Genomic DNA, 144179 nt, shown 5'->3' on the forward strand with positions numbered 1-144179 from the left:
ACTGAGTACTGAGATGAATTACTCGGCTGAATGAAAAGAAATTGAACTGAATTTCTGATAGGTCCACCCCCTGTTTTCTTTACCCTTTAACTTATTAAGCCATTCTTTCCTAATTTCATAAAATTAGTACGATTAGATGGAGGTCTGCCAAGCTTCACTAACTGTACCAAAGTCATGACTTTTGTCATATACACCTTCCTTTACTACTAGTTTTATTTATTTAATGATATACATCAAACCGCTTTTATTTTTATTTTTTTACTGTCTCCACACCCCTTCATTTCTCATTAAGCCTAGTATTTATCTAAAATTATAATTGTTAATGTTATAAAATTGGGTTGTGATGATCACTGTATGACTATAAATGTAATAAAATTCACTGAGTAATAGAAAAAAGTAAAAAATAAAATAAAAAAGGTACATGCAACCCCCAAAATAATAAAATTATAATTTTTATTAAAGTATAGTTGATTTACCATGTTGTGCCAATTTCTGCTGTATAGCAAAGTGACCCAGTCACACACACACACACGTATATATTTACACACATGTATATATGTATACATATATAAATACACACACATTCTTTTTCTCATATTATCTTCCATTATGATTCCATCATGTTCTCTCCCAAGAGATTGGATATGGTTTCCTGTGCTGCACAGTAGGGCCTTATTATTTATCCATTCTAAGTGTAAGAGTTTCTAATAACCTTAAACTCCCAGTCCATCTCACTCCCAAATTGATCCTTCAAATATTTTCCTGAGATACAATCAACTTGAAATCATCTGTTCGATGTGTTATAGATGTGTTATACACATATGTTAGAGCACATATTTTAAAAATACATTTTGATTTATACTCATTTGATAAATATGTTCATTGGTGTAATACCTACAGTCATCTGGGGAAGCTTTATGCGTGGCACACTGCTAAATCCTTGAGTGGAGGCAAGGTCCCAGCCTGCAATAGTTTTGATATAGGGAAAAACTCCTTCAAATTCACTTCCCTTTCGATTAGGCCATGTGATGTATTTCAGGAGTGTAACTCCTTTGTGCATAATATATATGCAACTCTTCGGCAGACCAAAATTATTCCCAAAGGCTGGTTGGGTTAAGATTGGGATTAGCATGGAGAAGTCATTAGTTAAATGACTTTCCTAGACTGTTGCATTTGCTTCTGTTTTCAAACTTTTTTTCACTTCCACTTAAAACAGTCTGCAGGGAGTTCCCGTCGTGGCGCAGTGGTTAACGAATCCGACTAGGAACCATGAGTTTGCGGGTTCGGTCCCTGCCCTTGCTCAGTGGGTTAACGATCCGGTATTGCCGTGAGCTGTGGTGTAGGTTGCAGACGCGGCTCGGATCCCGCGTTGCTGTGGCTCTGGCGTAGGCCAGTGGCTGCGGCTCCGATTCGACCCCTCGCCTGGGAACCTCCATATGCCACGGGAGCGGCCCAAAGAAATAGCAAAAATGACAAAAAAATAAAATAAAATAAAATAAAACAGTCTGCAGCACGTTTTGGTTGAAAACAAAGGTAGTTAATACCCTGAACTTTGTTTGTGGTCTGTTTTCAAACATACATTTTTGTAACTATACAGGGGGAGGTAGTCTCCTAGCTGGAGCTCTGGAGCCACTTGGAGTGAAATACGCACGGAAGGACGCTCATGTACATACAAGTCCACGTTTCCATCCCATGTTCTCCCCAGACCTGTTTACTGTTGGGTGTGGTTGACGGAATGATGCCTGCCTCCCATGCCCAAAGAGGTCAGCATCCTAATCCCTGGAACCGGTGAATATGTTACGTTAAATGGCAAATAGGCATTAAGATTGCAGGTGGAACTGATGCTAATCAGCTGATTTAGGGAACTCAGCCTGGATTATCCAGTTGGGCCCAATGTAATCACAAGGTCCTCAGAAGTGGAAGCAGGAGGGGGAAGGGAAGGTCAGAGTGGGTGATGTGAGAAGGACTCAACTCACCATTACTGACTTTGAAGATGAAGGAGGCTATGAGCCAAAAACTCTGGAGAGCTTCCAGAAGCCTAGAAAGGCAAGAAAAGGAATTCTCCCCTAGAGCTTCTAGAAAGAACACAGCCCTGCCAACATTGCCAACACTGAGCCCTGGGACTTTTTGGACTATTTAGACTTTTTGGACTTTTGACCTCCAAGCCGTAAGGTAGTAATCTTACGTTGTTTTAAGTGATTAACAGCAGCAACGGAAAATAACACAGTGAACTTCAAATTTTACCCACTTAATTGTTTCTCATGGTTATAGGTTGCCATATTAATTTTTTAAAAAGAACTAGTTAAGTCGAATTTGGGATCCTACTCTTTTATTAAAACATCTAATTCCTAAATTTACACATTATTGGTTTGGGAAAATTGACCTCTCTCAGCCTCTGTTTCTTTTTCTTAAGATTTATTTATTTATTTATTTATTTATTTATTTATTTATTTATTGTCTTTTCTAGGGCCGCACCCGCGGCATATAGAGGTTCCCAGGCTAGAGGTCCAATTGGAGCTGTAGCCGCCGGCCGCCTACACCACAGCCACAGCAACGCCAGATCCGAGCCGCATCTGCGACCTACACCACAGCTTAGGGCAACGCCAGATCCTTAACCCACTGAGCAAGGCCAGGGATCGAACCAGCAACCTCATGGTTCCTAGTCAGATTCGTTAACCACTGCGCCAGGACGGGAACTCCTCAGGCTCTGTTTCATCAACAATAAAATGGGAATAAAAATGACAGGACCTATACAACAGGTTTGTGGAAAAGATTTAGTGACATAATCTATGTAAAGTACTTAGCACGATGCCTGGTATGGCATTAAGTGCATCGAATAGTGGTTTTAACTATTACTGTTGTTGCAGTAGCTTTCCAATTCCAAAACCTCCGACAACAGCAAACAAAAGTGTATCTTTCGAGACCCTGGCTGGATCGCTGACTTCCGCGTTTAATAACCTACCGCTTCTCTTTCAATTTAAATGTCTAAAGAAGCAGCGGTAAACCGTTTTTGGAAACAGCATCTTCCTTAGCAATCTTAACCCTGAGTCAACAATTATTTCGACCATTAAATATTCATTCACTAAAGTAATTGTTTAAAAAAAAGGAGGGGGGTGGAGGCTAAGACAATGGCCCAAGTATAGATCCTAATTAAGTTAAAAAAAAAAAATCCCTAAAGCGGGGCGGGGTGAATTCTTCGCTAGCCCCCCCTCCCCCCAATGAACTATCCCGTACTGCCTCTGCAGAAAAGAGGGAGCTCCCGGACTTAGCGAGCGTGCTAGGTATTTGGTCCGTCCCAGGGCGGTGCCAGGTGAGCCGAGACGAAGCCGAGGGGCCCAGCTGCGACTCTCCGAGCCAGGCGCGCAGTGCACGCGGCAGCTGCAGGGTGTTCGGCTTCTCGCTCCGCACCCTCGTGCCCTCCTAGCCTTCGGGCCGTGCGCGCACCGGCCCCTAAACGAGGGGAAACGCTTGGATTAATCTATCCAACTTCTACGGTATTTGCAGTGCTCCGGCAGCCCTGCCGGTCTCCCCCCCGCACACCAGCAGAGTCTCGCTTCCCCGGGGCTCCGGAAGGGAAGGAGGCGTGTCCGGAGTAGGCGGGAGGGAGCCCTATAAAGTGCTGGCGGCGCGCCGGCCCGGGGCTTCACTCTCCGCCTCGCGCCGGGACCTGGAGCGCCGCGCGAAGCTGAGGCCTTGGAGAGGGCGTTTGCGCTCGGGCTACCCAATGCGTGGACTATCTGCAGCCGCTGCTCATGCAATATGCTGGAGCTCCAGATCAGCTAAACGGAGTTGCCACACCGCTGCCTGGGCTGGATCACAGCGCTGCCTTTCCTTATGAAGAAGACACAAGTGAGTACGGCGCACCCAGGAGCTCGCCGGCACGCCAAGAAAATCGCGCCCACAGGCCCGCGCCTCCCGGCCGCGACTGCTGGGGCGCGCGGGGCTGTGCTGGCTGGACAAGCCCGGAGGGCACCCGGGAGGCGGGCGTGGCGTGCTAGTGCCAGCTCCCCGGCCCGGGTGAGCCGGGGAGAGGAGTGAGAGAGAAGCGTGGGAGCTGGTGTCAAGTTTGGTGCCGCAGCCCCTAAGTTGGGAGCTGTCAGTGGGGAACTGCAGCTCCTGTAAGACGGGAGGATCTGCTCTTTGGCCGGGGAGTTTAAATTATTACGGAAAGGCATGCCTTTGCACGGGAGACATTTTCCAGTGGGTTCCGGGGAGATTACACAACAGCTCCCGCGTGCCACGCTCGGTGGCTCGAGCACCCAGATTTTCGTGCAGCCCTCGAGTGGGTGCAGGGCTCGTGCGGACGCGGGAGCAGCCTCCAGAAGGTAGCCAACCCGGAGTTTCTTAGCAGCCACGCTCGAGTGGGCAGAGAACCTGCCTGGCCAGCTCGGGAAAACTTGGCTCCCGCGGCGTGTGCCAGGTTTGCGGCTCTTGGTGAGCTTCCCCGGAGAGCTCCAAACGGGGTGATACTTCTACATTGCACTCACCTTCTTTCATTACAGTAGAGAAAAAGTTGTGTGTGTTAACTCCGATGGTAGTTATTGAGGTAATTGCCAGTGCTGCACAATTGTGCATTATAGAGAAGGATTAGTGGCTAAAGCGCCGTCCAGGGGTACAATTAGATTTTTTTTCCCCTTGAGGTAGATAACTGGCTTGTCCTTTGGAAAGGGCCGCCACGGTTATTTTCAAACACAGTTCTTTTCTCCACGGCGGGCTGTACCTCTTCTCACTTCTCCCCTTAGGAATTTTTCCTTGTTTCTGCCTCGGGTTGGGTAAGGCTGCCCTTTCACCCCCCAGAGGTTCTGTCGGAGATTGCAATTCCTGAAATGTGTCGGAAGGGTGGAGGTGGTGGGGAAAAGGGTTGTATAAATCCTCAGTTGAGAATGAAGGCATCCATGTGCGGAAATGCTTTATTTAATGGCACACGACGTGTGCCATTTTAAGTATATGTCTAAGCCCGGGAAGAGTACACATTCAGAAGGGAGTAGAAAGACTCGAGCCCATTGCACCCGTGTGGAAAAGAGCAGCGGGGAGGGACTCACCTAGCAGAAAGGTTTGTGTGGTCTCTAGGACCGCTGCTTGGGACCGAGAGAGGAGCAGAACGCAGGTTCCTCTCCCGCAGGTCAGTTTATGGGCAAAGCATTGGACGCCACACCTGAGATGACCACAGGGGGCTGTTGAAATTCGAATGTGAAAGACTGGCGACAGAGGAGAAGTTTTAATGTAATTACTTGATTCGTACGTGCTTTCTGCTTTGTAGACTAATAAGCATGGGCGGGGACCCAATTCTTTGTTATAGTAGCATCTGCTCACTTGAAGGGTGGTGAGATCTGGGTGGAGAAACCCGCTACCTTCTAGTTCAGGGAAAGAGCCTCAAGCTTCCTATTTAAACAAGATCACTGGAGACAGATCAGGTTAATGACCAACACTCCAAAGGGGGGCGATGTGGTATCAAGTCACTTTGAGAGTCCGTAGGATTGATGATCCTTGCACCCTTGCTTTGCAAAACAAATGTGAGCTCTGTAATCGCCTTCCTCACTTGGATTAAATGGCTGTGTAAATCGGATTACAGGCAATAATTCCATTGAAAACGAGAAAGAGGTCGAACTAAACCGAAGCTTCTTGGTGTTAGTGAGTCAGTGCTGCTGACCAGGGACATTGGAGACAGCTAAGCATTTTAGAAATGTGACCTGCTCAGACCGAGGAAAAGTGCAAGCCCTTTGGTGGAACTTGCCTATGTTGAAGGGCTTGAGGCAAAGGAGGGCAGTGCCCTTGGTGAAAGAAGGCATTCATTGCCTGGGATCTAATGACCTTCAAGGTTTGCTTTAAGGATAGGTCTAGCAATTCCGCATTCTTGCACTGCAAAACGGGGGCCCTGGAAATAGCATGAAATGGATGAGATAAACAGCAGAAATGGAACGGGCGCTAAATCCTCATTCGTGTTGTTAAAATTTCTGATCTTAAAAGTTACATTAAAAAATTGCCTATGCAACTCTGTATGGATGGAGAGCAGCGTAAGCAGATCTGACATTAAGACATAAGATCAATTGTTCTACTGAATCTAATGATATCCTTGCCAGGGAGGAATACTTATTAATATTCAATAGTTCGAATAGTCATTGACAAAAATGGCATCAATTCCAGAGCAAATGGTGGTGTGCTCTGCCATTACCCAGGATATAAAATGAGAATTTAATAATAACAATAACAACAACAACAACAGTAATAATAATATACTTTAACTTGAATTACGCAGCTCTCTAAGAATCACAGGGATATCAGACATTCTGGCTTTTCAGTCAAGCTGAATATGGAAAGTCTGTCAACAAACACTTGGGGTTTGATAAATGATTCTTTCATTTATTGAGCACGTGTGATGGACTGCAGCATGTGGGAAATAATTACCTGGGCAGTAGTTAGGAGCAGCAATTTTTAACAACGCATTTAATCGCAAGTCTACAGAAGTGAAAGCGTTTTGCATTTTTCAGATTTCTGAATGTATTTCATTCATATGGTGTGGTTTTATGGTTTGAAGGGAATTGTGTCTCTGGCTTGGAAAGAACATCTCTTTCCGTATCTTTTTTTCAATGTAATACTTTAATAACCTGGCATCTGTAATAACAATTAGGCATCTTAATTTGCAAATCCAATTTAAAAAGTGCTATTACTTTAATGGGCCTGGTGCCATCTTTATTGATACTGTGCTTATATTTTAGGTTTGAGATGGTTTTGTGAGTTTTCCTGATTGCTGTCAGTTTTGGAAATGCTAAGATAGGAAAAATTCATCTGGCAAACAGTGTAGAAAAGGCCATTTTAGGCACACTTTAGTTCTCAGAGAAGAAGCAAATAGAATATTAGCTTTTGTTATTTTGAAGAAAATAGCCCTCTCTCGTCTGTATGAAGTTTGTCATCTGGGTGATGAGGCAAGTTTATAGAAAAGAGCATTTTTAAATCTTGTCCTTAAAATCACTCAATTTGGGATGTATGCTTTGAATAATCCTAATTTATGTAGCTTTTAATTGATACATTCTGCCAAGACTTGAGAAACTCAAGTGCTAAGTCGATTACATTTAACGTAAAACATGGAAAATAACCATATGGAAATCTGAAGGCCTGAGCCAAATCAGTTAGAATTGCCAAATTTAATTTATAACTTAACTGCTGATTTGGAGATAGCAAATTATGAGTCACATTTGTTCTTTAATAACAGGTGATTGAAATCTTTCCATCACCATCGATAATAGTAAAAAATAAATAAATTAAAAAAAAAATCCCTGCCCACCTAGCTAGTCTGAATACTGGGGGTTTCCTGCGTAGTCCGTTGAACCCCATTGCATGTGCCCTTACCTATCGGTATTTAGAGAACACCTGAGACAGAGGGGAGCGATCTTAGGCTCCAGCTTTTGAAGACTTTGATTCTCATTTTCTGTTTTACCGGTGGTGAGACAAATGACATTAGGTGAATGATTGAACTCCTTGGGATTTCTGTTTTATAGTTTGTACAGTGATTACAAGAGTTAGAAAGATTTCTCTCACATGGTGGTTGTAAGGATGAAATGAGATCTTATGCATGCCTCCCAGCACCGTGGTTTACTGCGGTTGCAGTCTGAATTTATCATGTCTGAGGAGCAAATTGCCTTCCCCTAACTTAAAAGGCAGAGGAAAACCAGTTACTGCAAGTAAAATGAGCCCATTTCATAAGTCTGGATCTGTGGATTCCGTCTCATAGGCTGATATTTCTATTCATCAAACCAGGGAAAAGAAAGATTATCCGTGGCGTGGGAGGTGTCAATGTTTTTTAAGTTTTTCTAATAAAAGTGAAAATGAGAGTTAATACTGAAAATAGAAAATGGGACAGTAAATCTCTGGTTTACTGTCACATTTCCACACTCTTGCTTTCTCAGTTCCCCTGTCTGACTCTGAGACACTATTATTTTATTTCATTTTAGGCAGAAAAACTAAAAAAAAAAACCCTGTCCATGGTGTTCTTGAACTTGCTTTCCTGAGTGAGGACAACCATTCATGTCTTCAGGATGTCTTTACTGTTTTGACCAGGCAACATGCAGTGACTTTTTTTTTCCTCCTTAAGTAAGTTAGGGAGGTTTTTTTTTTTTTTTTTTCCCTCCCTTTTTTCGATTACCTAAATGTTCTCTTTTGTAAATGAGGGCAAGGCTTTTGAATATACACCTCTCAGAGCAGTCTCTTATCTTCATTTCCAGTACATGAATCATGAGTAAACCACAGGATCTCTTTTCAGTGTTCATCACCTGTGTGGTCAGAACAATTTAGAAGACAAATGGAGAAACACCGGGATGCTTTTATAATATAGGCTGTTTGCAGGCGTACGTTGTTTAGGCTTTGTCTCATAGAAACCATCCACTGCAGCCTTGCGGATTTTTACAGATGCAGTGAGAAGTTTTTGCCATTTCACTTCATTAAGGTCATGGTAAAACCTGTTCATGGCTTGGATCTGGTGTGGCTGTGGCTGTGGCACAGGCCAGCAGCTACAGCTCTGCTTAGGCGTTGGAAAGGGTTGTCACTATCCCATCTCTACCTGTTTCCTCTGTCCTGAAAACTGGAAGTGACGCGGGTGATTCTTCTTAGACCTTACGCTCTTGGTCTAAAATCACAATGTGTGTCATCTAAAGGAAGACTGTCCTTTCTGTAACTCTCTTTGTCTTTTGTCTGTATTTTACTCTTCTTCCAGGCTGTGACATTGACTTGGTTATCAGGGGATGGTGTTCTTTTATTAGCACAGATGCTATGTTGTATGGCTTGGGGAGGGCTTTTGAATCTCTCTGGACCTCACTTGCCTCCATTATAAAATGAGAAAGTAGGGCTAGGTGAGTGTCCTCCAGTTCTAAAACTCCCCATTTCTAAGGCTCTGATACAATTGATGCTTGGACTAGATGGCATTTGAGCTTCCTGTAGTTCGGCGATTTGTGTAGTCACTGCTTGGGTGTGAATAGAAATGATAACCAGGGAGTTCCCACTGTGGTGCAGCAGAAACGAATCCATGAGGTTGCGGGTTTGATCCCTGGCCTCGCTCAGTGGGTGAAGGATCCGGCGTTGCCGTGAGCTGTGGTGTAGGTGGCAGACATGGCTTGGATCTGGTGTGGCGGCGGCTGTGGCACAGGCCAGCGGCTACAGCTCTGATTAGACCCCTAGCCTGGGAACCTCCATATGCCTCGGATGCAGCCCTAAAAAGCAAAAAAAAAAAATTGTTTCATGATAGGTTTTATGATCATGAACCAGCCGATGGGGAGAAGTGAAGGCGATTTAGACTGCTCTGCTTTCTCCTTTCCACTGAGCTTTAGTATTCTCTATGACAGGAGTGGTATTTACACTGGCTAGTTTGGCAACATCCACAGGAGAAGAGGATCTTTACTCCTTGCAATCTTAAATTCTCTATGTGAAGAAGGTAAGTCGGGCAGCCAGAGGAAGTCATCTTACGTAATTAGGGAATGCCGCCCTCCCCATACTTATTTCTGCCCCTGCAGTTTCCAGCATCTGTGTGCATCAAGTAGAAATGGGGAGAATCTGCCTGTGCAGTAGAAGGAGCTTTGGTGGAGGGAAGCAGAGGTCCAGGTCCTGCCCTTGGCTCTGGCTCCAGAGCCTGTCCTTGGGTCTCAGCAGTCTTGGGCAAGTCTCAGACAAGTCTTGGGCAAGTAAGTCACGGAGCCCTAGTAGTATCATGCCCTAGCCTTATTCCTGAAAAGACAGTGAAGAGGAGGAGTCTGCACCTGGAGACCCAGAGGCTGAAAAGGAGAGAGCGTCCCTTCTGCCTCCAGGGAAGACGGTTCCTGCAGATGGTGCATGGCTGAGTCTGAGACTGTCCTTGCCTTGGGTTTTTGCAGGTCCAGTGTGGTCGCTGTAACACCTCTTCCCTACTCCTTTTCCTTAGCCTCTCTCTCAGATGGGCAGAGCTGAGACCAGGAGCTAAGCTAGTAGCCAGCAGCAGGTTTTCCTTAGCAGTCAGCAGCCACTTTTCTTATTGTTGACATGTGAATATTCCATGATCAGCTAGATCCCTCCTCTAGCCAAGGGGCCATGGATTCTGCAGAAAATAGAGCTGTGCCAGTGATGAAAACACTTTCCTGCTGTAAGTACCAGCAAAATCTAGGGAGCGTCCTACTAAAACCATGTTCAGAATTGAGGCAATGACCCAGACACTTTAAAAAAGCAGCAGCGACTATCTTTAGTTATCTGGATGCAGGAATTCAGCACTTGACTTTGCCAGTGTAGCTGTTGCCTTGGGGCTTGGAGTGCTGCTCATGAGAATGTAGTTTTGCAAGGGGCTAGTTAGGGTGCCTTTTCTGTGTTCCTGGCACACAGACAGTGGCTCAAAAATCTGGCAGTTGCCTTGCAAAGAATGCCTTTGCTCTCTAGGGTGACTGCGCAAGAGCGTGCACAGGACGAAAGCAAGAGCAAAGCAGTCGTCACTGCTCACTTGGAAAATCAAGCCTCTGCTTCCTTCACCTTTGCAGAAAGGGCATCCCCACTGTATAAAGTTTGTACCCCCGAATGCATAATGTGCCCCGCTGGAGACCAGGGAGGGAAGAGCACAGCCTGGAGGGGCCATTGTTTGCTGTGTATCCACACACACACATGCTCTGTTGCCCTTTCAGGAGCAGAAGCTCATCTTCCGAACAAAAGCCCTGTGGATGCTTAGAACTTTTGCCTCTTTTCCACCTTGACAGGACATCTCCAAAGCCAAGGACCTTTCCATTTTCAGTGCCTTGACTCAACTCCAGGACTGAATCACTTCTCATAATTGGCCTATTTCTTCTAAATGCCAGTGTTTGGGTGGTAGTACCCCAGCTTGGCTCTAAGAATTGCAGTGCAATAGTGGCTGTCTATTGTGAAGGACCCCTTTGTGCTGAGCTTTCCACTCTTTACTTGGGGGTCCCTTTCTCAGCACCTTCCTAGATAATTGCCCTGTGAAAACAGATACCTTGATTTCCAAGAAGAGTGTGGAAGAGAACGTAGGTTGTGTTATAAAGGCCTTGCTCTCCCCTCCTGGGATGTGTTGCCCATATGGATGGGTGTTAAAATTTACATTCACGGCAGAACTTGAGATGGCGGGAGGGAGGGAGGGTAGAAATAGTTCATGTGAAATGTTTTCTGATGTGATCTGGGAAACTGAAGGATTACAAAACAAACCTCAGCAGTTACACATCATTATTTATGCTTCTGCGTAAACCTTCGATTTAACACCTCTGAAATAGTCACCGTGTTAGGGGTTTCCATTCGTGATGACCAGCTGAAGTCTCTGCCTTCCTTTGGATCTCTGGTGATTGTAAAAGCTGCGATCTTAAGCCAGCCCCACCCGGAGAGCTCTGATGTGTTCTGTTGACGCACAGGTCACTCTACCCTGTGTTCAAAAGACAAATTATCACCATGCAGGATCTGGGCGGGGGCCTTCTGCCTCCAGGTGGTCCAAAGTGAGTGCTAAAGTGCAGGGATCTAATGAAGGAGTTAGAAAACATTCAGGAAGAATCAAAAGGAGGTTTCGAGTACAATGTCGTCAGTGCTGGATGAAGTCAATTCCATGTAGAAAAGCACAGAACTGTAAAACAGGATTTAGATAAGCCTCCCATTGTTTTTGCAAAAAAATGGTAACTTTTCTTTTTTCAATTCTTAACCCCTGCCCACAAAAGTATTTTTAAAACTTTAGAAAAAAAAAAAAAAAAAAGGAGTTCCCATTGTGGCTCAGTGGTTCACGAGCCCACTAGTATCCATGAGGATGTGGGTTTGACCCCTGGCCTCACGCAGTGGGTTAAGAATCCAGCATTGGCATGAGCTGTGCTGCAGGTCACACGTGGAGCTCGGATCCCACATGGCTGTGGCTGTGGCATAGGCTGGTGGCTACAGCTCTGATTGGACCCCTAGCCTGGGAACTTTCATATGCCATGGGTGCAGCCCCAAAAAGCAAACAAAACAAAAACCCCAAAACTTGGGTACATGTTCGTTCATAATGTACCCTGGTTATAATAGTACTCTGTCTAAACAATACTAGAAAATAGTGGAGTATTTTTTTCCCTCCATCTGAAACTTGGATCTTTTTTATTCTTAAACAACTCCATAGACTTTTCAACCCAAAACCAATCTGACCATTTATTGTTTGTATTTCTGTATAAATGTCACACAGAAATGATTCAGCTTGAAGGAATGATACTTACTCCAGTATGTGTCAAGCATTTGACATTTAAATGTGTAGCCATTTTAAGTAGCTTTCATGATTGTTTTGGTTAAATCAAATCACCCTGATAATAAGATCATGCCACAATGGCACTTACTAGAAAACAATTCCAAGATGAATTAATTCAAAGAACTTTTCTTCTGAGAGGTAAGTGCTGTTTTTTTTTTTCTTTCTCAAGTCCCATTTCACAGATGGGGAAACTAAGATAAGGTCTAATCCTTGCCAACTCCAGGTGTGTATGGTAATGATTAATACCCATTTAGCTGGCACAACCCAGTCCATCAGCGCACCTTATTCTGTGCCTCAAAGATACACGTTCTGCTATAGGAACATTGAAGCAAAAATGCAGTTCAGATATTAAACACAGCTGCCTATAATAGAATTTGGCAACAGAAATTTTGTGATGCCAGTTGCTTAGCAGAATGGCTCATGTTATATGTTCAATAAACACAGATTGAATGTTGTGGAATGAATAAATGCCTGATTTCAGGTTGCTAAGTGTCAATAACCTTTTTTAGAAGTCTTTCTTTTTCTTTTTCTTTTTTTTTTAACAAAAGGTAAATTTTAAATACTGCCCTGCCTCTGTTATACACAGAAACATGTTTGATTGGAGAGGCTACTTTGTTCACCATTTATAGCATTAGTTTTCAGGGTAATAACTAAAATGCACTGTTATTTACTAAGCAAAACTGGCAGGCATGTGAGCAAACAGAAAACACTGAACTGAGTCTGATGTAGTAGCAGTTCTGCTGCTTTCTAGTATGCTCTTTAGTGTTTCTCTCTGAACTTGACTTTCCCAGTCTCTAAAGTGGGTGTACAAATAGCTACCTGTTGGTGGTATGGATGTGATGATTGAGACTGGGGATCTACACAGTAACTTGCTCTTAGTAAATAATCAGTTCCTTCTCTGCAAGAAGAGCAAATCAGGGAACCTTTCAGTAAATCCACATCCGGTCAAACATAAATTCATTGCTGGCAGTTCCTGGCTTTGGCCATAGGGCTTGTATGAATAAATGAATTAAAATAAAAGAGATGAATTCTTTAACTGCCTTATGTACACACGATCTACTTTAATGCTCATAAGCACTTTTAGAAAGTTAAACAGAATTTCCCCAAATTTTAGCTCCTTTGTCTTTCTCCCCTTTCTACAAAAGGTAACAGTTCTACAAAATAGGTCAAAAAACAAGCTGCTTAAGAAGGGAAAAAATAAGAAAGCAATAGGACTAGTTAATAAGTTAATATATATTGATTATTCACCATAGATGGGGCACTGTGCCATACCGCACAGGCATATGTCAATTCTAGCAAAAAATGTGATGAGGTAGATATTATGGTTGACATCTTTTTTTTTTTTTTATTAAATAAGGTGACTAAAGTTCAGAGATTAAGAACACTTGCCCAAGACTAAAAGGGGGGGGAAGCAAGTGGTAGAGCTTGGATTTGAACCCAAGCCTGTTGAAGTCTAAAGATTAGAATCCACTGAATCCCATCAGTAGAATGCGACTATATTAGGTATACGTGTATATACATCACAATCTGTAAGGCCTGAGACTTTTTTCCTTTAATTTGCATGTCAAGATGATGGTTCTTCATCTCATACCTGTTGAGATGAACGCAGGCAAAGCTGAGTTGCCTGGGTGAGGGACAGTTTGCTTGTTACTTAACTCTGCAGGCCCCCGCAGGAGCACAAGTCCGGGAGCGCAGGCTTGGTCCCCAGCCTCTCCCACCTCAGTCTCCTTAGCCATCAAATTCCTGTTCACTGACCCATTTTGAGGGAAGCACTTAGAAACTGTAAGAATACCATTTTATTTCATGGAATTAAGAACTACTGCCAAAACCTTAGTGTCTTTCAAAGGGTGCTTTTTTGGCAGAGGGGAGGTTTTTAAAGATTTGAAAAATGTGTTGCAAAATAACTTCTTGGGCAAAAAAATGCTTCAGGAATGACTATAATCAATTTGTTCTGACTATTTTCACGTTGTTTGCAAAGGCAGTTTGAAGTGGCTATGATCATATTAGAAAACTATTTAGCAATAATGTCTTTATGCTTACGTCTGGTTGTTAAAGCCACCAGCCATTAAAGTCGTGACCTTTGTATTGTAATTCTTTATCAGTCCAATGGCATGAATATTAAAAATTCTTCTACATTAATGGTACCATTTTTTGGAAATAAATGACTGCTGGAGCATTATTAACCGGCAGCAGCATGATGTAATTTATCACTCTAGTAGGAATGAAAGTGTTTGCTAGAAGGTCCTGGAATCACTGAACACAGGTGCAGGAGACGACAGAACTGTGGGTAAACCAAATGGACTGCAGTTAGATGGGCCGCTTTGGTGGGCTAATCCTCTGAGTCTGTCTCCCCATCTGCCAGATAGGGAGCAGTGGTCCATGTCTCTAAGGTGGTTGTGCAGAATACATGAAATGACCCACAGAGAGCCCTTAGTCCGGTGCCAGGCACCTAGGAAATACTAAATAAGTATTCGCTATGATCTTGCGCATTAAACAAGTTGTATGCCCATTGATAGTGATGACGCCTTTCTTAAGAAAGTGACTTTAATTGCAAAGTCTCCATTGTCAGAATGAAAGGGAAAATTGAAGCAGTTTATCCAACCAACTCAGGCTTCTAAGGCACTTTTGTCCCGAATAATTGCTTTCTTTCCCTGCCTTAAGAGAACTCTGAAAAGGAGCTAAATGGGTAGAATTATAATCACAAGATCATTTACCTAGAGCAAAGGGACTTCTTTCTGTCTTGTGCCCAAGGTCACAGAGCTCATGGGAGGTGGAGCTGGCTTATGAACCAGGTGGTCTGGAACCTGAGTCTGAACCTCTAAGCTCTATGCTGTACCTGGAATGGGGAGGGGGGATGCGGGGTGGTGGTGTGCATCCACGAGCCCTTCCTGTGCACTGGGGAGTGGTCTCCTGCTTTTCCCTCTCTGGGAGGAGGCGTCACCTTTTGCATCAGTAGAAATAGAGCCACTTGTTGAGGGAGAAAGGAAAGATCATGGCTTTGGTGTCAAAAGCACCTAGGTTGTACCTCTGGCTCTTGCCTCTACCTTGCCCAGGGGTCTTAGGCAATTTATTTAACTTGGCTTAACCTTAACCTGAATTTCCTCTTCTGTAAAAATAGAATAACAATACTTTGCAGGTTTCCTCTCTGCTTCTTCCACCTCCCCCTTCCTGTTTCCTCCCTTCCTTACCTTTTTAACCTAGAAGTAGTTAGTCATGTACCTGCTTTGTGATGGTCACTCACAGAATTGTATGGCTATAAAAAAAAAAAAAAAAAAAAAAAGGACTTTTCAGACTTAACCGTATTTTCCTGCTACCCTATACATGTGTTCCAGTGTTTGACTCATTGGCCTCATGTAGACACTCAGAGGAGCATGGACTTGGGAGTGAGAATGAGGCTTTAGTCCTCATAGCGCTTGTTACTCACCAAGGCTCATGGGCGTGTTATTTACTTTTCCGCTGGGCCTTGATGTCCTCATCTGTACAATGGAGTAATAAAGGTAATAGTACATAGTTGGAAGAATATAAAGATTCAATGAGGTAATGTATGGAAATAGGCTGACGTCGAACTGATGGTCAGTAAGCGGTCGCTCTAATGGTCAGGGACTGGATTCTGCCAGCGAACATCCGCCTGTTTTTCCGTTTGTGTGATGGCAGTAATAATTTACACCTGTTGTCATTGAACAGCAGCGAGCGTATGGGTGATGATGGGAAGTGGGGTGTGTAACCATGAACGGAGATGAGTGAGGGTCTGCATAGGGGTCAACATCTCCCTTGGCAACCAAGGATGCTGACAACCTCACCAGTTGTACGATACAGGAATTAGCAATAGAGCAGTGCTCTTCAGACCATGCCGTTCCATTCGGAAGCCTCGGGGCTGACTATTATTCCAATCCTTGAGAGATGAAAAATTCACACTTTCTAAACCCATGAAAGCTTCGCGTTTATTAATGTCTTTCAAAGGGAGCCTCACACTAAATAGGACGTATTAATGGCTTTGGAGACACATGGATCTAGAGTGAGCTCTTCTAATTGGGTGACGTAGTCTCTTAATTCTTCTAACAGTCTGATTTTCCTGTTTGTAAAATGACATCTGTAATAGTGCCTAGCTCTCCAGGTGGTTTTGGGGATTAAATGAGCCAATGCATGAGAAGGGCTGTTGCCAGGTACCCGGAAAACATGGGTAAATGTTAGCTTTCCAAGCAAACTTAATTTATGTATGCAAAGTTTGTGTGTGTGTGTGTGTGTGTGTGTTTCACATGTGTTGAATTTAGTGAGACTGTATGATCAAGAGTTTGGGAATGTTTGCATTATGAATTCAGGTTTTACTTACTAATGGGTGATTGCGTTTAGTGTTTGAGGGCTTGATTGTCCAGGTTAATCTTCAAGTAAGTTTTAGATCAGTCAAGACAGATGCAAGTTACTTTTATCAGTCCATTACTTAAGGTAAACAAGCATTTCATTCTCTGACAGAACATTAAACTGTTATGTTCCTTTTGATGGGGTGCTGACTTGTTCAAAACACTCCTGAAAGACAGAAAACAGCTCCTGTTTTCCGACATTGTATAACCTGAAGACTGTTTCTAGTGGTTTCTTGATTGAATCTTTGACTGTCACTCCCTCAGCAATTAAGTTATCAACCCAGACAAGTGTGAAGTAACTGTGGGTTCATTTCCAGAGTGGGATCTAACACAACAACTTGGGCCAAAACTGTACAATCAAAAGGCGAAAATCTCTTTTTAAGTGTTGGAAAAGGAAAGAAAAAAAAACTACATCCATTCTTTTAAGGCCCAGTGAAGAATGGGACAGAATCATTGGCATGAGTTATTTTTATAAGCTGCTTAAGAGGAGAGCTGGATGACAAAGGGGCTTGCTAATTTTGCGTCTTTCCCTAGCAGTGTGTGTCTTGGCACTTGACAGGCAAGGTAGGAAAGTCAGAACAAGAACTTGGTGACCACCCAAGAGATCCACATCCTAAATGGAGCAGTGTGGTGCTGATAGGGGGTTCGCCTCGCCAAGGGGATCTATTTTATTATCCAATAAAATGAAGAGTAAATGCTATAATTTTAAAGATTCTCTCTAATGCACCCAACTGAGATGATTAACAGAGATCTGATCATGTGACTATCCTGGTTAAAATCCTCCACTGACTCTGTATTACCTGCAGGATAAAGTCCAAACCCTCAACACACTACACGAGATTCTCTGTGATTTGGTTGTTGCTTTTCGCCATGGGTCCCTGGGTGGTAGATTTCGTTCCTCTAACAGTGTTGACTGGAGAGTGACATGCCCCACGCTGTACTTTGTCTCGAAGGGCCTGACAGCCTCTCTTCATCCTCCAGCTGATCTGGCTGAGATGATTTCTCCTCTCAGAAACCCTTCCTGAAGTCTGTTTGCTCTTTCTTCCCTCCCCCAACTCCCCTGTGGTGAGTGACCTTACCCTGTGCTTCTATAACAATCAAAAAAAAAAAAATTGTATATTGGAAACAATATAATGGAATTATCTCCTTACGTACCTGTCTACCTGGGTAAAATTGCCTCATGTGGGTATCACCAGCTAGTGGCACAGCACGCAACTCTTAGTAAAGATTTTTGGAACCAAGCTATGAGTTAATGAATCACATCAGATGTATCTTTGACTGAATCTTTGACTCTTAACATTCTAAGCATGGATCTGAGTATTACATGCCTTCTGAGTTCAGTTGACACCCAGGAAGGTGACTGGAAGGTAGGAGCAACTTTTGAACGTGACTGTTACGCACTGATACCCTTCATAGGAGGAAACATATAACATACCCGCGATACCGCCTGTCACAGACATACATTGTTCAAACATGATTCTGTTTGGAGAAAGAACTGGGCCACTTGAGGTTGAGACCATGGATTAAAAAACCAATAGAGTGGGCCAACGTGCTTGCCACCTCTAAGGAAATAACAAAATAGGTTGAATAGCAGGTGTCAGCTGATGCTTGTTAAGTCAAGATGATAGAGGCACTAAGAGCCAGAGAGATTTTAGCAGGTAATACTGTTGCTGCTGCTGCTGCTGAAGAAAAGCTGATTCTGATGCTCATGTGCTATGCCCTGTCCTGAGCTAAGTTTGTTACATAATTTTATCTCCCCTGATTCTCTCCCATCTATGAGGGTGGTTGTCTGATCCTACCATTTACAGAACAAGAAATGTGGGCCTAGGAAGTTTGAACAAGTTGCTTAGCTTCTTACAAGTAGTCAGTCTTAAACCCATCCTTTTGTTTGGTGTTACTATTGCTGCCATCTTTTCCTTTCCCTAGATAGGATGTGTTTCTTGATACATACTAATGAATAAGACTATTATAAGGACAGTAAACAAATTCCTCCTCCCAGCTCACCCATGTTCAAGAAGCTTCCTTTCATATTTTCTCTCCACAGTTTGTGTTGGTTAATGGTTAGCCAGTGCAATAGACAAGGAAAGATGTTGTGTAGGTTTAGACACTGATGTGTATAATCTCTATCAAGAAAGTGTTGAAAGAAATGAGATATGAGACCGTAGTCAGTATGAGAATTTTAGATCATTAAACTTACATGGTATTTATGGGCTTAATTTGCGGTGAAGGCATTTAGCAAAAATGGTATTTCAGTACTCCAGATCAAAGATGTATTTAAATTTGGAGGAAGAAAGTTGGAGATGGATTTACAAGTGATGTTTTCAAATTTCAGCTGTGATTAGAAGCCACCGTCTTAATAACCTAAGGCCATAATACTACTGCTTTACAATAAAATTCCCTGAAGTAATATTGTATAGAGCCTGTGTACTTTAAAAAAATTCACGATGCAAAATTTTCACAAGTGCTGAAGTTTTTCAAGTTATGCAACCTTGTAGCATGGCCTATTTTGCTTTTTTTTTTTTTTTTGAATCAGGTAACCTGCTTGGTTTGGGGCATGGAACTGAAAGGTTAACTGGAACCCATAAAACTTGTCAGGTCTTAAATAATCACTGCATTACAAAGAGCAGCATCTACCTCCTGTCTCAATTTACAAACAAAAGCTCCAAAAAGGACCATCCATGAGAAGGAGATGTAACATTCAAAAATCAAACCATGAAGTAGATGTGCAGAATGGCGAGTGCAGACTTGGCACTTGACTTGTACAGCAGCTGAAGCGTGTCTTTTAAATTTCATTTAGCTGGATGCATGGCCCTGTCTTCATTCCCGAGGAAGTAGATTCCTTTTGCTCCTACATAGTGAAAGAATCTATTTGCTCTCCAAGCAGTCTCCTTGTTTACATTTATTCCTCCGTCCTCTTTGGAGTGCTCAGCAAAGCAGCTGCTGTGAAAGAAGCCCAAAGGCTCGCCTACCTTCTTTTCTGATCCACGGAGACTGTTCCTCCCTTCCCCCACTCCAGCATTATTCAGCATTAGGACTTGAAGGTTTAAAGGACATTTTCCATATTTTTTTTCTTTTTTACCAAGGAAGCTTAATTGATCACCTTCCCAACTCATCTTTGAAGAAGGATTTCAGAACACAAAGTAGTGTATGTACGTACATTTACTTTTAGTTTTTACATTGACTCAGCACCTTTTAAAAAAAAAAATTGTAGAAAGAAATGTGATGCCACCCCTCACATGCTGATACGTGGTGAGCCTTTTATTTCTGCCCTACATTTTTCTCTACGGAATGTGGGGTCTCTTCCTCCATAGGGCTGTCACAGAGAGTGCTAAGCCCAACTCCGTGGCATGGTGGTGAAAAATCAGAGTAAAAAATCTTGCCACTTAGTCATGATGATTAGCAAGAAAATGCAATACTAAAGCCTATTTTTTTGGGGGGAGGGGTGCAGAGGAAGTGTCATTCCAGCGCACTCTTGAGTTGTGTGGCATGCAACTTTCTGTTTCTTGCAAACAAGTCCTAGGAAAAGAGAGCAGTGATATTATGCCATGTTACTATGAAGAAAAGGGAGTCAATTTTATTCTTTAGTCAAAGTAGGTCTGGATGACATGAAAAAATAATTTAGGTCTGTGAGGGTTTTGGTGTTTTGTTTTTTTTTTTTTTTTGCCTGCTTTGGTAGGGATGACAGATAAGTCAACCAGTGCTTTGAGAAGAGATAAGATTAGCATTTAAAAGCTTAACCTTTGTCATCACTTCTGAACTTGCCTGCTCCCTAGTGAAATCTATTCCCTGCATGTGTTTCCAGTGCAGAATCACCATGAATAATTTTTTTATGAATGGCTGCTTTAGAGGTTTTGATGGATTGCAGCTCACTGGGGATACAGGGAGAAATTTATAGATGCATATTTGATGGAATTCTAAACAAAGCACAGAATTGTAGACCTCAGAGGCGTCCACGGAATTTAGTATAGGAAGGTATCTGCATTCCAGCTCCATGTTTTTGTTCTTTTATTTTTCCTAATATGCCCCTGTTGGGTCAATAAGGGAAAGTAACTACACATTGTACTCATCTAGTTCCTTTAGAAAGGGAATCTGGGGATTTTACAGGCAGGTTAGTACTTTGGATTATTACCACACTTTGGCTGCATCTGTCAGGAAAGGCATTTTCCTCTGGTTGTTCATTAAAAATAGTTTATTTATCATTTACTACAAACAAAGCACAGTGGGAGAGTTGAGAGCTACATTAGTAAGAAAAGCAGTTAAGTTGTTCCTGCTCTTCATGGGGCTTACAGTCTGCTCTTGGTTTTATATCTTTATTTTCCATGTTCATGGAGCTAGAGAAGTATTTCAAGGTATGAAGGAAACAGTTAAGAGTTCAAACTGAAAAGAACATAGCTATTGTCACATTTGGGGTAGTGAAGAGAATGTTGCAACGTTACTCACTCTTGGCATCATTAGGGTTTAACAGTGATAGACCTAAGAGTGCGAAGGATGGCAAGAGTTTATGACCAATGGGTGAGCAAAACTCTCCTGTTTATCCTTCATTCATTCTAAAAATGTTCATCAGAGACTTCTCTGAACATGGCATTGCTCTACCCATTCTGGACAAAACAGCCTTATGGTGCTGAAACTCAAGTGCAGGAGGCAGATAACAAGCGAATCTGATGAGTAATGTTGCAATTCCATTTCGTGAATATGGACCCTATCTACTAAGGACTGAATCTCACACTAGCCTGACTTTGTGCCCTGTTTCCCCCCTGAGTTTATTCAAACAGGTTAGAGATTGCTATGACTGTGGTCAGTGCTATACGAGAGAATTTTTCTGCAGATTTTAGTGACAGTTGGCCATGCACAGCTGTGAAGGAGCATGTCCTGTGAGTGACTAGCAGGTCAAGGTACTAGAGATAAGAATTAACAGTAACAGAATCCTCATCCTCACTCCCATTTACATGCTTGTCAGAAGGAATAGATGGTAAGAGCGAACGAACTGAGGAGGCAAGACAGTTTCTCATCATTTCTGATTGAGTGCTTGAGTGGAAATTGATCTGAGAGTGCTGGGAAGGCTTCTCCTTGAAGGTGATGCCTGAGATGAGTCCTGGATCATCAGAAAGAGTTTCCCCTTTGAGAGTCCAAGAGGAAGAAAGCTTATAACAGTTGGTGCAAAGGGCTTAAGGCAGGAACCCATTCCCCGTGTTTCAGGAACAGAAAGGAGGTCGGTGTGGCTGGAGTATAGTGAGGACAGAGGAAAGGGTAAGAATGAGCATGGAGGAGTTCCCATTGTGGCTCAGTGGTAACAAACCTAACTAGTATCCATGAGGACGTGGGTTCGATCCTGGCCTTGGTCATGGGTTAAGGACCCAGCATTGCCATGAGCTATACTGTGAGCTCTGATCCAACGTGGCTGTGGTGTAGACCGGCAGCCGCAGCTCTGATTTGACCCCGAGCCTGGGAACATCTATATGCTGCTGCTGCAGATGAAGCCCTAAAAAGCCAAAAAAAAAAAAAAAAAAGGATAAGCACGGAGGTGGGCAAGTGTACGTTAAACAGAGCCTTGTAGACCAGAGGCAGAAGTGTGCATTTTATCGCACATGTACAGCAGGGCAGTCAGAGGTTTTTAACCAGGTGGTGCTGTTTGTCTTTCCAGAAGACCACACTATTGTGAGAAGCAAGTATGAAATCAAAAAAGGCAATTTATTTATTTATTTTTGTCTTTTGTTGTTGTTGCTATTTCTTGGGCCACTCCCGCGGCATATGGAGGTTCCCAGGCTAGGGGTCGAATTGGAGCTGTAGCCACTGGCCTAAGCCAGAGCCACAGCAACGCGGGATCCGAGCCGCGTCTGCAACCTACACCACAGCTCGGCAACGCTGGATCGTTAACCCACTGAGCAAGGGCAGGGATCGAACCCGCAACCTCATGGTTCCTAGTCGGATTCATTAACCACTGCGCCACGACGGGAACTCCAAAAAAGGCAATTTAAAGGCTCCTTACAGTCTTCTAGGCAGGAGTGATGGAGCTCGGTGCAGGTTGCGGTGGTACAAGACCACAGGGAGGGAAGTGAAAAGTTTCAAGATTTCTTTTGCCAGGGAACTAATAGGATTTGACAGGCCGCAGATGGTAAGAGGGCGAATGGAAAGAATCAAGGATGGTGCCCAGAGCTGGGACTCGAACCACCAGACGTCAGGTCTGAAAATGACATTGAATGGAGATCCCTGTCAAGGGTGTGTTTGAAAAGACAACAGTCGTAATAACACAGTGGACAGTTATGAGGGTGAGCTCGTTGTCAGATACGAGATACCAAGTGTGAATATATGTAATTTTTTCGAATCCTCAAGGAGCTTGTGAACTAAGTTCTATTCTTAGGCCCGTGTTACAGGTAAGGAAACTGGAGCACAGAAGAATAAAATAACTTCCCAAAGGCCCCAAGGCCAGTCGGTGGCAGAATAGAGATTAAAACTAGAGCAGCCTGCATCTAAGCACGGCCTCTCAGCCCCCACGCTATACCGCATTCTCTGTGCGTGAGTAAACACACTGTTTTCTAAAACTGTCTGGGATTATTACCTAAGCTAAAGCTGACTTTTGAAACCCTGCTGTTCAGGTTAACATTCACCCTTTGCCCAAACAATTCAGCCTCCCTTTTGCTCCAGGTAGAGATGAGCCTGCCTGCTTTGGGAGAGCTGATCCCGAATCCAGGCCCAGGGGTCAGCTTCACAATCTCTTTTTATCCCCTTGCTGTGCTGATCTTTAATTTATGGCAGTGACAGAACATAAATGGGGTTGTGACATATCCACTGTTAGTATAGCTTTTAATTTTAAGGTCAACATTAAAAAAAAATTAGCAGTCATGATAAAATAACTGTGGGCATGCCTTGTTTTATTGTACTTCCCAGGTACTGCATTCCCCCCCATCCTAGATACTGCATTCCCCCCATTCTCCCCCCCCCACCCACCCACAAACCCCACAAAGATTTATGGCCACGCTACCTCAAGAAAGTCTGTCGGCACCACTTTTCCAACAGCATTTGCTCATTCTCTCTGTGTTATATATTTCTGCTGTATTTCAAATTGTTCATTATTTGTTATGGGGATCTGTGATCAGTGATCTTTGAAACAACTATTACAACTTGCTGAAGGCTCAGGTGATGGTCAGCATTTTTTAGCAATAAAATATGTTGTAATTAAGATAAGTGCATTGTTTTAGACATCATGCTATTGCACACTTCAGAGACTATGGTAAGTGTAAATATAACTATTACATGCACTGGGAAACCAGAATATTAGTGTGACTCACTTGCTTTATTGCAATAGTCACTTCACTGTGGTGGTTTAGAACTGAACCCACAATAGCTCCAAGGTATGCGGGTATAGCATTAACAGTCATGTCGTGATCTATTTAGTACCAGTTCTCTTGTGGGTACTTGATAGCATTGTCTTATTTATTAATCTTTGCAAAAATCCAAGGAAATGTTATCACCTTGAGAAAAACAGAGGCTCAGAGAGGTTCCATCATTTGGTCAAGGTTGCAGCATGTACGTTTCAGAACCGGGATTTGAACCCACAGCCTGCTTTGCTGATGTTCTTCTTTTCTAAACATCATCTCATCTCTTTCATAAGCAAAGAACCTGCAGTTGACATGTATTGTTACCAGAGGAACATGTCCTGGGCATGTCAAAGGCAGATGCTTTGCTGGGCTTCAGGTAGTAGAATTGCATTAACATTTTCTTGGATTGCCAATCAAAAACTGCCTTCTTAAAATTTTTTAAAAAGACCTCTATTCACAATTTGAATTTTGAAATACTGATGGAAAAACATAGGGTAAGTTTAGACTAACCTCAATGAGAAATAAATGCTTAGTAACTTGGATTTTTTTTCTCTCCTAGAATTGTTTAAGGTTTAGTTACAGACAACATAATCCACTCTAGCTCTTTTAAACAGAAAAGAAGATACTAAAGTGCATTTGATAGCTTATAAACCACTGGAAGGGCTAGAAGAGCAGTTTAAGATTTCAGAACAGTCTTAGCTCTCAGAACCCAGTCAAGTTCAAGGCCACGTGTAAAGCATCTACGGCCAATGCTGTATAGCCGGGACTGTTGCTGATGGCAGGGGCTTGCTGCCCCTACGACCACCCAGCAAAACGCACGCCCAGCATTCATCTAACCGTCTTCCCCTTCAAATCTTGCAGAGTTGTTCCTGACTGATGAAACTCAAGTTGTATCTGCAGCTGTAGCTTGTTGCAGAGGTGTCAGAGACATGGGGATGCTAATTGTGCAGCCACTGAGGTACAGAACATGCTCAGAGAGAGCAGGACTGGGAATTAAGAATCAATTCACAGTATGCTCTCCACTTACTACATTGAGCTCTTTTCAGATTCTTCTAAATCAGGAGTAGCTAATATGTAGCTCTTGAACCAAATGCAACCTTGTATACCTTTTCAGACAATTTTTGTTTCCTCTAATGCTACCCCTGAACCAGCAGAGCCTAAAATGGCATGTCTCAGACTTGAGAGTGTACCTAAGAATCTTGTTAAAAGTACTCATTCCTGAGATGGACCTTCAGAAATTTGGAATCCACGTGATGCCCAGAAATCTGTACTCTAAATAAATACCCTCTCCTCCCACCCCAGATGATTATACTTTGATCTAAAGGTAAGACAGCAACTCCCCTCATTTCAGATGGGGCACTTCCTTGAAAGGCAAGGATATTTCAACAGTTTATTCACTTCGGCCAGAGGCACTTGGTGTGTCCAGAATACATTGCATAATCAGGAAAGTTCTTGCAGTGACCTTTGCAAATCTGGCTTGTCATCTGATGCGATGGAGAAAACGATCAAGATTGTGCATGTTCTTTGAGCTCATGCCTTTGACCTGCTGGTTTTGATGATATTTGGAAGCAGTAACAGCAGAGTATAAAGATTTCATTTATTTGTAGTCAGAAACCCAGATGGGAAGAAAAAAGACTTTGTTGGAGATTTCCTGAGCTGCTTCCTCAGATTGAGTCTTCTTAAAAATTGAAAGGACCTGTGAGGCTAAACTTGTCAGACTCCCAGTGGGTGATCTGACAAGACATCTGAGCATATTTAATTACAGCCACAGGGGAAAAAACACAAGAAGTTCTAGGAAGTTCAGGCATTCAGTCCAAATTCAGTGCCTGGGCTCAAATAGCAGTGAGAGCCTACTGCACTCATTGTCCCATCTCATTTGTTTGGAGTTCAAAAAGTTGTACAGATTTTAATGATGTGTAGAAACTATAATTTACAGGTCATCACAATTTCAAAAGTGAGTTAGATAGTTGGAAGAATATAAATTAGGATTTAGGTTTTTGTAGCAGTTGTCGGAAAGTGACAACCCTTAGATGGCACATCATGATTCAATTTTAAAAGCAACTAATTGGCATAATAGTAAACAAAGCCATGACAAAAGAATCAGTGCCCAGGAAGTGCCGAATTTGGCTATATGACGTGCTGAATTTGGATATGTGGATTTCAGAGCTGTTACTTTTGTGTGTGTGTGTGTGTGTGTGTGTGTGTGTGAGAGAGATATTCTTATTCTTGCCAATGTTGAGGGCCTGCCGCTCTTATTTTTTAACTAAACATATCAAAAATAATGGTAACAGATATGTAAGGCTAGGTTCAACATTGAACTAGCATCCACCAGTCTTCTAGACCCATTTGGTTTGTTACACATCTTCCTTATAACATTGATTAGAATTAGCCATCAACTAGCATCTCTGTCAATTGCAGTGGGTTATACTCTTGATGGGGAATCTTTCGCTCTGCTTTTATATAGTTGCTGAAGACTTACATTTATGAATAGCTAATGACCTATATAGTACCATTCTTTCCAATGAAATAATCTATACTGCTGGCACAAACTCTTACTTTATGATATATGTCTCTATTAAAAATAATAGTAAAACTCGAGCCCTTAGACCCTAGGTTCTAGCCTCAAGTAGAAGTCCTTTGTAGGTATTTTCACATAGGGGCAAAGTCTCTGAGCTTACCTGATTCTCATTAACCCCAGCCGAGTCCCCCATGCACAGTCCATTTAAGGAAGAAGAAGGCTTCATTGGTCATTTTGGCCCCCATCCTTTTCCTCTTCTCATCAACCAGGACTAAAGTTAAGCTTTTAGGCCTTCCAGATGTCACACACTCTCTGTTTTCGTAAGCCCTTGAAATTCCCTCACTCTCATTGACCTCCGTGGTCCATCGGCCTTGGCCTCACTCCAAGGCTGGCTCCATTAGGTACTCTGAAACAACCGTCAGGTTGACATCTCTTAGTGCTTGTTTTATCAGTCACACTCTCCCCTTTTTACCTTTCTTTTCTGTTGGCCGCAGTACCCCCAGATCAGCTGATTTGCCTCCCACATGGATGGCTTCTCATTCTCTCTCGTCGCCTCTGCAGATGGTTCTTCTTCTTACATGACAGTGTTCTCCAGGGGTTCCGGTGATCACTTCCAATCTCCAGCGGCCACTTCGACATAGCCTGGCTCAAGGCGTAGCACCACTTCTGCCTCGGTCACCCAGACTGGACCCTGGAAGACATGTGTGACTCCCCTTATAAACCCCACCTCCCTTCTGTCAGTCTCCCAGATTCTTCTTTCCTGCTTCCACATCCGCATGACCGTGTCTGTTTCTCTCCACTCCCACTGCCTTTTGCTAGTTAAGTCCCTCCTCATGTGGCCTCCAGATGACTCCACTGACCTTCACACTGACCTCTTGCCCCCAGGCTTGTTGCCAGCCTTCCCACCCCATCTTTCCTTCATTCTGATGGCCATTAAACTTTGCAAAAATAAATCAGATCTTGATCCTCCCCTGCCTAAAACTCTTCAGCAGCTCCCCAATGCATTTAAGATAAAATCCAAATCAGTTAGCAAAATTGGGAGGGCCTCTGCTTATCTTCTAGCCTCGTTTGTTGTTGCTTATTCCTTGAAACTCATTTTTTCATTCATGTCATAAACATGAAGGTCTGTGAAGATGCCTCGTTCCCTCTCTTCTGTGGGCACCCACTCCTTTACTTCTGTTAGGGGTCTTCGCCCCAGCTCCTTTGACCTGGCTACCTTCCACCCACCTTTGAAAAAAGATGTCATCTTCTCCCAGAAGCTCTTTCGGAGCCCCTCCCTCACTCTCCCCACTCCCCATCCCCACAGTCAGGTTCAGCTGTTCTTCTGGGCCCTTCGCCTCTTGTAAGCTCTCTCACCCTGCTGTGTTTGCCAGGAACTAGAGCTTCCTGAGGCCATGATGGTATCTTCTGTTTCTTTACCTTCTGTACTTATCACGTGGTCCCTATGCGTCTTTTGAATAAGTAAGTAATTCTTAGAAATATAAAAGCACTCAATTTTGTTTTTTATCAAGAAGGAATAACTTATCACTTCATTTTTGAGCTCTCCTCTCCCTCTAGCTATGGATTTTTTTTTTTTTTTATCAAGTATAACCTGATGTACCTGCACTACTTGTTTACCCAGCCTAGTCATAATTTGACATTGTCGTTTCAATTAGAAACTGACGTGGTTAGAGAGACCTTATGCCTTCCACAGCCTAGGCATTTTAAATACAATTTAATTGTTTATTAGATAGAAATGAAGTCAGTTTTTATTATCGGACTGGCCCAGCGTTTTTCTTTCTAGAGTAGTGTAGGTATTGGTTTAAAGTCTGTTCACGCTGGGATTTACTGCAGAGTGGCCACAGACCAGTCAGTTAATCTCATTGCATTGTGTTTTTCTCCCTGTAAAATGGGGTAATAATGACCTCCCTGGGTGATGGAGGGTCCTGTGACGTAGTATCTGCACGCTGTCCTGTGTATGATCCTTAGTAGGTGTCCATAAGTGTGAGTCATTGCTCCCCTTAAAAGGCATTTACTCGTAGAGTAAGGACTAACTCTCATGGGGTGACTCCCCCTCCCCCCTTTTCCCCATAGACTGAATACCTTGACCTTCTTGCATTCTCCTTGTACGTTAAAGCCATTGTCCGCCTTTGTAATATTAAGCACCTCCCTTTTAGAATGTTCAGATTTTGTTACCAGCGCACACGTGCCCATATTGGAAAATATTTTACTTCCCAAAAAGATCTGCAAGGAGAAATTAGAGGATTTTAGTGGCACCTCTTGGACTTTGACCTGATGTGAGTTTCACTCTCCTGGCCTGTTAGCATCTACTTTCCTGAACCAGCAGAAAAGACAACCCATCTGCTGTTTCCTTTGCCCCTTTGCAATTACTGGACAGTCACTAGAGAAGAATCTGAATCAGTGTAGGATGATGAGGTGTTTTCTTTATACTGTGAAATGGTAGAATCTTTTTGAACCATAAAAAATCCAAAGGAAGTCTAGAATCCAAAAAAAAATCTAGAATGGAGTGGTTATTCACTGACTGAAAATCTGTGGTTAATTTAGGTCAGGAGTATCACTTGTGGAGGATCGGGTTCATATGTCCTCAGAAAACCTGAACTCAGGACTAGTTACTCTACCTGTATATTGGTAACCTGCTTTCCTGGCTCTGGGTAGCTGAGCCAGTTGGCTCTCTTCCAAAGCGCATTTGGGCTACAAGGGAACTGCCTGCTTTGCTAGCTGGCATGTGAGATTAGGGAGAAGATGAATGTTGTTTTTGGCAGCAGCTGCTGTTTTGTTCGGGGCCGTCCTAATACCATTTGGTAGTTCTGTGCATAAAGAAAACGAGTTTCACAGACACCCCACTTACCTTTTTGGCTTTGAGAAGTCTGTAAGGTGGACGCTGGCCAGGCGTCTTTTAAAATCGATTCTCACATGCATAGAAAAGTATTTTGTTCTTTTAATTTTTTTTTTTTCAAGTTTAGAAGATTGGAATCTTCTGGTTTCTCCAACAGCGTGTGTCCCCCTGATGTTCTTGGGCTGCGTGCATGTTAATTTCTACTAAAGGAAAGGAGTCTGCAACCTGACTTCTGTGTCATAACACATGTTCAGATCAAGTAAATAATATGCTTTGGGGGGCTTTGGAGCTCCTTTTTCTGGCATGTGGCTTTTTATTGTAAGGAAGGCTGTTATACTAAGGAACAATGGATGAATGGGTGACTATTCCTCTGGGGTCTCTGGAGACTGGTTCTCAACAGCAATGAGATTTAGGTAAGACCTTAGCCTTGAGTGTCTCCAGTCTCATTTTCCTGTAAATTTTCTTTTTTAAAGTTCCCTTTGAATACTCTCTGCCCCTGTTAAAACCTCCTCCCAGCAAGAGATCTACTCTATCTGTCATACACAATTGTAAATTTCAGTCGCTCTTACTTCCTTCTACCAGGACGGTTTCTACTGGATGTTTTGGCTCTACGAGGACTTACAGATTTCTGATTTTTTTTTTTTCCAGCATGGAAATAAGGTGAAGGCAACTCTTAGAAATGAAAGGGTTATTGGAATCCTGTGTGTCATAGGGAGTATGTGGGGGACACTTTTGACGCATGCCTCTAAATAAAAAAATCTAGGACTGCTGACAATGAAATTAGTTTCATGTGTCTGTGCAATGAAAGGTTATCATAAAAGGAGAGGTTATCACACAACGAGCGTGACCTAGAGAGAAAAGTTGTACGATGCTAAAACAAAGTAGCCAAAGAAAAAATGTCATATGCAGAAACAGAGAGTGTTACAGAAAAAGCAGTGAGATGATTACTCAAATGGAAAAGATACATTTTAGAGCAGAAGTCACAAACCCAGGGACATTGTGCCTCAGCTTTCTATCTCCAATAGGGTGTGGGTATGTGCACACACACCCACACATTCAGGCACCCGCATACCCTTGTTGGAGTTTCCAGAAGTTACAGAACGAGGAAGAGAGAGATGAAGATAAATATTTTGTCTCTGTATTGGCGCACCTCTCTTAATTGGAAGTCAGTTGTCTTCTCACTGAAGCTACTCTCAACAGAGTTAAGAATGAAGAAATAAATGGAAAAAGGCCAGAGCATCAAAATAGCCATGTACTGAAAGTCTGACTCTTTGTTCATGCAAGATTGACTCTATAAAGTCCTTTCCCAGACTGTTTTATTCATTGAAGCGCTGGTTTCCTTGGTTTCCTAGACAATCGAAACCTATAAGCCGCACAACAAATAATTGCAGAGCACCTGTAGTTTGAAAAGTTTTCATTTGATTCTCACCACCACTTCATGAATGGGTGAGGCAAAAACAATTCTCATTTTAGAGATGGGTAAACAGACGCTCGAAGGATTCACTGGCTTTTTTGAGGTTACAACATGAGGGGCTCAGAGGTTTCCTGGATCCATCTTCTGAACCCTGCCATCGCACTACCAGTTTTCAAAAGCATGAGCTCTTTTTTCTTTTTTTCTTTTTCTTTTCTTGCCCTTGGCAACCTTTGTTCTGACAACATCTTATCCAGAAGCATGAACAAATAGAAAAAAAGCTGAGCTGCTCTGTTAAAGCCGGCTGTGGGGGTGCAGAATGCTGGCAGGCAGTATATTTTCCTTACCAGGAGCAGCTTGAGCATTACGTGCTACACCATTCATTCATCAAAAAAAAAAAAAAAAAAAAGAGATTTATTGAGCTCTGATTTATTTTTCAATTGCTGCTGAAACAAATTACCACCAACTTAGGGACCTAAAACAATACAGATGGGTTCTGTTCAGGTTAGAAATGCAGAAGTCCAAAATGGAGCTTGCTGAACTAAAAAAAGCAAGGTGTTGGTGAGACCGCGTGTCATTATGAAGTCTCTGAGGGAGACTCTTGTCTGCTTGCCCTCCTTCAGCTTCTAAAAGCCACTAACATGCCTTGACTCCTGGCCTCTTCGCTCCATCTTTAATGCCAGCAAGGGTGAGTCAAAGTCTTTAAGTCACTTCTTTCTGACCCATCTTCCATCATTGCATCTCTCTGACCAGAGTTGGCAAAGGTTCTCCATTTCTCTGAGCTTAGACTGAGCTCAGAGAATCTCGGATCATGTCTCCATTGCAAGGTCCTAGACTCACTCACATCTGCAGAGTCCATTTTGCCAGATAAGGGCAGTATTTTCACAAATTCCAAGAATTAGGATGTGGCCATATTTTTGCTATTAATCGGCCGGCCATAAGCAGCCCCCCAGGGCCACCTGCTGTGTTTGCCATTGAGACTACACAAGGCTAGGGATGGGCATGTGAACAGTGAAAGTGTGTTGCAGATAATGATCTAATGATATGGGAGAAAGAGGTCAATGAAGAAAGCGCCTAAAGTAAAATTAAAAAAAAAAAAAGAGTCCTTGTGAGAAGTACAGTAATTTGGAGCTCTTCCTAGGAGAGCAGTGACAAGTACACAACCAAAATGCCTTGCCCTTCAGTTTAACTGAGGTGTGACTGACAGGAATCGTATAAGGTGGACAATGGGGTGTTTTGCAATGTGGACACATTGTGAAATGATGAACATAATCAAATTATCCACATTACCCTTCTGCGTGTGTGGCGAGAACACTTGCTATCTGCTCTCTTCGGAAAGTTCAAGTCAACAATACAGGATAATTTGCTGTAGGCACCATGCTGTACATTAGGGCTTTAGTACGTGTCTTATAACTGAAAAGCCTGTACACTTTAATCAGTAGCTCCCCATTTTCCTCCCCCACCTTCCCACCTCCGGTAACCATCTTTCTATTCTTTGTTTCCATGAGTAATACTTTTTTTTTTTTTGATTGCACATTTAAGTGAGATCATAGGGTATTTGTCTTTCTGTGTCTGGCTTCTTTCACTGCGTCTTCCCTTTATTTGATGAATCTGAGTCATCCAAGAAAAGCAAAGTTTAATGTTTCTCGCCACTGTTTAGGAAATCAGGGAAGTGTGTGTACTATACATTAGAAAAATTTCTGTATAGAATAATATGGAAAAAAATACTTTTCCATATAAAGTAAGCCCCACATTTCAGCCCTCTCCCGAGAATACTAATAGGGAGGTATAACTACCGCCATGCAGACTTAGCACATTTCTCCCTTGACTGCTCCTCCATAACTCAGTTTTAGTTATGCCTGAGTGAATGACTCAATTTCATGAAAGGTGGATACTCCTTACCAATAGCGAAGTGCTTGACCCTTGAACAACATGAGTTTGAACCTTGAAGGTCCACTTACATGTGGATATTTTTCAGGGGTAAATACCGCAGTACTGCATGGTCCCGGGCTGGTCGAATCCCCAGATGTTGAGGAACCAGGGACAGGGAAAGCTGACTATAAATTATATAGGTAAAACCCCTGCATTGCTCACAGGTCCACTCTAAATGTGAAATTAAGTTACAGCCTCAGTTTTCTTAATAACTTAAAGTGCTTCATGAAATAAAAGTTTCTCAGGGATATTTGAATGTATTTACAGATTTAAGTTGAACCCTGACCACATAGATTCTAACAAATGGAGCAAAACCAACTTTACAGATGTTTAGATATGATTGCTATAAAAATTCCTGCCCTGGTGAAATTGTTTTGCAATTATTATAAAAGTCTGTCTCAAACGGATATTTTTTTTTAATAATTTTTTTTATTTTTCCCACTGTACAGCAAGGGGGTCAGGTTATCCTTACATGTATACATTGCAATTACAGTTTTTCCCCCACCCTTTCTTCTGTTGCAACATGAGTATCTAGACAAAGTTCTCAATGCTATTCAGCAGGATCTCCTTGTAAATCTATTCTAAGTTGTGTCTGATAAGCCCAAGCTCCCGATCCCTCCCGCTCCCTCCCCCTCCCATCAGGCAGCCACAAGTCTCTTCTCCAAGTCCATGATTTTCTTTTCTGAGGAGATGTTCATTTGTGCTAGATATTAGATTCCAGTTATAAGTGATATCATATGGTATTTGTCTTTGTCTTTCTGGCTCATTTCACTCAGGATGAGATTCTCTAGTTCCATCCATGTTGCTGCAAATGGCATTATGTCATTCTTTTTTATGGCTGAGTAGTATTCCATTGTGTATATATACCACCCCTTCCGAATCCAATCATCTGTCGATGGACATTTGGGTTGTTTCCATGTCCTGGCTATTGTGAATAGTGCTGCAATGAACATGCGGGTGCACATGTCTCTTTTAAGTAGAGCTTTGTCCGGATAGATGCCCAAGAGTGGGATTGCAGGGTCATATGGAAGTTCTATGTATAGATTTCTAAGGTATCTCCAAACTGTTCTCCATAGTGGCTGTACCAGTTTACATTCCCACCAATAGTGCAGGAGGGTTCCCTTTTCTCCACAGCCCCTCCAGCACTTGTTATTTGTGGATTTATTAATGATGGCCTCAAACGGATATTTTTAAACTATCAAAGAGCATATGTAAACATGATGAAAATTAACAATTCTGAAAAATGTAGAAGACTCAACTTTGGCTTAGAGTTATGAAGCTAGTGCCTATGTGTGTGTTATTTGAAACATTATTGAGATGCTGTCAGAGTCCTCAGCAGTGACCAAACAGCATTGTGGGAGCATTCTACAGTATGACGTGGGGAAACAGTCAGGGTTTAGAACTGGACAGACCTGGGTTTTCATCCTGCTCTTACCACTTAGAAGTCACCAGATCTCTCTCTCAGTTTCTTCATCTTCCAACTTAGTTTAGATGAACCTTACATTTTGTGGTCATAAGATAGACAACATGTTTGGTCCATAGTAGATGTTCAGTAAGTGGAAGCTTTATCCACTGTGTTGTTGAGAGAGCGTCAGCACTTGCACACACATTCAGACATCCTGCCTAATGGTACTGAGGAACTACAGCACCTGCTCTTTTGAAAGCTAGGCCCCCTACTTGAGAGCTGGATCTCACCCCTTCCTGTCTTCTCAAGGACATCGATCAAGCAGTTTTCTCTCTTCTGAACCACAGGGCCAACTGCATCTCTTCCCGGGTCATCCCCATAGACACAGGGGCCTCCTGGCATGTCTGCCCTTTTACGATGAAAACTCCCCCTACCACCACCCAGCTTCATCCCTTGCAAAGTACCACCTCACTTTGTCTGTCTTTCTTTCTTTCTTTCTTTCTTTCTTTCTTTCTTTCTTTCTTTCTTTCTTTCTTTCTTTCTTTCTTTCTTTCTTTCTTTCTTTCTTTCTTTCTTTCTTTCTTTCTTTTCCTTTGAAAGACACTTCTTTAGAAGAGCCATCTAGGAGTTCCTTTTGAGACTCAGCAGTAATGAACCTGACCAGTATCATTGAGGACACAGGTTCGATCCTTGGCCTTGCTCAGTGGGTTAAGGATCTGGCATTGCCATGACCTGTGGCATAGGTCGCAGATGTGGCTTGGATCTGGCATTGCTGTGGCTGTGGTACAGGCTGGCAGCTACAGCTCTGATTTGACCACAAGCCTGGGAACTTCCATATGCTGTGGGTGTGGCCCTAATAAGACAAATAAATAAATAAGCTGTCTGTATGCACTGTTCCCAATTACTCACCTCTCATGTTCTCTTAAACCGACTCCTGACTGGACTTTCCTATAACTGTGTCAGTAAAAATGCTCTTGTTACTGTCACCAGTGACTCTGCTGCTAAATCCAGTGGTCAATTCTCAATTCTCATCTTAGTTGACTTATTAGGAGTATTTGACATACTTTGACCTTCCCCTTAAGGTACTCTTTTTTTTTTTTTTTTTTTTTCCTTTTTTTAAAGTTGGCTTTCTCCTCCTCCAGTGGCTTCTTTATCAGACCCTTGGTGTGTTCTAAATCTTTTGCCAGACCTCTCAACATTAGAGAACTGGTGGATCCAGTTCTTTGTTCTTTTTTCTGTTTGTACTCCCTCCCTTGATGGTCTCATCCACTCTTTTGCTTAAAATTCCATTTATATATCAAAGGCTATCACACTCATATATCTAACCCCCACTTCCCTTCTCAGTACAGATTGAAATATCCTGACCTAGTTTCATAGGTAGGGTATCTCCAGTACACTTCAAATTTAGCACACCCCAAATTTAATTCCTAATCCACCCCCCAACTTTCTCTGTCCTTTAGCCTTCCCCCTCTAAGTTGATGGCAACACTGTCCTTCCACCTGCTCACACCAGAATCCTTGGAGTGGTCCTTTGACTCTCTCTCTCCCAAAGCAGCACTTCAACTCTCAGGAAACCCCATGGGCTCCATCTTCAGGAGGCACTGGAATCTAAGGACCACTGCAACCCCTTCTTGCTTGAATTATCACAATAGCTCCTAACTGGTCCCTCTGTTTCTACCTGTTGTTACCCTGAAGTCTGTTCTCACCGCAGAAATCAAAGTGATTTTTTTTTTGGGGGGGGAGGGATTTATATTTTTAGAGAAGTTTTAAAAATAGAATCTTTTAAGATACTCATTTTAATTATAAAAGTAATAAAGTAGTATATTATCATTACCAAACACTTGGATAATAAAGAAAAAACCTATTTGGAATGTCACTACCCTAACGATTTTAGAAAGTCTATCTTTTCCCCCTTCAGTACTAAAGAAATGCATACTCATTGATTTATGGAATTTGAGGAAAATTGAGATTTCCCCTTTGCCCTTTGGCCCCTCAAGCATGGCCTCCCCCATTACCAGCAGTCCCTCACCAGGGTGGTAGCTTTGTTACAGCTGATGAACCCACCCTGACACGTCTTAATCACCCAAAGCCCATAGTCTACAGGAGGGTTTACTCTCAGTGTTTTGCAGTCTATAAGTTTAGACAAATGTATAATTATATGTATTCACAATTATTTTATCACAGTACTTTTACTGCTCAGTCTTCATCCCTCCTGCTCAAAACCCTGGCAACTGCTGATTATTTTCCTGTTTCCATAGTTTTGCCTTTTCTAGAATATCAAAGTAGTCAGACTCAGAGTATATAGCCTTTTGAGATAGGGTTTTTCCCTTACTAATATGCACTCATTTCCCATGTCCTTTATGGCTTCATGGCTCATTTCTTTTTAGTGCTGAGAAGAGGTCCACTGCCCAGATAGACCACAGTTATGTATCTATTCACCTGCTGAAGGACATCTTACTGCTTCCAAGTTTTGGCATTATTTGAATACACCGCTATAAAAATTGGTGTGCAGGCTTTGGTATGGACACATATTTTCAGTTCCTTTGGGTAGAACCAAAGAGCCCGAATGCTGCATCATACAGTAAGAGAATGTTCAGTTTTGTGTGAAATTACTAAATAGTCTTTTTTTTAATTGAAAATATGTCATATTTTCCTTTCCTCAAAATCCTGCAGTGAATTCCTTTTCACTCACAATAAAAGTGTAAGTAGAGGTAGAGGTGTAAGACCCTTCATAAAGAGAATTCATTTTTTATAATGAAAGCGTAGAAAGATAGACTTTCTAAAATTGTCGGGGAAGTGACATTCCAGGTCGGGTTTTTCTTTATTATCCAAATGTTTGGTAACGCTAGTATATTGCTTTTATAATAATAAAACTTGAAAGATTTGATGTAAAACAACAATAAGAGAAAAGACCTTAAGGCTTTTGCACTAGCTTCTCTCTCTGCAATACTCTCCCATGGACATCTGCCTGGATATCTCCCTTAGCTCCATCTCATCTTTAATAGAAATTGTCTTCCCATTGAGGCCCCACCAAGTGTCATTCTGTTTAATATTTCAAGCTGTTTCCACATGTATTACAGAGATGGAGGAGTTAACAGCTGGTTCTGTGGCCTTTTTTCCTAGACTCAGGGATGCCTGGGGATTGGACCTCTCTCTCATCCTCATTGCAACAAAAACTCAAGCAATCGATAGGCGTATTTGTATCCTTCACCCAGTAGAATTCTGCTGAAGTTTCTAAGCAGCAGAAACGTCATCAGAATGCAGTTTAGTGTTGAGACTGGTACTGAAGGGTGGTAGTTGTGATGACAGATGGCATCTCCTTGAAGGGACTACTCAGTTAGCAAGGTGCAAGCACGAGGAGTGGTCCTGCCCACCCAACATCATGTGTCATACACCCCCCCCCAAGGGTGTAGCAATACGTGGGCACTAGAGGCTGCTGGGGAGTCCTGAGCTCTGCTCTGCTGGTATGGGCATGCCTTTGTCATCTCTCTGGTGTCTTTTCTTAAAGCCCAATAACACACTCGGTGCTGGGTCAGACCTTCGATGCCTCATGAGTGTGATGGTCCACATGAGCCTGAGACCATGCTGCTAGCAGAGCAGGTGTACAATCCCAGAACCCTTTACCATGATCAAAATTTTCTTTTTTCACGGCACAATGTTCGACATACTATATAATCTAGTTATTTACCATATTCACTGGTTATGGTCTGCCTTCCCTCACTAGGAGGTCAGCTTCACAAAGGCAGGGATTTCTGCCTCCCTTCCTTCCTTTCTCTCTTTCCTACTCTCCTTCTCTCCACTTCATTCTTTCTCTTTCCTTCTTTTTTTCCTTCCTTCATTCCTTCTTTCTTTCCTTCTTTCCTTCTCTCTCCTTCCTTCCTTCTTTCTTTCCTTCTTTCCTTCTCTCTCCTTCCTTCCTTCTTTCTTTCCTTCTTTCCTTCTCTCTCCTTCCTTCCTTCTTTCTTTCTCTTTCTTTCTTTCTTTCTTCTTTCTTTCTTTCTTTTTTTCTTTCTTTCTTTCTTTCTTTCTTCCTCTCTTTCTTCCTCTCTTTCTTTCTCTCTCTTTCTCTCTCTTTCTTTCTTTCTCTCTCTCTTTCTCTCTCTTTTTCTTTCTCTCTCTCTTTCTCGCTTTCTCTCTTTCTTTCTTTCTTTCTTTCTTCTAATGTATCCCAAATATCTAGAACAATCCAGAGGAATGCCTGGCACTCATTAGCACTTGGTGGTTAATAAATATTTGCTGAGTGCATGAATTGGTGAACAAATGGTGGTGTAGTATTTCTTCACTGTCAGGAGTAAGCTGTGGTATAGAGAAGGCAATAGAATTTCTGCCCTTATATGTCTTTTGTTTTTTTGTCTAGTCTTACTGAGATGTAATTGAGATATACCCTGTCTTAAGGTATACAGCATAAAGATTTGCCTTACATAAACCATGTAGTGACGACCACATTAAGTTTACTGACTACCTGTCCTTTCAAATAGATACAAAGTTAAAGAGAAAAAAATTTTTTTCCTTGTGATAACTCCTAAGATTGACTCTTAACAACTTTCATGCAACGTACAGCAGTGTTAATTGTATTCATCATATTGCGCATTACATCTCTAGGTGTATTATCTATCTTATGATAAGTACTAGGAACTTATGAGGCAGTGTGTACGTTTTAACCGCCTTCATCCAGTGCCCCCTCCCCGCTCCCTGTCAGCCTCTGTATTTCTTAGAGCCTACAATATGAATGTGGTTACTACTGAGACTGGCCTTTTACAGAGATCTTGGAAGGACTATTAATCATATCGTGAAGAGGTTCTTGGAGAAATACATTTGCTGGGGTAGGTCTTAGCAATGACAGTATAAAAGAAAGCTTGAGTTTAAGCAGTTATGTACATGAAGGGATACTAAGTCATTGGAGGAGATTTTATATGTTGGGATTGTCCGAAAAGAAGAATTCCCCCCCAAAATCATTTATATAATTTGTCATCATTTTGGTCCAAGGGAGATGGTGCTTTGAAGAGTGCGAGCCCACCATGCTCAAAGTAGCATTAAACAAAAATAAGCCAGATTACTGCTAAAATACATAGATTGCAATGGTGAAACAATAAAAGTGTTTTAATTTTGATTACAAGTCACTGTTACCTATGTAAGTAGCACTGTACTCTCAGAAATTTTAGTAAATGATAATGGTTACTTGGTCCAGCAAAATGTCTATTTGGCTTGCAGATATTAATTGAAAATAATAATCTAGTTCCATATTTAAATCAGGGCTGGTTACATGATAAAATGGAACGATTTCTAGCCATGTGCAGATGGGCTTCTGTGTAATTTTAAGAGGCCATAGGTGTATGTTAACTCCTAACAGAATCCTCACATTTTAAAATATCTTCATATCTTCATGCCTTTGCTCATGCTGTTTATTTTTCCTGAAGGGCTCATCCCCTCCTTGTCAACTCTTGCAAACTCCTCTGTCCTCCAAAATCAAGACAGTCGTATTTTTCTCTGGCTTTTCTTGGCACTTTTCTGGGGTTAGTTCTCTGCCTTCAGGTTAATTGATTAATTGTTTCCTCCTCTGAGTTCCCAAAGCATTTATCTTGGGGTGCAGGTATTATGCATTTACCTATTTATTTACCTTCCCCTTCGTTTCAAGCGTTTCTTACTGCCTTTGTTTCTCTAGTGACTGGTTTCGTCTCTGTCTCATAATATGTGCTCAATAAATAGATGTTACATTTGAAGCATTTAACTCTTGTTTTTTACCAAATATTTATTAAGAGTATTTTATAGTGTAGGTGCTGTTCCTGTTGCAAAGATACTGAAAAAAAAAATTAGATGCCAAAAATTTTCAAAAGCTAAAAGAGAATGTAATAAAAAAAATAAGCCATGTGCAAAAGTAACTGTAATCCACGGTTGAAAGTATTTTTTTTAAGAGAGGGATGTGTCCATATGTGAGTACTTACGGGAATTGCGAATACTTCATTCCAGGATTTAAGAAATGTGTTCCCACTGACTAAGAAAATACTTTTCCTTTTAAAACGGCTAAAAAGCTGTGATGCAAAACAATGATTCTCTTGATGTCTCACCAATTAGGTTAAATTCTGCCCTAGATCTAAATCTCTCTCTCCCTTGCTTTGACTTGGTGTACTATTAGACAATTGAATTAAAACGCTTTTCAGGGTTTTGCTGCTACTTGCCAAATAGGCTACATTTAAGTAGAGATAGTTTCTTTTGGTGCCTTAAGGTATGAATTTTATGCGTTCCCTAGTTTTTAAAAACACTTTAACTGATAAGTCCTTTACATGTTGCTACAAGTTCATTCCTAATTGCTATTGGGAATTGCCTTTAGAAAGCTTTTGACAAAAGCTAACAATAATGTCATTGAAATGAAAAACCCAAGCCATATTTTACCTGAGCATTTTTTCAAAATTTGTTCAGCAGAGTTTGCTCAGCACCTAACTGAATGCAAAGCAATGGCATTAAAAAAAGGGGGGGTATATTCCCCCCTTTCCCTTCCCACGCTAAGGCAGAAGGTGTTGACTGTTAATAGTTTGAGTGACTATAGATTTTAACTGATGGTCACCGGCATTTTTCTGTTTTCATTTAGACTTGGATTATCACTTGCATTTATCTTCAACTGCTCCTATTTAATCCTCTCGTCAGAACTCAAGGGATCTGCAGGAACCGTGTGACTGATGATGTGAAAGACGTTACAAAATTGGTAAGTAAAAAGCACTTTCAATTGCTGTGCCTCTTTTTCTTGTAATTTTGGAAAGAAAGAGTTCCTTTTTTCTTGCCCCAAATTAATATTTTTCTAAGATCAGGAGAGAAGTCACTGAGTTATTCTAAAAGGTTTCCAGAGAACAGGAATGGAGCTATTGAAGGTCATGGAGCATCTTGTTGGTGACACTGGCCTGTTGCACACCACTGAAGTGGCTTTGTTTCTTTGCTGGTCTTTTCCTCTCCTTTACAGGCAGTGAAGGACACCAGAGGGTTCTCTGTGTGCTGATGCGCCAGCACTAGCTTGTTCCTCATTATCTTTTTTTTTTTTTTTTAATATATTTTTTTTATTTTCCCACTGTACAGCAAGGGGGTCAGGTTATCCTTACATGTATACATTACAATTACATTTTTTTCCCCCACCCTTTCTTCTGTTGCAACATGAGTATCTAGACATAGTTCTCAATGCTATTCAGCAGGATCTCCTTGTAAATCTATTCTAAGTTGTGCCATTTGCAGCAACATGGATGGAACTAGAGAATCTCATTATCTCTTAAACATGGTTTATTTCCCCTCCACGTGCCCTCCTGCTGTTCTCTAACGAGCCTAACAAAAGGAGATCTGAGCTGGTCATTCTCCCCTGTCCAGTGGTATGAAGACCGTTTCACATGTGGGTGGGTGTGTGCTACCTCCTTCAACACAGTTGGAGTCATAAGTTGTCTAAATGTTGACCAGATTCTTCTCCCACTTCTGTCACATTGGAGCTCTTCCTTCAGCAGAAACCATCTTCACTGGTGCCCCTTGGCCCCTGCCACCTTCATACAATGCTTCTCTTAAGATGCAGGGAGCAGAGTTCCCGTCACGGCTCAGTGGTTAGCGAATCCGACTAGGAACCATGAGGTTGCGGGTTCGATGCCTGGCCTTGCGCGGTCGGTTCAGGATCCGGCGTTGCCCTGACCTGTGGTGTAGGTTGCAGACGCAGCTCAGATCCAGCGTTGCTGTGGCTCTGGCGTAGGCCGGTGGCTACAGCTCCGATTAGACCCCTAGCCTGGGAACCTCCATGTGCCACGGGAGCGGCCCAAGAAATGGCAAAAAAGACAAAAAGATGCAGGGAGTGAGAGGGTTATCTGAAATGCATTCCTCCTAAGGATCATGAGCTAGTGGTGATTGCATAGGCTCCCTTGAGCTACATGGTGTGCTTTGGGATGAGCAAAGTTTGAGAAGCATTTTTGTAAGTTCCTGGTTGGAAAAAGCTAAGTGGCACTCAGTTATTTGAATATGTCTAGAGAACAGAGGTGATGTGAGAATAGGAAAGACATGAGGGGTTGTAGTATGTAGGAAAGAAGGAAAAGTGTTTTTGTGGAAATGTTTATCTTCCCTAGCTTGATAGACATTTCCTGGTCTATATGTTTTCTTTGGGGTTCATAGCCAAACTTCAAAACAGAAGTTTAATGCTATGGTGTGATTCTTAATGGCTTAATCTCAGGACAGAATTAAGAATACAAACACACAGATACAAATTCATGTGGATTCCTTAGAAAGATACCCCCGAAGTCCAGGTTTAAAAATATTTTCTGGTGCAGGAGGTGAAGTTGTATCAACATGTTTTATTCGAGGGGCTGGTGACCAAAGCAATGTAACAGTTGCCTACGATATGCCCAGCTAGGTATCGGATATAGGGATGAGGGGGAGGGGGAAGTACTTTTTAAAAAAACATAGATCATGATCCTTTTCCTCAAGTTGCTGATTAGTTTGTCACCCAGGGAACCCTCTACTAAAAAGAAAATGTGTACATTGAAAATGCAGTTTTGGTAGGAGGCACTCGTGAAACGTTTGTTCATTGAATCTTCTGTGCTGAGCATCCGTCACCTGTGGTGTTGGTGAACACCAGAGTGTCCGTGCCTCACTGATGCTACAGGCCTGAGGAAGGGCTTCAGGCATCTGCATTTTTAAGACATTTCCAAAAGGAGGTTTAAGAACCATGGCTGGAGATGGTCTAGTCTGTCAAAAGTTTAGAGACCCAAGTGTTGTGACCCTCATTTAATCTCAGTTCTTATTATGACTAGTTTTATCTATGTTGTATAGATTTATATAAATAGGAGATGAATACAAGTCTCCAAAATAGGCTTCATGTAGGTCACACCTGGGAAATTACAGGTCTCGTGAAGCCATGAAGCCACGGGTGTACCTGAGGGCCTGGCCCAAACATGAGAGGTCTGCGGAGGTCCTAGGGATTAAATTTCAAATATGCGGCAGGAACTCATGGTTGAAAGGTGATGGCGTATCTGACCACAGGCTGAACATGTCCAGGATTAAAATGGTATTTAAGAAAAATGACTGATAGTCCTTATTGTTTGCTAAGGGTTTGTGGAATGCTACTTAATAAGCACCACTTTAATGTCAAACCGGTATTTTTAAGTGGCATAAGTAGGTATTATAAGCACTTTCCAAGATTTCCCATTCTTGTCTTTAACCATCTGCTTATTTTCAGTCTGTGACCTATCAGCTGATGCAATGAAAAATGGCAAGAAGCATTGAGAAACAAGTGCCTGGGAAGAAGATACTTATTAGCACTAAAATATAATTCCCTCCTTCAAGGGCAAATGTAAAATCATTAAACTGAAAAGAAAAGTCTTTTTTTCTCCTCCCTTCCAGCAACTTGACTCAGAGGGGGAAATTTTAATTTCAAGAGTTGATCTAAATAAAATGAATATGTTTACTTGGGATTATTGGGGGAAAATCAAGGTAATAAAAAAAGGACTTAGAAGATCACTTCTAATTGAATAAAGACCTACTTAATGCACAGCCAATTTTTCATAGAGTAGGAAATTGAAAGATATAAAATAATCCCTGGTCTTAGAGTATTTGTAATCTATTTTGTGAGATAAGCCATCTCTATGAATATATGAATACGTAGCACTAACACCACAATAACTGCCCATAAATGGATGCCATTTAAAAGATTTTATGGATTAGCAGAGACCCAGCCTGCACTAATTTTTTGGTTAAGAGAGTGGATTTTTAGAATCTGACAGATCTGCTCTTTAACCTTGTCTAAGGAACTACTCTCTAAATCTCAGTTCTTACTCCCCAGTTTTGTGCTATGGATTACATAAGAGAATGTACAATAGCAATTTTTTTTAACCACAGTTGTTGTCACATAACCTGTCTGTGCCTCAGTTTCCTCATCAATGTAATAGACTGACAGTTAATTGACCTTTGAACAACACAGGGGATGGGGTGCCCACCTTTGGGCAGTGGAAAACCCATCTCACAGCTTAGAGTTGGCCCTTCGTATACAAGGTTCTTCCGTGGCAGTGGTTCTCTATACCCGATTCAACCAACTGTGGATCACATGGTACTGCCGTATTTACTATTGAAAAACACGTGGGGATGAGTGGACCCGTGGAGTTCAAACCCGTGTTGTTCAAGGGTCATCTCTATGACACCTCGTAGTGTTATTGTAAAGATTAAATGAGTTAATTAAATATTTACTTGGCACCTGTTTTAGGAACAAAACAGGTGCCAAGTAAATATTAGTTACTAGCAATGGGAGCAGTGGTGTTGGTGGGCTCACAGGGCACTGGAGCTGGAAGGGGATTTAAGACAGTTGAGACAAAGGACTTCGTCAATAGGAATCCTGAGATCCGAGAGTGGTGAAGCCCAGCTCTAGGTCCCATTACGTGTGCTGTGATTTTCTAGGATGGTGCTTTTTAAACTGGCTTCAAGAGGCCAGCCCGCTGCCCTGTTTTGACTTGTGTGTCTGAGTTTCCAAGGAAGACGTGGCTTGAACAAAGAATCGAGCTTGATGAAAACATGTTGGTGAGCCACTGCTTCAGGCCAGCACGTGTGGAATATTGTTTGAGAACCAGCGAGCCACAGTGTCTCAGGGTACTTATTAAAAGTATAGCGGTCAGGGTCCTACCTCCGAAATCCTGAATCACAGCTTGTGGAGATGGGATGTTGGGCACGTTCGTGTTTCCGACGAGCATCCCAGGTGATAGTCATTCGCATAGATGTGTCAGGACAGCTTGGGTCGTGACATTTGCAGTATTGGGCTGTTTCCATGTTTGAAAAGAAGCTGTGTCCCCATCCTTAGCCCTGGCCTCATTAATTTCTCTCATTCCCAAGGGAGCATGAGTGACTTTTTTCTTCAAAGAACTGTGGGGCAAAAAAGCATCGAGAAGTCGGTCAGGCTTCCTGGGGTGTTTGAATGCCCGCTCTGATACTGTCCAGCTGTGTGACCTTGGACAAAGGAATCCCTGTACCTTTCTGGGATTCACCTTCCGGTTTTGAAAATGAGGAACTAGGACATGATCCTTAGTTCCTAATCTAGGATGCATTAACTTTCAAACTCTTGCCAGTGGGACTTCAACTTGTGCGTATGTGTGCCTTATGTGAGTTTCAAAGAAGAGGATGTATAACTTTCATCTCCTTTCCAGAGACGTCTGTGACCTCCCCGCATCCTCCGATAGGAACTAAAAATCAGCTAACTTTGGAGGCCCTTTGTAGCACTGAGTTTCTCTCACTCCATAATGATACTTCTTCATGGGGTTCCCGTTGTGGCTCAGTGGGTTAAGAACCTGACATAGATCTGTGAGGATGTGGGCTCAATCCCTGGCCTTGTTCAGTGGGTTAAGGGTCCAGCATTGCTGCAAGCTGTGGCACAGGTCTCGCATGCAGCTCAGATCCCGCGTTGCTATGGTGTAGGCCTGCAGCTAGAGCTCCAATTCGACCCCTAGCCTGGGAGTTTCTATATGCCACAGGTGTGGCCATAAAAAGAAATAATAAATTAAAAAAAATAAAATGATACTCCCTCGGGTTGTACCTTTTGGAATAATTCAGTTATGCCTTGATTAAAGGAGGTTATATCAAGCAACAGAAATGTGCTTGCTTTGCAGGCATCATCTTGGTACAATTTGAGAGAAAGTAGGTTGACACTACCGTTTTGCTTTGTGCTCATAGTAATTTCTTCGGTGGAAATTATTCCCTTTCCAGTTCTGCCAGCTTCACCTTTGTGTTAGGTGGCACCTCCCACTGTGCCCACAAACCTTAAGTTTGTTTGCTTAGGGTGATTCTTGTGTCACAAAAGCACATGATCTATGACTTAACTGTCATTTTTTTTTTTTTTTTAATTTCTTCTTGGACACTTTGTACTGCCCCTATAGTCCCCATGGTTTTCATCTGAAATCCTTCTGGCATGTTGACTTAGCATAATAGTTCATCTACTTACAGAACATGTTGCTTTGTTTCTAAAAAATGTTGCAAGACTTGTTTTAAATGGCAAACTCAGATCTACTTAAAGAAAGGGTCAAGTATCTGGGAAAAGGATGAATGAAACTTTAAAAACATGTGTCTATGGGATGGTTTGGCCACAGCTTTTAATGATTGCAAGTATTAATATAAAGAGGGATCCAAATATTGCAATTGTTGAAATTAGTCTTTCGTTTTGTTCTTCCTACTTTTCCCTTCATCTGTGATGCTTTTGCTTTATTTGTAGGAATTTAATTAAATGTGACTTTGCTGCTTTTTAAAAACCTGTTTATCTATTGAGGAACTATTTGTCTTCCACAAAATGTTTCAGACAGGTTGCTGTCCCAGCCCCATCTCATAAAGGTGAAATTACCCTGTCTTTTCAAGGTCAGTCTGCAAATCAGTAGAATAGGATTAAAACACAGGAATTCATGGTTTTCCTGGTCTTGTGGTAGGTACTTATTTTAAACAGATTATATTAATATATGACTCTTAAGAGTTTAACGTAATGGGAGATTAAAAAAATATCCTTGGATAATAAATTTTACACTTTGAATGGACAGTTTGGAATAATTCTGATTTTTATTTTTCTTCAAATACAGTGATCTTCAGATAGAATTACCACTGCATTAAAATGGAGGATTGGAATTGGAGTCCCCCCCTTCTAGATGAATATGGAGCTTTTCTAAGCATAGGTTCTCTTTTAAAAGCAGAGTTCTCAGTTTTGGGGTTTTTTTTTGTTTTCTATATTTGACCCTTGATGAACAATGGTTTGATCACTAGATGGTTTTTAAAATGATTTTTTTTTTTTTTTAGTTTGCAATATTTAGCATTTTCATTCTGTTCCTGCATCAGTAGAAAAATTTTTTTTCTCTATTTAAATCTAAATTTAGGACCTTTAGTATTCCAAGAAAGGAGAGAAATGTATTAGGAATAATATTGGGGAAGTTCCCACTGTGGCACAATTGGATCAGCAGCATATCTGAAGGGCTGGGACACTGGCTTGATCCCTGGCCAGGCACAGTGAGTTAAAAGATCCAGCATTGCCACAGCTGCAGCATAGGTTGCAGCTGCAGCTTGGGTCTGGTCCCTGGCCTGGGAGCCCCATATGTCATGGGGTGGCAAAAATATATATATATATATATATATATATATATATATAATTTGAAAATACTGACAAGTAGATGTCTACATTACCGTGTATTACCAGGCACGTCAATCTTATCATAAGGAAAAAATTGTTCTTCCTTTATAAGATAATCCACTTAGGTACTTCTGTGCACCTTAACTTTGTGTAAGTATCCAGGGACCATGAAACGCACTGTGTATGGGGTCTCTCTTTTAGTTGTCACCACTCATGTTGGTAATTATTTTTTTTACCCCAGTTTATTGATTAGGAAGCTGAGGCCTGGTAATCGTGAGTAACTTGATGATCCTCACTGGAAATAGTGAACTGACTAGAGGTTTGAACCCATAACTGCCCCTTTCTGGAGCACAAGGACTCAGTGAATTTATTTTTATGTATATATAGTCTTTTATTAAGGCCGCACCTATGGCCTATGGAGGTTCCCAGGCTAGGGGGTCAAATCAGAGCTGTAACTGCTGGCCTGCACCACAGCCACAGCAACTCGGGATCTGAGCTACGTCTGCCACCTACACCACAGCTCACGGCAATGCCAGATCCTTAACCCACCGAGCGAGCCCAGGGATCGAACCCGCGTCCTCATGCATACTAGTCATATTCTTTTCTGCTGAGTCATGACCAAAACTCCAGTTCATAATTTATGATGCCTTAACTTAGAATGTCAACGTCCACTGTAATTTAAGAGTTATCATTGTGGAGGTCATTTGTGGCACAGCAGGTTAAGGATCTGGCATTGTCACTGCTGTGGCATAGGTTCAGTTCCTGGCTGGGGAATCTCTACATGTCATGGGCCCAGCCAGGGAAAAAAAAATAAAAAAAAAAATTCTCATTGTAATCTTTTGAATTGTTTTTCCTAGGTGTTAGTCACCCTATCTTGTGATTAGGAAGCAGTCATATTATACAAGTTCGGTTAGTCCTACTTAATTGGAATCATCATAAGGTGTGTCTATGAACTCAATCAAAATGTTGCTAATCTCTTTTATTTGAAAGGAGACATGAGTCTTCTAACTGTATTTAGGTTATTCTTCACCAAAAAAAGATGACCCAGAAAAGTCTTGTCATGTTAATGTTTTCTAAACCACTGAGTTATTATTTTCTAAAAAAGAAAAGTAATTGATCCTAGTTGGTTAGATTTTCAGTCAGTATTAACAAGAGATGGTTTATAAACAGAAAGAAAAAGCTGAAGAGCTTTGTTCTGTGTTATTTCTGAAGACTGAAGACTGGTATTAAACTAAGCTGTTGCGTGGGAGTGAACGGAACCGGGATATTTAAGTATAAGCATAGAGGTTTTCTCTATAGCAGTGATTCTTAAACCTCTCTGGGTGTGACGAGATCTGAAAACTGTACTCTGCCCAGAGAGGTTCACATCTGTGCAACTTGGTGTGTCATGTCAAGGGAATCAGGAGTTATACAATTGCATTTTGATTCTTACCTAGAACTTAGGAGAAACAATTGAGACAAGTGAGTATCTGACTAAAGATGTCTTAAGAAGTCACGGATTTCATGAGACTCAGAGATCTTAATATTTGAGTCATGAGGTCCAAAGATTGTCCATCAGTGATCTAAACAGGTAATTAAATGTTCCAACTTGGAGTGCTTTTTCTCCCAAGTCCAAATACCTGCAGGGCCTGGTAAGCAGCCAGTACCTGTTGGCATGCAAAGACTTTTTCTTGGCTAAGTTTCCAGCATTTCCACTTGCTGTTCTCTTATGCATTTTACTGCCTTGTGTCACTGAGTATGGTCAACCCTTAAGACACCCAAAAAGAGAGAGCAAATGAACCAGTATAGTAGAGTGAGTCCCTCACAAAGTTACTTGTTTTTGCTCTTCTATATATTTTATAATCTAGCATCATGTTTATATCTGCATGTTCCAAACCACAAAGCTCATTGGAATAATGGTTTGGTAAATTTTCCATCAGTTAGGGTCACTTACAATTTTGTTGGAGTGTAATTGATGTACACTGTTGTATTTGTTTCCATGAACAGCAATGTGATTCGGTTATACAAACATATATATCCATTGTTTTTCAGGTTCTTTTCTCAAACATCAATTGCGTTCTTTTTTTTTTCCTTACCCTGAACTTATTTTACTAGACTAGATTTGTTTTCAAAATCTGTAGCTTCAGTTATGTATCCATTTAACCCTACCAACAGGATGCCTTCTTGGACTCAAAAACACGTCTCTGCTTTTTCAGCTTCCAGTCTCTGTATCAATCTTTAATACATGTTCAGCACTTGCCCAGTGGTCTTCTAAACTACTCCTGGTCTCTATCTTCTCCCTGCTCCAATCCATCCTTCTAGCCAACCTTCCTAAATTTCCCATCATGTTCTTTTCCTGCTTTTAAACACGGTTTGTGTAGCTCCACTGCTTACGCAAGACTGGTCAATCAGACTGGATTTTTGTAATTATCAACTTCACCCTCTTCAGCCGACAGACGAGCAGTAGAAGTTCCGCAGGGAGGAAGCCATGTGCCTAAGGCAGAAGGGACAGGTGGTGGACCTGATCCATCCACTGGGCCTCCTTAGCCCAGGATTCGGGTCCCACTCTAATGTGGCTCTCCCAGCGTAGTTCTTACCTCTTAGCTGCTAAAGCCTGAATGATCTGTCCCGGGTCTCCATGCCCTTGTCTTTGCATACGACCCTTCCTATATCTAGAAAGTCCCACTCCCTTGAAATTAATAATGATAAACACTCACACTTGTTCACACACCACACGCAAGCACTAAGTATTTTAAACAAGTTATTTAATCCTTGTTTAGTCTCACCAAATCCATTAGCTTGGTTCTATGATTCCCATTGGACACACGTAGAAATGGGGGCTAAAGAAAATGAAGTCACTTGCCCAAAGTCTCTGAGTTGAGCACGTGGCAGGCAGGGCCTGGATCCAGTCTGAGCACTGTGTCCCCAGGACCTGTGCTGTGAGTCCTACATCAGATTCACTGCCTTGAACAAATATCTTATCTTCCTAGTTCCAGGCCAGGGACTCCCTCTACTCTGTCAAATTTCTACAATGATCAGTGGACATAAGAGAGCCCCGTTCATCAAAAAGTTATCTGTGCTTTCTGAATGCTATTCAACATACAGTGAATGCTTACAAAGTAACATACCTCATGAAGCCACCATAAAAGTCTACAATTTGACTTCCTCATTTCTCTTCCAAATGTAATTTGAAACAAACCAGTGCAAGCCAAGAAAGTAATAATGAGGGGACTGATCAGTAGATAACTGTGCTGACACCAGAGCACAGAGGCAAGATTTGTATCCTTCCCTCTAGCAGGTGTTCCTGCTGCCTCTGACCTTGGCCGGCCAGTTAACCTCTCTGAGCCTCCAGATTTTCTTCTCTAAAACGGGCTTAATAATACACATTTCTGGGATTGTGGCGGAGACCGAATATGAAAACTTCTTAAAATTGTAAAGAATGAAAAAAAAATAGAATGATTTTTCAGTCCCATCAGAAGTGAAATATCAATAAATTAGTTTAATGCAGAAGTGAGTCTCCCAAGGTACGGAGATTTCAATGTGTTAGAGAACTCGTTAGATTCCTTTGACTTCTTGGAACCAATTTTGATATTTAAATTCCTGTTTAAACAGAATCGCCCAACATCTCTCTTACATTCTCTCTGCTCTTTTGGTGTATGCTCAGATTCTAAGTTTTCTGAATACTCATTCAGTTGATTTTATATTTATTTTTTGATAATGTTAATTGTGCTTAAGGAGGGGCTAGATTGTCAAGCAGCTTGTGTTCAGAACACCTGCCACTTCTCGCTGTGTTTCTCCATCTGGAAAGGCTTTCATTTATACGGTTGGTTGGTAGCAGAACCGAATGTTGCTGCTCATTCAGATTCCAGCTTTTACACCTGCAAAGGTGTCAGCTATGTCTTCTGCCAGGACTTACATAAAATGCTTAAAGTTCATTTGGCTGCCCCAAAATAGGAATGAACCTCTATGAGACAAAAGAAATGAGGGGAGCATGGTGGAAAGTTGAGTGTAAAGAGTAAAAGAGTCACCTCAAAATTAAACATAAAACTATGCCATCTTCTATGGCAGCCCAGAGGTGTTTTCAGGAAGCAGGGAGGACTTCATTATTCTATTGGGGGTGGCATGAGGAAGGATGACAGTGAGTCTCACAGTTGGAAAACTTCCACAACCAGTGTGCAGAGAGTAGTGAGATGGAATTGTTTAGCCGAGCTAAGAGGCAAGGGAGGCTTTGCTGTCAGAGACCCAAGTTCTAGTCCAAACTTGACATGCACTAGTTGGGTGACCTTAGTCAACTTACTTGACCTCTTTGGGCCTCAAGTTCCTCATTGTTAAATAGAGATCCTATGTGAAAGCTGACCTGAGGGTTGGATGTGATCGCACAAAGCCAAGTTCAGCTCATAAGGAACACAGTATTGGCACGTTGTAAATACGAGAAAAGTGTCAGGCTCCAGGCTGAGAGGAGTGGAGGTGGTACGGTTGGAGGTAGGATGGCACACACGCAGTGGGATCACCTACTTCTTTGGCTGTCCTCTGATTGCTTATGCCTTTACCTAGATGTTTTTCCTACCACATGGATCTCAGATTCTTGAAGCTTTTGGCAAAGCCAAGAGGAAACACATGGATTGTGTCTCGGGAGACTTGTCAGAGATGACCTAGTCCCGCAAACATGCACAAGATCCCAGCTTCCTATGGGGAACAGTAACCATTTTAGAGACAGGGTGAAGGGGAAAATATCTGCAAAGCAAGCTAGACCCATTGAGGTTATAACAGAGCAAAACCGCTTTCTTACCTTGTATATTATTTTAAGACTCAATGGGCTAAATCGGTTGTTGGCTGTCTTACACAGCTGCAAGTTTTCACCGTGCTAGAGAAGCGAAATGATGGCACTGGCACTAGAGAGAGAAAAGGAGACAGGTGAACCTCGAATTCTGTAACTTACCAGGATATGTGCCTTGCAAGTCAGTTGCCAAGAGAATGACAATACTCTTCTAATGAAGAATGTCAACTGATTGTTTATGATGTTTGGCACATTCACTCTTCTCAATGCATAATTTGACTATTTGACATGGGTACTTTTATCTGCGTTTTACAGATGAGAGAAAACAAAGTACAGTTTAGATTTGTTCCAAATTCCCCGGTTGTAAATAAATCAGGTGTTTGTTCAACTTAAGCTAAAGTGATCGATGGAACTGGGTTAGATCTTTCTTTAAAATCTTTAAAAGAAGCCAGGTAAAAACTTAGGGCATCTCGAATGTTCAGCTCCAGGTAAGTAGATTACGTTATATGACAGAACTGAATATTTCTAAATTATTTAAGGGATAAAGCATTTGCCTCTGATAAGTATAGTTTTTCTTTTGAAGTTTTACAGACTTTTGGGGGAGGCATCAACATAGAACAGTAGTTCTCGAACTTGAGCACGCATCAGAGTTACCGGGAAGACTTAAGAAAGATTCAGTTGGTCTGGTGTGGTCCAGGACTTTGTGTTTCTAACAGGTTCCCTGGTGATGTTGACACATCACTTGGAGAACCACTGACAAGAAAATAAATTGTGTTGCTGATTCTTCGGAGGAACAAGTAGGAAAACAGTCCTACAGGGAAATTCCAAGACCACAGATGGAAATTGAAAATTCAGATCGTGTTTCCAAATCTCAGTAGATTATACTTAGCCACCCGTAGCTGAATTTGGAGTCTAAAAGATTGGTATTATCACTTCCTTTCATTTTGGAGAGTGCCTTTGATTGCAAAGGGAAATCAAGAATGAAAAATCACTATATATGTAAATGTTGAAATTCAGCAGTAACTTAAAAGTATAATACGTTTGTAAGTGTTTTTCTCCAAATTACTGAAAACAATATGGTTAACTGATATGTATGGATTTTCTTACAATTTTTTTTTTTTTTTGTCTCTGTAGGTGGCAAATCTTCCAAAAGACTATAAGATAACCCTCAAATATGTCCCCGGGATGGACGTTTTGGTATGTAAACCGTATGCTTCTGAGTTTCTTTTTAGTCGCTGTCAAAAGAGATGAGATCATTCATATTGAGACAGGAAATTATCTGCCATTTAGGAGTTTGCTAATTGTCAGAATTTAAAGTAGGTATCTTTGGAATTTGACTTGTATATGTTTTTTTCCTCAAGCCACTGTTAAACTTTAGTTTGGGGTTAGCATTTCAGCACATGTATCTTACACCTGTACTCACAAAGTTAATAAGACCACATTCTTTAGAACTAGCCACAGATCTGTCTGTCTTTCAACCTCCCCCCAACCCCGCAAAAGCTTGAGTGTAAAATTATGTAAATTCTTTTCATACCTGAAAAGATCCTGTATAAGTCTCCTAGTCATTTGAGAACATAAAATGTTTTCTCTCTGAATTTATTTGCAGTGTGATTGATCCTTAGAACCTTGCAGTAAAAATATGTGGCTGTGATTACAAGTATCCTTTATTATTGCAACCAAGAAATTCTAATTATTTTTTCTCATTATTATCAGTATTTATACATCAAGAAATGTTCAGGCACACGGGACAATGTCATGCCTGCGTATCCATCGCATAGCTTGTCAAATGTTACCACTGGACAATATTTGCTTCAAACGTATTTTTTAATAACTATAAATATAACTAGAGCCCCCTCTATGCCTCTTTCCTATATCCATTAGTGCCCACTTTGTCTCTTAGGGACGACTTGTCGCCTAGGAATAAATATTCTAAGCTGGAATTTTTCATTTCACTGCATGTTTTCAGGGCTGGACATGAGGCTAGTTAGTGTACTCCCTTAGAGGTATTTTTTACTTTTACTGCAAACTATACTTATCCATACATAAGATACCATGTATTTTGCACATTTTCATATTTTATGTTAATGCCATTATACTGCTTGTATCACTTTGCCACTTACATTTTGCAACAGGCCTTTGAAATATATGTTCCATGTTGATTTTTAACTACTGTATTGCGTTCCTTTGAGTTAATTGTGAAATCATTTAGGTTACTCTCTGCTCTACAAGTTGACATCTTTCCATAACTTAGCAAAAGTGCTTAATTACACATCCGCTTCATGCAAGTTGTGTTAGGCTTGGGGTCCTTTCTGTGGACGAGTCCATCAAAATTATCAGTAGTTTAAGTGTGTTAAGCATGGGACAAAGTGCTTGTGCTTAAAACGCCTTTCAAAGACGCTAAGGTTGTCATCTCCAGAGGAGGTCAAAAGCATATTTCTTTTCATGCAAACATATTTACTACCTCCCAAGTTCCTTAGAACTCCTTAGAACATGTCCCTGCATGTAGAACCAGTTTTCCCCTTTGTTGACCTAGCAAGTCTAGGTCAATGTCTGTCCTATTGAATTAGGGAGAGTTCTCTGGAAATAGTAATGCAACAGTATCGTGGCCTGAAACTTAATTAATCCAATCATTTGCTCACTCAGTCAACAAGTATTTGTTTAGGGGGAAACTCTGGAGCCAGCACTTGATGAGACACTCTAAGAAACAAGTATACATCAATTAGCTTTATGTTCAAAAACTTTAATAATAATGGGAGGGGGGTATCTGACCTTTTTATAATACTTTTTCTATTTTCAACACGATGGCATGTTTTTATTTCTTTGGATGATTAGAAAAACCCCAGGAGGAAGGCAGCAGAGTGACTCTGATTCCTCTTTTACAAAGGACACCCTGAGTTTTACAACCCAGAAGTATTTTGCCCAAGGGTAACAACTAGAAAGTGACAGAGTCTTAAAAAGAACCCCTAGGTCATCTGACCCTTAACCCTGGGCTGCAGAAAGTAATTACAGGAGCAAGGGAAAGTGTTCCAAGTGAAGCCTCTAAGGAATAAAGATGCACCCTGCTCCTGATTACAGAAGCACCTAGGCCTGGGGTTGCCAAACTCACTCAAAGAAATCACGCACCTCTTTGAAAAACAACGTGTTAAACTGAAAATATCGAAATAGATTCGCTTGTGCTGGTATAACTGTAGATGATGCTAAATCATTGATCTGAGTATTTGCTGGTAATAAGAAGGGCTAAACTTGTAAAAATAAAGCTGATTCACAGCCACATATTTTTTGCTCTTTGTTTCTGTAATTGAGAAAAGTCCACTATTATTTGGTCTTGGCACACCATCCTGGCACAACTGGAGAAACTGTTCTTGGCTACCGCAGTTGGCAAGAAAAACAAGCCCGTGCATAGGCCTTTGAACAGAAACAGGGGTCTTACGCTTTGTTTTCCCTTCATTTTAAAATGCTAGTTTCTGCCAAGACCAGAGGAGTTTCCCGGTGCAGAGGCCCTTGATTATTTGTCAGTCGTCAGAGTCCCAGCTGCCTTATCTTTTGTCTTTAAACAGTAGAAGGTGTTTAGGATGGTACCAGAAATTCTCTGGGGCCAAAGCAATAAAATGGTGCAGGAGGAACCAGGCAGAAGAAAGCTCCAGGATAGAAGACACTTTATTTTTTACTTTTGTTAGAAAAATCTCCTAAACACTCCTGAAAAGGGGAGGTGACTTTTCTAAGGGCCTTTTTAGAAAATTACTCAGCAGATTGTCTCTCACAAATGGTAGGGTGAGACCCACCGCTTGGTATTTAAATCTCAACGATAGCTACCAATTTTATTTTAAGCTCTTTGAGACTATAATATTGTCATGCTTAGGGTTTCCATTAAGTTCATAAGCTAAAAATGCTAAACATTTCTGATCCTTTCCACGTATGAGGAATGTTATTGTAGAAAGAACAAAAATGGAGCGGCTGAATTTCTGCCGCCCACCTGCAGTCGTTTGGATGTCCATAAAATGAGAGAAACTGTGAGTTGCTCGTGGTTTTTGAGTAATAAAAATTTTCATCCCTTTTCAGTTAAACGATGTAGTTATCAGTTTTCCTCTTAACTTTTCATTTGGAAATACTTTCAAATTTGCAAGAAAGTTGCAAGAATCTTTACAGCCTTTACTCTCTAGTACAGCATCATCTCTTTGTAATATTTTGCTTTGTTTGCTTTCCTGAATGCTTGCTTTCTGTGTGCACATGTGTTATTTTTCTAAACCCGTTGAGTAAGTTGTATACAGAATAGCTGTCTACCCCTAAATACTTCAGTGTGTATTTCCTAAGTTGATTTTCTCTTGCACAACCACAGTATGGTTTTCAGCTTTCATAAATGAAGCCATAACTAAAATACTTCTTCCATCTATTGGCTGTATTTCAATTTGACCATTTCCTTTGCATTTTTTTTTTTCTTGTACGAAAATCTAATATAGGATCATGATTTGCATTTTGATAGCCTGTAGGATAGACAGACTAATGGTTCCCCCAAAGATGTCTCGTGCTGTGAATATATGGCCTTCCATGGCCAAAGGGCCTTCGCAGATGTAGTCAAGTCAAGGATTGTGAGATGGGGAGAGGACCCTGCAGTATCTAGATGGGCCCAGGAATCCTTAGGAGGGGCAAGGGGAAGGAGTGTTGGAACCAGAGAGTGACTTGAAAATGTGACACTGATGCCTTTGAAGAGGAAGGAGGGGGCCACAAGCCAAGAAATGCAGGAGACCTCTGAAAGCTAGAAAAGGTGAGGAAAGGGATTCTCCTGCAGAGCCTCTAGAAGAAACACAGCCCCTGTGCACACCTTGATTTCAGCCTAGGGACACCAGTTTTGTACCTCTGACCTCAAGAACCATGAAGTAACAAATCTCTGCTCTTTGAAGCCAAGTTCAGGAAACTACTACATTATGTCTCTTTGTGCTACTTGAAGAGTCCCTCAGCCTTTCTTTCTCTTTATGACGGCAAAATTGTTGAGGACTACAGCCTCCCCTCGAAAGAAAATATTCCTCTTCAAAACAGTTGTCTTGCTTATTTATTTATTTTTAGGGCCACACCCACAGCATATGGAAGTTCCCAGGGTTGGGGTTGAATCAGACCTGCCTACGCCACAGCCACAGCAACTTGAGATCTGGGCTACATCTGCAGTCTCCGTGGCAGCTCAGGACAATACTGGATCCTTAATCCACGGAGCGAGGCCAGGGATGGATCCCCCATCCTCAGGGATACTAGTCAGGTTTGTTACTGCGGAGCCACAACGGGAACTCCAATTGATGTCTTATATTGATACTATTCAGATTAAGCATCCCAAGCCATGATACGACATTAAGTGATGACAGGTCCTCCAGGTATCACACCCAGAGGCTCACAGTGTCTGTCTTCTCGCCATCCTGCTGCTTGCTCTGATCACCTGGTGCAGATGTTCCACTATTTCTACGTATTTACTCATTAGCAACTAAGGAAACAATCTTTGGGGAGATGCTTTAAGACCATGTGCAGTTCTTTGTCAGTTTCTCGCATAAATGTAGCATCTACTGATGATTCTTTCCTGAACCAGTCTTCATTGTCATGTGAGATTTTAATTATTTTGTTTTAGAGGCAGGGTTAAAGAGAAGTTATTGGCAGCACATAATGTCGATAGGCCTCCCAGGCATCTTTCCTCAGCAGCACCCTTCCTCCAGTCTGTAGGATTTCACTTTCTCAACTCTTCCCACCTGCTTTTGCCAGGTCTGCTGCCTCTGGCTCTTCTGTCTCCCTTGCCATTCCCGGATTTATTATTGGAGGTTTTAACTCTTCTTGAGAAGACAGTGGTTTTTAAAAAAAAAAAACAAAAAAACAAAGAAACAGGAAACAAACACACCGTGATCCTTTTAGCCCTCCTCTTCATATAGTTTGAATGGTCGCTCTTAGGAATAGGAGCTCCTTGGAGTTCCCGTCATGGCTCAGTGGTTAACGAATCCAACTAGGAACCAAGAGGTTGCAGGTTCGAGCCCTGGCCTTCCTCAGTGGGTTAAGGATCTGGCGTTGCCGTGATCTGTGGTGTAGGTCACAGATGTGGCTCGGATCTGGCAGTTGCTGTGGCTGTGGCATAGGCCGGCGCTGCAGCTCTGATTGGACCCCTAGCCTAGGAATCTCCATATGTCGTGGATGCGGCCCTAGAAAGACTAAAAGACAAAAAAGACACCTCCCCACCCCCCGCAAAAAAAAAAAAAAAAAAAAAAAAAAAAGTTCAACACTCTCATGGTCTGGCACCTTTCCAAATTCTTTTTTAATCCCTCAGCCCCACATGTTCCTTTTGTGCATGTCTCTCTCTGTACCTAGAGTGCTGATTGGTCCTTTTGTTTAGGTAACTCCTGACCCTTTCTTACTTTCTCTTTCTTTCGTTCCTTCCTTCCATCCTTCCTTCCTTTAGTTTGTATTTTTCTTCTCAGGGCTGCACCGACAGCATATGGAAATTCCCAGGCTAGGGGTTGAATCAGACCTGCAGCCGCCTGCCTACACGACAGCCACAGCAACACCAGATCCCAGATGCATCTGTGGCCTACACTGTAGCTCATGGCAATGCCAGATCCTTAACCCACGGAGGGGGGCTGGGGATTGAACCTGCATCCTCATGGATACTTGTTGGGTTCATTACCGCTGATCCACATTGGTAACTCCCTGACTCTTTCAATTTCACTTCTTCTTTTTTTTTTTTTTTTTCCATCTTTTTGCCTTTTCTTGGGCCACTCCCGCGGCATATGGAGGTTCCCAGGCTTGGGGTCGAATCGGAGCTGTAGCCACTGCCCTACGCCAGAGCCACAGCAACACGGGATCTGAGCAGCATCTGCAACCTACACCACAGCTCACGGCAACGCTGGATCGTCAACCCACTGAACAAGGGCAGGGACCGAACCCGCAACCTCATGGTTCCTAGTCGGATTCGTTAACCACTGAGCCACAACGGGAACTCCTCAATTTCACTTCTTTAAGGAAACTCTTCCCTCTCCTTGAGGAAGCTATATCCTATGAGAAACCTGCTTGGCACTCCTGAGAGTTCTCCTCTGTCATGTATTTGTGGAATTATTTAGTCGATAATCTTCTGTTTACCTGTAAACTTGCCGAGGGCAAGGATTGTATAATTTTGTTCTTCTCTCCTCAGTGCAGGGGAGGAGAGGCACTGAGTAAATTGCCTACTGAAAGAAAGTGAGGAATGAAGGAAGGAAGGAGGCAAGGTCCCCAGCATGTCATCACTTACTGTCCTGATTGTCCAGTTTGAATAGAAACCACAAGATTATGATGATGCATTGAATGATTGAAACTCATCACACAATTTCTGCCACTCAACATTCTCATTTTCTTCTTTTAGACATGTGCGGATGTTATAAAAACTCATAGGTCTAAGAGGAGTGTTACGAATTTTTGAGGAATCATGGTTTCCTTAAGCCTTCTGTTATATTACTTTTATTGAGTCATTTCCGTATGGACGCCCTTCCTCATTGTTCTCAATGGTTGAAAGCTGAGGGCCAAATTCCTGACTCTGGTGTTCACGACCTGCTACAAACTTGCCCCACCCTAACCACCTCATCTTAATATCCGTTATTCCCCAGCGCGAACTTACCACCCCAGCCAGATGCACCCCTGCCTCCTAGAATCACCTTGCTTACTCTCAATTGCAAGACTGCTTAGTGCGACTTCCCTTTGCCAGAAATGCTCTTTCCTCTCCCATCCACTCATCCAAATTCTACCCATGGAATTCTGCAATATCCTGGGGCTGAAAGCACCGCAGTGGCCATCTCCGCCAAGGTCAACCTAAGATCCCTCTTCCTCATAAGACTAAGACCATGGCCTGCTGTTCCAGATCATCCGCGCCTCCTTGTATCACTTGGCCAGTAAAACTGACATCCCCTCTATTCTGGGTTCCTGCTCCTTCAGTGCTGCCGAGGGACAGATGGTCGGCGACACGGCCATAGTATCTGCTCTGTGGACCTTACCTTTTTTATTATCTCTGAATTCCTGTAGCATTTGTCCAGAAGTGAATCATTCTGGTTACTTGATCATATATTACTTACAGGGCTGTTTAAAACTGCATGTGTTATGGATTTGTCTCAAAGTGGTGTTGTGAGAAATAAGTTTGAAAAGCCTGAGGTAGCGTGTCCTGTGTCATCATTACTCTTCTGCTGTTAGAGCTTCTCTTTTTAATGTATGTATCTATAGGTGAGGGCTCAGATCTTTTCCTCCTTTTTATTTCCTTGCTGTGTAAGCAGATAGCAGCCACTCAAAAACCATTTATTACTTCACATTTAGCTGTTGGCAAAGAATGTCTGATTTCTAAATCTTGAGAGAGCCCATCTTACTTGTCTAGATTCCATTGGTTCTTGCTAGCAGCAATGAGCTCTAGTTTTCCCAAAAACCCAACCCAGACAAAAAAGTCCCATTATTATAAGGATACGGAAGAGTAGCATTGCAGGCAAGGGCAGGGATGCAGCCAGACTTTATGAAGGGACTCAGGCCAGGACTGGGAGCTTAGCAGGTTCTCCTCTCTCCTTCTCTGCATCCCTGCCACATTCTTTCGCCTGTGCAGACATTTTTCTCTGTTCCACTCAGCTGTTGGAATGCAGCTGCCCCGGAGCTCCCACACTGACACAGGACAGTTTCAACTCTGCTCCGAGACGGGTGATCAGTTGGGATCACTGCTGCCAATGTGGGGGACTCTGGGACTTTCCGATGAAAGTGTCTGGCACAGGGGACCACGGACCAATCAGCTGTGGCTGAAGGGCAAGTTCACTCTTTGTAACTATGGATCCTGAGGGTCCTGTGATTGGAAGCACTCCCAACTAGAAACAGAAGTCAGGCAAGTAAACACGGTACTTACCGACGTCTCATGTAATATTTATTTCTAGGGCATCAGTGTAAAATGGTAGGTAAATGAATAAACATAACATTAAATGCTATTTAAAGTGGCTCCTTTGTATACTCAAACCCTCGGACTCATCTGAAGAAATGATTATATTAAGATACTTTCAGAACAGCTAGATCATTACTATCTGGTAGAAACGTAGCAGGAGCCACTGAGGGAAGTGTTAAATTCTCCAGTTGCATTTTGAAAAACAAACACTGCACAGGAGAAATGAAGGATAATAAATTTTCTTCAGTCCAGTGCATTCAAAATGTTATTTTACCTTACAATCTGTATAAAATTGGTAATGGAATATTTTAAATTTTTTAGTACTTATTCACCATCCACTGTGAGTTTCATACCTATAGCACATTCCACATCAGACACTGTTTTTTGTTGGTTTTTTTTTTTTGTCTTTTTGCTATTTCTTGGGCCGCTCCCGCGGCATATGGAGGTTCCCAGGCTAGGGGTCGAATCGGAGCTGTAGCCACCAGCCTACGCCAGAGCCACAGCAACGCGGGATCCGAGCCGCGTCTGCAGCCTACACCACAGCTCACGGCAACGCCGGATCGTTAACCCACTGAGCAAGGGCAGGGACCGAACCCGCAACCTCATGATTCCTAGTCGGATTCGTTAACCACTGCGCCACGACGGGAACTCCAGACACTAAGTTTTTATCAGAAGTATTTATTCCTTATTTAGACTTGTATCAGATGGGAAATTAAAATGCAGATCCACATACCTAAGCGTTTCCAAACATACTTAAAAGGTTTCTGGTCACCACATCAAGTATTAATTGCGTGTAACTTTAAACAGAGTAATGAGGTAAGCGAAATTACTGTTTCCCTTCCTCAGTCACACAAGCCACGTTTTGAGGGGTAAGTAGCAGGTGGCTAATGGGCCCCTCATTGGCAAGCACAGACTAGACAGACCCTCTAGTTTAGAGAGAGGGAAACTGAAGATCTCAATAGGTGAGGTGACTGCCTGGAATCACATACTGTGTTCACAGAGCGAGTACTAGACACGGCCTCTGGCTCAGCATTGCTGCCCTCACCTTCCCATGCTGACCCTTCTTCACAGCGGGTGCTATTTTGTGTCTGGCTTAGGGGCCATTTATAGCCCTGCCCTGGAAAACAACACATATTTATAGCGTTTGGGCCGATGACCATCTTAATCAGATTGCGGTGTCTACATCGCTTTAATTCAAGCAAGAAAATAAAAAGTTAGGTGTCGGCAGTGAACACCAAGGACCCAAATGAACTGTGTAGAGAGACGACCAAAATAAATCATGGCAAAACCCAGCTCATCCAAGGAACGAAGCCTTTAGGAGATTCTCTCGTAGTTATGTGAGCACACAGTGTTTTACAAAGTGATTTTTAGGTGTGTTTTAAATCTGCCTGCCCATGGAATGCTTGAGAGTGGCAAGGATTTCACTCTCTAGCCCTGAGAGTGAAAACCAGAAGACAGCAAAGAGAGTCTGCTCATGGCAGTTGGCATTTGCTCTTTGGTTGCGACAGGGGATGGGATAAATATGCTTCCTGTCATGTGGCTCTGGAGTCACTGAAATGAGACAACCAGCCATTTCCATTCCTAAGAAATCTCTGATTTGAACCTAAAGATCAGTCTGCTTGGTCCAGACGTGAGACCACATGAGTCATGGAGAACGCAGCAGAAAAAAAATACTGCAGGTCGTGGCTCAGTGGTTAACGAATCCGACTAGGAACCATGAGGTTGTGGGTTCCATCCCCGGCCTTGCTCAGTGGGTTAAGGATCCGGCGTTGCCATGAGCTGTGGTGTAGGCTGCAGATGCAGCTCGGATCCTTAGGTGCTGTGGCTGTGGTGTAGGCCAGTGGCCACAGCTCCGATTCGACCCCTAGCCTGGGAACCTCCACATGCCGGGGTGCGGCCCTAGAAAAGGAAAAAAAAAAAAAAATACTGTCGTGTATGTGCTTTGAGTGCATTCACTCATCAAAGAACTAGGCGGCCCTAGGAAGTCTTGGTTTTTAATGTTTCCGTTTCAAGTTGGTGGTGCAGCCTTGGCAAAGCACTTCACTGCTCTATGCCTTGGTTTCCTCCTTTATGAGACTGGTGGGTGTGGACCAGCTGGTCTTCAGCGTTTGTTCCAGATCTCAACCGCTGTGATTCCAGTGGCATGGCTCTAGATCCTTCTGACTGCCCAGCCAGGAGGTAAAAATCCTGGAAGCACAAGACGAAAGAAGGGAATGCTTTGTGCCCTGGCAGTCATACCTCTCACTCTGGCAAGACTGAGGGTTGACACACATTAAAGAAAACAAAACAACCCATCAAACTGGGTGGTAACGCTGGTAATTAGATTAGTTGGATTGGAAAATGGGGTGAATACTCATTGTGAATAGTCCTCAGAAGTCTCACAGTTTATGAGCCAGAGCTTTTCTCCCTTAGAGTCTCTAATAGGATATTTGGCCTCAGCTCCTTCGCGGAGAACTCCCTCATAGGCTGAGACCTGGGCAGACTTGTGTCTAAGGAAGCGGACATCTCTCTAGAAATAGCTACCAAATGGGAGAGTGGTGCCAAGGGCATCCAGGAAGCAGTGTTAGAGCATGTTTTGTCCACTCTCAGCTTCTAATTCCAAGACGCTTACAGTGCCTCTTCATCTACGACTAATGCAGAATAGTATGTCAGAGGCTAATACATCGGAAGCGTTTCTTAAATGAAGCAGGGGATGCAGAGGAGAAAGCAGGCCTCATAGCAAGCCCCAGGATGTTTTATTTCAGCCAGGGTCTAAAATGCACCAGTTCTTGGTCTGCAGAGGTACGCATCTTGTGAAATTCACACATCTACCTTAAATTCATGTGTGAATTTTCATTGTTGGTCATGGGAGATGGTCATATTCCTAGCTACGTTTAGAGTGCTTTCAGTGACAGTAGTTTTTGTATCTTTCATTGTTTGGTCAGGTCATTAATGTGGTACTTAGGGTACTTTAAAATCCCTTAGGAAGGCTACCATTTTTACCCAACTCTTCTGTGGCAGTGGCGTGCTAACAGGCCAAGGACGTTGATTCAATATCATTGATTCAGTCAGCATGCTAGAATGCTGCAGTGTATATTTATATGTATTATATGCATGGTGCACATATAGAAATAAATAATAATTCATGTATATATAGGAATAGAAAGCAGATGTTGTTCCAATAGTCCTAAATAAAGCCAATAATTAACTCAGAAAATGTAAGACAGAGGCTACCCAGAAAGAAGGTAAGAAATTGAGAGTCTGGAGTTCAGGAAAATCCAGACACCTTTTCCCTCTCAAGCCGTATTTTTTGTATGTATGTATATGGGTGAATAAAACAATGATTTCCGAAAGGTAAAAAGTGATGATAATGCCTACCATTAAGGTAAAGGAAAAAATTAAATTTATGAATCTCATGCTTTTAAGTATCCATATCCTAATCATAATCTTGGAAGAGGTGAAAAACAGAGACCTCCTGTCATCTCACAAATATTTAGTTCGCTGTGTTTTGTTCTCTGCAAATTATTGACTATATTTAATTAAAAAGAAAGTAAAACTGCGTTCTAGTCAAAACTGGTTTCCTTTCTTACAGCCAGCCAAATTAAAGCTGGCTGATATTTAATATGGCTCACCTCAGTTTTACCTTTAATGAATCCAGTAATGTTAAAACTAAAAATCTAAAATATAACTGTTTAAACAAATTAATAAGAGAGAACTTTGAACTGATGATATAGTCTTTCCCTAGAAAATTATAGCAAGAATGGCTACGGAATGAAATATAGTTATAAGACTTGTAGAAATGGATTTTTCAGCAGTGTGTCTGGAAGTTTATTTCAGATTGTCAACAAGCTTTTCATAACTTGAAAAAGGCAGATACTGAGCTGGGATTAGATTGTGGGATTTCCTTGATTTAACTGTAAGAAATTACAGGTTTAGAATTGAAAATGTTCCTGAAAAAAGTTGATGGCTTGAACTGTTGATTCGGTATGTGAAAACAGGGCTGGGTGGCCCTGGGGGAGTAGACATGGCTTAAAGAAGAACTTGAATCCAGAATGTAAACATAGAGTTCCCTTGAAAATAGACACAGAGTTGGCTGTCGGCACCTCTGAGTTCCCAGGTTAAAAATAAGAAACATATAAACAAACTCTTTTCCGCTTTAACCACAGAACAAAACAAAAAATAACCTGTTCTTTAAGGCAAGGACCACAGCAACAAAAGGAGTGCTTTAGTGCAGAACCAGGGGATTTGATTTTGATTCCTACAGGCAGAAGACCTGAGAGATGGACAGGCAAGTTCATTCACAAAGTGAAGAAAGGACAGAGTTTGACAAGATTAATATATGGGATCTCGTGCCCCGGAAAAGTTTGCACAATTTCAATAGTATAAACTGATAGATAAAGGCTGTTCTACCATATAAATCCTATTAAGAACATATTTACAGTGTGTGCGGCTTCCCTATCCTAGGACTTCTGCCCCTTGCTGATAGGGCTGACTGTTGAAAGGGAATTATCACCACCTAAAGGAAGGGAAACTTGGAGAGCAATTCCACTCCAAAGCAAGACTGACAGCTTGTAAAGAGACTTGTTAATGATGCAGATATGAACTTGCATGTGCTTGTGATAAGAGCTGATTTTAGAAAACAAAGCATTCAATTCATTTTGAACATACTTTGGAAACATACAGTCTTTGAGAACTTGGTTGATGAATTGAATGAAATGGCTTGAGTGAACTCATGCTCACGTGGGGAGTTGTGTATTCTATTTTGCCGAAGCCAGAGCCAACCCTCCCGAAAAGTTCTAAATGACATTTAATGCTTTCACAAGTTGCGTACTTACCTATCTGTAGATAAACCAGTTTCCTTTTTGGCTGTATCATAGTAAGTTCTGTTAAATGAATATAAAAGGACATCCTTGTATAACCTAGAATACACAAATGACTTGAACTTCCCCCACAGAGAGATTCCACTGGTAAGTACAGAAATAGTTTAGTGGTTTTGATTCATTTTACATGGCATCAGTTACTCTATGTCGCAGTATTTTTATTACCATAGATGTCGTATTAATATATTTAGGATCTTAATAAGCTGAGGCCATTTTAGCTACCCCTAATTGTTATCATTTTTTGTCTCACCATAACTTTTTTTTTTTTTTTTTTTTTGGTCTTTTCTAGGGCCACACCCACAGCATGTAGAGGTTCTCAGGCTAGGGGTCTAATTGGAGCTGTAGCCACCAGCCCACACCAGAGCCACAGCAACGCGGGATCCGAGCTGCATCTGCGACCTACACCACAGCTCACAGCAAAACTGGATCCTTAATCCACTGAGCGAGGCCAGGGATCAAACCCACAACCTCTTGGTTCCTAGTCAGATTCGTTAACCACCAAGCCACAAGTGGAACTCCTCACTATAAGATTTCGTAGAGTTAAAAAAATAAATCAGAACCTCTGCTGAAAAGATCTTTACATAAGAGATAGTTACAGTATACCAAGTATGTGAATTATGACCAATTATTATACTTTGTCATGTCACATTAATTTTTAAAAATATGAAAATCCATTCTAATATACTAAGAAGTTTCTCCTAGTAATCTAAACCTTCATTGAGCTACAGCATCTATAGTAGGAGTTGGCAAACATACTCAAACATACTCTGTAGGCCAGATTCAGTCTGCTGCCTGATTTTGCATGGCCAGAAGAATTTTATTTTTACAGATGACTATTTATAGTCTATTTGACGATAGAGAATGCTTTGAATCCCAGCTAAACAAAATGTTGATCTATAATAAGGAATTCCATTCTCCTTATTGGTAGACTTACATTATAAAAGAAATTAAATTCAATTACTCAAAAGAAATTATATCTAATTATAATTATTACATTTTAAACTTTGTAGTAAAACATTGGTGGAAATTCATTTCTCTTGTATCTTTGATTTTTGCCACTTGCATGCCAAGTCGAAAATACGGATCATCTAGCCCTTTACAGAACAGGTGGACCCCTGTTATGGAATATTTCTTCGAATTCATTCTCTTAGTCACTCCTGCATCGGTTCAGCAGTTGGTTTTGAGTAATTTCCATATGCCAGGCACTGTTCTAGGCCCCAGAGACAAGATTTGATAGCAATACTGCCGTCATGAAATTTATATTTAAGTTACATGCCTTATCTCCTCCAAGCTACCTTGTTTCCATTATCCCCATTCTGCAGAGAGGCAGAATGAGGTTCAGAGTACTTACGGAGCTTGTCTGGAGTCTCTCCGCCAAGAACAGAATCCAGTTATGCTTGACCCCAAAGCTTGAGCTTCTAACCAGTGGGCTGGCCAGGGATGGCTGCATGGATGGGCCTCCGTGCTTGGTTTCTTGCTCTGCTGTCACCATCTTGAAACTTTTTTTTGGCTGTGCCCACAGCATGCAAAATTCCCAGGCCGGGGAACAAACCTGTGGTACAGCAGTGATAGCACTGGATCCTTAACCTTCTGATCCACTAGGGAACTCTCATCCTGACAGTCATTTTTTGGAACAAGTTTTTGAACAATAAATACATTCCATTTTTCCCTTGGACCCGCAAATTATGTAACTGGTCCTGCCAGTAAGACAAATGTGCTTTTCTCTCAGACCACACTCTACCAGGGCTGTTTTTGGTGTTTTGTTTGTTTTAAACATCCACAGGAATTCCTCTATGAAGGGGCCTTAATCTTAACAAGATCATTAGAAAAATTCAGCTATGGAGTTCCCGTCATGGCTCAGTGGTTAACAAATCCGACCGGGAACCACGAGGTTGCAGGTTCCATCCCTGGCCTCCCTCAGTGAGTTAAGGATCTGGTGTTGCCGTGAGCTGTGATGTAGGTCACAGACATGGATGTGGCATTGCTGTGGCACAGGCCAGTGGCTACAGCTCTAATTAGACCCCTCGCCTGGGAACCGCCCTATGCTGAGGGTGCAGCCCTAAAAAGACAAAAGGCAAAAAAAAAAGAAAGAAAAATTAAACTATGCTTATTCCAACAATAATCATATTCGAGTTCACTAAAAGACTGGAAATTCCTTGAAGACAAGGGCTCTCTTCCACTATATATATATGTGTATATATGTGTGTGTGTGTGTGTATATATATATATGTGTGTGTGTGTGTATATATATATATATGTGTATATATATATATATATATATATGATATAAAATCTATAAAATTTCCTCTGGGCCTAAAATTCTTTTTAGAATATGGTGAATAAGCACTAAATACTCTTCAATAGAATTAAATTCCCTTAGTAGCTGAATTTGGCAAAGGCTCTGGCTTGTCTTAATTTTACTTCCATGGAAGAGCAAAATCTTTACCATCAACGCTTTCCTCTGATCTTTAGGCATTTAGAAATTTTGCAACAGGTTGTTCCATATGAGTAAAATAAAACATAAGAATTGTCCTGTTCTGATATGAGGAAATCCTTTGTCCCGCCGTCAATGACTGAAACAGTGACGGCTTTGAAGGGTGCTCCAAGTCTATGGTACTTACCAAAGATGCTTTATCTGCCTTTTCTTTCCAATTTCCTGCAGCCTAGTCATTGTTGGATAAGCGAAATGGTGGAACAACTGTCAGTCAGCTTGACTGATCTTCTGGACAAGTTTTCCAATATTTCTGAAGGCTTGAGTAATTATTCTATCATAGACAAACTTGTGAAAATTGTTGATGACCTCGTGGAATGCATGGAAGAACACTCATTTGAGGTAACCGTGTAGTCACTGGGACTGTTTGCACTCTTCTTTGAAAGCCATGTGACGGGTGGTGGTGGGCATGTTTATTTGTAGGACTTTTAATTTTTAAAATTTTTCATTTAAAAATCTTTAAAGAAAATTCTGAAGCAAACAGTTTTTCGTAGTTATGCTACAATACTGAAATGTACATTAAGACAATTAAATGTTGATCCCTGAATATATAAATAAAATTAATTCACAAAAGAATGTAAAAACAGCCCTGACTTTATTTCCTACGTGCATCAAGTTTTCATAACCTTCCAATTAGGTTACAAACATTCATGTACCTTTAAACAGAAAATTGTCTATACCAAACACTTCTGCCTGACCTCTTATGCATAATAATCATATCACAACAAAGTGTATTTTGACATCTTCAAGTCCTGTGATGATGAGTTATCACCAGCTTTAGAATGTGGGAATGGCAGGGCTTTGGGTTCTAAGCATACTGCAGGGGCAGTGTATCCTTAGAGATTAAGAATGAGGTATTGGAGTTCAAATCCTTGGCTCTATCACTAAAAGTTTTGTGAAGTTAACCCCTCTGTGCTTGCTTATTTTATGTGTTAAAATGGGGACAATGAGAGGATCCATCTCACAGACTTGACATTAGATGATTCGTGATGAATGCTTTAGCCCCAAATCTGGCCAAATGGGTGTTAATAAATATTTTTATGATTTTATAACATTGTGTCTATAATAAAAGTGGTCTTTGGACACCTGCTTTGGCACAGAGTTCATAAGCCAAGGTTTAGCCTACAAGCCTTCTTGACATTCAAATCCTAGGGTTTTAAACATGAATCTGTACAATGATACTCAAATACTGTCACCAATCAAATTCCAGTTACTCTTTTAAGACCCAGCATCAGTCCCATTTGTGCTTTCCAAGCCCAGAATTCTCATCATGCCCATAACCTTATCGCTGTATTCCATCACTTCTGTTGTTTTACTTTCTAAATTCTGAATCTGAATATATCTTACACAGTGACATCTTAGAGTTAGCATCTCACTTTATATCATAGTAGTTCAAAAAAGTATCCTAGTGGCATTGATAAGAAATAGAGGTCACAAAAAGACGGTATATCAGACGAGATGTCACGAGGGAAATAACATACGAATTGGAGCCTGAGAAATGAGGTGGTCACTAAGTGATGCTGTCAGGAAGAGAATTCCAGATACCAGAGAATGTACATGTACTAATCATGACACCCTGGCTAGAACCCAGGCGTTTGATACCAAGTGGTACGCCTCAATGGATTCAAACGTTAATCTAAATACAGCACTTAGAGTAGTACATAGGAAGTGCTATCTAGGTGTTAACTCTCATTATTATCTGCTTCTATTTATGGATAATCATGTATTTATAAATCCCTAAAATATAGCTTTGATTTGTTTGGAGGACAGTATGTAAGATCTTTTTTGAGTTCCCACTGTGGTGTAGAAGGTTAAGATCCAACTGCAGGAGCTCAGATCACTGTAGAGGCATGGGTTTGATGCCTGGCCTGGGGAATGTCCATGTGCTGAGGGCGTGGCCATAAAATAAGAAAATCCCATTTTTTTTGTTCAAGACTTGCTTCTTTCACTCAGCATTATGTTTAGAACGTATATCCACATTGATGCAGATAGCTGTATTTTTTTTCCTCCAGTTTATAGAGCATTTCATTGATTCTGTGCACCATTAGTTATTAAACCACTCTCCTGTTCAGTGATGTAGGGGTTTATAAAAACTTGCTGCTAAGAACTTTCATACGTACCTCCTGGTACATCAGGACACGAGCTTCCTGAGAGTCCTGACGTAGGAGTGGATTTTTGGGTCACAGGACGGGTACCTGTCCAACTTTGCTAGATAATATCAAATGTGCCAATTTATGTCATTCCACCAGTAGATAAGAGACCCTTCTGCTCCATATCCTTGCCAGGACTTAGTATCATTCAACTTTTTAATTCTTAGATATTTGAAGCATGTGTTGTGGAGGGGGTGTATATACATATTTTTTCCTAATGAAGATAGTGCAGAAGGATGATGATAATGAGCACCTCTAAGGAACAGTGGCTGTGATAAATGTGGTTAGGATAGTTTCATGGTTGGAACATTGTATGCACCGGACTGCCTCCCCCTCACTCCCTTCCTTCCAGCAGGAGTGAAGTCCGGGAGGGAACCAGATCACTTTTCCTGTAGTACTAAAGTGAAATGCATGTGTTAGAGCAGTTGTCTAAAAGTGTTGGTTTCATTTGAATCTTTTTTTTTTACTTTTTAAAATTATAATTGTTGATTTACAATGTTGTGCCTATTTCTGCTGTACAGCAAAGTGACCCAGTCATACATACACACACACACACACACACACACACACACACACACACATATACATTTCTTTTCTCATATTATCTTCCATCATGGTCTACCCCAAGAGATTGGGTATAGCTCTATGCTATAGCAGGACCTCATTGCTATTACACTTAGAATGGGCAAGCAGTAGGGTCACTTGAATCTTTGAAGGACCTATTTTTATAGTCTATTACCTTGACATTGGTTAAATCTATGACTATTTGAAAAATACAACTCTGTATTTTCCTCTTCCAGAATGTAAGAAAATCATCTAAGAGCCCAGAACCCAGGCTGTTTACTCCTGAAAAATTCTTTGGGATTTTTAATAGATCCATCGATGCCTTCAAGGATTTGGAGATGGTGGCACCTAAAACTAGTGAATGTGTGATTTCTTCAACATTAACTCCTGAAAAAGGTAAGATATATGAGACACTTAAGAAAGCAAGCTTGAATCTTAAATGTGTAGGTAATTATCTACTTGTGCCTCAAATGTGTATAGTTAGAGAAAGATCTATGTGTATGTCAAATATAAAAGCAAATATCAGAGGCTTGAAAGAAATGAACAGTTGTAAATTTGTTGGTGTTCAAGCCAAAACAGCACTCATCACTGCAAATTAAAGACCATGCATGGGAATGCCCATCGTGGCTCAGCAGAAACGAAGCTGACTAGTACCACCAGGATGCGGTTCGATCCCCGGCCTCTCTCAGTGGGCTGAGGATCCAGCATTGCCATGAGCTGTGGTGTAGGTTGCAGACACAGCTCGGATCTGGCGTGGCTGTGGCGTAGGTCAGCGGCTATACCTCCAATTCGACCCCTAGCCTGGGAACCTCCATATGCTGCAGGTGCGGCTATAAAGACAAAAAGAAAAAAGAAAAAAGAACTGTGCCTGAGTCAATAATATGAGACAGTCACGCATATTTTTAATCTGATATTTGTTAGTAATGTACAATTACATTATTCTTCCCCTCTAGTCGTCTTAACGTCCCCTTCTCAAGACTTTTCCTTAGGGTTCTCTGAGTCATGTTACCCTCCACTGAGACCCCTCATTGTCCCTATAACACAAAATTTTAATTTCATTGCTTTTTTTGAAAAAAGACCAATTGCCAACAGTTTGCATGATTTACATTTATTAGCATGTAGACAGTGAATCTTTGTTTCGTAAGGTGAATCTTCACTAAAAATAGGCTAGCAGGACCTAGTATGAACTAAATAGGATCTGAATAATCTAGATTTGGGATGCAGACCTGGAAAGTACTCTGATATTGCCCTTCACCTTTTGAGGACTCTGTAATTTATGTAAATCGCCATGCAGCACTGACGCATTATTGCTTTCTATTTAGATTCCAGAGTCAGTGTCACAAAACCATTTATGTTACCCCCTGTTGCAGCCAGCTCCCTTAGGAATGACAGCAGTAGCAGTAATAGTAAGTACACATATCTGATTTAATGCATGCATGGCTCCAATTAGCATCTGTAGGAGTATTGCATGTGCTTTCACGGAAATTTCTACAATCATTACTATTAATACTGTTCTATTACTATTCTTCTTATTACCGTTTTCCTGAGAATTAAATATTAGGTTTGTACACTGGATTTCCCTATAGCTAGAGATAATGTTTAGAGAATTGGGGCAAAAAATTTTCTGCTAAGATGAAGTAAGGTGGCATGAAATTACTTTCAGATATATGATTTAAGCTTTTCTCATTGTTGACTTAAAATGTATTTCGCATGGAATTTGCCTGACAAAAAGGGAATTTTAAAATGAAAAGCTCACATGCTGGTTGTATAAAATTCCAGGGATATTTTCTGTCTTGTATATATCAGTATTTCTATGGTGTGTTTTGAAATTTGGTGATTTTGTTATTTTACTATAAAATCATATGTTGGGGGGAGAATGTGCTGCTTTCTCTGAAATTTCTATTCTCTTTGGTGAAGAACACAATTTCCTGGAAGTCTAATATCTTTTTGCAAATGCAGGGAAGGGTCATTGGATGTACTAAATTTCTGACCCTCTAGTCTCATGGGAATTATAAGAGGAAAAAATTCATCCTTCGATTCTTGCTAAGAAGGTCATCCCTTGAGGCTTAGTAACAGGTCACTCTTCAATATTCAAGGACATCAAAGACCTATCTGTGAAAAGGAGCAACCCATATAATACAAATCCACAGTAACAGTGCCGCAATTCAGAAATTAAAAGAAAAACCTCTAAAATCTAATTTGGGAGTTCCCGTCATGACTCAGTGGTAATGAACCCAACTGGTATCCCTGAGGATGCAGGTTCAGTCCCTGGCCTTGGTTGGTGGGTTAAGGATCCAGGGTTGCAGTGAGCTGTGGTGTAGGTTGCAAACACGGCTTGGATCCTGCATTGCTAAGGCTGAGGCACAGGCTGGCAGCTACAGCTCTGATTCAGTCCCTAGCCAGGGAACTTCCATATGCCACGGGTACAGACCTCAAAAGACAGACAAACACATAAATAAATAAAGTCCAGTTTGTTTTGGAATTTTGCCATGAAAACATGATCTGAATTCTGATCAGGCTGTTTATAATATTTATCCTTCTAAAAATGAGTATTTACGCATTTCACTCAGCAATATCAAGGTGTTTGATTATAGGGTGCTACCCAGACCTCATTGAGGTTATTATATAATATACGATATTTACAAGACAGTACCTTCTAAAAACCTAAATTTCTAAATCACTTAACACATTGGATCTGAAAAGTTTTGAAAAAGGTCTCTGTGTGTTAAGGTCTTTCCTGCTACTACAAATATTAATTCTTCAAAGAAGCAATTTTGGGCTTCTTAAATTCTGTTTATATTTCATTGATGTCTAATCTTAGCTTTACTATTTCTCTGCTTCTACTTTGGGTTTAATTTGCTCAACTTATTCAAGCTTCTTAAGTTCTTAAAGTAGAAAAATTAGATCAGTGATTCTAAACCATTCTTCTTTTCTAATATAATAAGCACTTTAAGGCATGCATGTCCTTACATTTTGCGACATTGTGTTTCCATTATCATTTCTTTAAAAATATTTTTAGCTCTTCTTGTGATTTCTTATTCGATTCATGAGTAATATAAAAGTGGGTTATTTGTTGTCTAAAAATGTGTAGTTTTTCTGGACATCTTGTTACTGGCTTCTAAATTAATTCCATTTTTGTCCGGGAACATAAACTGTAATCTACTAACATTTATTAAGACTTCTTTCATGAGTTATCATTCAAGTCTCAGGTGTAGCATTCTCAAATGTCCATCTAAGTGGTTAAAAGTTTTGTAGAGCTCCTCTATATCCTTAAGCTTTTGTGTAAATTTTTTTATCACTTACTGAGGGAGGGACATTACACATTTTTTCCTTCGATTGTAAATTTCGGTTCTGAGTTTTTTGCTTCGTCTGTTTTGCAGTTCTGTTATTCAGTGCTTACACTTTTATGACTGTTACGTTTTCTCCGATGAACTGACCTTTATATCTTACTGAAATAACAGTCCTTATTACGTCTGGTAGAGCCCTTGTCTTAAGGTGTATTTTGTCTGACATCAGTAGAGCCAGCCTTTCTGTGCTTAGTGTTTTCATGTTCTTTTGTTCATGCTTGACTTTTCAATCTAGTGTCTTTTTAAAAGTACATCTCTGGTAGAAAGTATATAGTTGGACGTTGCTATTTTATCTCATCCTTTCCTTTTAGTTAAAGTGTTTTAGCCACTTAATACAGTTATTGGTATGGTTGGATGTGGGTCTCCCATTTTGTTCGTGACACCACTTGTTTATCAATCCTCTGTTCTTACTTTCTAGCCATCTTTTGTGTTGATTTGTTCCCCCAGTGTTCTATTTGAATTACTCTGTTGGCTTTTCAACAGCACCTCTTGACATTATTTTGTGGTTACTTTAGGAATTACAATATACATCTTAACTTGTAACATTGTTTACAAGAGGCAATTGTTCAGAAACAGTAGAAGAACCTTGAAATGGGATAGTTTCACTTGCCCATGACCATCTTTTGTGCTGTGTTGACGTATATGTCTATATAGCTTATAAACCCCACAGTGCTTTAAACCATCGTAAGCCTTTCAAAGTAAGAGAAAGAAAAACAATTGTCTTTTATATTTGCCCACATACTTATTATTTCCTATTACCCCTCATTTGTTCTTATAAATCCAAGTTTCTGTCTAGTGTAATTCCCTTCTGGCTAAAGAACTTACTTTTAACATTTCTTGTAGTGCAGGTCTGCTGCCAACATAATCTTTTTTTTTTTTTTTTTTAAATGAAAAATGTCTTTGTCTTCGATCTTGAAGGTACTTTTTACTAGATATGGAATTCTGGGTTAATAGAATTTTTTTCTCAGTCCTCCAAGATGTCACTCCCTTGTCCTCCTGCTTCTGCTGTTTCTGACAAAAAAGGTAACCAGTGTTTGTATGATGCTTTTCCTCGTAGGTACTGGGTCATTTTTCCCCTCTGCCTTTCAAATTTTTCTTCTGTTTAGGAATTTAAATTAGATGCACCTAGGGGTGGTTTTCTTGTTGTTTGTCAAGCTTTTTGCATATGTAAGTTATTTTCCTCAAATTTGGGAGAAATTGGACCACAACTTGTTCAAACATGTTCTCCTTCATTCTCATCTTCTTCTGAGAGGAATCACACTTGGACCCGCCACACACGTTAGGCAATTTGGTAATAAATAGTCTCACACATCATGGAGGTTTTGTTCAGTTTTTTAAGCTCTCTTCTCTTTAGTCTTCAAAATGAATAATTTCAACCTGTTTTCAAGTTCCCTGACTTTTGTGTCATCTCTAACCTGCTGACTGTTTTTCTAATAAATTTTTCTTTTGTTATTACTTTTTTTTATTAAGATATTATTTTTTTTAGAGCAGTTTAAAGTTCACAGCAAAACTGAGGGGAAGGTACAGAGATTTTCTGCATATGTCCTGCCCCCCCCCCACAAGTGTAGCCTCTTCCAGTGTCAACATCCCCCAGTAGAGTGGTGTAGGTGTTTCAAGTGATGAGTCTACATGAAAACATCGTAATCACCTAAAGTCCATGGTTTACATAGGGTTCATGCATGGTGTTTGTATACAGGGCCTTTTCTTTTTTAAATTTCCATTTCTAGGTTTGTACGTTGTGGTATAGAATATCTCTTTGATTCTTTTTTTTTTTTTTTTTGTCTTTTTAGAGTTGCACTTGCAGCATATAGCAGTTCCCAGGATAGGGGTTGAATCGGAGCCATAGGGGCCAGCCTGTGCCACAGCCACAGTAATGCCAGATCTGAGCCACATCTTCGACCTACACCACAGCTCACAGCAACACCAGATCCTTAACCCACTGAATGGGGCCAGGGATCAAACTTGCGTCCTCACGGATGCTGTTCGGGTTTTGTACCACTGAGCCACAATAGGAATTTCCCCTTTGATTCTGTTACGTTTTATATTTTTCTGCTGAGATTTTCCAACTGCATTTTTATTATGACAATCTTTTTTGGCTCTTGGATATAGTTATAATAGCTGCTCCTAAAGTTCTCATCTCCCAATTTCAACATGTAGGTCATCCCAGCTGGGCTTCTATTAACTGATTTTTTTTCTCTCTGATTCTGGGTCACATTTCCCATTAGATGGGTAGTAAATTTTGAATCTATGCTGGATATTATGTTGTTGAATATCTGGGTTTTATAGCATTCCTCAGAGACTGTTGCGTTTTTTCTGATAGGCAGTCCATTTACTAGCAGATCAGCTTTCTCTTCCCTCCCAGACTTGTTTCTAGATTTCTTAGAGGGAGGCAGAAGAGAGAAGTCGTATTTCTAAGGCATGGAATTTCTGAGATATTTCTTGAGTACCTAGAAAATCTCTCTGTTCTTGTTGGTCAGAAGTGTTTTGTCTCTGAATTGACTGCTAGGATCTCTGTTTAAGTCACAGCTTCCCAGGCATTGTTTATTGCCTGGTTTTGTCAAGTGTCTCCCTGTGCATACAGTTTATTATTCACCCAGTGACTTAAGAAGACTCCTCCTGAGACGTGTCATGCTTCTTGTCTGCATGCTCCTTTTGTGCAAATAACTCTTCCTCACACACTCCAGCTATAGCAGCAATGCTGAATTCAGTTCTCTGATTCACTATCTCACTAACCCTCCTTGGCTCCGTCTTTCATACCTCAGTCTGAAGGGGCCTCCCATCCAGAAAATCAGGACGGTCGTGGCCCTCAACCACTTGTGTTTTCACTCTCTCAGGGATTATACTCTCATCCTGCCTGCTGGCTGGTGTCTGAAAATAGTTGCCTTGTATAATTTGCCTAGTGTAATAATTATTTAAGCTGGGAAAGCTAATCTGCTGTCATCATGGTTGGAAGCAAAAGTCTTTTCTATTTATTCTAAAAGACAAAGTAGATAGAAAACACCAACTTGGTAAAGCAGAAATTGGCATAACATTGTAAATCAACTATAACTGCTTTAAAAGTCACAAAAAATACATATCCTGACCACAGACAGTACAAAAACAAAGCAAAACAAAACCACCACCAACAAAAACTACCTCTGAGTTTGTAGGTGCTTTTAAAATTGCAATGTGAATGACCAGCCTTCTTTGTTTTCTTTTCTTTTTTCTTCCTTTTTGTAAAAAAACAATAAAATATGGGCCTTGCATATCAACTTTTGGCCAGGTGTTGTCACTCATTGAGTAGGACACTTAGATACCCATCCAGAAGACAAGCTCTTACGGAGCATGCATTCTCATAAAAGAAACAGAAACACATTCGCATTGTGTTTTACAATATACATTATTTATATTACATGTATAATAATAGAATGGTTTTAGTTGTAGCATAAGGAGGCAAGCCTTTCTCGGGAGTAGGATCAGGGAAATTTGAAGAAAGCATGCTAGTTTTCATGGATAAAACCCCAAAGTGTGTCTGCTGGCCAGAGGACCAGGCCATACGAAGGAGTCACCCAGACGTGTGAGTGCCCTTTCTAGGGGAGAAGCATGGGATAATATAAGAGTGTATAAGTTATTCAAAGGGAGTTGTGTTTTCAAATAGTGATATCCTTTGTAGCAAAGCTAAAAGAGTGTTTTAAACATGTTTAAGTTTGGGATCTTTACAAAGTAAGAAAATCCTTACTTTGGTATCACCTTAGACATCTTTTAGAAAGACACTCCCGAGTCAGACCGCCTGCGTTTATATCCCCACTCTTAGCTCTTGGCTAGCTGTGTGACCTTGGACAATTTTCGTAATCTCTCTGGACTCCTCAATCACATGGAGGTCGCTAAGCTCTTTCTTTGGTTTTCTGTGAGTTTTTAATGAGTTCAGTGCATGTGTACTTAGAGCCATGCCTGATGTGTATATAGTACATGGCCATCATTAATTATTAGAACAATGAGATACACCAGGGCTGGGTCAGGAATTGTGGCAAGGCTGTGGTGAGCGTCAAATCGGAATAAAAGGGGAGTACCACGCTGCATGTTTTCTAAGCACCAAGAAGAAAGTCATGTCCACAGGCACGGTGCCCATAAGCTGACTCAGTCTGCAGAGATGGTCACCAAAATTGGGGCACAGTGTTTTTGTTCTCTGTTTGTTCAGATGTCTGGTATTAGTCAACCCACTCAAGTTAGTTTCCGCAAATTGTTGAATGATGGGCAGTTTTCATCAAAATGAGATACAATTGATAGGACAACAATCCAGGAATTGGGGATTACTCAAATCCTGTCCAGATGAGCTTATTCCACAAGGTTTCTGGGGCAATCTTTACATAAAAGCAAAGCTTTGGCCCGGGATCCTTCAGAAGGGCTGTAAGGCATACAATCCCGATCTCATTAATCCCTGTGATAGCATCATAGCAAGTGTGGAGAGTCATGCCCTGGAGGTGTAGGCAAGCCTTTTCTGATAACATCTATTTTCTCTCCCTGGAAGAGGGATGGCGGATCTCTGGAGAGAACCCAAGGCCTGGCTCTGAAGCCCTTTGCATTAACAGGAGAAGTAAAGAGAGCGGGGTGACTCCTGTCTAGGAGGGGAAGCTCAATCCCCCTGATTCTTTCCCCTCTTCTCTTTACCAGGCTTGTCCCTCTCTCTTGGAGAAGGACGTGTGCTGTGTAGGTCAGATTCCAGAACTTTGTTAGGGGCCGGGGTCCTGGGGCAGAACTTTAAGTTGGTGAAAAAGTCATAGTGCGTTGGTAGGAGGCGGCAAGCTTTCTCTAGACTCTGCTGCCGCGCGGCTTCGTTTGGAACACCTCCCTCGGGCTGCCCTCCTACCTGAGAAGGATTGTGAGTGGAGAATTCCAGAACACCTCGCTCTGTTGCACGCTTCTTCTGCTTATGGCTGGTGGGTGGGGTCTTTTCTCTGAGGGATGTGATTTAAGGAGGGATCGGGAGCTTGGGGTTCACGGATGCAAACTATTGGTCTTGGAATGGATTTGCAATGAGATCCTGCTGTGTTTGCGATCTAGGTCTAGATACTTACATTGCAACACGACAGTGGGAGGAAAAACCGTGTATACATGTATGTGTAACCGGGTCCCCATGCTGTACAGTGGAAAAATAAATTAATTTTAAAAAAAGATTTGCCTTTTGGACAGAACAGGAAGACTAGGGTATTCTGCTGCCCTGATTCCAGGGCATCTGGCTGCCCAAACGTAGCTCTCCGTAGCACCATTCTAGCTCATTAGTGTTCCACTGGAGTCTGGGGACAAAATATTAATAGCTTCCTTTGCTCTCTCTGTGTATGTTGATTAGGGCCCCTCAAGGAGGTCGCCTGGTCAAATCATAATCACACACCAGCAATCCTAGTAGACAGTGTGGACCACAGTGGGTCGGCCATCAAGGAGAATTCTAACACATAACTGGAACACAAATACAAAGAGCCAGATTATTTATAGGTAGTGATATAAACAGTCCTGAAATGGTAGGAATTGCATGGAACACCATTACCTCATAGAAAACACTTTAATAAATGGTAGTAAAATCCCAGATAAGAACATGTAATCTTTTATAGCTCTTGAAATAGTTATATTATTGTAATAATAGTCTTACTTCAGTTATACCAAATCCCATTTTATAACGCAGGCTTATTTTGATGTGGAATTCATGTTCAGTTTTAAGATGCCTAAAACAAATTTCCCAGGGGGCTTTTGGATGCACGGTCGGCCAAAAGAAATCTGTTACTCTCATCTTAAGGAAGTGATTCATGGTTACATGAATGAAAGTTTCCACTTCTTTACCCGATCCCTTAAGTATAAGGGGCACCCCTGACTCACTACATCCTCCCCCAGCACACACACAATCTTCTGTTATGACAGCATCTTTGGAAATAGAGGAATCAGAGAATTAGTGAATTTCCTGTTCCAAGTTTGCAAATAGTAAGGAAATGGGCAAGTCCTGTTTTCTCCATAATAGATAAGATTAGTTTCTTGCCTCTCTGGTTAAATCTATGAGTTTATTGTTTCCTCTTAAAAGCAGCTACAGGAGTTCTCTTGCGGCACAGTGGGTTAAGGATCCAGGATTGTCACTGCAGTGGCTTGGGGCACTGCCATGGCACAGATTCGATCCCTGGCCCAGGAACTTTTACATGCCATGGGCATGGCCAAAAAAAAAAGGAAAACAAAGCTGATGCAGGTGCACTGGTCTGGCTCTCAGTTCCATGTGTGCCAGTGTCCTCAAACAAATGCATTGTTGTTTGCGACGAGACACTGAGAGAGACATCTGCAAAATGTTAAGTTTTTGGGGTTCCCATGGAGAGGCAGTGGGTCTAATGTCCCAGCTTGTCTCTGCGGCATTGCCAGTTGGATCTGCGATGTCGTGGCTTAAGGGATCTGGTGGCGTTACAGCTGCAGCATAGGTCATACCTGTGGCTCATATTCAGTCCCTGGCCTGGGAACTTCCATGTGCCCCTGGTGTGGCCAAAAAAGGGGGAGAAAATGCTACGTTTTGTGTTGGGAGTAAGAGACCCTTGGGGGAGACAGGTTTTTGTTTAATTCTTAAATCATTCTGCTTTGCATGGATGAGCAAAGCAGGATGCAGGGAGGTGCCCCGTGTGAATGTCACATGTCTTCTCTCACTAAGTCACATATGTAGAGTCAGCGCAGGGAGACAAGTGCTTCTCGCCATGCTTCAGAGCTCAGTAGTCTCAGGCTCTCCCACACAGGACGTTTGAAAATCCAAACCTTTAGTCCACAGCACAGTGCTGGACCCTACCTGGCACCCAGTAAGTGTACATTGAGGATCTGATGAAGAAACACCATAATTCCAAGCTTGAGATCCCTAAAAGTAACACTAACCGCAGTATGCCTCTCTTAACTGAATCTTTGAGGCAGGCCAAACATAACTTACAGACCGAGTGGCAAAGTGGCCTCTTTAAAATTTCTTGGCTGGGAGGTCCCGTCGTGGCTCAGTGGTTAACGAATCCGACTAGGAACCATGAGGTTGCAGGTTCAATCCCTGGCCTTGCTCAGTGGGTTAAGGATCCGGCGTTGCCGTGAGCTGTGGTGTAGGTTGCAGAGGCAGCTTGGATCTTGCATTGCTGTGGCTGTGGTGTAGGCCGGTGGCTACAACTCCGATTAGACCCCGAGCCTGGGAACCTCCATGTGCCGCGGAAGCGGCTCAAGAAAAGACAGAAAGACCAAAAAAAAAAAAAAAAAAATTTCTTGGCTGGATGTGAAAAGACACTTGAAGATAAAGGTATAGAAAATGGATTTGCCTGGTGGTATTAGTCATTTTCAGGTATATGCCATCTGTTTTCTATATGTGTCAATAATAACTAAGTCAAAGACCCTTCTGCTTGTGGGGTTTCTTGATTTTTTTTCACTTTAAACCTTCTGGAAATGACAAGGACTTGTATGGCAAGCAGAAAAATTAGTGTTTTAAAATTTTTAAACAGATAGGTCAAGAGTCTATTACGGAAACAGTTGGGAACAACCACAGCATGAGGGCAAAACCTCTGGCCTAGATACGCTGTGTTCACCACTGGACTGTTTAAATTACAGGGAAGGCCTCAGATTCCATTGAAGACTCCAGCCTCCAGTGGGCAGCCGTAGCATTGCCAGCATTCTTCTCTCTTGTCATTGGGTTTGCTTTTGGAGCCTTATACTGGAAGGTACGTGTTGCCGTTCATTCTTTTTTTTTTTTCTCCTCTCGCTTCTTCCAAAACTTCCTGAACTTTATATATGTCTTTGTTCAGACCACATTACGTAACTAATAAACTGCCCTTTTCTAAGAATGGATCCTACTAAGAAAACAGTAATATAGGGTCCATTCTACCTTAACTTACATCCTCCACAAATTGTACCTCTTAGAAAAATTCCCCCATTCCTCATTATGCTTTGGAGACAGCCCCTCTAGCTGAGAATGCCTACTTAAGAAATACAAACTGGGAGTTCCCTTCATGGCGCAGTGGTTATCGAATCTGACTAAGAACCGTGAGGTTGCGGGTTCGATCCCTGGCCTTGCTCAGTGGGTCAAGGATCCTTGAGCTGTGGTGTAGGTCGCAGATGAGGCTCAGATCCTGTGTGGCTGTGGCTGTGGCGTAGGCCTGCAGGTACAGCTCCGTTTAGACCTCTAGCCTGGGAACCTCCACATGCTGTGGGAGCAGCCCTAGAAAAGTCAAAAAGACAAAAAAAAAAAAAAAAAAAAAAAAAAAAGAAATGCAAACTGGTTTTAAAAGCCTGAACTAAATATAAAAAGGAAGAAGTAGGAGTTCCCATTGTGACCCAGTGGCTTAAGAACTTGACTGGTATCCATGAAGATAAATGTTTGATCCCTGGTCTTGCTCAGTGGGTTAAGGATCCAGTGTTGCAGGCCACAGACGAGGCTTGGATCTGGTATTGCTGTGGCCGTGATGTAGGCTGGAAGCTGCAGTTCTGATTCGACTCCCAGCCTGGGAACCTCCATATGCCATGGGTGTGGCCCTAAAAAGGAGGGAGATATGCTGAAAATCCTATGATGTGCTTAAAGCCAGGTCGAAATGCAATTTGTATTATCTGCTATTTTGGATTTCTATTTCATTTGTTCTTTTATTGAAGCCTGTCTCAAATTTTTATAGGGGCTAAATCCTTGCAACTCAGCTTTTTGAAATGTCTTTTTCCTATTTAAATCTTTCGGTTTCTTAATTACTTTCTCATCTCCGATATCCTGAAAATGTTCACTTGATAGAACCATGCATTTTTCACCATTTCCTATTGCACAAATATTTTTATATGTTGCATGCTGAAGGAAACATAGAGGTAGAGACTCTTTTCCTCTTAAATAGGCCACGATAATACTGATATTTTTACACTATGTATGTTCTTTTCCCAGAAGAAACAACCAAACCTTACAAGGACAGTGGAAAATATACAGATTAATGAAGAGGATAATGAGATAAGGTATTTTGTTTTACTAAATCTGTGCATAAGTAAGTTTGACCTTGCATTTTACATACTGTGCCTCTGCTCCTAACACCTTTGAGAAGTGTTTCACGCTCATGACGGCGGCTCCCAGACCTGGGTCTTCCAAGTTTGATCCACTTGGCTGATCTCTCCCTGTCCCTGCAATCCTGCATCTCCACTTACTTGTGAAATGCCTTCACATAATTGCCCTTGGGACCCTCCGGCGGGTATGATCTCTGCTTGCTTTATTTTTATAAACACCAGAATCTTCCTCATGCTGCTGATTGTGGAGCTCAGCAGGCACGTTTGCTAATTCTCCTCCTTTCCAGACCGGTACCAAGATCTGCTTTGCTCTTTCTTGGGCTGCGGTCATTAGCTTCATCTTGACTTGACCAAGATGTCTTGACCAAGATGCTGCCCCCGAGCTTTCTTTTCCTCAGCCTTTCTAAACTCCACCTTTGTCTCCTGTAAACCTCATTCTTAATATCAAGATTGTTGCAGGGATTTTCTCTTGCATGCTTCATATATTTGACTTTACACTGGCTTTCAGAGCCCTCAACTTTTCTCAATCTCTTCAGTATTTTCTCAAAGCCAGATACAAAAAAAATGGTTTTGAGACCTTTCCACTTGGGGTCGCTGATCCTGGCCTCATTTTTACCCTTTTCCTATTTCCCCAGTACCAATGCTTTGATGTTATAGTTCTCATTTGGTGTGTTCCCTTCCCTTATGTCATGCCGCACGTGCAACTATTTGGTGCATATGAGCATTTTTAGTAGGTGTATCTGCATATGCATAGAGGATTTCTAAAGCACTTGGGAAGACTGTGCTGCAGCAGATCAAGGCTTCCCCCTTCTGTAGAGTAACATTATGAAGGCAGGCTTTTCCCTTAATCATGCAATCTTTTGCTACTGCATTAATAGGAAAGAAAAAAACAAACAAAACACAAATAAAGCAAACAAACAAACAAAAAAACCCAGCCTTTCACAATGCCCAAATCATGGTGTGCTTCAGAATTTCTATCTAAAAGCAAATAAGCATTCTTGTTGTTGTTTTTCAGTATGTTGCAAGAAAAAGAGAGAGAGTTTCAAGAAGTGTAATTGTGGCTTGTATCAACACTGTTGCTTTCGTACATTGGTAAGTTTTGAGAATTCAAGTTACCAGATTTAACAAGAACTATAAGGCACCCTAGATGCCAAAATGTATTACGTCTTCTACCAAGCTGATTGTCAGTATGTTAGCGGAAGCTGTTCCATAAGTGAATTATGCATTCTCAGGTTTTGAAAGGCAAGCAGTGGCAGTCCTGATGAGGGTATGGGAGATACACAAAACATGAACAGTTGAGTGTTAATAGCAGGGTCCTACCGCATAGCACGGGGAACTATATCCAATCTCCTGGGATAGACCATGGTGGAAAACAGCTGAGTGTTTACTGACGTTGAGGCCAGAAAATAAATTAGACAGGGAGACTAGAGCCACGTAGGACTAAAAGTACTATTAGCAGAGGAAGAATAAACAAAACCAATTTCAATTAGGTGTGATTACTGTAACCTAAGAAAAGTGGCTCCTCTGTTCAATGATGAGACACGAGAAAACCAAAAACCTTTCCTTGGCCTTTTAAGGAAAAGGAGAAAAACAGTCAAAATAGGTTACAGTCCGGAGAAGGGAACCGTCAAGGGAAAGTGTCAGCCACCACATGACTTGGGATAATTGTGCCTCCTCGCAGTCCAGAGCCCATTACACGCTGCAGAGGAACCAAGGGCAGAGCGTGTCGTCGTGGTTGCGGGGGTCCAGGAAGGAGACCAGGAAAATACATGGAGGGTGCCAACAGTTGTCTCCCTGTCCCTGGTTTGTCAGCCCCCAAGCCACAGACACGGTGCAGGGATCACCCTGAAGGGCCTTCCCCTGACCCCACATGCAGGCTCTTCCCGTTTTTCCTTCTGCCGGCTGGCTGTTGATTCTGTCTGGCCCGTGGACTCCCAGCTGCCTTCATTGCAGGGGTAGCTAAGTGTTCTCTCATCTTCCGGTATCTACCCCGCCGTGGTCAGAGGGTCATATCCTCACCTAGGTTATTGCAGAGACCGTCTGTGTTCGGCTTCCCTTTCCCTCATCCATCACTGTCCTTCCAGGTCCCCTTTGGTCCCCAATTTAGAGATTTTTTTTTTCTTCTCTAGATTGAAACGTTTCCAGGGAAACTGGGTCACAGACCCTCTTCTCCTCCAGGAACTCACTTTTATCACCATCATCTTTCAACAACCCAAAATCACATCATATAATAACAATAATTATGTTGCCTATGTCTCCCTCTGTTAGCCCTGCTCTTGGTCACCATGTCCAGAGCACAAATAGCAAGCACCCTCTCTTTTTTTCCTACTCCCATTCCAGCTCTCTCTAGGCTCATGTTTATTTTCAGGCTCAGTATTCCCCAAAGTGAAATCACTGTTATTCTTAGCAATGTATTTCTCTATCCTTCAATCCCAGTACAAACCGACTGTTGCTTCCCTAGCTGCCATTTCCGTTCCCTTAAGCCAGATATCCACCAACCACACATGCAATGGTTCCTTGAACCTTAAAAGCTCAAGTCATGTCCTCTCTTGTTTGCTTTTGGATGGCATCGCTGAGATCCTGTTTTGGCACACGGGTCATATGAAGTTTAATTGTGGCATTTGTTCTGTGATATTTGGAGAATGGATTATGATGGAAGAGCCCAAGGCTCTGGTCTAGGAGAAAAAAAGGTGGCATTTTAAAGCAGCCATAATCAAGCTGTATGTCCACCAGTCAGAGAACAGTCAAGCACAGGGACTACTACATCTGTCTGGTTCGTGCTGTGTCTCCTCACACACACCTCAGTTGTTGCCTAAGCATTGTGGGTGCACAATAAATGTCTGTCGAATGAGGGACTGAGAGAATAAATAAACCCTAAATGAAAATTTCACCAGATGGTAAGAAAGATAGTTCTTCGGAAGTGGCCTTTTTGTTTTCAGGTTCTTTTGGTTTGCAAGACAAATACATTCTAGAGACCTGCTATACAACACAATGCTTAGAATTTTTTTTTTTTTAAAGCTATGTTGTGTACTTAAAATGTGGTAAGAGGGTAGGTCTTGGGTTAAGTATTTTTACTGCAATAAGATGTTTTAAAATAACCTTTGAAAAAGTGCTGTATGGTTTATTCTTATCTTGTATGTGTATGTGTGTGTTTAATTTGCTGATTTTGGTCAGTAGGACAGCAAAGTGTGTACAGCAAGGGGGAATAGTCATGGGAAATGATTAATTTTTTTCTTAAAATATGAAGTATTACCCATATAATTAAATGAATGAAATGAGGTGAAAGCAACCCCAAACTGTTGAGAAATAAACTCACCACATATGTGTGAAATGTATGACCTTACATCATTGTCTCTGCAAAGCTCCCCCAAGGCTCAGTTCAGAAACCGTCACCTCCAAAAAGCTGATATCCCAAATTAATCTCTTTTTTAGGTGATTTTTATTTTTTCAATTATAATTGGTGTACAGTGTTCAGTCAGTTTTCTACTGTACATCAAAGTGACCCAGTCACACACATATGTATAAAATACATTCTTTTTCTCACATTATCCTCCATCATGCTCCATCACAAGTGACTAGATATAGTTCCCGGTGCTACACAGCAGGATTTCATTCCTTATCCACTCCAAATGCAATAGTTTGCATCTATTAATCCCAGATTCCCAGTCCATCCTACTCCCTCCCCCTCCCCCTTGTCAACCACAAGTCCGTTTTCCAAGTCCATGAGTTTCTTTTCTGTGGAAAGATTCATTTGTGCCATATGTTCGATTCCAGATGTAAGCGATATCATATGGTATTTGTCTTTATCTTTCTGACTTACTTCATAACTTAGTCTGAGAGTCTCTAGTTCCACCCATGTTGTGACAAATGGCATTATTTTGTTCTTTTTTATGGCCGAGTAGTATTCCGTTGTGTATATATACCACATCTTCTTAATCCATTCCTCTGTCGATGGACATTTAGGTTGTTTCCATGTCTTGACTACTGTGAATAGTGCTGCAGTGAACATAGAGGGGCATATGTCTTTTTCAAGGAAAGTTCTTCTCCTTTGTTCCTTTCTTGTTTTGGCTGGATGATTTCCATTTATTTTATGCTTGTGTATTTTTCTTTTTAGTTTTCATGAGTATAATGTTTGGTTTTGATTTGTGGTTGCCCTGTTTTTTAAGTATGTTAATCTCTCTTTTACAGCCCTCAAATTATATTTTGTATTACATTTCCTATATACTAATACATTAGGAGGACATCACGGTTATTTACATAGAAGTTTTGTGTCCTTCTCTAAACCATAAGCTCTTAGAAGACAAGATTGGTTTTTGAATCCAACAAACTATGCAGTTTACATTTTGCACAAACAAGCAATGAATGTATTTAAGAATAAATAATGGAGAGATGAATGAATACCTCAGAACTGCCGTAATGGTAAGAATAAAACTTATGGAATAAAACCAAAACAGACTTCCGTAGGGCAAATAAATAACAATTCAAATGCTCAGGGAAAGATAGATAAAAGGAAGAAAAAACAAGCAGCTAATTATCATGAATCTGCAGATCTTAGAGTCAAAATATATATCATTTGTAATCATTTATTGAGTACTGATTGTATACTCATTATATACAGGAAAGCCTTTTCTGCCATTTTTTTCCTTCCATGTTAACTAGCACTTTACAAAGTAGGAAATATACTTTCTTTTGGGAGGAACATTAGGTACATTTTTCTGTCATACAGCACATGAATCTTGAGGGTTTACACCAACAGCGGTTAAAACCTGCCAAGGAAATTGGAATAGAATTGGGGGAAAGGGATGTGATTGAGGGAAAGGTTTGGGAGAATTGACTACATATGACATGGTAGGAGAGGAAATCTGCCAAGACATAAGAATAATGGTAGTTAAAAGTACCAAGGATAGAAATGAAATGTGGAACTGTAATTACACATTTTTTTAAATTGGATATAATTTCGATTATAGTCATTTTCTTGGTTAACAAAAAAAAGTGGGAACTATAAGCAATGACTCAGGTTTATGGCAGAGATTTCTCCACGAAATGGAAGTTTCACAAACTAAAACAGATTAAACTAGGACAAAATACTGGAACACTAGACTAGATAACATATGAAATAGTTCTCCAACTTGTAATTGGAAAATCAAGAAGAGGGTTTGATAGTTTGAGTAAAAGGAAGGAAGGTAGATAAGGAAGCAGAAACAAAAGTTGCCTCTAAGAGAAAATACACTAAAGCTGTGATTATTTGACACCAAACATGCAAATTATCTGTGAAAAGTTAATAATTTACTTAGTCAGCTACCTGATGACAAGTATTTGGAAGTAGCACCCCGCAGGAATGTTTTCTTCATGGTGGTGTGTGTAGCACATTTTAAGAGAAAGAACTAGAGTAGATCACAGCAACTTTTTTCTCTTCATTTTTCCCACAAATGTGAGGTCACCAAGCTCTCACAGGTGCCGTGTTGGATGCAAACCTAGTTCTGGCCTCAGATCGCTTATGGCCTACTAAAGGAGGTAACATGTGTACATAATAACCTACTTTTAAAAGGACCAAAGGAGCTGACAAAGAAATACAATAAGGGATCAAAGGCACGGCCACTGTGCTGGTTCTACGGGAGGAGCCTTCAGCAGAGCCGTAGACCATGGTATGCAGGACATCCCACAGAATTGCACAACGTACACCCGTGCACAGTTGTCTTATCTGACAGGGGAGAAAGGTCCCTAGCCAAGGAGAAAGGCTTTCATTGCATAAATGACTGAGCTAGATCTTGGATGATTGGTCAGATTTTACTGGCAGTAAGGAAGGGATAATACCAGTACTGCCAACGGCATAAGCTAAATCAGAGAGCCCAGAGTACAGACTGTGCTCAAGAGTTTGTACAGCTGGACTCCAGGGGAGGCCACACCTAAAAGGTTAAAATGCTGAGGAAAGATTAAGCATCTGTGTGGAACAGGGTCTGAATTCCAAGTACAGGGCTTACACTCTACTGAGTAATGTAAGGAGTTGGGGGGTTTACAAAAGATGAGATTAATACAGGCAGAGAAGGAGTTTAGGAAAGTAGTCGGATGCCCATGTGGCCCGATGGATGGTAGTGGTGAGCCAGAGTCAGGGAGTCCGCTTAGGAGGCCAGTCGCAACAGAGGTGAGAAAATGACAGGAGCTAGGGTCACAGCCATGGAAATAGGAAAGCAGGGGCCACTTTTGGGGCGGCTTTTCCTTTTTCTGCAGGAAAAGAGCCAATGAGTCCTAGTTACAGGCAGTACTCAGGGTTGATCTGGAACCTACGGGACTAATTAGATGGTGGTGCCATGAGATGAAAACGGGAGAAGGAGCTATTAGTTTATATTGACCAGTGGCCAAATACGTTAGACTGGAACTTCAGAGAACAGATAGGGCTGGAAATAATAGATTGGGGATTTGAGAGTCATCTACAAAGAATTTTAATTGAGACCTTGGGAGAAGGACTGTGTAGTCACAAAGAAGGCCCGGTTTGGTTAACGGTAAATAGCATGGGTTTGCAGACACTCAGTGATGTTTTTGGACTTAGCCCAGAGTAATAAGTGTAGAAAATAATTCTTACTGTGATTAGGCTGACAGAGCCTCATCTCTGGAAGTTTCCAGTAGATCTAAGAAGAAAGTAGATCCTAGAATTGGAGCAGGGATGAGGGCAAGTTATGCTCGGACGTGGATTATGTAGGACTTGGGAATGATCAGCTACCAAATGGCAAAATCTGTGACTCCTTACCAGGTATTTCCTGAGAATTGCTGGAGTGTTTTGGAGCTGTTTTGTTTTGTTTTGGAGCTGTTTGTCTGTAATGTAGAGGATTAGAAGGGATTAGACGTGGGTTCAAGCCTTGGCTCTGCACCTTAACTGACTATTAAGTTCCTGGATGAGTCAGTTGTCTTTTAACTCCTGGTTTTTCAAATATAATGAGGGGCTACTGATATTCACCCTGCTTATTTCACGAGGTTGTTGCAAGAATCCAGGGTCTCATTATAAAAATTGTAGTTTTGTTACATGAGAAACCAATTTTAAGCTTTAAATTTGTTTTCTTTGCTGAAGGATCCAAAGACAAAATCAAAAGAGATTTCCAATCTTACTTCTTGAAGCTTAAGTTTAGCATTTTGAATTATTTGTAGCTTTTAAAAAAATAATTTTTCTGCTCTTTTGTGATTCCCCTCTGCTTTTCTAACCAAGTTTGATTTTTAAAATACCTGCTATGTAATTTGGATTTCTGAAGTTTTATCTTAACATCTGCTCATTTTTTCTTCAGGACTTAATTCTATTTTTCTAAATACAGGTTTTCTAATTTTTAGAAATTGGTATTGTATAGTAATGGTTTTTAGTATATTATTACATTTTATATATGTATATTTTTAGTTTATTTAGTATATTGCATTTAGAGGTTACACACATTTAGTATACTACATAAGAGTGTTATACCCTTCGTATATTCCTGGAAAAAAATAGTATACTTATTATCACTCATACTGTGAAACTTTATACACGGTCTGTGTAATGATCTCACACATTTTAAAGCCAATGATCTATAAATCCGGGCTTGATAAATAAGGAGAAAAAGAGGGAAAGGGTAGTGAGTAGGGAAGAAAATAAATGTAAAATACACATTTATTGGGGGTTGTGATTGAAAATAGCCTGTAATATTTTTTAAGATAAGAAAGTACAAATACTTCACTTGAAAGTTGAAATATCTGAAAGCTGGAGTCCAAAAGCTCAGTGTTTTAATACCAGCACTGAAAAACTAAAACAGAGTCTGGCTTTCATGCTTCAACAAGTATAATAAGCTGTGCTGAAGCCAACTGAACTTCCCCAGAGGCTTTGTCAGGATGTGGTGCCAGGATTTCTTTCTTTTTTTGCCTGACAGTCCTGAATGAGATCTTGCTGCTGCTGTTTCCTCAGTTGAGAGAAGTGATTGCTAGAACCTGGCTAGCCCGTCAAGATACTGGCGCTGCTTGGTGGCTAGGAGCTGTCATTCGTGGGTGGCCTCTGATTAGCTTCTCCACCTGCCCCAGATAATCTCTTTCATGCCGCTCCATCAATCTCCACTTCTGCACTCTCTGGACACTGCCGTTGTCCTTCCTACCCTCTCCCCTCACCACCTGGCTACAACCTTTTCGTAGCCTTGTTAGAGAAATTCAAGGCTACATATAGATTGATAACCCTCTTATCACAAGCGGAGATCAGGTGGTGTGCAGAAAGGTATGAAAGCCACAGGGTATTCATTCATCCATTCTGTGTTCAAGATAACATTTATTGCGTACAGGTGGCCTCGTCCAGCACTTTTCCAAAGGAGAGCATTCCCATGAAAGCTTTCCTAAACCAAAAGGGCATAAAACAAAGAAGCAACTACCTAAGGACACCTCTTGTTAACAGGATGCATGGAATAAATAAAGTATAAATGCGTACAGACACAGGTCAAAGCTACGGCAGCTTGATGCTGAGATGTGAAGTGTAGTTCTGGGGAAGGAGCTTGGCGGTGCCACTCTCACTGCTGGGGGTTCACAGTCCCTCCAAAGGTTTACTGCAAAACATGCACTGAATGAATGCTCCTGTCACTTTTTTCCTTTGCTTTTATGAAACATCTCCAGGGTACCCGTTTTCGACAAAGCGGTGTAAAGGGAACTTTGGAACAGCAAGCGATACCCCTACCTATTTAGTACGGGGCGCTGTTCTAGGTGTGGGAGGACAGCAGCGAAAGAGATAAATTCTAATGAGAGGAGACCTTCATAAACGATACGTAAGATCGTTTTGGATCACGTAAGGTGTTACTGGCGAGATCAGAGGGTGATGGGTCCCCGATTGAGGAAAACGTTCCCCAAGTTATTTTAGGCTGTGCAAGTGAAGCAGGCATTGTGTGTCTCCTCCTCATTCTGTAGTGATCGGAATTCAGCTACTGAGAATGAAAAGAAGACAGAAAGCAGATACGCTATAATCTTTTTTTTTCCTTTCCTCTCCAGGCGGGTAACAGTTCATGTTTGCTTCATAAATGAAGCAGCTTTAAACAAATTCCTATTCTGTCTGGAGTGACAGACCGCATCTTTATCTGTTCTTGCTACCCCATGACTTTATATGGATGATTCAGAAATTGGAACAAAGTGTTTTACTGTGAAACTGGCACTGAATTAATCATCTATAAAGAACTTGCATGGCGGAGGACTCTATTTTAAGGACCCGGGGGACTTGTGGTCTCAATTAGAACTTGCCACTGACGTTGGGAGAGAAAGCACGTGTCCCAGACTGCACGCACCGTTTTGCATGCCTCCAGAAACGTCTAATTGCTGAAAAACCACATAGCTTTATTTTATAGTTACAACCTGCAGTTCGTAGTTATCTTGGTCTCCGTAAGTACATTTCAGCCTGGATGGTGGGGGTAATTATTTCTATCAAGGGGATCTAGAAAAAATTCAAAAAACCCCAAAAACTCAGCAGCATCAGCCACTGAGCAGGAAGCAGTGGGGACAAAGTGGGGGAGTAAGCGACAGGTCAGCCTTGTAGCTGCTGATCAGTGAATGATATGGGTCTGAGCCCCGTCTCTTCCTGACACGAAACGTGCTCACCCACATCCCACTAGACAAATGGACACGGTTGGCCAGTTCTATCCATGCAGGGCAGCCAGTATTGAACTACAACAGTGATGCCTTTGCAGAGAGACGCTGACCAAGTATCTATCGCACAGGGAAGCTGTGGACACTGAGCAGCAGCACTGTCTACTGGGGAGGACATTTGGCACCGCTGGTGAAGTTTGCCTTTACCCCTGACCACTACAGAGTGTATAAATTGTGCTTGCAAAATATATTACAAAATGTTTATATTCTAAAACTATTACAGAGTTATGGAAAGGGACTTAGGAGAAATCGCTGAATGTATGGAGGCCCCATTTTTCCATTTCTGCCATGGGAGACAGTAAAAATAATGATATTTAGTATCTAAGGTTAGAAAGCTACACCCACATGTTAATATGGGTGTTGACAACTAAATGACTCGGGTTTTTTCTTTTTTCTTTCTTTTTTTTTTTTTTTTTTGTCCGAGAATGAAAGGAATCAGGAAACTAGTTATTTATAATATAATCATCACTATCTGCTTAAAGGATCCATTTATTTAAAATCAGGCACTCTATATCCATTAAGGTTTATGAATTAAAAATAAAGGGAGCTTTATATAGTTATGCATGTCGGTTTGCTATTTCAATATGTGACAGCATTTTTGTCATATTGAGTGAATTTGGCAGGAATTCCCAAGATGACATTGCACTTTTTAACCAGAACTTGTAAGACAATAAGTGAATATCCCTTGCCAATTTTTTTTTTTTAATATCAAAGGAACATCTGACTAAGGTCAAAGAATGACTTCTTACGGTTTATTTTGATGAAGATTCTTTTACTATATCACAAACATATGCATAAAGAAATCCAAAGCTTTCCACTTCAACTTAATCCTTGCGATAACATTGCCATGTCCTGCCACCATCTGATGACTGTTTTCAATAGTGATACACAAAGGCATGGAAAACTGCTACCTTTCCTTTGATTTCAAATGTCCAAGAATTTCTAGTATCATTGGATTTTAGCTTAGGTTCAAAGCTAATCCAAATACAACTCCGGTAAGTGGCCTTTGCTCTTTTTTGTACCAAAGAGCCCAGGTGATTTCTACAATCTTTTCCTTCTCTGAAGTGCTGTGGTTCCTTAAACACTAGACCTTTCTCTGAGATACAATCCAGGTGCTTTGGGAAGCTGCATTAATTTATACAGGCCCTCAAATTCCCCATGGTACAAACAATTATATATAATAAAACCAGAGATCCATTTAATTGCTGAAAGGACCTGTGTCAGTGTATGATATTTTAAGGAAACTAGACATAGATTAATATGATTATGTGTGTAGGTCACATGTAGATTGAGAAGATTAATACTTCTCAATCTAATAGTTTATTTCAGCAATGGTTTCAATTTTCGTAGGTATGTGGAAATGCTATTTAATGAGCTTGAGCGTACAGTACGTGTGCGTTTGTTCTCAAAGCTAGTGGCTGGATTTTAACACTCAAGGACATGGTTCTAATCCATAGAGTTAAATAAAGAAATTCAGCAAGTATGAAATCCGGCATGGTAGGCGAGGGGAGATGTATTCTGCCTAATTAAATGTATTCGTTCGTTGAGAGTTGTATGGATTACCAATGTTTAAAAGACTAAAATTCAATAAAATACCCAAACAACAGAAAAATGCTGAACACTAGTTTGGATGCTAGTTGCTTGGGAATTAACGGTCATATCTGCTTTGAGATAAAAATATGTATATCTTTGCATTATTTTACCCAATGTGCCTTCTGGTGCACATCCTGCTGGAAAACCCACAACTGAAATCATAAACGTGAATCCCTTTTTAAATTGGCGCCATGTATCTGATCGTTCTCTTCTGTATTATTTCAAAATTGTCTCTTAAAATGGTCTCAGAAGTCTGCAGATTATACGAAAAGCTTTGCACCTCTTTGATAGAACCCAAGTCTGTAGAAAAACTGGCTTTGTGATAAATGGTGCCTGCCAGGGGTATCAAAGTCTTGCTGGATTTTTTTATTATAATCTAATGTATTTACCACACTGCCACTTTCTAATGCATCAGAGACAAGCTGAGTTTTTCAATATATTAATAGAACACATACTGTATTCTCTTTAAAAAGGGTTTAAGTATGATGTGAAAAATGACGATATATGATAGTTTGTTCACAACAAAATGTTTTCTTTTAGTAAGAAAGTCCTTTGGAGAATTGTGGCATATTTTGGTATTCTAACTCAAATGAAGTTTTAAATGAATGGAAAAACCCTTTAGAATTCATGGCTACTTCTTCATGTTCTTCTGCAGCTAGGTTTTGGTTTCAATATGGAATCCCTGTATGGGGCTGTTAGCCATCCCCTACCTATTCTCATTTAACTAAGAAATACATTTTTCAAAAAGGCAGTTTGACATCATGGGATGGATGTTGGAAAAAATTGTCAGGAGCCTCTACTCTGCCATTAACTGATATTGGTAAATCACTGCTCTTCTTTGGATCTCAATTTTTTAATTTATGTAAAGTCAGAGATCATGGGAGGTGTGGGAGAAACCTCTTAATATGTGGCTGACAAAGATGATAAAACAGAGCTGAAACTGTCCCAGACAAAATATTCGACCCTGATCTCTGTGAATAAGCAATTTTGAGCATAAAAGGCTATGGCTGTTCTTGTTTGTAATGTAAATAGGGTCCATTAGTAAAAGTGAAATTCAGTCTCCTGTAGGATGAATTGGATAACCAAGAGATGGCTTTTTCCTTTGCTTAAATAAACATTTTTGGATCTCCTCTGAATGAAAACCAAGAGTACATTTTACTCAGGAATAAAGAAATTAAATAGCTTGTGTATCACATTTGGAAGTGCACCAAATTAAGCATTTAAGCATCTTATTTTATTAAAAGCTAAGAGCAGAAAATGCAGAATGTTCATAGAGTTTTTAAATGCCAAAAAGTAGTTTAGAATCCATTTGGAAATGGTTAAACCATGAGTTAATGTTTTAAAATTGAAAGTGGGCTAAGAATTTTAAAGAAAGCCAGCTTGTTTCGAAACAATATTTTGAAATTGGCATTAAAATGTAAACACTCGGTTTGAAATTTCAGCCAGTTCGGTTGTGGTGTTTGATCACACAGTTTATGGTGTGGTTGGTAATATCTTAGGAAAGGAAGTACCATCATTTTATCTTTACAAACAAGGTATCGTTTTAGACATGATCTGTATTAAAATGGATATTTGTGATCCCAAAATGTTTCCTAAGCATCGTAAATTTATTTATAACTGCCATCTCCAATTATGTCTTTATGATGTTTTTAAAAATATAATTGTTTAAACTAAAACCATAGTATTTTCTGTTACTTGATTTCTGAGCTATAAGACTCACTGAATAAGTTACCAATCAAAGTATCCTATTCTCCTATGTTTTAAGGATTAACATGTGATTATAGTATCCACGTGCCACTATTTTTTAAATCAGTGGATTTAAAGTATTCAGACATTTAGATGGATGCACAGATATATTGCTAGTTCAGTCATAGATTGGAGTTTGCATATCGTAATGTAAATGTATGTCAACACTATTCTATAGTTTTCTTATGACCGAGGTTTAATTAAATAAAAAGGTGGTAAAATGTGATGTGTATGTGTATGTACTGTATGTGTACTTTTTAAAATAGGTCTATGTCCTGACCCTTTTTATACAGGTTTGAATTTGAAATTACATTATATATACATATACTTTATTGTTCTAAATAAAGAATTTTATGCACTCATAAATTGGCCCTGTCATTTGACGTAAGAAGCTTTTTGGGGGGTTGGGGAAGGGGTGGCGCGCCCAAGCATGTGGAAGTTCCCGGGCCATGGACGGAACCTACACCACAGTGACAACCCAAGCCATTTCAGCGGCAGTGCTGGATCCTTAACCCACGGCATCACAAGGAAAATCCAAGAAATCATTTTAACTCAATATTTCCTGGTTAAGTAATCAAGGAAGATAGGTAAGGTAATCAAAGAAGATGACGTTGAATTAACACATTGTTGGATCTCAACAAGTTTCCTCACTTAGCGGAGAAGACAGGAAAACCACAGGAGCCTGCATCAAGCCACAGTGAAGTAACGAGCTAAGTGCACACCTGAGGTTCCGTTCATATGCTTGGGGCACGCAGGAATCAGCGCCACCTTTCATACTATTTTCAGGCTACAATACCTACAAATACCTACAATACCTACAAATACTTGAACTGTAAATATTTACATTTGTATCTCTGTAACTTCTGAAACATACCCAAAATACCCTTGGCCGCACCTGAGAAAAATTAATGATAATTCCTTAATAGCCAAGACCCAGTAAATATTCCTAATTTGATTGTCTTTCATCATTGTGCACTGTGATATTGTACGACAGCAGGGTATACAACAAAGAGAAAATGCCTCCCTCAACATTGCATTTTGTTCTTTGGGAGAAGAACACATTTCTTGTTAATCCTCAGAAAAACTAGGTACATACATACATATGCAATGCTATCCTCCAACCTTACTTCTCCCATTTATCAGAAGAATGTGTAACACTCTGCATTAGCCCAGATAAACCTTTACCCACTACCAGAACCAGGCGATTGTGGATGGACATTGAGATTGTAATATAATGTGTGCCTTCTGGAATCACAGTCCATACTTAGCAAAATCCAATGAACTTTCAGAACTTTTTCTTCAAAATTAAAATGAAGGACTTCTCTGGGGACATAGCTGCCCCTTCACCCTCTCAGTTGGTGGCTGCATTTCCTCCATAACTGTCACTAGGTCTGGAAGTAGGTTCCCTACTTCTCATTGCTGCTTCTGGGTCTTCTTTGCCACTCCTCAAACCCTCCCAGATTTGAACCTCATCCGATTACATACCCTCTGCTATTCAGTGTTGATTTCATGTAGGAACTCCCAGGTTCTCCTTCATTCGTGATGGTGTTAGCACCTAGTTCACTGTCACGCAACCCATGTGTCCTTCTGTCTTAATTCTTGGGATTCTGATACACATGTAAGCGATCTTTGCAACATCCTCTTCTTTTAGGTCCGTGAAACTTCTATCCTAGTGAGCCAGTCCTCACCACCACCCTAGCCACGTAGTCTGATGGTCACCCTGTGTGCTTTGTCACTACCGTTAATGGCAACCCATCCATATCTCAATTCTAGGCATCCCGCCTCTTGTCACCACTTTGTATCTTTCCAGTTTACTCCCTCACAGATTAAATTCCAACAATCCTTTTATCCACAGAACCTGTCCTATTGATTCGACCTTTCTTTCTCCTTTCCTTTCCCTGCCCTCCCCTTCCTTTCTTCCTTTTTTTCCTTTCTTCATTTCTTTCTGCCGTACTCTTGGCATATGGAAGTTCCCAGGCTAGGGGTGGAAGCAGAGCCACAGCCACAGCAATGCCAGATCCAAGCCACATCTACCATTTTCCACTGACTGCCCATCTTTGATATTTTTTTCCTCTCCTTTTACAGATTAAAATTCATGATCCAGCTTCTAATCATTTTCTTGCATATGCCTTCTCTTTTGATCCCTTTCAATTCCTAATATCTGCTGGGTAAATGATGCCCCTGCTCAAATCCACTTCTCCGTCCACTCTTTGTCTATACTTGAGTGGCTAAACATGGCTAGAGTACACTACACTATCATAAATTCCTTCCCATGAATTTCAAGTGGGTCCTATCTGGTTTCTCTATAAATTCCTTCCCATGAATTTCAAGTGGGTCCTATCTGCTCAACAATTGTATTTCCCTAGTTTATTTGCTTTTCCATTCTTACAGTTGACTATTTCATATATTATTTTCTCTCCCAAACCACCTACCTCATTCCTCATTCTTCCTCTTAGCAATCTTGATTGCTACTTCATCTTGAAAACTGAAAACATAAAAGAGAACTTTTATAAAAGATTTTTATAAATTCTTTTATAAAAGTCTTTTATAAAAGATTCCTAGCACCTAGAGGCTGATTTTCTGTGAAGTTGAGAAGCTTAAACTTCTGATCCTCACTTAGGCAGTTCTTTTATAAGTTGCAGGAGGAAGCTTAGCAATGTATTCACATAGAAATACATTTGTATAAAATTTGCAGTCACTTCCATGTATCTTCAAGGTGTTATTAGGTGTCCTCATGTGGCAATGGCTTCCAGCAGCTCTCCCACTTAGCACTGTGCCAATTCACCAGGGCATCATGGCCAAAGGTGTGTGGTCACCATGATGCCCTGGCGAATGTGTCAGATGGACTTTCTTCTCCTGATGAAGGAGAAACAGGGCTTAAATGACTGGAGCCAGAAGCCAGTCTATGGAAAATTCTCACAATTGTCACAGTCACTTGTAAACTGTCAATGGAAGACTCAGGTTTCATTAATTCCTTGCCAAAATTGTATTTTCTCCACCAGAAATTATTTGGTACTGCAGAGTATACATTTATAAATAAACTGTACTTTTGTCCCCTCTTAGTGATAAGGAAATGCAATATAATTTAACAATATTGCTATTTCTAGAACCAGAAAATCTGTATGTGAGGACATATGGTCTATACTTTTCAGGGTACTCGTCCTGATAAATGCATAGCATTGTGCATCCACCATTGTAACACCATACAGAACTGTGGGAGTTCCCATTATGGCTCAGTGGTAATGAATCCAACTAGTATCCACGAGGACATAGGTTCAATCTCTGGCCTCGCTCAGTGGGTGAAGGATCCAGTGTTGCTGTGAACTGTGGCGTTAAAAAAAAAAAAAGAATTGTTCCACTGCTCTAAAAAAAAAATGCCTTGTGCTATATTATTATTACTGTTATTATTATTATTATTATTTGCTTTTTAGGGCCACACTTGCAGCATATGGAAGTTCCCAGGCTAGGGGTCAAATCAGAGCTACAGCGTCTGGCCTACGCCACAGCCACAGCAATGCAGGATCTGAGCACTGTCTGTGACCTACACCACAGCTCATGGCAATGCCAGATCCTCAACCCACTGAGCAAGGCCAGGGATCGAACCCAAATCCTCATAGATCCTAGTTGGTCTCACTGAGCCACGATGAGAACTCCCCCTTGTGTTTAAATATTCAGTGTTACTTCCATTCCCTGTGCCTCTGGAAACACTGGTTTTTAATTGTCTCCATAGTTTTTACTTTTTCCAGAATGCCAGGTAATTGAAACCCTAAAACATGTACCCTTTTCAGATTGGCTTCTCTCACTTGGCAAGAAGCACTGAAGATTCATGTGTGTCTTTTGTGGCTTGATAGCTCATTTCTTTTTATCACTGAATAACATTCCATTGTCTGAATGTATCACAGTTTGTTTATCCATTCCTCTATTAAGAACAGTTAGTTATTTCGAGTTTTTGGTGATTAGGAATAAGGCTGCTATAAACATTCAATTTTTTGTGAACATAATTTTCAGAATAGCTAAGTAAATTACTAGAAGCATGCTTGTTGGACTGTGTGGTTAGACTGTTTAAGTTTAGAAAATTCTGTCTTGTCAAGTGGCTGGACAGCTTAGCATTCCCAGCAGCCAGGAGTGAAAAGTCCTGCTGCTCCACATTCTTGCCAGCAATTGTTATTGTCATTTTTTTTTTTTTTAATTTCAGCTATTCTCATGGGTAGGTAATGGTGTATCATTATTGTTTTAATTTGCAGTTCTGGGATGACAAATGAGCGTCTTTTCATATGCTTATTTGCCATCTGTAAGTCTTCTTTGGTGAGATGTTTGTTCTTTTGTCCATTTTTAAATTGGGTTATTTTCTTATTGCTGAATTTTAAGAGTTCTTTGCATATTTTAGATGCAAGACTTCTGTCAGACTTCTGTTTTGCCCTTATCTTCTACCGTTCTGTGGCGTGTCTTTTCATTCTCTTAACACTGTCTTTTACAGAGCAGCTGCAAGGATTTTTTTTAAAAATACACATGTACAAACACAGAGCGTATATCCTGCTCAGGTCATCGCCTTAATCTCATCAGAGTAAAGGCAGTTTACACGGGACCTAAAATTGTTGATGACTTTGGTATTTTGCAACTGCTAGTATTTTTGATTTTCAGGATCCTCCTGTTGATAGGGTATTTTAAACACATACAAACTTGGACTTTCGCATGTGTTTTTGTGTAACAAGATTGTCTTCCCAGTATAAGGCTGTTGGGCCATAATGACATTTTAAAGACTTCTAATGCATTTTAAAGATTCAAAACAAAAAGTCAAATCACATGAGAAGGGAAAAACTAATAAAATTCAGTCACATCATTTCACTCCAATGTGCAAATATATTTTGGAATGGTTCATAAAAATAATTCAGAAATTCTAAACTCTGGATTCAAACATAGAGATATAAAGTAGATATAAAGGATCCCTTACTGCCATCTTTGTATTTTTTTATTAAGGACTGAAAAACAACCTAAATAAAACGTATATGTGACACAGAGTCAATAAGGATGACTGAGGAAATACATTTAAATTCCTATGATGTTATAATGCAAATGGTAACAAAAATGCATGACATCAAAAGCAGTCAAAGAGAATATAAATACGCTGGTATTTATCTTAGAAATGGTATTATGAATATGATTATGTTGATCTTTGCTTATATTTAAAATAAGAAATGCTAAATTATAAAATACAGAATTACCTCTGGGGAAGGAAATAACTGCCTCTTATGGAAGGGAAAAGCAAGAAGCTAAACTTCTCTGAGTGTTTTGTAGATTTGACTTGTGAACAATGTTTGGGTCCTAATTTTCACAATCCAACTGTAAAAAAATTATGAAGCAATTCAGGAAATTAAAACTCTTGCTGGATAGTGAATTATGTTTAAAAGCTTTTTTTTTCCCTCCTTAAGGAGTTATAATGGTATTATTGTTGTATATTAGTTTCTTCAGCTTGGGTTGCCATAACAAAACTCCATAGACTGTGTGGCTTGAAAGACAGAAGTTTATTTTCTCACATGTCTGGAGGCTGGAAGTCTGAGATCATGGTCAGATTCTGAAGAAGGCTCGTTTTCTGTCTTGAAGACAGCTGCCATCTTGCTGCATGCTCACATAAACCCTTTTGTGTGTGTGTGTGTGTGTGTGTATCCATGGGAAGAGAAAAAGAAAACAAGTTCTCTGGAGTCTCCTCTTCTTCCGTAATAATTCCATCATGAATCCTGACCCTCATGACCTCATTTAGTCCTACATACCTCCCAAAGTCCCCCATCCACAAATCCCATCATGTTGGAGGTTAGGATTTTAACATATGAACCTAAGGTGATAGTGGGGACAAATTAGCTTGTAACATATATTAAAAAATATATTCCTCCTGTCAAAAATAAGAACATGAAGGAACTGAAACCCTTGTGCAGGACTACTGGAATGGTAAAATCACTCAACGGCTAGGGAAAACAGTCTGGAAGCTTCTAAAAAATTTAAAAAGAGAACTACTATGTGATCCAGCAATCCCACTCTAGCTATATATACAAAAGAACTGGAAAAAAAAAAAAAAAAAGCCTGAGAAGGTATTTCCACCCCCGTGTTTGTAGCAGCCCTATTCACAACAGCCAAGAGGTGGAAGTACTATAAACGTACACCTACAGATGGGTGAAGAAAATGTGACATATACGCACAATGGAATATTAGTCAGCCTTAAAAAAGAAAGGAGATCCTGTCGCATGGACAACATGGGGGAACACCGAGGACATTCTGCTAAGGGAAGTGAACCAGTCACAAAAAGATAAACACTATATGATTCCATTTATACAAAATAGATAGATAGGTGTTCATTTTTTCTATCATGTCTGCTTTTTCTATTTTTTGCATAGCCTTGAAATTTTCCATAAGGAAAAATTAAAAAGTATAAAATTCATGAGATAATATCATTGTGTCTTCATATATGTTCCTTTTAGTTTTGATTTCATTGCCTCACTTCTCATGTACTTGATTCTTTTGGACCTCTTACTAGACACTGTACACAACTACTTGTAGATAGAGCCTGAGTCCCAGAACAGCACTATTGCATCCCAAGAACATTTTATTAGTTTCTGGATGCAGCTAGGGGCCCTAGCAACTCCAGACCACCTTAATCCAGAGTTTCTAGACTCGGCACAATTGCCATTTTATTAGCTATATATATTTTGTGTTGCATTTTAGGATGTTGAGCTGCATCCCTGAACTCTACCCACTAGATGCCAATAACGTCACCCAGGATAACAATAAAAAATGTCTCAGATATAGCCAAATATCCAGGGAAGGGCAAAGTCAGCCCCCTCCCCATTAATTGCCTTAAATTAATCTAAAATTGAAATCTTCGGAAACTAAATTTGCATCCCTGGGATGGTCCATCTATTCCTACTTACTCCTGTAACACCTTCAGGGTCCCAACTCTATGTTGGGTTTTTCTTTGTTTGTTTTTTGTTTCTTAACTAGGGCTCATACTCCTTGGCAAACCCTGAGTCCAGAGTTTGCCCACCAGCCCTAGGAGTTTGTTGAAAGTTCTTCTCAGCTTCTTAGTGTTTTAGCTAACAGTTCCCTTATCAGTGGGAATCTCTGAAAAAAAAGGACCCTGAATGCTTTGCATATCTGAGTTTTCTTTTTTAGTTCACCAGTCCCTTGGAAAAGTTGTTGGTCGTTATTGCTGCCTTTTTTTTTTTTTTTTCCCCCTCCTATTTTGTCTAGTTTGTTTTCCTTATCTGGAGGGTTGATCCAGCTTAACTTCAGGATTCCTAGAATGGAACTCCTCCATTCTTTGTTAAACCCAAGTAGATTTTCATTTCCATTACACCACTGAAACTGCTCTTATCAAAATTTTTATGCAACGAATTCCATTGGTTAGTTCAGAATCCTCATCTGCTGTACATTCTCTGGTACACATGTTCAGTCCTGTTTTAGCTTATTTCCTAATCCCTCCTTCTCCTTATCTTCCCGCTTCATCTTATTTCCCTCCTGTCCCACCAATGTTAGAGTGCTCCACGGCTCAGTCCTTGGCTGCTTTCTGTTAGAATACACTCATTTCTTGGTGATCTCATCCAGTGTACTCTCTTTACGTAACAGAGATACAACAAATACGCCCAATTAAAGCATCCAACCCAGATCCATTTCTTGGACACCTGAGTATCCGAGTTAATATCCCAAAGTTAATATCCAAAACAGAACTCCTGATCTCAGCAAAAACACAAACAAAACAAAAAAAATACAAAAATACCTACTCAACTTCATGTTTTTTAAAAGGAATTGTTTCTGTTATCCAAATAAAGTCTTGGAAATATTAAAATTACACCCTGGGTTTATACTTCTATTAATTGTTCTATGACTAGTGTTGTTTGCTACAGTTAAAAATTGTTTATCCAATAGGATAAATTTTACACAAATAATAATTTCTCTGTGATTTAAATATATCTAAAGGTATATTGCTCTTTTTTGAATATGAACAGTGATTTTACTACATATTTATCTGAAAGTAACTTTAATAATTCTCATTCTGAGTTGAACTCACTCAAGCATGGTATTTATTTTGGTTTATAAAGATTGTCTCGGATTTTAATCTCCAGCAAAAAGAAATCATGTGTATAATTTAAAATATTCATGTAATATTCATATTATGTAAAATATTTGTCACTTAAAATATTTAAATATGGGTCAGCATAATGCCTCCTCTAAACGCTTTCAGAACAAAGTATAACCTTAAAGACAATTCTTTAGATGTTTGATGGTGAAAATTATTGTAAAATAAATTATCTTCCTCTACCTTTTATGCATGATTTTTTTGGATAGAAAATTGGGCACTGCTTTGCTTAATTACTTACTAGAAGGGTTTCTTTTGTGGGATAAAATGAGGCAGGGAATGAAGCATTTGTTTGTAGCCTGTAATGCTCTCTAGGGCAGTTGTACATTCTAAACAATGATGTCATTAAATGATTCACTTCAAAGGCAGAAAGCTAAGTTTTCCAAGACAAGTAAATACATTTAAAAAAAATGAATTTTGAAATATATACAAGAGTTGTTAAAACTTTATATAACTCTATCTGCTGTAGAGTTTATTGAAATAGTGAAAGTATAAGTGTTTTTTTCACTAAACCATTCATTTGGGAATATAAGTATATTAAAAGCTTATTTTAAAGTGCAATGATTTAATTTTTAATTTTTTTTTATTTTCGGTCTTCTCTCTTTTTAGAGCTGCACCTGCGGCGTATGGAAGTTCCCCGGCTTGGGAGCCAATCGGAGCTACAGCTGTCAGCCTCCACCACAGTCACAGCAACATAGGATCTGAGATATGTACGTGACCTACACCACAGCTCATTGCAACGTGGAGCCTTAACCCACTGAGCAAGGCCAGGGATTGAACCCGTGTCTTCATGGATACTAGTAGGGTTCTTTAACCACTGAGTCATGACGGGAACTCCTAAAGGGCAATGATTTTTATATTTCTCTCAGGGCAAAAGCCCAAGTTCTTTAATGACATCTGTGTGACCTGCCTCCTTGAATCTTATATTTTATTCCTGATTAATTATAATAGACTTGCTAACGGGACGTGCATGCCTGTTGGACCTTAAATGGCTTACCGACACTTGAAATCATAATGGACAATACTACCCACCCTCACTTCCCCATGCACCTCTTGGTGGTGTTTGTTATTACAGAAACCACTGAAAAGCTGGCCCTGAAAAGATATGTCACCAAAAGAAACTGGCGTGATGTAATGAAATTTTGAGCTACCTCAGCTAGTAGTGTGTACATTGTCTGATAGATATTGTGAGTTTCCCTTGAAAATTGAGATAAGCTTCATTGTCTCTGCAATTTTGCTGGATTACAAAGATGCCTTGGCATAGAGTTTAAGAACCATGGCACTGGAGTTCCCGTCTAGGCGCAGTGGTTAACGAATCCGACTAGGAACCATGAGGTTGCGGGTTCGGTCCCTGCCCTTGCTCAGTGGGTTAAGGATCTGGTGTTGCCGTGAGCTGTGGTGTAGGTTGCAGACGCGGCTCGGATCCCGCGTTGCTGTGGCTCTGGCGTAGGCCAGTGGCTACAGCTCCGATTCAACCCCTAGCCTGGGAACCTCCATATGCCGCGGGAGCGGCCCAAGAAATAGCAACAATAACAACAACAAAAAGACAAAAGACAAAAAAAAAAAAAAAAAAAAAAGAACCATGGCACTGACATATTATCTAATTATTAATTACATGGATTATGTATTGTCTTTCCCACCACCATCCCTCATGATAGAATGCACTCAAGCGCCAGAATTTCTGTCGGTTTTGTTCTCTGATGTAATCTAAGCACCATGAATAATTCTGGCGTATGTCAGTTTGCAGCACACATTTGCAGCTTAAATAATTACCTGTCTGTCATGCACGGTTCTTTGTTAACTCTCTGTTTATATTTTTGCCAAGTTTTCTTTCAAGTGTTATCTTTTTACTGGTTTGGGATTATTTTTTGCGTATCTAGGCAATTAGCCTTCTGTTTATTATATGTTCAGCAAATATTTTTTTCCCAATTGGTCTTTTAACATTTTTATGATAATTTTTACCGCATAGATACTTTAAATTTTCATATACTCAATTCCATTATTTTATTTTCTTTACAGTCTACAGGTGATATTTTATGTTGAAGTAGATTTTGCCTATTTCCTGATCCTAAATAAAGAAAAATACTGTGTTCAGTTTTTTTCTAATTTATTAGGGTTCATTTTACTACTATTATTATTGTTATTTTCAGTCATTATTTTCCCAAGAATTTATTAGTGCTCCAAGATAGAAATCCAGTTTGATCTTCCTCCAAATGGCTAGCCAGCTGCCTATTAAATAATTGATCTTTCCCTACTGCTTTAAAATAACAGCTTTGCCACACACTAAATCCCCATGAGTATTTTGGCTCTATTTCCAGAACTGTCAATTCCATTTTCGTTGTCATTTTGTTCCTTCTCAAGCTTTCACCTCTTTGACTTAACCATGATCTTGAAAACTATTTTTAGTTTTCTTTTCACAAACTAATGGATTTTTAATTTGGGATGCATAAAATATTACCCTTTGAAACTATCCTTTAAAACTTAATTCCAACAAAACAACTTGGCAAGTATTAGAAATCACAATTCAAAGAGGCCCTAAACAAAAGTTCTCCAGGAAACTTCCTTTTTAGCCATTCAACTACCTATCACAGTTCCGGATATCTTGTGGTCACACAGAACTTCAATGAATCAAATGCTTTCTCGCACTGGAAAAAGGGCAGCAAAAATGAACTTCTTACACACGAAGTACAGTAAAAATGAGTAGTGACTGGGTTTTTCTATACACAACCAGCAACCTAGGTATCTTCTCATGATCTTTTTCACACAAGGATAGTAACGTTACAACTTCTATCTCTTTCTCAATGAATACTCTAAAACTTCACAAAATGCAACTAGAAACACAAAGCAAAATATTAATGATCTCTTATTTTTAATGCTATTTTTGAACAGACTTTGTTCATATCAATATACTTGATAAGAAATATCATGGTTAAAGCATGAAGCCTAGCAACTGAAGAGCATAATTATCCTCTAAAGACTCAGCAATGTCTTCAGGCATCGTCTTGAATTCAAAAGAGATGCATAGGCACATTTGTATATACATATGTAAAACATATAAGGTAGTTTTTGGTAATTTAACAATAAATAATCAAAATGTTAAGGCTGGCTAAAGAACATTTCAATAATTTCAACACGCAGCCCAAGTGCTCTCATGGGTATCTCTCTATTTCCTTTTTGCCCGTCACGTTACACAAGTCCATTAGAAGCAAACAAACCTAAAAATACAGATCGCAGAGGGTTTTTTTCCTTCTTACATATAGGAGACATAGACTCTTGGTCAACAATAAATACAAAGGCAGTTTTCTTCGCCCCTGGCACTGTAACATGCTTTTTTGAGCTGATGAAAAAATTTTCCTTGGAAACTGACCACAATAGTCCCTCTTACTTATAATTAGTAACAAACAGATTAAATGCATAATAGTGCAAATGGACCAATTAAGGTAAATAGCATAAGAACATAAAGGCACTGTGTACAGTTTTTATAAAACATAAATAACTACATCCCAAGCACCCATTTTTTTTTACCCCCAATTTCAGAAGATTCTTGTTGTAACCACTTATTTTGCGGCATGAGACTGTTTAAGATGAACCAACGGCATCATGTGTATTATTTTATTTCCAAAGTTACCACTGAAATGTCTGGGGCATTCAGACTGCTGAAAATGTAATTCTGTCAGCAGAGTCAAGTAGAAACCTTTCCAACTTCTATAGAAAATGGACAAAGCTGGGGTGTTTCCTGAGCCAATTAGCAGTTTCGCTGAGCAAGAAGGAAGTGTGTCTAAAGATTCCTGAATGAGAACCCAGCAAGCTCAGTATTTGAATAAGAACAACCCAGCAAGCTTTCTTGGGCTTTTGGCACCCACCGAGGCCACAGTAAAGAGTTCCCAGGAAGGTCATCCAATTTCAATGTGCCAGAGGGATTATGTGGGAGGGAAGAGGTTGTGGGGCTTGTTCCCTTCAGCACATGTCCGGGGAGGACCTTTGCCAATGCCTGGCACCATAGGGCTTATAAATATTTTCTAGCTGAACTTGTGAATACAGCTTTTCAAACACCAGACAAACGATGGGGCAAAGGAATACGTTCGGCAAAACCTACGAATTGTCTGAAAATTCAATGAAATTGCAAATTTGTGTTTGGAAGTCACACACATGTCTCAAATATAGAATTTAATTTCGCTTCAGGGAACAAGTTTATTTAGCGATGGGACACTTATCTGATGATTTGTCTACACCGAGGTTACTCAGCCATTTGGGAAATGATTAACTTTCCAGCGTTTCAGCAATACACTCATTTTAATACAGACATGGAATTATAGTATAGCTGATATCATTTTAGAAGTTTAATTGATAAAGTTGACTAAGTGAGAATTCTGTCCTCCCTTAGATCTTAATTTATTGAAAAATCCAGGGACAAACTATTATTTATTTTAAAACTATCGTATAATTGCTGACCTATGTGCAAGTTTAACTTTTGTTTTCTACACTTTACTGCTTTTTATCAATTTAGTGTTGCTCTTCTATGAAACTAATAGAATCTTAATATAAGCTTTTACTTAATTTGATCTTAATTCACTAATAGACACAGCGTAATCTTTTCAGGTTTTACTTGGTGCAGACACATTTCTTAATGCCTGATGAAGAGAATAAAACTCATTCAACAAAGATGTGGTTTCCCATTAAATCGCCCAAACCCTTGTAAGCCACAAGGACGTTAGGATGAAGAAGTTGCAACTTTGTCAGTTAAAGGAGGAAGAGACGCCAGAGATAAATAAATAACCAGTAATCATACAGTGTGATAAATACTTTCCAAAGCCTCTTCTCAATCCAGCAACCAGAAGGAGCCTTTAAAAAGAGAAGTCAAATCCCATCCAGTCTCTGCCCAAGCTCTCTGTTCAGAGCCAGGGGTTTACAAGGTCCTCCATGATCCGGCCCCCATTTTTAATTGTCCCCCTCTTCTACCTCCCTCACCATAATAAACAGTATGTTCAAACATAAAATACTGGATGACCTGTGTGTTCTTAGAAGAATGTTTAAAGAAGAATGGGAGGATTTAATTCTAGAAAGGGTAAGTTGAGGTGAGACGAGCTGAGGCTTTGCCTAACTGGATAAAAAGATTAGATTTTATTATGGAGCTGTTGAAAAGCCATTAAAGTTTTTTTAAAGCAAGAAAAGTGTCATGATAAGATTACTCTTTATTTCTTTGGTATCTTAACTTCTTTAGAAAAATCACCCTGAAAGCAACATTAAAAACTAGATTGGAAGAAGAATCTATAGGGAGAAAGGTCGCCTATGATGTTATTGTAATAGTTCATGACAGGCTGAAGTGAGACAAAGGGAAAAAAACTTAATTGGAGAGAGATTTTTCACAAAAGAGCAGTAAACCTTCAAAACTGATTAATAAGGCAACAGATGATAAACAAGAAGAAAGAGACAGAGATAACTCTGAGGTCCATAACTTGAAGGACTGGAATGTGTAAATGGTTCTCAATGGGGGAAAAACAAAAACAAAACCAAAAAACCAGCAAACTACCCAGGATTAAAAGGAGTATATCGGGGAGGAAGTCTACTAAGATTGAGTCAAGAACCCTGAGGGAGAACAGGAAAAGTATAGAACCAATTATTTCTCAGAGACATCAAGTATAGTGGATTTTTGTTGTGTTTTGACTGCTTAGCTAACATTCATTTTCCCTTGTTCGTAGGACCCTTTGAGGGAAGTAGTACTTCTCCATCAGTTATAGTCTGATGAGCCAAGAAGCAACGTCTGTAATCAAGCTAAGTCACTTGGACGCTCTTTTCCTGAAGGCTTGATAGTGGGCAGAGTGACAAGAGACTAGAAACAGCCGGTTTCATCCCAGAGGTCAGGCTTGGAACACTAAAGCTGTTTTTGCTATCAAAAAGACCATTTTATAATTCCTTCTGCGGCTTCCTTGATTCCCATAAATTTCCAAGTCCACATCTCTAAGCTTCTCTTTGATACCATGATCTCGCAAATCCTTCAGATACATTCCGTTTTTCTTCATGGGAGTCCATTTGCATCACCTTTGCCAAAGAACTTTAGCTGACACAGAGGGGAGAGAGAAAGATGATGAAAGAATAATGGTAGAGTAAGTAGTAAAATTGAGGATGTCTGTGTACAATATAGAAATTCTAGGTCACATAACTAGATTGCCCCTTTTTTGGAATCAGGGGCTTAAGAAGAACCATAAAGTTTTTTGTTTTTTTTTTTCCTAATGGTTACTGAAGGAAATGCGTAAGGGACTGATTAAGGTTAAAAGATTTGCTAAGCTGAAAAAAACATAAAATCTTAATAGAGCCAAACCAAAGAAATTATGCAATCTTCCTTAATAGTACTTAGAAATCTTGGAATGGAATTAAGGAATGCAAATCAGTGGAGTGATCCAGATTTAGGAATTAATGGTGTACACGCTCCACTTAACAGTCAAGCGAGTAAAAGAATGAAGTGATGGATGAGTATACACTTGACATCATGAACCCTAGGGTCCCGCCTGGGTGGGAAGCTTTCCAGATCATATATCTGCGGGTGGGTGAAATCAGTAACACCTTCACCTAAAAGGCCATGGCAAGGACAGGATTCAAGATGGAACAATCTCAAGAAGGATATTCATTCAAATACCTATTGGCAGGACAGACCAAAGGAAAATACAGTCTATGACCCAAGTGGGGAGAATAAGTTTATAATCCCAAGTTCTGCAAGCCCAGAGAGTAATAAAATGCATATATGTGAATGATAAACTCAGAAATCTGGGGGAGTATGGTGTGATCCAGCACACTTGGAGAAAGTTTCTAGCAGCAAAGCACAGAGGCACACCTGTTCTGATAAGAAGGAAGTGAAACTTAGACTCTAGTAAATTGAAAGAAAATAATAAATAAATTGGTAAAAAGGGAAATAATGACAAAATCAAAAAGCAAACTTAGCGAAACTGAGGAAGAAGAAGTTGTGGAGGACTAATTTAGATAAAGCTCAGAGTTCAAGGTATTAGAGATAGACACCCCAGTAAGTACTTAGAGGTGAAGTTACTAAGGTAAACTAGATCAAGGAAAAGGACCTACAGTGTTAAATAAGTCATAAATATAGAAATTAATGATGATTGCTGGGGACTTCCCATCGTGGCTCAGTGGAAATGAATTTGACAAGCATCCATGAGGACGCAGGTTTGATCTCCAGCCTCACTCAGTGGGTTTAGGATCTGGTGTTGCTTGTGCAGACACAGCTTAGATCTGGCATTGCTGTGGCTGTGGCATAGCCCAGCAGCTACAGCTCCAATTCAATGACCCCGAACCTGGGAACTTCCATATGCCATGGGTGTGGCACTGAAAGACCCCCCCCCCCAAAAAAAAGGGTTGTTAGAAAGGTATTACAAGAGAGTAGGGGGAAAAAAGTGTTAACATCCTTAGTGAAAATAGTTTCTGATAGATTAGTCAATGAAAAAGGGACAGGTTGGGAGATGAACATGACAGCCAGGAAGGAAATGATTGAAACGGGAGACAGTGTAGACTAGTGCAAAAGAATTGTACTAGGAAGAATCCTGGCTTTGTAGTGACTGTGTCTGTTCTCGTTCTGTCTTTCCTTTTCTTTCTTTGATCTGTGAGTCAATCTTCTTGAAATAAAATGATGCCCCTGCTCACATGAGATCCACAACCTTATTATGAAAGCCAGGTCTCCCTTTTACAGACATGTTCTTTTTGTACAGGTTTAGTTTCATCATCAAAATTTTTCACCAGGGGGAGTTCCCGTCATGGCGCAGTGGTTAACGAATCCGACTAGGAACCATGAGGTTGCGGGTTCGATCCCTGCGCTTGCTCAGTGGGTTAACGATCCGGCGTTGCCGTGAGCTTTGGTGTAGGTTGCAGACGTGGCTTGGATCCTATGTTTCTGTGGCTATGGCGTAGGCCGGTGGCTACAGCTCCGATTCGACCCCTAGCCTGGGAACCTCCATATGCCGCGGGAGCGGCCCAAGAAATAGCAACAACAACAACAAAAAAGACAAAAAAAAAAAAAAATTTTCACCAGGGGTTTAGGAGACGATGGGGAGGACATGGAGGTCCCTCGCCTGTGAGGTGGCCATAGAGGAACGGGTGCCACAAACGTGCTGGGCACATGAGGGTACAAGAGCCTTGGGTAAGACCAATAATTTTTCCCTCACTGGATATGTCCAGGATGTGAGTAAACCACTGAGCACACAGTGAGCGCTCATGAAATGGTAGCTTAAAACAAAACTCTGAGTGGATCTAAATAGCTTTGTCTTTCTAATATCTATTTCTTTTCTCTCTCAATGTCCTATTTTTCAAAGTATCTTCTAATTTCTCATTTGTCTCATTTAGCTTATTCTCATTTTTCTTTTTTTCAAATCTGACCCATTCAACGTATGGCCATAGTTTCAGTCATTTTATTTCTCCTTGTAGTGTCTGCATCATAGCAAAAATAGCATACTATACTATTGTCAGTTTTCTCCATGACAGTGCAAATTCAATGGCTATGAGGGATTGAGTAAAAATTCAAAAAGGAAGATATGAAGTCACTCACTGGTTCTCAACCATCAAATGACTCCCCACCATACTCAGCATGACAGTGGAAGTACCTATCCTGTTCTACATACCGTGTCCTAAAACTCCCTTTATCCAGTCTTCTAATGTCATTTCCCCTAGTTCACTCCATCCCACCCACCCCATCCCTGCCCTAGCCCACTCTGTTCCAGCTCTTTGCTGTTTCTAGGACATTCCAAATACATTCTTCTCTCCTACTATTTGATTTTGCTCTTCCTTTTTCCTGGAATGTTCTTTCCCAGATATTTGGATGGCCAGCTCCCACACTTCATTTGTGGGTCTCTTGAAATGTCATGTTCTCACATAAAGCCCCCTCTGATCAACCTACCTAAAGGAGCACACTTGCCTCCTCACTCAATCCCTTTTCCACTTTTTTCTTCTCATGACAGTAATTGCTACCAGATACTATAAGTTGATGTATACATTATCTATCTTCTCCACCAGAAGATAAGCACCATGAAGGCAGAAAATTTGTTGATTTTTTATTAATTCATTCCCCAGTGTCTAGAAAAACACCATGCATATAGTAGACACTCAATAAACATTGGTTCTAATTTATTAATTTTTTCTTAGTTGGCCTAGATCAGATCAATATCCAGAAGAAAACTAACCTCTTGAAACTATAAGTACTAGTTGCAAAGCGACAGGATATTAAGTGTCTTGGTTCCTTTGGCCTGCTATAACAAAATATCATAAACTGGGAGGCTCATGTGCAATAGGAATTTATTTCTCACAGTTCTGGAGGCTGGGAAGTCCAAGATCAAAGCACCAGCATATGTGGTATCTGGTGAGGACTCCTTCCTGGTTTGTACATGACTATCTTGCATTTTCAAAAGGGGCAGAAGAGCTATCTGGGACTTCTTTTTTAAGGGCCCTGGTCCAATTTATGAGGGCTCAACCTTCATGACCTAGTTACCTCCCCATGGCCCCATCTTCTAATTCCCTCACATGGCGAGTTAGATTTCAACATATGAATTCTGAGGGGACCACAAACATTCAGTCTATTGCACAAGATTAATACACAAAAATCAATCACTATTCTATGTACCAGCAATGATCAAGCAGAATTTGACAATAAAAAAAAAGTAATGTTTCCGTTAGCACTCCCTAAAATGAAATACTTTGGTATACATATAACAAAATATGTAAGAAGATCTACATAAGAAAAAAAACTGACGCAAGAAATAAAAGAACCTGGTGTTCCCGTTGTGGCTCAGCAGTAACAAACCCGACTGGTAAACATGAGGATGCGTGCTGAATCCCTGGCCTCACTCAGTGGGTTGGGGACCTGTCGTTGCCTTGAGCTGTTGTGTGAGTCACAGATGCAGCTTGGATCTGGTGTTGATGTGGCTGCGGCGTAGACTGGTAGCTACAGTTCCAATTCGACCCTTAGCCTGGGAACTTCTGTACACCTTGGATGCAGCCAAAGAAGAAAGAAAGAAAGAGAAAGAGAGAGGGAGGGAGGGAGGATGGGAGGATGGAAGGAAGGAAGGAAGGAAGAAAAGAACTGAATAAATGGAGAAGTAGTCCAGGTTTATAGATAGGAAGATGCAATACTGTCAAGATGTCTGTTCCTCCCAACTTGATAGATAAATTCAGTGTAATCCCAATACAAATATCAGTAAATTACTTTGCAAATATGAATAAATTTATTCCAAAATTTATATGGAGAGACAAAAGACACAATATAGCCTCCTTGATATTGAAGGAGAAGAACAAAGTCGGAAGACGCATAATATCCAACTTTAAGACTTGTTATAATGCTACAACAATAAAAGCAATGTGTTTTTGATGAAAGCATAGACAACTAGATCAATGGAACAGAATAGGCAGCTCAGAAATAGACCCACATAAATATAGTCAAATGATTTTTGACAAAGAAGCAAAGTAAATATAATGGGTCAAAGGTAGTTTTTACAACAAGTGCTGCTGGAACCACTGGACATCCAAATGCAAAAACAATGAATCTGGACAAAGATCTTTACATTCTTCACAAAAATTAACTCAGAATGGATTGCAGAGATAAATTAAAATGCAAAACTATACATTTCTTAGAAAACAACATAAAAGCAAACCTAGATGATCTTGGGCATACCAATTATTATTTTTTTTGGACAGGCCCACAGCCTGCAGAAGTTCCTAGGCTAGGGATGGAATCTATGCCACAGCAGTAACCATAGTCACAGGAGTGACAACTCTGGATCTATAACCTGCTGAGCCAACAGGGAACTCCTGATGCTCTTTTACATTCAACAAAAAAGGAATGATCCATGAAAAAATAAAATTAAAAATACAGTGTCAAAAGAATGAGAAGACAAGCCATACACTGGGAGAAAATATTTGCAAAATACATATCCAATAAAGAACCATTACCCAAGATAGACAAAGAACTCTTGAAACTCAAAAATAAGAAAACAAACAACTTGGTTAAAAAAATGGACATCTCACTGAAGAAGCTATGTAGATGGCAAATAAGCAGACGAAGAGATATTCCAATCAGGAGTTCTTGTCATGGCTCAGCAGAAACGAATCTGACTTGTATCCTTGAGGACACAGGTTTGATCCCAGTCCTCACTCAGTGGGTTTGGGAACTGGCGTTGCCATGAGCTGTGGTGTAGGTCACAGATGTGGCCTGGATCTGGCATTGCTGTGGCTGTAATGTAGGTCAATGGCTACAGCTCCAATTAGACCCCTAGCCTGGGAACTTTCATATGCTGTAGGTGTGGCCCTAAAAAAAAAAAAAAAAAAAAAAAAAAAAAGATATTCCAATCGTATGTCATCAGGCAGCTGCAAATTAAAACAGCAGTGAGATACCACTACACATCTATTAGAATGGCCAAAATTCCGAACATTATTGATATCAAATGCTGTTGAAGATGTGGAGCAATAGGAACTCTCATTCATTGCTAGTGGGAATGTGACGTAATACAGCCAGTTTGGAAGACAGTTTGGAAACTTCTTATAAAACTAAAGACATTTTTACCATAAAATCAAGATATTGTTCCCCTTGGTGACTTTGCCTAAAGGAGCTGAAAACTTCGGTCCATAGAAAAACCTTCCCACTGATTTTTATAGCAGCTTATTCATAATTGCTACATCTTGGAAGCAACAAATATGTCCTTCAGTAGATGAATGGATAAATCAACCGTGGTACATCCAGACAATGGAATATTATTCAGAGCTTAAAAGAAATGAGCTATGAAGCCATTAAAAAAACATGGAGGAAAGTTAAATGTGTATTCCTAAGTGAAAGAGGCCAATCTAAAAAGGCTACACACCATTGTGATTCCAACTACATGACATTCTGGAAAAGGTAAAACTATGGAAAGAGTAAACAGATCAGTGGTTGCCAGAGTTTGGAAGAGGGATGAACAGGCATAGCACAGACGACTTTTAGGGCAGTGAAAATACTTTATATGATCCTCTAATAGTGGATAAATGTTATTACAAGTTTTTCTAAATGTATAGAATGTAAAACACCAAGAGTAAACCCCAGTGTAAACTATGCATTTGGGATAACAGTAGTGTATCAATATAGGTTCATCAAATGTCCCACTCTGTTGGGGGGCTGAGGAATGTTGATAATGGGGGATAATGCATGCATGGAGGCTGGAAGTATGAGGAAAATCTCTGTATCATCTCCTTAATATTGCTGTGAACCTAAAACTGATCTAAAAAATAAGGTCTATTTACAAGAGACAAACCAAAAAAGCAAAGTGTGATATTCAGGAAGCAATTTCCTTGGTTTAATGTGAAATTGTATCTTGGAGATCAGAATCTCTCTTATTTACAACTTTATCACACTGACTGAGTCACTGCTTAAGAAAATTTCACTAGAGAAGTTGAAAATAATCAGACACTTTCTAAAGATCGATTTTAGTGACCTATTTCCACACGCACACGTTTTTGATACATGACTTTCACATTTCCGATTCTTGTGATTGTAAAATACTTGGCACACCAATACTCCTCACAGTTCTTGCTAAGTTTTCCACTGCCAGGTTTTAGGAGGAATCTAAACTATTCAGCTGGATGGCTATCATAGACTTAAAATAAAAATAAAATTGGTACACTTCCTAAATACTGGTTCCCAAAGCATTATTGTTACAAGAAAGAACTCAGTAGTTCTCAAAACTACTCCCAGCTAGCATTTATTCAGCAATTGTCTTATGCCAAGTCATATGCTAAGTATTATATGTGTTTTATTTAAATATCCTAACAATTTAGGAGATAGTTACTATTATCATTACATTTTACAGATGAGGAATAGAAAAGTTAATTCTCATTTAAATTCATGTAATTAGTAAGTGAGCATACTGACTTGAAAGAATGTTCCCCCATAATTCCATTTTTTAACTTTTAATTTTATTTTTCTGACCACACCTATGGCAGGTGGAAGTTTCCAGGCCAGGTATTGGACCTGGGCCACTGCAGTGACAACACCAAATTTCTTAACCCACTGCACTGTAAGAGAACTCCCCCCACCATGACTCATGTCCGCTCAATCTCATAACATGACCTTATTTAAAAATAGAGTCTTTGCAGCTATAATTTTAAGGTGGCCCTAAACTCAATGACAGGCATCCTTATAAGAAGGCCTGGTGAAGACACAGACACACAGAGAAAAGGCCATGTGACGACAGAGACAGGAGCGATGCATCTACAAACCAAGGCGTGTGGAGGATTGCAGAGCCACCCGAAACTAGGAGGGAGGCAAGGAACTCCCTCCGAACATCCAGGAGGAACCAACTCTGCTCACACTTTGATTTCTGATTTCTGGCCTCCAGAATTGCAAGAGAATAAATTTCTAGATCGTAAGTCATCCAGTTTGTGGTAGTTTGTTATTGCAACCCTAGGAAAATAGTACACAAAGAACCCTCTTCAATCCAGGTCTGACTTGAAAGGTTAACCTTTCAGTCACTTTACTGCATTAATCTCAGAAGGTCTTATATAAGTACCTATCATATCGCTGATCACTCTTTTTGGCAATTATCTGTCACTAAGTGTAGAGGATATTTATGTTTTACCTCCAGGCTTGGCATAATGCCTGACACAAAGAGCATTTAACTGGTCATGAAAAAAAAATAACTATCTCCTCTTTCAAACAGACAAAGCCTTCCCTCCTTTCTAGTTCTCCCGTTCCTTTTACAAGACAGGTAAATCCTTTGGTTAATATCAACAACAATGAAGATGATAGGTATAATTAGGTTGTCACATGTATTTTTGTAGTTTATGAGTTTATTATTTTAAAGCTAATCCCTCATCTTTTGTTGTCTTTTTAGGGCTGCTCCCACAGCATATGGAAGTTCCCGGCCAGGGGTCAAATTGGACCTGTAGCTGTGGGATCCAAGCCACGTCTGTGATCCACACTGCAGCTCACAGCAACGCCAGGTCCTTAACCTACAGAGCGAGGCCAGGGATTGAACCCATGTCCTCATGGATACCAGCTGGGTTTGTTACCGCTGAGCCATAGCAGGAACTCCAATCCCTCATTCTTAAGATCATATTCTGATTGTAAACAATTTTATATTTAGGTTTTCACTTTGTTGTTTAGATCATACCGTGTTATAGGCAAGACTTGAAGCGAACAAAATAGTTGCATGTGAAAATGGGACAAAGCACAGAATGAAAGAAAAGTTAAGATGAAGGGAAGAGTTTGAAGAGTTAGAAGAAAAAAACGCAGAATAGATTCTTGACCTCGTTGCCGATGTGCCACAAATTTGTTGCTAAATATTAGGGGGAAATGTTAGAATAAGAAGGTGTATTCAGGGTGTCCTCAACTGAAAACATAGCAGTTGCTCCAGAGGCCCTTAATAAATCATCCTTGGCTGACGACCAGGAAAGAGATTTCTCCCATGCCTCCCCCTAAAGATGGGAATCCCATGCACTGGATCTGAAGCTGTGCTGTCTTCCTGAGGAACAGGATTCTGTCATTTCAAGAACACAGATTTCAGAGTCATATAAAACTGAGTTCCAGCGTTGGCTTCACCATTTACAAGATACATATTTTGGAGAAATTCTCGAATGTGCTTCATTTTTGTTGCCTGGGATAATGAAAACTACTTCACGTACTTCTTATGAGGCTGAAAAGAAGATGTAAAACACTTGGCAGAGAGAAAGTCCTTAGACCTCCTTAGTCCTTCTCTCTTATGAATGATAATCTTTGACCATAGCCATCTAAGCAACTCTTTATTTACAAATTGCTCATTGCCCCTGCCTGCTACTGACCTAAACTGATGTTCGTTTTTAGCAACTCGCCAGCTATTGAGTTGTAACTATATTTACATGGTCACATACACACTATATTGACCACTGTGGCATGTATTTACATTTAATTTATGCATATTTTATTTCAAGAAATTTTAATAAATAAAACTGAAAAAAAATTTTTCCAAAGTGTGAGCAATTTTGCTCCCCATTCTACTTGATAAACACAGCCTTGCATTGGTTGTGAGATGGGGATTGGATGGTGCTGTTTAATCCTCCAAATCTGCCTTAATTTCTATCTGTCCTACTGTGTGTCTCACAACAGTGAGTGTGATTCGAGTGTCAATAATCAAACCAAAGCTACCTTTTCATCTAGTGTTGATCTGAGATCACTCTAACTTGGGAGGTAAAAATGGACTTGTGGTGAGACAGTTGATTCCCAGCAGACCTTGAAGTGAAATTTTGATGACTTATGACTGTTATGTACAATCTAGAAGATTTTAAAACATAGACTGTACGGAAGGGAGGACTTCACTTTATGTCCTATTATAGCAGGTAGAAAATAGGTGCTCAATAAATGCATGTTCAGAAAGAGAAAAAGGAAGAGAGGGAGAGGAGGTAAGTTTAGAGGTTTTGTTTGCTTGTTTGTTTTGTTTTTGGCCACACTCACAACATATGGAAGTTCCTGGGCCAGGGATTGAATCTGAGCCTCAGCTGCAACTTATACCCCAGCTACGGCAATGTCCATTCCTTAACCCACTGTGCCAGACTGGGGATCAAAAGTGCCACCGCAGAGACAACACCAGATCCTTAACTAGCTGCATCACAGCGGGAACTCCAGTTTACAGTTTTAATAGGCTTTCTGGTTACAGAAAACCAAACATTCACATTTTTATTACTTCTCTCTCCTCATAGTATAAGATTCCTTTAGCTCTGGTCCTCTCTTCCTAGCTGGAATGTTAGATCTACCAGGGAATTTCTCTAGCTTCTTGCCTCTTCTCTATGGGAATCAAGGCAATTCACTACCTATCCCTTTTGGTAGATTTTTGGACTGCCTCAGCCTCACTAGACTGGAATCAGGAGGGCTGACTCCAATCCCTTAACGATTGCACAACCTCTGGCAATATGCCTTGTCTCCTCTCCCTGAGCCCAGTCATTTCATATTTGCAGAGGGAGCAGGACTCGGCGATCTCTCTAAGGTCATGGTGATGTATAGTTTTTGGATTTGTAACTTCCTTATTTTAGGTCTTATTCAGATCATGAAGACAGAAATACCTTCTCCTTTACTCCTCGAGGACTTTAGATGGGATTTCATCTCATGCAATTGAAAACTTTTCTTTCCAACGTAAGAGTTTTTCACCTTAAGCTAAGATTAACTTAATAGTTTTTAGACCATCTTCAACAAAAAAGGATTCTATGTCTTCCTATTTTATATTCATAGCTGAAAAATATGCTAATGATATACCAAAAAACCTCTTTGTATATCTCATAATTTCTTATGAGATAAAAAACAAACTAGAAACCATGTTTTATTAGTGTATCTTGGGATGATTTTTTTTTCAGAAGTATCTTGTGATGTACTGACACAGGTGCATATTGGAGATACTGTGGGTTTGGTTCCAGATCACTGCAATAAAGCAAATATTGCCATAAAAGCAAATTACATAAATTTTTGTCTTGTCTCTCCTAGTGCATATAAAAATTATGCTTACACCATACTGTAGTATATTAAGTGTGTAATAATAGCATTATGTCTACAGAAACAATGTAATACATTAGTTAAAAAATATTTATTTGATTGCTAAAAAGGCTAAGCATCACCCAAGCCTTCAGCCAGTTGTCAACACTGATGGCTGCTGACTGATCAAGTGGTGGCTGCTGAAGGTTGGGATGGCTGTGGCAATTTCTTAAAATAAGACAATAATGAAGTTTGCTGTATTGCTTAACTGCTCCTTTCATGAACAATTTCTCTATAGTATGTAATGCTGTTTGATGCATTTTACCCACAGTAGAACTTTCAAAATTGGAGTCAATTCTCTTCAAGAATTCATAAGAAACAACTCGTTGATTAAAGTTTTGTCATGAGATTGAAGCAATTCAGTCAAACCTTCAGGCTTTACATCTAACTTCCTCCACTGAAGTCTTAAAGTCTTGAATTCATCCATGAGGGTAGAAATCTACTTCTTTCAAACACTTGTGAATGTTGAGAATTTGCCTTCCTCCCATGCATTACAAATGTCCTTAATGACATCTAGAGTGATGAATCCTTTCCAGAAGGTTTTGGATTTACTTTATTCAGATCCATCAGACGAGTCATGATCTATGACAGCTATAGCCTTATGAAATGTATTTCTTAAATAATAAAATTGAAATTCAAATGCAACCCTTGATTGATGGGCTGCAGAATGGAAGTTGCGTTAGGCATGAAAACAGCATTAATCTTGTTGTACATCTCCACCAGAGCTCTGGGTGACTTGGTGCAAGGTCAATGAGCAGTGTATTTTGAAAGGCATCTTTTTTTCTAAGCAATGCTTTACAACAGTGGGTTTAAAATATTCAGTAAACCATGTTGTAAACAGATAGGCTATCCTAAGGCTTTTTGTTCTATTTACGGAGCACATGCAGATGAGATTTAGCATAATTCTTGGTGGCCCTAGGATTTTCACAACAGTACATGAGCACTGGCTTCAACTTAAAATCATCAGCTGCATTAGCCCCTAACAAGAGAGTCAGCCTCTCCTTTGAAATTTTGAAGCCAAACACTGACTTCTCCTCTCCAGCTATAAATATCCTAGATAGGAGTTCCTGTCATGGCTCAGTGGTTAACGAATCCGACTAGGAACCATGAGGTTGCGGGTTCAATCCCTGGCCTCGCTCAGGGGGTTAAGGATCCGGCGTTGCCGTGAGCTGTGGTGTAGGTTGCAGACATGGCTCGGACCCTGCGTTGCTGTGGCTCTGGTGTAGGCCGGTGGCTACGGCTCCGATTAGACCCCTAGCCTGGGAACCTCCATGTGCCATAGAAGCAGCCCTAGAAATGGCAAAAAGCCAAAAAAAAAAAAAAAAAAAAAATCCTAGATAAAGACTTCTTCCAATAGACACTATTTTGTCTGCACTAAAGATCTGTTGTTTAGTGCTGTCACTTTACGTATCTTTGCTAGATCTTCTGAATAACTTGCTGCAGTTTCTACATCAGCATTGCTGCTTCACCTTGCACTTTGATGTTATGGAGAAGTGCTTAAATTTCACTGATCAAATTTCCTAATTTCAAAATTTTCTTCTGCAGCTTTCTTACCTCTCTCAGTCTTCATAGAATTGAAGAGAGTTAAAACCATATTCTGGATTAGACTTTGGCCTAAGGGAATGCTGTGGCTGGTTTGACCTTAAACCATTACAACTTTCTCCTTATCAGTAATATGTTTGTTTCACTTTATCACTTGTATGTTCACTGGAAGGACACTTAGAATTTTCTTCAAGAAGTTTTCCTTTACAACTTGGCTAATTTTTTGGCACAAGAGCCCTAGCTTTTTCCATATCTGGGGTGCTGATATACCTTCCTCACTAAACTTACTCATTTCTAGCTTTCCATATAAAGTGAGAGACATGCAATCCTTTAACACTTTTGAATACTTAGAGGCCATTGTAGGGTTACTAATTGGCTTAAGTTTAGTCTTACTGTATCTCAGAGAAGAGGGAGGCCTGAAGAGAGGGAGAAAGACAGGGAACAACTGGTTGGTGGAGTGGACAGAAACCACCCAACGTTCACTGGTTGGGTTCGCACTCTCATACGGGCATGGTTCGGCGGCGGGGGGCCCCCAAACAATTACAACAGTAACATCAAAGATCACTGATCACAGATCACCAAAACCAATATAATAAAAGTGAAAAGTCTCGAAATATTTTGAGAATTACCAAAATGTGACACATACTCCCAATGAAGTGAGCAAATGCTGTTGCAAAATTACACCAATAGACCTGCTCCTTGCAGGGTTGCCACAAACTTTCAATTTGTAATAAACACAATGTCTGCAAAGTACACTTATAAGTAAATAAAGTGAACCATAATAAAATGAGATGTGCCTGTATATTATATGTTTAAGGCTGGCATTTCATCCCTGAAGCTTGGCAAAGGGTCAAGGCTAATTATGACAGAAACCATCCACTGCCTACATACACACTGACATTCTCCCTTCTCCTCTTTCCAGTAGAACCCTGGAATGTGCCAAGGATGGTTCTACTGGGAAGTTTGATCCTTGTTCCAGTTCTGGACAATGAATCATAAATGACCTGAATTAATTATGGTAATGCCATCCCTTTTCCTTTCTCTCTTGCCCTGTAGTAATTTATCTCTGGGCGTTATGTGACCTAGTTCTGACCACAGTGGTATAACGAAGGCCTGATGGATAGAAGCTTCTGGGAAATTTTGCTCTCCTAATTACAAAAATTAAACAACAGACTCAATTGGTGGGCCTTTTAATGATTTGTGCTCCTCCCGTCATGCCTGTAGAGTAGCTATCAAACCTCAACATACAGTGATTGCCTTGTGCCGATGAGGCAAAATAAAGAACAGAAGCTAAACTGTCCAGGGTGATGCTGGCTGACAACAGTGAACTGTCTCACCAGCCTTGGGCTGCCTCCTTCGTGACTTCTTATTATGTGAGACCAATGAATTTCTATCTATTTTATGCACTCTAGTTTTGCTTTATGTCACTTACGGTTGAATGCATTCCTAAATGCTATATCTACCAACATGGACAGAAATACTTAACACAACCATGACCATAAAGCTGGATTTTTGAATCTCCAGATTTTTGAATGGCTAGATTAAGACATTTAAATGTCAAAACCCCACTAAGCCAAGGCTTAAAACATGGCACGATTGAGTGCAAGTACAAGAAGAAAGCAAGAATGTAGGATTTTGGTAAACTAATGTAGAAAGGACAGGTCTATTTGGCCTACCAAGTTCAGGAATTTTTAATCAGGCTGAAGGCACATCCCTGACCTCCAGTTACTGCATAACAGTAAGTGTCACTTGTTTTAATGATATGGATCATGTGAAAACGGTAATGATATTAACTAACTTCTATCAACTGTTTACTAAAGAGTAAGTATTTTGCTGAGCTCTTTACAACCACTGTCTCCGTTAATCTTTATAAATCCATGCAGTACTAATCTCCTCCATTTACAGACAAGGAAACTGAAGTTGAAATGGGTTAAACTGACCTGCCCAAGTTCACACAGTGAGTGAAGTGGAAGAGCACAGACCTAGATGATCTCACTCTGGTCTGCCCCATTTACCACTAAACGAATTCAGCAGAGCTTATTCCTCTACTTTATTTCTAATTTTTCTAGTTGTGACTGTCTCTACTTATTTAAAAATTGCAATTAGAATACAAGAACTTTTTTTTTTCCTAAACATTTGAGAATAAGATGCCAACATGATACCCTGATCCTCAACCCCTGGAAACTTTATGTAGTGGTTGGAATAGTGACCCCCCCTCCCCACCACACACAAAGATTTGTCCAAGTCCTAACCGCTAGTACCTATGAAGGTGACCTATTTAGAAATAGGGTCTTTGCACATGTAATTAAATGAAGGATCTTGAGATGAAATCATTGTGGATTTAGGGTGAGGCTCTAATCCAATGACTAGTATCATTGTAAGAGAAAAGACAAGGAGATCTGAGCTACTCGGTTACAAAAGAGGGACACAGGGGAAGATAGAGTTGAGATTGGAGAGATGCACCTACGCCAAGGAAGGCCAAGAATTGAGGGACTATTGGGAGCTGAGGAAGAGGCAGGGAGTGGGTTTTCCCTCAAAACCTTTGGAATAAGCCAACCTTGCCGAGATCTTAATTTCCGACTTGTGGCCTCCAAAACAGTGACAGAATAAATCTGTGTATTTCTAAGCCACACCGTTGGTGATAATTTCATTGAGCAGTTGCAGGAATCTAATACAGAGGGTAATTCCTACCATCAAGGACATCTTCCTAGAAAACCACAATATAGCCATTAAAATAAGAGATTTTAACATTAAAACCCTGCTGCTATCCCATCCATTCAGTTTCACCTATCATCCTAACGACATTCTGAAGAGCAGAAGATCAAATTCAGAATCACACTTCCCATTTAGATCATATCTCCATAGACTCCGAAAACTAGCATAGTTCCTCAGCCTTTCCATGAAAGGATCTTAGCAGTTTTGAAGAGTACTAATTACAGGTATTTTGCGGAATGACCCTCGGTTTGTATTTTTCCAATATTTCTTTTTTATTTTATTTCTATTTTATTTTATTTTATTTTTTGCTTTGTGGGGCAGCACCCATGGCATATGGAAGTTTCCAGGCTAGGGGTTGAATCGAAGCTACAGCTGCCAGCCTATGCCACAAACCAGGGTCCAAGCCGTGCCTGTGACCTACACCACAGCTCACCGCAATGCCGGATTCCTGACCCACTGAGCTAGGCCAGGGATAGAACCCGCATCCTTATGGATACTAGTCGGATTCGTTTCTGCTGCAGCTGCAACAGGAACTCCTCCAATATTTTCTTCTGATGGATTCAGGTACTGTGTCTTTGGCAGGAATACTGGAGAAGAGATACCGTGTTCTCCTTCCCTGCATCCCATCAGGTGATGCATACTTCAGTGTGTCCCATTACTGATCATATTCTCTGACACTTCTTTAAGGCAGTGGCTGTCAGAATTCTCCACTGTAGAATTATTCGTTTTTCCTTTGTCATTAATAAACCTTCTATAGAAAGTTATTTTGAGAATGGTATTCCTCATGAAAAACAATGGACCCATGGTTTGCTATTTTATGCAAGATTCATAATGTTACTATTATTTTATATTCAAATTGTGCCCAATTTGACCAGTATGAGACCCTTCAAACTGGCCTTTTCTCCTTTAAACATGTTCATGCCATTCTGCAGGCACCTTCTTCCTGGCACAAAAAGATATCCCAGAATCATTTTGCTTTTTTTCCTTTTCCAGCCTTGAAATCAGCCATATACTGAAGGATGGTATTTAAACATCACAATCTGGCTGCTGGGTGTCCTTGGGTCTGTTGAAGAATAGCTGCTACTCCACGCTCCCAACACTCACATTAATATCTATACATTTCTTTATCTGGATGGATTGAAATCCATGGGTTCACAATTCCAGTCAAACAATACAAAGCTCCTGCTAGTTTATTTCCTTCTCTGTACTTGGGATTTACGAAAAGGTGGGAAATGGGGCTCCCATTATCTTCCTAATTTTACTGATTTGCTCAATCCCTGGGTAAGTAACTAATCTCTCATTGCTTCTACCACCTTCTTCCCCACATGAATATGCTCTTTCTTCTACCCCACCCTATGTTCTCCCCAACTTTACAATCTCCCCAATCCCTAGTGCTGTCTTCTTCTGTTGAAAATCAATGCTCTAATTCCCAAATGGAAAATAGAATTACTTCCATTTTGAGCAGCCACAGCTGTATATATTAATTGAAAGTTAATGAGTATGATCATTTAAGAAAGAAGGTTAGAACCCATGGTGGAAATTGTTCAAACATAAGTGGATTCCCAAAGAGCGAGTATGTATAATTTTAAATTAGTGATGCTTTCTCAATAAGTTTGATAATTACGTGGCCCTTAGTTATACATGGCTTACTGCCAAATGGTGCCTAGCTCTCACTTAATCCCTTATCCTTAGCACCTAATTTACTCCTATTTCCTTCCTCACTAGAGTTATTCTGAGTCTTCTTCTTTCAATTATACCATTGTCTATTTTATGTTCACCTAATGAACTAATACTCTACTTCATCATGAAATTAGAGATTGTTAGGCATTAACACTATGTTAGGCAGAACACTGGCTCTCCAAAGATGTCCAGAGCTTAATCCCTGCACCTTGCATGGCTAGAAGGGGCTTTGCAGGTGCAACCGAAAGTATGGACTTGGAGGTGAAGAAAATATCCTGGATTCTGTGGATGGGCCCTATCAAACTGCTTGAATCCCTAAAAACAAAGAATCTTTCCTGACCATAGCCAGAGAGATTTGACAACAGAAGATGCTGAAGAGATGTGAAGCATGAGAAGAGGATGCCCAGACATTTCTGACTCTGAAGATGGAAGAAGACGGCCCTCCGCTAGGAAAAGAATCATCCTCTAGAAGCTGGTAATGGCTCTCGGCCAAGAGCCCATAAGAACCTAAGTACTTCAGTCTGATAACCGTAGTAGATTCCACAGAAGAGTTGATGCCTTTTTCCCCCTTTCACTGAAGTGCCTGCGGTATAAGGAAGTTCCCTGGCTAGGGGTCATATTGCAGCTGCAGCTGCTGGCCCACACCACCAGATCTGAGACTCACCTGCGACCTACGCCTCAGCTGGAGGCAGCTCAGGATCCTTAGCCCACTGAGCGAGCCCTGGGATTAAACTCACATCCTCACAGATACCACGTCGGCTTCTTAACCTGCTGAGCCACGATGGGAACACCCCTGCTGACACCTTGATTTCAGATTTGTGAAACTGGAGCAGAGGAACCGTATGAGCCCATCAAACTTCCCATCTCTTGTGAGATTAAAAAATTTGTATCACCTAAGCCATTAAATTTGTTATGGCGGTATTAGGACATGAATACAAACACTCTATTGTCTATGCTGTTGGTTCCATGCTCGACCACTTCCAGGCAATAGCCAAAGTGAGAAATACTGTATTACTTGATGTCTATTATCTTATAGTTACTATTCATTACAAAATTGTTTTTCTAATTCTATTGACTCTTCAGCGCTAATGTTCTGGTTGACTAGTTTAATTGAAGTTTTAAGCTCAGAGTCTTCCTTCCTTCCTTCCTTTCTCCCTCCCTCCCTCTTTCCATTAAAGAAGGCAGAGTTACATAGAGTTTTATTAGAGTGAAGAGTCTGTGAGAGTTTAACAGTTTAAAATGGAAAAAAAATGAATTGGTAATCTTCCCACTTCTGGAAATCTTCAAAGAGGCTTTCTTAAAGTGAGTTTTCTTCATCTCATCTTGAGAAACTTTGTGATAAGGAATATTACTGTTTTCTAGAGACCGATTTTTTTGATAACCAGAGGGTTCCCAGCTCTCTTTCTTCTAAATCTCTATGGTTTTAACGAGTTTATCAAGTTATATCAGTAGGGTTCAAGCAGAAGGCAACTTTATTGTTTCTCAACATCCCCTATTAAACTTACTCTGTTAGCTCATTCTTCTTCCCTGAATAACATCTCCAGAAGAGGAGTTCCCTTCATGGCTCAGCCATTAATGAACCTGACTGTTACCCCCAAGGATGCGGGTTTGATCCCTGGCCTTGCTCAGTGGATTAAGGATCCAGTGTTACCGTGAGCTGTGAGCTGCAGGTTGCAGATGCAGCTTAGATCTGGCGTGGGCTGGTAATTGCAGCTCCTATTTGACCCCTAGCCTGGGAACATCCATATGCCTAGAGTATAGCCCTAAAAATACAAACAAACAAACAAACAAAAAAATCCACAGAAGATACCACAGTTTTGAAGCTATTACCAAGTGTGAAAAAATAATTTCATTTATCTTCTGTAATAACAAGTCCAGTCCTACCTGCAATGGAATCTTAACTTTGTTACTCTTCTCCAAATCCACTCCCCTGCCCAGCGCAGCTTACCCGCCGCAGGGGAGAGGGGCTTACATTATCGTCTTATTCGTTATTTCCCCCTTTGCTCCCTTCTCCTAAGGCTGCGTCCTCCTAGAGCAGAGCGAAGGAGGAGACTGAAGGAGGCAAACAGTTCTTGTTGGACTTGTGTGGAGGTGTGTCAGATGACCACTGTGTCCTGGTGGATATTCCCAGGGGTCTCTTGGAGATCAAGACTTGATCTTGCCGGGTGTCCCACTGCTGCTCCCAGGCAGCCCTGCTATTTCCTCCATCCTGTCCGATGCCATTGTTCTCAAGACCCAGCCTCTGGCAATTCAGCCTCTTATGCTAAAGGTTAGCCCTCCAGGCAGACATCTAGAGGGCTCCCAGCAGCCTACCTACCATGGACTACCTCTGGTCCACAGAAAAAAACACTCCTTTGTTTCAGTGTTCATGGAGGTTCCCTTTGCTCCTTTCCAAAGTCTCTCTCTTGTCTTGGCTTTTGGGACAACTTCCCAGTCATTTAGTATTTCCCCCTGTGAGCCAGATTCTAACCTCTATGTTTTCCTGAATTTCAGAGCTCACATCCATGCATTTTTAGTAGTATTGGCTCTATTGGAGTTCGCCTTGCCTCTCTCTCTCTCTTTTTCCTTTTTATGGCCATATACCAGGCATATGTAAGTTCTAGGTCTAGGAGTCAAATTGGAGATGCAGCTTCTGGCCTATGGCCAAGGCCACCGCAACACACAACCCGAGCCACATCTGTGACCTACACTGCAGCTGGCAGCAACGCCGGATCCTTAACCCACTAAGCGAGGCCTAGGATCAAACCCTCATCCTCAAAGAGACTATGTCAGCCTTAATCTGCTGAGCCACGGCTGGAATTCCAAAGTCTGACTCTCTTTGGAAGACTTCCTCAAGCCAAGAAATTTAACAAGAGCTGGGGTAACTCTCTCTTTAAATAACCCTCAATCTCCCATCACCTACCTCCTGCTGAATTCTTTTTTGATACATATTGGCAGACCCATATTTGGGTGGAGGGAGGGGCTCTTCCTTTATAAATGCTCCACTTTGCTTTAACCATCAGCACGCTTTACACATGTTCTTCTCAGCTTTGGGGTCTCAGCCTAAACTCCCAGACAAGAAGAGCCCTATTTTGACATCCTATCACATTCCTCCAAACGCTCTCTTTCGTCAATAGTGTCTTGTAAAGTGAAAGCTCATCTGGAATCAGTGTAACTGCCAGCACTTTAAGAATGCACATTTAGAAAGTATCCACCCAGTTCCTGATCTTGCCACTTCACTAAAAGGAAGGTAAGGCTATTTCCTGAGGGAGGCTTCCAGAGAAAACTCTGCTGCCTGAGGTAGACTACTTACATAAACGCTTATGTAACTTTGAATCATCAAAATCCAATAGAGGACACCAACCCTTGATATAACCACTTTTCCAAATCACTTACGAGTGTTTCTCTTTTCAGTACATATGTTATCCAGATCAAGGAGGCTTAAATTTTCAGTATTTTTTAATCCAGATTCATGATTTATTGAACCAGTGACCTGCTAACAAAAACAGGTAATTTGTGTCTATTACACATGTGGAATTTCCTCAGTTTGAGGAAACAAAAGAGATTTCCTGATGGAAAGGCTTATAAGATTAAAATCGGTAACAAATGATGCTATAAATCTTTATAAAACATGTAATATGAGATTCCACACAGGAGGGATTTACTAAAACATATCTTAAACCAATTATTCTTCATTAAAAGCTTAAAAAGCACCAGGGTAGCAGGCCTGCAAGGAGACTAGAGGAACTGTCACTTAGAGACACTTAGCTCAAAGGCTGTATCTGGAAGCAAAATCTTAATCCTCATGGGAGCGCCTCTGTATGTAGAGAAATTCTGATGTTAATTTGGACTTAGCTTTCCCACTGGTCTCATGCTATAAAATTAAAAATAATTCTTTCAGGTAAGATAAATCTGTCTAAGTTATGCTTACTAATCATACTTGAAATATTCAGCCCAAGCTAGAGAAAGTAATTGCTGGTCCCAATGACATGACTAAAAGTGAAATAGAGGACCTAAAATAAAATAAATACACGCAAAAGGAGGCACTCTCAAGTGAGATGGATGTGACCATGCAGCACAGAATACTTTGACGGAGCAAATTCAAATGCTTTTTATCTTCTCCACATTTCCAATCTTGGTCAGTCTTTCCTCTTCTATTTTTATTTTAAGACCCTCTATCCTCCCTAATACCTTAAAACCAATTTGCTATCTCCTGTTCTATTTCTTTAAGAGTCTGTAAAGGATCAAGTATGTTTATCTGATAAACTATTTCATGTTAAAGTGTTAATGGTTGGCTAAAGCTTTATGTCATTTATTTCATATGATGCACTTATGTGTGTATTTTCCGTTCTTCAAGTATCTTCTGTAAAGATTATCACTAAATAATAGAAATTCCATTCACTTACTGTACAAGCTGGTAAGGAAGGTGTTTGGGGAACAGTACTTGGGTAGAATGAAGAGTGTATTCTCATAGGGCATCAACGCTGTTTGTGAGATTTTTGGTGAAAAGCTCTACGGTGTGAGGGGCTAAGGTTTAGACACTGGAGCCAGAATATTTGAGTTTGAGTCCTCTGCTACTCGCTTGCGATGTGTATGCACAAACTATTTCTCTCCATATCTCAGGGTAAAAAAGTGTCTATTTCATAGAATTCTTATGGGGATAAATAAATGAATACATCCCTTATATATAAAGGGATCTGAATGATATCTTAGCACTATCTGTATTTATTATTATTATTACTATTATTATTATTAAATAAGGCAATACCCACAACGCTGCTTAAAATAGAGACTGGTACACAATGAGCACATAATAAGCTGTTGAGGCCCCTCCTTTTTGTGTATATTTTTATGTATATTGTACAGACAGCCCAACTCCAACTTAAGCATTTAGTGAGCAGTCAGATTTCTTAGTAGTTATCATGATAATTGTAATTAGTTATCATCTAATTGTCTGTTCTATTTGTTTCTTTATTCAAAAAGTTTACTTAAAAAAAAAAAGAAAAAGAAAAAGGAGTTCCCATCATAGCTCAGCAGAAATGAATCTGACTAGCATTCATGAGGACACAGGTTCTATCCCTGGCCTCGCTCCGTGGGTTAAGGATATGGTGGTGTTGCCATGAACTGCAGTGTAGTTCACACATGTGGCTCGGATCTGGTGCTGCTGTGGCTGTGGCATAGGCCAGGGCTACAGCTCCGATTTGACCCCTAGCCTGGGAACTTCCGTATGCCATGGGTGCGGCCCTAAACAGACAAAAAAAAAATTTTTTTTAACTGAATATTCCATTTACGCCAGGCACTATGCTAGGCCCTGGGGATTGAAGGCTATTTCATAACGCTCGGAAATGGGGTACAGAGGAGAAGGGAGAGTCAGAGAATGACAAAAATATAAACAAGGGAAAAGTGATCAAGTGATAAAGATGAGGAATAAATATTCTGAACTGCCCAGAAAATGATGAAGAATTTGAAAGCTCAGAAGGCTCAATAAATTCAGTCTAAAACATTACAAGGAGTAGATTACTTAAAGATAAGAAAGGCCTAGACTTTTTTTTTTTTTTTTTTTTTTTGTCTTTTTGCCATTTCTTGGGCCACTCCCATGGCATATGGAGGTTCCCAGGGTAGGGGTCCAATCGGAGCTGTAGCCACCGGCCTACACCACAGCCACAGCCACAGCCACAGCAACACGGGATCCAAGCTGCGTCTGTGACCTACACTACAGCTCACGGCAACGCAGGATCCTTAACCCACTGAGCAAGGCCAGGGATCGAACTGCAACCTCATGGTTCCTACTCAGCTTCGTTAACCACTGAGCCACGACGGGAACTCCATGAAAGGCCTAGACATTTTTATAAAAGCAGGAGAGAAGAGAGAAGTAGTGGGCTGGGACAGAGTATAGCTGTCCAAGAGAAGATTCAAAAGGCCATTTGCTTCAGGAATTAGGAGAAAATATTTTTTTTTAATTTTTATTTTTTAATTTTTTTGGTCTTTTTGCCTTTTCTAGGGCTGCTCCCGTGGCATATGGAGGTTCCCAGGCTAGGGGTCGAATCGGAGCTGTAGCCACCGGCCTACGCCAGAGCCACAGCAACACTGGATCCTTAACCCACTGAGCAAGGCCAGGAATCGAACCCGCAACCTCATGGTTCCTAGTCGGATTCGTTAACCACTGCGCCACGACGGGAACTCCGAAATATTAAGAAGGGACAAGAGATTTTTTTTTTAATGCTAAATTTTTTTAAAAAATTGTAAATATTATATTATTTAATTTAATAATAGTAATAATAACAATAGCTGAAGAGGTATTGAGAAAGGGCTAAGAAAAATGCAACACCTGGACTCAGCTTAAAAGAGCTCAGCTAAATTCTGTGATTTCCCTATGGCGCTAAGACTAAAGTTCAAGTAGAGGAAAGGTATACGAAAGAATCATTTGTGGAAGCTTAGTTTAGAGAAAAGATGGATGGAATTTAAGTCAGAAGCTCTCAGTTGTATCTTGAGCTTAGCTAGGTGGCTCTTGATTAGTCATCTCTGCTCTCTGAAGCTCATTTTCCTCCAGTGTAAAATCCAGTTGGATTCTGAAAGTTTTAAATCCCCTTTGACCTGCAGAATTCTACAACCAATGATTAAAAGAGTGCTACGACACAGCAAAGCGTTACTTAAAGTTGATCAGTATAGATCTGCATGAAATAAATGAGTTATCAGAATAAGTGTGCTCATCAGCTAATTTGAAATTCTAGTAGATCTTTGGTGAGCTCACAAAAAGCATTCCTCCAGCTGTTTTTGAGTGAGCCTGGCAATCCTTCATAAACGCTATTTATCTTGGCAGGATGCTGACCAGCGCGACAAGGACGGTAGGTGAGCTGGCAAAGTGGTCCAGGAGATGCAGAGAATCCTTTTGGAAGACTGACTGACACGCACAGGAATCGTGTCCCACTTCTGGAAGGCATACAGCCTACACTGTCTCTCCTATCTCACCTACGTTGGAGTTGTACTCACAGTCATCTCCTTATTTGCAAGGGAGGAAAAACGCTCAGATGTGCAATGTTTCCCAAACTGATATAGTTAATTACTGGCTTGTCAGTAATTACAAGTAGTTGTGCTTTGTGCCAGAGAGAATGAGGTTCTGTCATAGGGAATAAAGACCTGAAAAACAGTGACTTATGCTCTCATTCAGATAGTGCTTTATTTCTCACTCATATAAAATAAATTCAGGGGTAGGTCTCCCAGGGAAATATAGAAGCTTCACATTGTTAGGGACCCAGGCTCCTTGTATCTTTTTGCTCTGCTGAATGTGGCCTGCATCTTAAAACTTACTGCACTGCTCAAGAGAACGGCTGGAGCTTCAGCCATTATATTTGCATTCTAGGGAGGTTAAAGAAAGAAGGAAAGCAAAGGCGCCCTTGTCTTTGGAGGATGCTTGCTAATAAAAAAAAAAAACAAAAACCATAATTTCTCCCTACATCTCATAGCTAAAATTTAACATAATCACTATGTCTTGCTACAAAGTAGACTGGAAAATTAAATCTTTTAGCTTGGCGGTAATGTAACTGACAAAAATTGCTGATTTTATAACTAAGGAAAAAGTACCGTTACTGGACGGTAACTAGCATGTTTCTAGTCTTTCGTTTTGCCGGATCAGCTGTGGATTAGCTTGAGGCTCTACTCCAGCTCATCTTCATCAGTAATACAGCCTGATAAAGCCTCTACAACCTAGAGTGAAGATAGTTCCTGGGGCCAGGGAAGGGGACATGTGCCACCTTCACTCACTTCCATTGGCCAGTGGAAGTCACATGACTACACCTGATTTCAAGGGAGCAGAGAAATGCAATTTCATCGTGGGCTTTGATGGAGAGGAATCAGGATATTTGTGAAGAGACCTGATGACTACCAGAGGGGACCTTCCTCAGGGAACCAGTTACAGACACCAAGCTTCTAGATCAAGATCCTGAAAGAACAGCTAAATGACTACCCAAGAAGTACCAACCACAGCAAAAGCATGGGGAACTCTTCTAAAGGCAAACTTTAGGGCTCTTTAGAATCACACTCTAATTATTCATTTAAAAATGCAGCTTTCTTGACACTAGCCCAAGTGAGTCTGATTCTGTAGGTTTTGGAAGGAACCCAGAATTCTTCATTTAACAAACATCTGAGAAGATTCTCAAGCACTTGACAACCCTTTTCGGTAAAATTGCATGCAGAATAGCCAAAAACAAATAAAATAACTAAAAAAAAATAAAGCCCTGTAAACCAGCTATAATGGAAAAAAAAATCATTAAAAAATGTAAAAAATAAAAAATAAAATGGGGTATGTATGCTCCTTAAATTATTTTTTAAAAAATAAAATAAAATAAAGCCTAATCAAAAATTCAAGGCATTTTTAGAGTATGCAGAAGACAGAGTTACTTTTAAGATGAGAAGTTAATTTTTTCAGCTATCCAAATGCTAGACTATGATCCTGATTCATTCTAGATTTTGAGAGATTGTTAAAACAATTATCCTTTATTTTTGGTTTATGTTTACTTATCAAAATACTAGCTCTGAAAGATAAAATGTGGTTTCAACACTAGCTTTGGTGTTAGGAGACTCATATTTCAATATCCGATCCCGAAGTTTCTTATGTAAACTTGTTCAGATTTACACTCTGTCTTAGGATCAGTTTCCTCAAAATTGCCATAGCAGTGCCTTTCTTCAAGTTTTGTTATAGAAAAAAAAAGTGGAATAATATATATGTGAAATACTTAGTACCAGTATTTAATTTAGTACAATTAACAAGAAGAATAAGTTAGAAAGTAAAAAGCATCTTCCAATGGTCATTGTCAACAAATTCAGTAACCTCGAGATTCTCTGAGCACCCGTATAAAAGAAATTCATGTTATTTAATCCAATGAGGGTCGTTTAAATAAATTTCAGTGCTGTATAGAAAAGTCTTACATTAATTTAGAATAATGAACTACTTCTTTAGGCCAAAGAAAAAGAAGATACTCAGCACAGAATATCATTAGACTATAAACATTCATTTATTAGATAAATATTTTCCCCATGCCATTATTCTTCTGAAAAGAGCTTGAAAAATTCATGGCAAGCATAAATGTATGTTTGTTAAGCAAATCTACATTACGTGGTGAAAGCAAATAAAATTTCTGAGTACTTTTTCAAGGTATAAGATGGATGCAGGAGTCACCATGAATAAATGGAAGTTTTTGTCTGGGCAAGTGATGACCCAGGAACTGTGTGATCAGAGCGACGTCTACAAATACTGCTGTTGCATGTGTATCCACAAAAGCTACACCCTAGTCACTGATACCAACTCTACATCAGATGGCAAGAGAAAAACCATTAAGGCCTTGAAGCGCAGCCAGTTCTGCTGCAACAAAGTTTAATGGCTGCCTCCCAACCCTGCTCAGCTGGTTACCTCCTAACAATGTTTGATAACAAAAGCCAGATACATTCCCAGCTGCTGTCCACGAAGCTGAAAAGGACAGACATGAAATTCTATGAAACATCACCGAAGAAGAAACTTCAATAGTGCCATACAGTTTGCTGTTGACGGTGGGAAGACAATGACGGCTGACAAAGACGACAGCTGTGGGTGTGTGCAGGGTTTTGACAGCAATTAGAGAGGAAGAGCCCCCTTCCAGGAGAAGCAAATGCAACCAGTGAGGCAAAGCAGGAGGCAGAGGTGGATTTACCGAAAGCAAATGAAGCTTGAGAAGGCGTCTTCGAGACGGGGAGCTAGCCTGGGGTTCATATGATCACTTGTTTTTGTAAAATTTTTTAAAAAGTACCTTATTTTACAAGCAGCTGGTTGAGATCACTGACTCTTTCTATCCCGCCTTAGACTCCATCACCCTTCCCTTTGTGTAGAGGGTCCTGAAGCCATCGAAGGCATGAGAAGTTGACTTGGGCATGCATTTAGTTTGGGTTGAATGGGATATATTTATCACTTCTGTCTATTATTTAAATTTTTGCTAGTTGTCTTGGTGAAAGAAAATTAGGAGTGCTCTTATTGCATGTTGGGCAGACCCTGCCAGAGTCAACACAAAGAAGTTTGTCTTACAAACATGTCTTATGCTCCAGGCCTGGAAGGATGTGGCACTGGTGATGAAAGATGCTAGTCTGTGGGAAATTCTCTTTGGTTGTTAGATAGGTAAAATGTAAAAGGGAGGAATTACTTCTTAAACACTCCTCGTCAGAGAGAAGTTCTCTGCTTTGGGGCATGTGTTTTGTAATGCAGGGTATAAAATATAAAAGCACCACACATTTTCATGGGAATTATAAGAAATAGAATTTATCAGAATTCCTGTGTTTGGAGAGCCTAAACTTATAGTAATATAACAAACAATAAATATGTCTGTGAAAGACATCTCGTGTTTTCATTTTAGTTAAAAAAAGGATTAAACATGCTAGAAGAAAAAGGCCTTTGTAGTCTCTCTGTAAAAATACATTATTAAGCATACCATTATGAAGAGGCAATCAAAGAATGTGCCATTATAACATGCAGGGAAGTAAATTTAAGAGATGTGTTCCAGGAGCTCCTGTGGTGGCTCAGTGGAAAACAAATCCGACTAGTATCCATGAGGATGCAGATTCAACCCCTGGCTTCACTCAGTGGGTTAAGGATCCAGGGTTCCTGTGAGCTGTGGTGTAGGTCTCAGATGCAGCTCGGATCTGGCATTGCTGTGGCTGTGGTGTAGGTTGCAGCTACTGCTCTGATTTGACCCCTAGCCTAGGAATCTCCATATGCCATGGGTGCAGACCTAAAAACTCAAAAAAAAAAAAAAAAAAAAATCTGTTCCAGGTAGTTGGTTAATACAACTGTTTGGTTATATTTTGTGTTTTGGTTTTTTTTGTTTGCTTGTTTTGTTCTACATAAATATTCATTTTGTAGCTACTCTTGTGTTTAAAGAGAGCTCCCCTCAAAAGCTAGTTACCCTACTATCAGTGTTTTCAGTCCTTTCAAATTTCCTTTCCTGCTATTGTTCTGTTAAGAGCCTGGTCTCCCTGTGATAAAATAAGTGATGCCAGTTTTCTTAAGACAAATGTGTATATGTGTATAAAAATCACGTATTACATATCATTTCATATCTTTGAAAGGTTATCAAAGTATCAGATCTATATTAAGACGTATACAGGTCACAAGGATATATAAGATGACCCTCCCAAGTTTCACAAACTGAGCACACCCATTTAGTCAGCCCCCAGGAGAAAATTAATAGAATCCCAGATTCTTCCCTGGTACTTTCCAAAGTCTCTCAACTCCCTTCCAAAAGGTAGCCACTCTCATGACTTCTGTACCATAGATAAATTTTCCCTTTTTCTGAACTTTATATAAAAGGAATCCTACAATATGTATTCAGTTGTGTCTGTCTTGTACATCATTGTTGATAGCTGTAAGTTGTTTATCCTCATGTGTGAAGAGATCATAATTTGATGTGACTTTCTGTTGATAGGAATTTGGGTAGTCTCTAGTTTGGGACTATTACAGATGATACTGTTGGGAATATTCCTGAATATGCATGTAAACACGTGTACACATTTCAGTCAAGTATATATGCAGGCATTAACTACTGGCTTACAAATATCATAAATTTTAAAAACAAAATTAATGGCTGTGAGTTGGTTTTATTACCGTGTCTTTAAATCTCAAATGAAATTCAAACTTACAGTAAGTTATGGAATATTATATTATTGAGTTTAAATTTTATAGTGCCTATAGCTGTAAAACAATATATATTTTGTTCAAACATGATATAACATGATACATTTTATTCAAAAATGAATAAAGAAAACCCCCGTTAAATTGGAATTGGGAAGGCTGAAGGGGGAGCACTTATGCCCTACCACTCACTGCTATCTGCAGACCCCAAAGAGGAAGAGAGGTATCCTGCTTCTCCAATAGGAAGAAGGTTACTACGTTGCTACTCCAGCAGGAGGAAGATTTTCTCCTTGTCTGGCAACAGCCCAGCCAATCAGAGACTGTTACCACTCAGCCAATGAAAAGCCACTGAACTTTGATCTCCTGGTTTTCTCCAGAGGACACTTTGTTTATAAATACCCCTCTCAATGTCCCCATTTCTGTCATAAAAAAGCATTCCTCTCCTTTGTTTCTCCAGACTTGACTATGGTTTTTGTTATAGCATATTTGTCCCAAATTACAATTCTCGGCTATTCATGAATAAACCCATTTCGCTGGTAAAATAACTGGCTGTTTAGTTCTAAATTCAACAACTTAAAAACGAAAGGACACAGATAGCCAAGATGAATAGAAGAGGCAGAATGAGAGCACATAATGCTGGGCCTGGGGTAGTTGTCTCTTAATGACGGTCAGAGAGATTTGGGAATTAAATAGGATGACCCCAAATCTCAAATCTGCAGTCCTGATATACTTAACAGGTAGCACTGCTTTTTACTCTAAGGTCAGCTAGGGTAAGAAGAAACACTTGAGCCTCTGAAATTATTACCAAAATGCCAAAAAGTGAACAGAGAGAGTCCTTGGCGGAGAGGGTAAGCAGGAGACACTTTGGACTTCGGGGTTGAAGGCTAAGAATCATTGGTAATTGTTCTGTAGTCTTTTGCAATCCACTTAGCATCCTGCTTCATCTTGGGAATAGTGTGCATACTCTGTGTTGAGAGTCACAGTTACCAACAAGGCAGGGAGCAATGAAACCAGTGCCCTGGCGTAGGGGGGACAGATGTGGGCCATTCACATGCATGTGGGGACTCAGGAGGGGGGGAGAAGAGATCCGAAGCCTGGAATTACAAATTAGCAATGGAAAAAGTGAGTCATGACGCAGAAAGCAGGGCTATGAAGACAAAATAGGAAATAACAGAACCAACTCTTGCTTCAATTTCTCACTTTGATTGTCTATGGAAGAGTAAATATGGGAACAATGAATCCAGAATTATTCTCCCTGTCAGAGAGTTAAATGCCATGCAATAAAACACTCTTCAAAACAGAAAGTGCTGTGATACTCAACGAGTTAAAATGACAAAAGCTGAAGTGTTCAGTATCTTCACTTCACTCATCTATGGTTTAAAGTTCCATAATATTTTACTTGGGGGCAATGAACTTTAAAATGATCTCTAAAACGTTTAGAGCTTCTTGCATAATGGGTTCCAGCTCCTGCTTTTTATTGTGTAGATTAACACTGCATACTGAGAAAGTATTTGCAAAACTAAAGGCTGATATTAAAAGGAAAAACTTGATTCTATGCAGTGTTAACAGCTAGTGGCCCTGTGTTGTATCCCTACTATGTGCTGGGGTTGTTGTACATTTCATACATGAAGTAACTCTATGCAGTAGGTACTATTTTAACTCATTTTACAAAACAAACAAACAAACAAACAAAAAACCCAAAACTTTTAAAGGAAGCTGAGAAAAAAGTTTAAATAACTTGCTCCTATTCACACCGTTTACAGGGAAGAAGCTTTGATTCAAAACAAAAACACTGGGTCCCGGGCCCAAAAGCTCAGCCAGTATCATGTAACTTCATGAGGTAAGCTGAGGCAAGGAAGGATTCAGTTCGTTCCCACAGCAGTCAAGTGGTTGTAGAAACTTAAAAGCAGGAGGAATAATGCAAAGAATGTGGGCATGGGTATGGGAGCCAGGCAAACTGAATTCACTTCTCCACCTACTAGTTACGTGATCTTGGACACTTGTGGCGACTTGTTTCTTCTTCAATAAAATGGGACTAATAATAGGATTTCCATGAGAATTAAATTACATAATCTATATAATGTGGCTACTGCCATACAGTTTTGGGGTTCCATAAAGTTTTTCCGCCTCACCCTCTTTAGGCAAAGAAATAGTCTCACGGTGTCACATGTTATAAACTCTTGACTCAAGAGAGATGAAAACTCATCACTTTAGCCCAGGGATTTTTCCATGTTCTTAAACCTGCTCCAGGAACAGGGCTAGTATTTTATTACCTACTCCTCAAGACAGTTTACCTAAAGGTTAACGAATTTCTTGATTTAATTCAAGTTCATTTTCTCTTACTGATTTTCATAGAACGTAAGGAAAAATGACCATGATTCTCCCTTAAAGGTTTTTCCTTTCTGCCAACTTTGAACTGAGGGAAATTATCTTCATTCAACAAATACTTAGGATTTATCTTCTATGTTTTTCCCTAGCTAGAACTTTTATAAGCTGCATTTATTTGTATTTTGAACTTTAAATCTGTTACAGTTTCTTTTTGGTCCAACTCAAAAGCCATCTCTACATGTAGATGCTACATGTACCTGATTGCTCCTCCAAACAGATGTTATGATGCGTGTCCCCTATGGTCAGGTGCCACATGATACAATTTCTTTTGCCATTGCTTATCCCATAGGACTTTGATCAACTTGAGGACAAAGACAATATGGTATCCATGGGTTTTGCTTGTTGTGTTGTTTATGGCTGGAGCCTAGGGTTGAATCTGGTAATGGTACCAGTTTGTCAAATTAACTTTGTTGCATCAACAAATGACGCTATCACAAATAAGAAAAAAATGACAATTTAAATTTATAATCTAGATTACATGTACTTCATGAATTCTCGTGGCCCTAATATTATCAATTCTACTCAAATTAAAATTAGTGTTCAAATTTCCCTCTAGCTAATACTAGGTAGACACTCACAGTTATATATATATTAGTTAAGGTAAAATGAGTTGCAATAACAAGGGGTTCAACAATAATTTAATGGTTCAATGCATAAAGAAGTTTATTTGCTCTCATGTCACAATCCAGACTAGGGGTTCCATGCTTCTTTATACTGCCTTTCAGGAACCCAGGCTGACATGGGCTCTACCATCTTCAACCCTTTATTTTCCAAGTTTGCTCTCTTCATTGCCAACTTTGCCAGAAGGAGAGGAAGGGGGCTGAAGGAATATGTTTGCAAATACAGGAGCTTGGCTGGAAGTGTGGAAGTGAAACTCATCATTTCTAACCACATTTCCCTGGTGAGATATGAGTCATATATACACTCCTAGTGGCAAGGGAGGCTGGGAAATGTGGTCCATGGCTTGGCAGCTACATCCTAGACATAACCCTATTACTTAGTGTTATGGGCTCAATTGTATGCCGCTAAAACTCATCTGTTAAAAGTCCTAAACCCAAGTATCTCAGAATGTGACTGTACTGGGAAATAGGGTCTTAAAAAAGACACTTAAGTTAAAATGATGCCATTAGGGTGGGCCCTAATCCAGTATGATAGATGACCTTACAAGAAGACAAACTTAGAACATAGACACACACACATTTTGCTCCAGACATATTGGCATTCTAAGTATGTTCCAACCTCAGGGCTTTGCTATGTTCTTTCTAGGAATGTTCTTTCCCAAGAGAGCGCAGAACTCACTTTTTTACTTAATTTGTGCATCTACTTAGAAGCTATTTTATTAGAAAGACCTTCCCTAACTGTAAAATAACAACCAACCCTTTGTCTATGCAGCACTCTTGTCAACCTTACCCTGCCTTATTCAACTCCACAACATTTGTTACCTATTATTTCACTTTATACATTTATTTGCGTAGTCTGTCCTACCTTCTAGAATGCACCATAAGTTCACAGAGTTTGGTTTGTTCCCTGCTGTATACCCAGTATCTAGATAACTCAGATAAACCTCAATTGATTGGCTATATCAACCATATATTTTTATACATCTATATAAGGATTTTTTTCCTGCACAGAAAAATCTGATTGTAAGCCAAAAGATGAAAAATCTTAAGGAGATACAGAGAGAAGCTGAAGAAATATGGGGATGATTATAGAAGGATTTTTATCCTTAATATTTCCAAATAATCAAAATATCTTTTCAGACCCTTGTCTACACTGTAAGTCAAACCAAAGGCATCTGAAGGTTGAGGACAATTTAAGCTCTTTTATACCTAGGATATACTCCATACATGTTTATGGAATGAATAAAAAGTACAAGATATCTGTTTATTTTTTTCCCTTGGTTTGCGAGAGTGTTTCTTTCCTGATCATTCTGTTTCCTGACTTCACCTTAACTCCGCACTTTAAGGTTGTCTTCATTTCAAGTTTGTTTTTTGTTTTTTGGCTCATCTCTTCGATGGTCATTATCCATTTCAGAGCACATATTCTCAAAAGTTAGACCAGTTTTCACCTGTGTGATAGCTTCCAAATGCATAAGCCCAGACTGACCCTTCTCTTTTCAAACCTCAGTCTCATGTATTAAACTGTCTGCTGGATACTTACACATCGAAGTCCTATGGTTACTTGAACCTGAGCCATTATCATCCCCCTAAAACATGTCACACATCCAAATCCCATTGTGATTTTGGGTACCACCATAGTCCTATTAACTCAGGCTCTAAACACGGAAGCCCTTTTACCTTGGCCTTTGTTAGCACTGCATTCAGGAAATGTTTTGCATTCTTGTTTATGTGTTTAAGATTAGGGGTTTGTAACCTTAATGTAACTTTTTTAAAAATTTGCTAGTTTAGTTCAGTCTTGGCTTATTTGGGAATTTCATCCATTCATATTTATTGTGGTCCCTGATAGTACATATTTCACCCTGCCATCTTATATTTTATTGCTTTATATCATTTATATGTAATTTATTTCTTCTTCCCCCTCTTCTCCATCCATATTACACTCTTTTCCCCTCCTTTTCTTTCCTGTTTTATGTTAAATAAAACATATTTTTATGCTCTTTCTCATTTTGAGTGGTTTGGAAATTCCAAATGGTGTTTAAGTTCTCTTCATTATGTATCTTAAATTATTAAGACACAATTACAAACATTATTTTTCAGTGAATGTAAAAATAGTATCTATTTCTCCTCCCCTTAAGTTATTAACATACTTTTATTTCACTTTCCCATTTCTCATGTATTTTTTAATTAGTAGACTTTATTTTTACATATAACAAGTTTCAGGTGTGCAGCATTATAATTTAACATCTGTATCAAAAACAAAAACAAAAAAGTGACCATAACAACAAGTCTAGTCACCATCTATCACCAGGTAGTTGGTCCTTTTCATTTATTTTACCTACTTCCCAAACTCCCTAACCCTCTGGTAACCACTAATCTGATCTCTGTATTTAATACTTTGTTTTTGTTTTGTATTGCTTGTTCACTTTTTCATAGATTTCACACACGAATGAAACCATATGTCTTTCTATGATTTATTTCACTTAGCATAATACTGTCAAGCTCCATTCACCTTGTCACAAGGGGCAGGATATCATTCTTTTTTATGGCTAATATTTCATTGTATATATCTCTACCATATCTTCTTTATCCATTCATCCATCACTGGATACTTAGGTTGTTTTCTTACCTTGGCTATTGAAAATAATGCTGCAATGAATACAGGGATGCATATTTTTTCCAATTAGTGTTTTTATGTTGTTCAGATAAATATTCAAAAGTAGAATAGCTGGGTAGTATAGTAGTTCTACTCTTATTTTTTTGAGGAATTTCCATACTGTTTCCCATAGCGTCTGCATCATTTTACAGTCCCACCAAAAGTATTCCTTTTCTCCACATTTGTTGATTCCCTCACCGACATTTGTT

General features: G+C 40.4%; 1 protein-coding gene across 3 annotated transcripts; it reads left to right on the forward strand.

Annotated features, from left to right (window-relative positions):
* KITLG (KIT ligand) lies at positions 3247-96474 on the forward strand. 3 transcript variants are annotated; one of them, XM_021091141.1, is made up of 10 exons: positions 3247-3849; positions 40573-40686; positions 52973-53035; positions 68259-68429; positions 71038-71197; positions 72124-72207; positions 81721-81830; positions 83030-83097; positions 84158-84234; positions 92122-96474. In XM_021091141.1, exons 1-9 carry the CDS (start codon positions 3835-3837, stop codon positions 84195-84197), a joined length of 825 nt encoding a protein of 274 aa, XP_020946800.1. In that variant the 5' UTR covers positions 3247-3834; the 3' UTR covers positions 84198-84234; positions 92122-96474. The 3 variants fall into 3 exon arrangements, with proteins under 3 accessions (XP_020946800.1, XP_020946801.1, NP_999434.2); XM_021091142.1 differs by lacking the exon at positions 72124-72207 and having other exon boundaries at positions 3374-3849; NM_214269.2 differs by lacking the exon at positions 92122-96474 and having other exon boundaries at positions 3658-3849; positions 84158-84407.

Source organism: Sus scrofa, chromosome 5 (assembly GCF_000003025.6).
Source record: "Sus scrofa isolate TJ Tabasco breed Duroc chromosome 5, Sscrofa11.1, whole genome shotgun sequence".
In the NCBI taxonomy this organism is placed as follows: Eukaryota; Metazoa; Chordata; class Mammalia; order Artiodactyla; family Suidae; genus Sus; species Sus scrofa.

Coding starts and splice junctions, on each gene's coding strand:
- KITLG (XM_021091141.1), top strand. Junction 53,036..68,258: donor TCCCCGGGATGGACGTTTTG/GTATGTAAACCG, acceptor AATTTCCTGCAG/CCTAGTCATTGTTGGATAAG. Junction 68,430..71,037: donor TGGAAGAACACTCATTTGAG/GTAACCGTGTAG, acceptor TTCCTCTTCCAG/AATGTAAGAAAATCATCTAA.